Consider the following 144,179-nt stretch of genomic DNA (forward strand, 5'->3'; position numbering starts at 1 on the left):
AAGCTGAAATCGATAGGATTAGGAGACACTAACTACATGGGTTGGGGATTGGCTGAGCGGTAGACTTCAGAAGGTGGTGGTGAACGGTACCCCATCCGAAGCATCAGACGTGATCAGTGGAGTGCCGCAGGGCTCGGTCCTGGGCCCGATTCTATTTAACTTATTCATAAGAGATATGACGCAAGGACTTAGAGGAAGGGTATCACTGTTCGCCGACGATGCCAAACTTTGCAACATAGAAGGCAAAAGCTTATTACCTGATAATAAGACACACGACCTACTGTTGCTGGAACAATGGTCAACTACTTGGCAGCTAGGCTTCAATGCTAAAAAATGCAAGATAATGCACCTGGGTAAGAGAAACCCACGTAGAACTTATGTACTAAATGGTGAGACCTTGGTTAGGACCACGGCGGAACGCGACCTAGGGGTGATCATTAGTGAGGACATGAAGGTTGCCAATCAAGTGGAGAAGGCTTCCTCCAGGGCAAGACAAATGATGGGGTGTATCCGCAGAGGTTTCGTCAGCAGGAGACCTAAAGTTATGATGCCGTTGTACAGAGCCATGGTGAGGCCTCACTTGGAGTACTGTGTTCAGTTTTGGAGGACGTGCTGAGGATCGAGTCGGTTCAGCGAACGGCCACCAGGATGGTCTTGGGGCTCAAGGATCTCACGTACGAAGAAAGATTAAAAAAATTGCGGCTGTACTCACTTGAGCAAAGAAGAGAACGGGGAGATATGATTGAAACATATAAGTACATCACGGGACGCATCGAGTCAGAAGATGATATCTTCTGGCTCATGGGACCACCAGAGGGCATCCACTGAAAATCAGGGGAGGGAAGTTTCATGGCGACTCCAGGAAGTACTTCTTCACCGAAAGAGTAGTGGATCATTGGAACAGACTCCCACTCCAGGTGATAAAGGCCAGCAGCGTGACAGATTTTAAGAGAAAATGAGATACTCACGTGGGATCTTTAAGGGAGTAAATTCAGGGGAGGGGATACTTGGAATGGGCAGACTTGGTAGGCTATAGCCCTTTTCTGCTGCTTTTTTCTATGTTTCTATGTTTCTATTTGTATGCTGTAATTCACTGATTGCACAGCTCTCTTCACTGTGAACCGCCTAGAAGTCGCAAGATTATGGCGGTATAGAAATAATAAAGTTATTATTATTATTATTGTATGAATCATCTATTTGGCCCTGAAAAAGGTGTCCATTGCCAAAATGGATTTTTATTCAAAGCTGTACTGGACTTTTTTATGATTATAATAAAGATGATTTAGCTTCAGACAGCCTTGTTGTTTTTCCACAGTAGACATCTTGCCTTAACATTCTATACCACTATATGTCAAGCTAATGGAAGGCCTCATAGCTAAACACCTCACCAACTACCTAGAAAACCACAACTTACTCCACCCTACACAGTCTGGGTTCAGAACCAACTACAGCACAGAGACACTACTAGGTTCCCTCCTGGACACAGCTAGACAACACCTCAGCACAGGCAGAAAAATGCTGATCATACAACTAGATCTCACTGCATTTGACCTGGTGGACCATGATATCATGCTACAAATACCAGATACAATAGGAATCACAGGTAAAGTACATACATGGTTTCAAGGATTCCTACAATCCAGGACCTACAGAATAAAGATAAACAAAGAAAATTCAGAACCATGGTCCAATCCCTGCTGCATACCCCAAGGATCACCTTTATCCCCAATACTTTTCAATCTCTACATTGCATACTTCGGCACCTGCCTAGACAAATTAGGCATAACCTCCTATAGCTATGCAGACAATATCACCATTCTCCTTCCTTTTGATCAACCAACCCCCTCCATTACAGACACACTACACAGAACACCAGAAACAGTGGCAACATGGATGAAAGATCACAAACTAAAACTGAACCCAGACAAAACAAAATTCATACTTCTCGAAAACAAAAAAAACCCCAAACCCCAACCATAACAAACTTAGTAATAAACTCAATCACATACCCCTTTCAACCCACTCTAAAACTTCTGGAAATGATGATAGACAGATGCTGTACCATGCAGCCACAAATCAGCAAAACAATACAGAAATCATTCGCAGTCATGAGAAACCTAAGGCAAGTTTGAAAATTCTTCGACAGAAAACAATTCCAGCTCATGGTCCAGTCCCTAGTCCTAGGTCTTCTAGATTACTGCAACATCCTATATCTCCCCTGCCCCGCAACCATGATAAAACAACTACAAACAATACAAAACATAGCTCTCAGACTGAACTATTTACTGAGGAAACATGCCCATATCACCGCAGTATACCTCTACTTACACTGGCTCCCAATACAAGCAAGAGTACTATTCAAATTCCACTGTCTACTTTTTAAAACCATAAATGGAGACCGCCTAATCCAAACTACCACAACCAGACACAGAAGAATCCAGACACCTTTCACGCACCCTCCAATCAGAGACGTCAAATGAAAAAAAACTGTACAATGGCCTACTAGCCACACAGGCAGCAAAACTAGATCACCAACTCTCCAATCTACTGATCACAACCCCAGATTACAAAACTTTCAGAAAAGAAATAAAAACCCTGCTTTTCAAGAAATCCATGAAGACAAACTAACACCGCTGGAAGCATTTCAATCCCCTGAAGCAACCTGCTCTACTCTGTAACACCTCTGGAAATGTCTAGTTAACCTCATATGTAATCCGTCTTAAACCGCAAGGTAATGGCGGAATAAAAATCACTAAAAATTCATGGATAGGAAGTTAATATGTCTAGTGGTCACTTCTAAATATATATACCCTTTTGAATATTCAGCCCTATGTTTCCCAAAGCACAAAGTAAAAAATAAATAAGAACAGAAAACAGATTTCATTACCTTGAACTTTTCTCATAACCCAACTCAATAGATCAAATCTGCATTTTTTTGGCACAGAAAGACATTGAAGATTAATTTCAGAGGAAAATATACAAATTTATAAAGAAAATACTTTTTCAATAGGATCTCTGATGGGTGAGATTCATTATATTCCTTTGTAAGTGTTTTTTTTTAAACTTACACTAATATAATAATATACTCTCTTATCAGTTCTTATGTTCCAGATTTTGAAAAGCTATGTACTAGTGATGGATAGAAACTGTAATGCTTTCATTTCATCATTATTATAATATGGTGCTTTACTTTGAATTTAAGAAAGCTGGTATTTCAAATAGAGAAATATCTGTGAAAATTCCATTACTATTAAAATAATATAACTCTAAGGATTGAATGTAATTGAAAAAAAGACCCTAAGGGCTTGAATTCATATAAAGAAAAAATGATTATGGAATTCATAGTGGGAATGTTAATATAATTTTATTCTATTTATGGAGCTTTTCTCTTTCTTTTTTTTTTTTTTTTTGAATTAATATATATTATTTCATTCCTCTAAACAAAATGCACCAAACTATGGCCAAGTAAAACTATCTTATGGTTCATTGTAGTACCATATTGCTAATAATCTAGACATGGATATGTCTCATATGAATATTGACATAAATGGCAAAATACATGCTTGACTGCTTAAAGCCATATAAAATTGTTTAGAAGTTAAAAAACAAATCTGTTGCAAGACCATTAACAGACTTTAAAAAAGTCACAGTAGAGGTTTCTATCATGTACCAGCGTCGTAAATGCGCCAACACTCAAATTCCTATGAGCGTCGGAGCATTTACCCTGATGGCCCATGGTAGAAACCTCTACTGCGGCTTTTTTAAAAGGAGCCCTATGTTTTAAAAAATTATGTACATTTCCATCTAATTTTTATTAGGTGCTTTATTTAGTACAGGTAAATAAACTATAGTATCTCTAGCAAATCCTATTAATCCTAAGAAATTATGAAGTATAAAGGTATTTGAAACAGCATAGGCCCCACCCCCTTTTAATAAGCCGCAGTAGAGGTTTCTACCATGGCCTGGAGCGCTAAATTCTCCAATGCTGCTCTGATATGCATAGGAATTCTATGATCATCTGAGTAGCGTTGGAGTATTTAGCGCTCCGGGCCATGGTAGAAACCTGTACCGTGGCTTAGAAAATGGAGGAATAGTTATCAATACAAGCTTCCATTGAAGATTATGTTATTTTATTACTAAATACAACTCCTTTCTACTTAAAAACACAATCCAAAGAAAAAGAGGATAAAGTGGAAATGGATAACAGATTCCCTGTCAGTACGAGGGCTTCACAAACATCTTAGCCAAACCAATGTGAAGAAATGTAAAGGAAAAAGCCTCAGAGCCCCCGCCCCCGCCCCCTTCCCCCACTTACACACACACTCACCACAACTCATGTTACTTTAGTATATATCCTATTTTTTGCAATAAGAATGAATATTTTTGTAACTGTCTATTGCCAAAGTTTGACTCATTCTTGCTGTACACCACCTTGGGATAATTACTTTATAAAGGCAGCAAATTTATCCTGGTAAATAAATAATAATTGGGGTTAACAGTAAAATGGCATGTCTTAATGGTAGTCCATATTGACAGCTTCCCCCCTAAATATTTTGAATTTTAACCTGATTGATCCAACCTGTTTGACAAGGAGAGAATGAAATTTCCTGTATAACTAATAGACAGAGATGAACCCTGGCCCTTTTAGACAACTTAGAAACCACCAGCGAGGAGCCAAGGTTCCTGGAATTTCCCTCTGGTGACGTCGAGAGGATGTTTTGCCATTTTTGTCAGACAATTTATATTTATTTATTTAAAAATTTATATACCGCATAAAAACCTATGCAGTTTACAAAATTACATACATACATATTAAAAATGCTAAACATGTTTCGACAAGACAAGCACAGTAAAACATTAACTAACGATATCATTATTAAAACCTTCTTGTAAGTTCATGCTACAAGATGGAAAGACAAAATCCCATATAAACATTTACAGGACGGGAAAACATTAACAGCAAATAGCTTCCCATCACTTCATATAAATACACTTTATCATGTATATAAACTTGTAACCCATTCTGAGCTCTTCAGGGAGGACAGGATATAAACCCAAATAAATAAATAAATATTTCTGGAGATACTCAGGTCAAACGTTTGGAACAGGAGGTGTGGAAAGCATCAATGTTCACATCCCATCCTAGAAGTTATGAGCACAACTTCTAGAATACCAACTAAGGGCTATATTCACTAACCTTCTGATCCGTGTCTAATCCATGTGCGATTGGAGGCAGGCCAACCGATTCACCAACTATCTTCATGCAAATGGAGGTGATCGGAGGCATGCCCCCAACACACTGCATGGATCGTATTGAGCCCTGACAGTAGTGACAGGAGAAGCAGCTTCCTGTCACTGCTGTCAGGGCTCTGCCAGCTTTTTTTTTTTAATAGGCTGCAAAATATCAGGCCAATTAAAAAAAAAAGCTCCCCTGTGCCGAACACCCCTCCTTCCCCAATGCGCGCCCAAACCGTCACCCCCCCACCCCCGTCCGGCATGTGGTATCCTGCAGGTTACCACCCCCTCCCTGTACCTTTAAAACCACTGGGAGCAGGAGAGGTGCCCAGTCCCTTCTGCTCCACTGGCCTCCGTTGATCTTCAGAAACAGGAGGGGTGCCCAGTCCCTCCTACTCTGTAGGCCTCCGCACCCCCCGACCAGCCCACCGCACCACTGCTAATCATGGAAGCACCTTTGAAAACTGACCTCTTTCTCTTTTTCTACCTATGTGGGGCTACTGAATTTTTAAGCAGTTTTCAACATCGTGAATTACTTGCATGACTGGCAGAAACAAGTATTACTGCCACAGTAATTATGTGGCTCAAATCTTATCTCTCAGACAGACAACAGCCAATTTTGTTCAGCAATACCATATCATCACCTTGGGCATTGACCTGCAGGATACCACAGGAATCCATACTGTCACTTAAAAAAAAATAATATCTACATCAAGCTTCTAAATGTGTTGTTTCAGCTGATGGGTGCAAAATTCTGCATCTACTTTGATGATGTGCATTCTGGCAAATACTTATATCCCTTGAATCAAATCTAATTATAGCTTTGACAAAATTGACTACCTGTCTAACGGCAACTAAAGAATGGGCAACAAACTGTGAAACCCAGTATAATAGAGATTCTTCAGGTTCCTAATATGAGATGCCAGATATATGATATTAAAATCCTTTTTGAGAACTGTGAATTCTCTCTAAAATCACAGATAAAGAATAATGGGATAACAGTGGATTTATCACTTACTACTACTGTACTCTATGTTCCCCCAAGTTCAAGCAACCTTTTAAACCTGCTTCTATTACCTGCAGAAAGTATGAAATGTATCTCTATTCATTGAGAAGATGAGTCTGAGCACAGTGATTCATGCCATAATATCATCATGGCTAGATGAATATTACAGAATTTTACAGTAGTCTAACCACAAAGATTTTGCACCCGCTCGAATGAATTCATAATGCTGCAGCAAAGCCGATAGAGGATTGCAAGCAGCTTAACTACATCATACCCTTGCTGCAAAAACTGCACCCTCTATTACTACTGCTACTGCTTATCACTTATATAGCACTGAAAGGTGTACGCAGCACTGTACATTTTGACATTTATAGATGGTCTCTGCTCGGAAGAACTTACATTCTAACTTGGACAGACAGGGAAGAGTGTGGCGCAATGGTTAAAGCTACATCCTCAGCACCTTGAGGTGGTGGGTTCAAACCCATGCTGCTCCTTGTGACCTTGGGCAAGTCACTTAATCTCCCCATTGCCCCAGGTATGATAGATTGTGAGCCCACCGGGACAGAGAGGGAAAACTGCTTGAGTACCTGAATAAATGCATGTAAACTGTTCTGAGCTCCCCTGGTAGAATGGTATAGAAAATTGAATACTGTAAATAAATAAATACATGACATAAAGAGTTGGGGATGCAGAACCCAAGGTGAGAGGAATTAGGAGTCGAAAGCATCAAATTTTAAATTCTGTCTCTGGGAAAATAGGCCAGAGTACCCAAAGGTTTGTGACCTTTTATGTCTTCCCAAGGGGCATCTTTGATTATATCCTCGCCAAAAGAAATGACATGTGGGGCACCTTCCAGTAAGCCTTCTCAGGAGTAGGCCCATACTTTGGAACTCTCCCAGAGTGGCTTTGCTTAATAAGACTATTTCAGCATCAGGAAGAAGATGAAATCCTGGCTCTTCTCCCAAGCCTTTTATCGTTGTAGCAGCGTGGCTAGCCAATCATTCACACTGCGTTAGAATTAGCTTGCTGCAGCCTTCCCCAAGCAGTTGCACATACCCACTTCTGTTTCTCCCAATGCCTTTGTTTTACACATCTGTCAATATGCCCCAACTGTGATCTCATCTGCTGCCTTTTAATATGCTTCATTATATTGTGCTGACATTGTATCATATTTCTGACAGCTGAAAACTGTATTCTACTATGCTTTTATAAATGTGCATGATAGTGGCAATGTATCATGTCACTGCTAGTATTATAATTTAATCCGACTATTTCCACATTTACCTCATTGTTCTAACAGTGTTTGTTTTTTTTAGCCACCATTTGGTCATTTTGCTGTAATTATGTTGTTACTTGGGGCTGCAATCCCCAAATTTCATTTTATGTAGTTTCACAGGTCATTTATAGGATTGTACTTCAGGACATTTTTCCTTCTTGTTTCATTTTATTTTTAGTGCATGCTATTTGCTCTTACTTTTAAAGCGTGAACATTTACCAGTTCTATACCTGGTGTGAATGCCCATGCTTAGTTGATAGCAGAAACATATGTAAATTCTAGCATTCTAAAATTTATGTACATACTTGTACACTCTGCCAGTGGCATAGCGAGGGTAGGAGGCAACTGGAGCGGTGGCGATCCCGCCCTCTTTTCTGCTCCCCTACTCCTTCCCTCCCCCTTCCATTTATGCGTGCCCCTTCCCTTTACCTATACCTCTTTAACTTCACCAGAGTGAGCAGCATTTCCAACTTGCTGCTTATGCCAGCCTCGACTTTCCCGCTGATGTCACTTCCTGGTTGTGGGACCAGAAAGCGATAGAGAACGAGCCAAGGCTAGCATGAGCATCAGGTTGCAGCTACTGCTTGTACTGGTGAAGAGCTAGGGGTATGGGAGGGGAAGTGAAGTTGTGCTTGAGGTGGGAAAGACTGGGAAGGAGTGGTAGGTGGAGAGGAAGTGAGGTGCCAGTGTCCCTAGAGATGTTGCCTGGAGTGGTCTGCCCTTCCCACCCCCCTTACTACGCCACTGTACTCTGCCCAAATTCCACCCATGTGTACACTAACTTGTAAAGTACATACCATCTAATGATGGTACTATTTTTCTATTAATCAGTATTATTAAGACAGCTTGGTAAAATCCATAGCTTATTCCTAGGATAAGCTGCATAAAATCTGTTTTACTACTTGGGATGTAGCTAGGTCAGTGGTTCTCAACCCTATCCTAGGGGACCCCCAGCCAGTTGGGTTTTCAGGATATCCCTAATGAATATGCATGAGAGAGATTTGCATATAATGGAGGAGACAGGTTTGTAAATATATCTTATGCATATTCATTAGGGATATCTTGAAAACCTAACTGTCTGGGGGTCCCCCAAGACAGGGTTGAGAACCACTGAGCTAGGTACTTGGGACCTGGGTTGGCCACTGTTGGAAACAGGATACTGGTCTTGATGGTCTATAAATAGCCACTTATACACAAATATCATGCTAACAGAATACCACAGTCACACATGGCAGGAATGGTGTTAGGGGAGTGGAACTAGGGCAACTGCCTCCTGGTCAGAGAGAGCCCTAAGCCAGTTGGAAGCTAAAGACGCACTGCCTGGGCTTTGCACTCCCCAGTTATGTCTAACATCAGCTCTAGCAGGATACATATTTTAAATCTGATATATTCTAATCACAAGATAGAAATAAAATTATTTTTTTCTACCTTTTGTCGTCTCTGGTTTCTGCTTTCATCATCTTTTCACTCTCTTCCATCCAGCGTCTGCCCTCTGTCTCTTCAATCCAACATCTGCCTCTTCCATCCACTGTCTGCCCTCTACCCCTCCCCCTTCCATATGGTATCTGCGTTCTTTCTATGCCCCTCTCTCCTACACCAGATCTAGCATCTTTGTCCCTCTTTCCTTATTTTTCATCTGATCCCCCTTCCCAGCATCAATCTCTTTCTACTTTGTCATTCCTCTGTCTTCCCCTTTCCCTCATCTGATCTCTCCATTCCATCCTGACTCCTTCTCCTCCTCTAATCTCCCTGCCAGATGTTTCCTTCCAATGTTCCTCCTCCTTTGTCCAACAGTACCTTCTCCCTTTCTTCTTCCCCTTATCCAACAGTAATTATCATCCCTTCCTCTTCTCCCCTGTCAGCAGTAGCCCCTTCTCCTCCCTTGTCCAGGAGTACCCCTTCTCCCTTTCCTCCTCCTCTTATCCAACAGTAATTCTCATCCCTTCCCTTTCTCCCCTGTCAGCAGTAGCCCCTTCCCCTCCCTTGTCCAGGAGTACCCCTTCTCCCTTTCCTCCTCCTCTTATCCAACAGTAACTCTCGTCCCTTCCCTTTCCCTTCTCCCCTGTCAGCAGTAGCCCTTTCCCCTCCCTTGTCCAGGAGTACCCCTTCTCCCTTACCTCCTCCCCTTATCCAACAGTAATTCTTGTCCCTTCCCTTTCCCTTCTCCCCTGTCAGCAGCAGCCCCTTCCGCTTCCTTGTCCAGGAGTACCCCTTCTCCCTTCCCTCCTTCCCTCTCCAGCAAATGTTTCCTCTATGTAGGCTAGCGGCAGATCTGTATGCTTTTAACTTCGGCACACAGCTGCCCCTAAGCAGTATTTTAGCACGGTTTCATGAGGCAGCCTCGGGGCCTTTGGTAGGCCGGCCTGCTTCGATGATGCGATGTGGGCCGGCCTACCAAAGGCCCCGAGGCTGCCTCATGAAACCGCGCTAAAATACTGCCTAGGGGTAGCTGTGTGCTGAAGTTAAAAGCACACAGACCTGCCGCTGCTTTTCTGGGGGTGCGGAGACATACGCGGCAGGAGTCGGTGGTGGCAGGCAGGAGTGCCGGTATAGTGATGGCAACAGGAAGTTGCACGTCAGCTGACGCCGGCACATTTTGCTGCGGCGGGGTCCTGAATCCTTCGCGGACCGGCAAGATTTTTTTGCGGACCGTCACCGGTCCACGGACCGGCGGTTGAAGAACTGTGCTCTAGACCACCAGGTAAGGCCGGGAAGGCGGCAGGGAGGTGGGGTGGGTCAGAGCTGGATAATCGCGGTTTTTCATCATTCACGGTCCGGCTCTGTCCGTATCCCCCGCAAATAACGAGGGAGAAGTGTACATGTGAAAATTACCTGTAAAGAGCAGATGCACAGAAAGTTTATATCTATGCTTATTCTGTCTCTGTGTAGGCTTTTCTGGGGATATAACTCAGGAATACCTCAGATAGAATTGCTGTGTACATGAAGGGCCATTCTTTAAAAAAAAATGTCTTTGTCCCAAAAAATCCTGCTCTTAACTGCCCAAAAAGAGTCCATCTCATAGCCCAATCAAACAGGAAAATATCTAGGGAAGGGGTAAAATATGGACCTGACGGACCTCGCGTTTTACCCCTTCTCCAAGAAAGGCAGAGCAGAGGGGTACATCGAGCAATTCAGAGGAAGGAAAGCAGCTGAGGCTCTGCCTCATGCCTATGATCCTCAGACTGAACCCCGGCAGCACCCAGCTTCTTTTCCATAATGCACGTCCGAAACCTATGTCCCGCTCTCTTGGCTTCTGCTCTGCCACTCCAGCACTAGTCTCTGGTTCTGACAGACCTCGATGAGATTTTAGCGCTGACGGATCCTAATACTTTTCCCTCCCTATGCTGAGACAGATCCGTCTGCGCTAAAATCTCATTGAGGTCTGTCAGAGACAGAAACTACAAGTGGCACGGACACAGACCTCAGATTTTTAAGGCCGTGCAGGTTTAGATCCGCGAGGTTTATCAGGTCCGCGTTTTACCCCTTCCCAAACATGTATATTTCCTGTGTGATTATGACTATGTGATAGACTATAATGGTGCCTGATAGTTGTACTGCAGGGATAATAAAAAGTTTGATGAGGCTGCCTGGACGAAACTTATACTTTGTGACTTAAGCGATCTAAAAACAGATCTAAGTACCCAGAATTGACCGGATAACCACTGCAGACACAAAGTACAGACTCCCCCCACACACACCTCCAGTGATCACTGCCCCCATCCCCACCACAATAAAAATCAGAATAAAAATGCATATACTTGCCTCCAGAACATCAGTATCTGGCATAGGAAAGCCTAGTAGAGCTGCACAGAGGTGGTATAAGTAGTCTGGTGGGTGGGGAGAGGGGGCTAGTGAACCATAGAAAGCCCATATGCCACTCTAACCACTGCATTCATGATGGAAAATGTGAATACATCAAGCCCCCTCAAAACCCTATGGTAGTGTTATATAGGTGCTACCTGCAGCCATAAGGTCTATTGGGGTTATAGACAGGTGGGTCTAATAGGTTTTTTGGGGGGGCTCACCATGACCTGCAAGGGAGTTGTAGTGAGATGTTTATGTGGCTCCCTTTTTTGTGACGTTCAAAGCAGTGCCTTGTAAGGTGCCCCACTACTCTGTTGCCATGTCTGGATGACCAGTCCATCACTTTGCTGGCCCCTCCCACATCCAAAAGGTCTGGTTCTAGGCATTTGGGACTTGGACAATTTTTTGGATGAGAATGTAGTATAAAGAAAGACTTACCAGTGGTCTGGACGATCAAACAGCTGAACTTAGAAGTAAACAATTAAAAAAAAAATGTTTGCCCATATTTTTTGAGAATGAATATTTGCCTACTGTCGACTTTGAGCAACTAGTGCCCAAAATGGACTTAGACATTTGTTTTGATTATGCCCCTGCATGTATATTTCTCTGTTTCTGGAAGGTTCAGAATTATATATATTAAAAAAAGAGCTTAAGTGGAACTCTGAACCTGATTCTATTGATTCACAGTCTACTACACTAACCACTAGGTCAATTCACTGACCTGCTTGCTATTTTCTTCAGAATGGCCATAATACCTGCAACTAGTGCTGCCCGATTCATGATTCGAATCGGTTCACCGATTCACTTCAGGTGAATCGATTCGAATCGATTTAAAATAAAAAAAAATTGGCTTTCCGATTCGGATCCTCCCCCCTCGCCCCCTAAAGCAGGAGTGGGAGAGAGAGAGGGAAAGATGGATGGGGAGAAAGGGAAGGAAAAATGTCACATTTGGAGGAAGGGGGAGAGAGCAGAGAGGCCACCGATCACCTATCAATTAGTCCAGGGCGCTTGTTACAGAATCGCTCCAAGATAAGCAGCTGAAATGTAGGCCAGGGATACATTTCAGCCACTTATCTTTGCCACTAGGCTGCAGCAACTAATCGTAGCAGGGGGATTCCCCCTCCCCATCAGCTGAGCGGCAGGGATTCCCCAAATCTGTTATTCTGTAACTGGTGCCCAAGTTCTAGGTGCCAGTTACAGATTTGCAGCTTTAGGGAGTCCCTGCTGTTAAGCTAAAATTCCTCTGCTATGATCAGCAAGGGACTCCTGTACCTGACCTCAAATCAGCCGGCAGGAGAGATACCTACTCCCTCCTTCCGGTGCCCCAACCCCCGCTAACATCCCCAGCAGGAGGGATGTCCAAATCCTCCTGCCGGCAGCCCTACCAAACATCACCAGCAGGAGGGATACCCAATCCTTCCTGCCAGAACCACCCCACCCACCCCTACCCTGTAAGGTTACTGCCCCCCTTCCAGACCCCCCACCCCTCCTGAACCCATATCATCTCACCCCCCAGACCTCTCCCATCCCCCGGAACCTCCCCACCATATAATGTTAACTGGCCAGAGGCATCCTTCCTGCCTTCAGCCAGCTGGCCCACTTTCACACGAATGGTGGACCTGCCTCTTCCCGATGCATTGTGGGATGCACCAGGGAGGGGCCTTAGGCACCTGGGCCAAACAGAATTTTAGGCCCCTCTTGCAGTGCATTCTGGGATGCACTGGGAGTGGCCTAAGATTCAAATTGGCCAGATCCCTTATGCGCCAACCTTGCCGTGATTCCAGCGGCCATTTTAGCCACCTTTTATTTAGGCATCGGTAGGCACTTCAACCCTGCCATTTCTGACCATTGGCAGGGCGCCTACCGATGCTTAAATTTAGGTGCTGGTTATAGAATCAAGGCCAAAGAGTATAGTAATACCAGATTTAAACCACCATTGTGTGCAATGATTAAATATGACAGTTTCTACTTACTGTTATTAGACAGTCAATATGTCAAATATTGAGAACGCTCCATTCTCTTCTCATTCTAAAAAAGAAAAATTAATTTCAAAACAAAAAATGAATAGCTAAGGTATATAGAAAAATGAATATCTATATAAAAAAGAGATGTATGAGTCTCAACAGATGTATTATTGAATCCATCAAAACTAGAAATTCTCCAGCATACTAGAAATATTAAAACTGATACTATTAATAAAATATAAGGTTGTAAAACGGACTAACATTATATCGGGCAACAGTGAAAAATAAATTATGCTTAATGAAACTATTACTGTGAACACATTAAGTAAAGTGGATGCAGAAGTTATATAGTAACTATAATTCAAAATATTGATGCTCTACTGGTTAAGATATTGTCGGGACTTCACAACTCACACAGCATACAGTCAACATGACAACTAAATAAGGACAAAAAGTGGAGCAAAACAGACCTCAATATTTTCGGCTCCCAGACTTCTAAGAGTCCACTGGAGCCTGTATCATCACAGGTCTGTAAAAAATCTACACTTCAACAGAAATAATGAACATGCACTCAAAACATGATCCCTTATCCACTGTGTATTCTTCAATATCCAGTCCACAACAGTAAAGCTTGTCAACCGTGATGGCTACTAACGGAATAGTTGAGTTCAATAACTAGCAGAGCATCAATATTTCAAATTATAGTTAATAAAACTGTTATATTACTATTTTTCATTTTGTGTATATCCATAAAAACCTTGAAATTGACTTTAAAAATTATCCGCAAAATTCAGCATGGGCGACTCATATAAAACCATACTTAGAATCAAACTAGTATGGAAAATTATAAAATGACTCAATAATACACTAATGTGCTCCACACATAGGAAAAAGGACTCAAACGCGAGCCCATAACAAGCCAGTCAGTAAAAAAATACCCCACTATCAATGATCAAAATCATTATGTGAAGGTGATACACATTAAAAAAATATCATAATCAATTCTCAACATATGTGAATGTTTAGTAATACAAAGCATACCAATTCCAATAAAAAAAATAATTACTTAAAAATGCTATGAAACGCTATATAGCCAACCATTTAGAAAATAAAAACAATCATAAACAATTGCCAACATACCCCCCTTTTATTAAGCTGCAGTAGAGGTTTTTACCACAGCCAGGGTTAGTGCTCTTGAGCCACGGTAGAAACCTCTATGCAGCATAGTAAAAGGGGGAGAGGAAATAATTTTTATAGTGTTTTTCTAAAATGTCAAAAAAATTCAAATATGTATTTGCACAATTGCCTGATTAGAAATTCATATAATAATATCCCCAAAACTCACCTTGAATATAGAATAAAAGATAAAAGAAAAAAAACTCACCAAAACAGATGCACTTTGGTTGGCACCACAGCAATATTCTTCATGCCACAAAACACTTGCACATAGACATTCTTACATGAAGAAAAAGACTCAAACACAAGCCTGTATCAAATCAGTCATTAAAAAAGTCACAGTCAATGATCCAAAATCATCATGTGATGGTGTAGCTCATAAAAAAATATATCATAATCAATTCTCAACAGGTTTTATTTAAAAAAACACAAAAAAAACTCACCAAGAACCGTGGATGCTTAATAACACAAAACATGCCAATGCCAATAAAAAAATAATTGTTTAGAAAATAAGTTTCAAGTTTATTTCATATTTGATAAAATTGTTTTTTTCAAGGATTACAAAGCGATGTACAAAAAATAATTTTCAAATGAGGGGGACATACAATGTAGGGATAGACAAACATACACTTCAAAGAGAAATCGGGGAAGAACTACAATTTGATATAGTACAGAGGACAAATAAGGATAGAACAAGAGGGGGTTATAATATACTAGATCAGTGCTTGCCTACTTCGATTGGCCCTAAGTAGCCAACGATTTAACTGAATCTTTAGAAAATAAAAACAATTGCCAACATATGCTGTGTTTCACTAGATGGCGGCAAAGATTTCTACTGCGGGCCAGCAAGGTAAGTGCTTTGACGCTCATAGAAACCCTATGAGTATCAAAGCAGTTACCTTGCCGGCGCGTGGTAGGAGAAACCTCTACCACTGTTTAATAAAAGGAACCCATAATTTTGATAGCATTTTTCTAGAATGCCCAAAAATCCAAAGATTGATTCGTAACCAAGAAATTCATCATAAATGTAAAAGAAAAGAAAACTCACTCAAGCTGATGCATTCCTATGAAATGTACTGCAGTCAGCCCCACAGTGTTCTTTTTCATGCCACAAAACACTTACACTTCTCCCTACGTAGTCACTGTGATAGGGGATTAACAGAACCGCAAATACAGAAAAACCGTGAATAACTTTTTTATGTTATTTGCTGTTTTCAATTAAAAACTATCGTGAATATGGTGAAACCACGAATAACATGATGGGAGACTTGGCCTGTTCCTGAAGGAGAGGCAAAACATGGTGAAGAAAGTGCTGGGAATCAGCGATTTTCTCTGCAAACGCTTAGAATCAGTGATTTCTTCATGCAAACTGATATAATTTGGGGGAGGAGCCAGCAAGCTAAAAACCATGAATAATCGAAACCGTGATTGCTGAAACCGCAATTGCTGAAACCGCGAATACGGAGGGAAAAGTGTACACATGTGTGCAGACATCCTTATATGAGGAAGAGAGAAAGGGCTAAATAGCTGAATGACAAAAAAATGAGGGGAAACTAAAAATTTGTTTTGAAAACAGCACCAAACCAGTGTAACTTCTAAAAAAAAGTTCTACTTAAAAACCATTGCACACAATAAAAGGTGATGCACAAAACTTGAAAAATATGTTCACAAACAATACTTGGGTGACATGTGCTCCAACATTTTTTAAAATAACTAACCTCCCCTCCCCCTTTTACAGTATAAAACCAAAGCGTGTTTTTTAGCACCAGCGGCAGCAGTAACAGCTCTGACGCTCATAGAATTCTATGAGCATCGGAGTTGTCACTGCCACAGCCGGCACTTAAAACCACACTATGATTTTGTAAAAGTGGGGGTAATATAATATATAGAAACATGATGGTAGATAAAGGCCAAATGGCCCATCTAGTCTGCCCATCCGCAGTAACCATTATCTCTTCCTCTCTCTAAGAGATCCCATGTGCCTATCCCACACTTTCTTGAATTCAGACACAGTCTCTGTCTTCACCACCTCTTCGGGGAGACTGTTCCAGGCATCTACCACCCTTTCTGTAAAAAAGTATTTCCTTAGATTACTCCAGAGCCTATCACCTCTTAACTTCTTCCTATCGACTTCTACACTGGCTGCCGATGGAGGCACATGTGAAATTCAAGTTTGGTTGTTTTTGCTTCAAGGTACTTTATGGCTTAGCCCCTAAATATATAACAGACCTTTTCTCTTTCACAACCAACAGACATAGGCAAAGCTCACACCCGAAATTTGTTTCTCCACCGGTTAGAGGTTGTAAATTTAAAAGTCATCACCAACATCTTTTCTCACATCAAGCAGCACTGTGGGGTAAAGACCTAGAACAATTACTCGTGCCTACTACCTATAGGGAATTCAGGAAACATCTAAAAACACATCTATTCCTGAAATACTTAGGAAACCAACCTATACAATCTTAGTCCTCAACAAATGATCTCTAGAACTGTCAATCACCAAGTCTATACTTTGTTGATTCCACTCAATCTGTAACATCTTTAATCATTATAAACCGCATAGAACTTCATGGTCCTGCGGTATAGAAAAAAATTGTTATTATTATTATTATTAACTTTATCCTATGCCTTCTCATTCCAGAGCTTCCTTTCAAATGAGAGACTCGACTCATGCGCATTTACATTGCGTATGTATTTAAATGTCTCTATCATATCTCCCCTCTCCCGCCTTTCCTCCAAAGTATACAGATAGAGATCTTTAAGTCTGTCCCCATAAGCCTTATGATGAAGACCACATACCATTTTAGTAGTCTTCCTCTGGACCGACTCCCTCCTTTTTATATATTTTCTGCATTTTGCTGCCATCTTTTGATTTTATGCTACTTTTACCTGGCTGGTGATGCATTTTTTTATACACCACCTGGTTCTACTAATCCCTGATGCATCTCTTAGCATGGGTGATACACAGCTGGTGTTGGGTTTTAAACATATTTTTTTAAATGTCTGCACTACAATAAATTATCTTTGGCTACGTATTATAGTTTGGCTGAGCTGCTCTTTTGACTACCACTAACATTTAGGCACAGGCATCTGTACCAATGAAAACCAGGCCTAAATGCCCGCACCTTTTTAGGAATACCCATGACCCACCCATGCTCCTCCCCCTAGCTGCACCCCCTTTTGAGATCCACAAACTAGAATTTGCATGCACCACTTTATAGAATATGCTTAGAAAGTTAGGCACATAAATTCAAATTAGTATCAATTAGTGGCAATAATTGTTAATTGGCATTTATTGACACTGATTGACTTAAATAATTAAGTGTATGCACAATTTGGCAATGCACAGAGATTTGCACATGCAACTTTGGCCACATATATAGAATCCGGGTTGGGGGGAGTATACATCTTTTGCATCTATTTCTCCTTTTTATGTTATTTTCTTCTAGAAACTGAAGGAGATTTAAATCTTGGGCAATCATAGTAGCAGCAAATTATGGTCATGAAAAAGCACAGAGGAATGGGTAAAAAGTAAGACAAAGGAAAATCAAAACAAAATGAAAATAATAATAACAACATCATTAAGCAGTTTTTGATGTTCATGTAAAAAGAAAGACATGAAAACATTTTGAACTCCTTTTATAAAGCTGCGGTAGTGATTTCCCATGGCAAATACACCAAATCCATTCAATTCCTATGGGTTTTGGTGCATTTGCCGCAGGAGTATCGCTATCGCAGCTTTGTAAAAGGGGCCCTTTATGAGGAAAACAGCGAAAGATGAAAAAATACTGTAATCTTTTGGGTTTTATTTTCCAAATCTGTGATCACAGCTGGTGATTTCATTACATGGAGAGACACTCAGGAGACTTAAGATTATGCACTTTGATGTCATTTTCAAAAGATAAAACTTCAGAGATTCTCTATGAACTGAGAAGAAAAAAAAGACATTTTTATACTTTCTGCATTTTTATGTACAATTTATCATCTTAAATAGACCCTTGCTGAATTTTTGACAGTATATTATAAGCTACAAGGCAAATTATAAGACCTCATATATGTAAATCATTCAGTTAATGGGTTTTAAACACAATGGATTGCAACAAATAACAACACAACAGGTCTACAAGCAGAATGAATTACTGACACTAGAGAAGGGGCAAATAATAGGGTGAAACTGAATACAGAACAGAGCTAACTGTCATGTATAGCAAAGAAGCATTCTTTCTATAGTTTCACTATGTTTATTTGTGACTTCTCTAAAAGTGCTGTGGGCTCGGGCATCTCTCCCCCCCCCCAAAAAAAAATCAATAAAACATTAGCTGTAAAGCGATGACCACAAATGCTCGCAGTCTAAGCAACAAAGTTCATGATCTGCAAGCCCTGATGTTAGACGCAGATCTAGATATTGTCGCTATCACAGAGACATGGTTCAGTGAATCACATAGATGGGATGCAAACATATCGGGATATAATCTTTTTAGGAAGGGTGGAGGAATAGCTCTCTATGTAAAGATCAATATCCAAGCGACCGAAATGCAAGGGACCTGGGGAGAGGAAGAAGCGATATGGATCGCTCTGAAAAGAGAAGATAGAACTTCTATCTACATGAGTGTAGTCTACAGACCTCCGACTCAATCGCAGCAAATTGATAAGGATCTGATTGTGGATATCCAAAAGTTTGGAAGGAAAGAGGAGATTTCAACCTGCCGGATGAGGACTGGAATGTTCCGTCTGCGGAATCGGAAATAAGTAGGGAGATTATGGATGCCTTTCAAGAGGCCCTGCTCAGACAAATGGTGATGGAATCCACAAGGGAAAAAGCGATATTGGATCTGGTCCTCACAAATGGAGAAAGTATCTCTAATGTTTGAGTGGGTGCTCACCTTGGAAGTAGCGATCATCAAACGGTTTGGTTTGATATAAGGGCTAAAGCAGAGAGTCCTAGATTTCAAACGTATGGACTTTAATGCAATGGGAGAGTATCTGAAGAAAGAGCTGTTAGGATGGGAGGACATAAGAGAAGTGGAAAGACAGTGGTCTAAGCTGAAAGGAGCGATAAAAATGGCTATGGACCTTTATGTGAAGAAAATCAATAAAAACAAGAGAAAAAGGAAGCCGATATGGTTCTCCAAACTAGTGGCGGAGAAAATAAAGGCGAAAGAGTTGGCATTCGTGAAATATAAAAAAACCTAAGAAGAGGAGTGCAGAAAGGACTACAGGGTGAAACTGAAAGAAGCCAAGAGAGAGATATGTCTGGCGAAAGCACAGACAGAAGAACAAATCACTTAACATTAGCATTTGCATTCCCATCACCTGCAACTGAAAGCTAATCACCATCAATCAATAATCACACAACTCAGTTTTATTGGAATAAATATTTGGCCGCAGCTTTATTATCTATCTGAATATTATCTTTACTTACAATACAATCTGTGTCCAAAAACCAACAAACCCCCAATGCATATTTCACACATCCCCAGGGAGCTATTCGGTGTCGAAACTAGCTCTCGTTAAGTCTTTAAATTTATAACATTCCCCCAAATATGGCCCACGGTGACGCAAGACCATGCTTCCCCTCCCCTCCCCCCAAACATGACCCACGGTGACGCCAGGTCATGCTTCCCCTCCCCCCAAACATGACCCACGGTGACGCAAGGTCATGCTTCCCCTCCCCCAAACATGATCCACGGTGACGCAAGGCCATGCTTCCCCTCGCAGCGGTATCGCATACGAATGTTACATTTATTTATTTACTAACTGCTCATCTCCCAGATCCAACTGGGCCAAACCCCATGTTCCGCCCCACCCAAAGCTGCGACCACCTCCCCCCAACCCCATAAGCTCCACCAAATCCACCCAAATTACCAGCCGGTGACATCAGCTCAGCTAATGTTATATCACACCAGATGAATCTGGTGTTATTCTAAAAATGTAAAAAAGGGAGACAAAATTTTTTCAGATATATTAATGAAAGGAGGAAGATGAAAAATGGAATTGCTAAACTAAAAGATGCTGGGAACCGATATGTGGAGAGTGATGATGAAAAAGCAAATGTGCTAAACAAATACTTCTGTTCTGTGTTCACAGAAGAAAATCCTGGAGAAGGACAGAGATAGTCTGGCAAAGTTACATGAGAAAATGGAGTAGATTCTGCGCCGTTCACGTAGGAGAGTGTTTATGAGCAACTTGAAAAACTGAAGGTGGACAAAGTGATGGGACTTGATGGGATCCATCCCAGGATTTTAAGGGAGCTCAGAGAGGTTCTGGCGAGTCCTATTAAAGACTTGTTCAACAAATTTCTGGAGATGGGAGTGATTCCTGGAGATTGGAGGAGAGCGGATGTGGTCCTTATTCATAAAAGTGGTCACAGGGATGAAGCAGGAAACTACAGGCCGGTGAGCCTCACTTCAGTTGTTGGAAAAATAATGGAAGTGTTGCTAAAAGAAAGGATAGTGTACTTTCTTGAATCTAATGGGTCCGAGGCAACATGGCTTTACATAGTAACATAGTAACATAGTAACATAGTAGATGACGGCAGATAAAGACCCGAATGGTCCATCCAGTCTGCCCAACCTGATTCAATTTAAATTTTTTTTTTTTCTTCTTAGCTATTTCTGGGCGAGAATCCAAAGCTTTTCCCGGTACTGTGCTTGGGTTCCAACTGCCGAAATCTCTGTTAAGACTTACTCCAGCCCATCTACACCCTCCCAGCCATTGAAGCCCTCCCCTGCCCATCCTCCTCCAAACGGCCATACACAGACACAGACCGTACAAGTCTGCCCAGTAACTGGCCTAGTTCAATCTTTAATATTATTTTCTGATTCTAAATCTTCTGTGTTCATCCCACGCTTCTTTGAACTCAGTCACAGTTTTACTCTCCACCACCTCTCTCGGGAGCGCATTCCAGGCATCCACCACCCTCTCCGTAAAGTAGAATTTCCTAACATTGCCCCTGAATCTACCACCCCTCAACCTCAAATTATGTCCTCTGGTTTTACCATTTTCCTTTCTCTGGAAAAGATTTTGTTCTACGTTAATACCCTTTAAGTATTTGAACGTCTGAATCATATCTCCCCTGTCTCTCCTTTCCTCTAGGGTATACATATTCAGGGCTTCCAGTCTCTCCTCATACGTCTTCTGGCGCAAGCCTCCTATCATTTTCGTCGCCCTCCTCTGGACCGCCTCAAGTCTTCTTACGTCTTTCGCCAGATACGGTCTCCAAAACTGAACACAATACTCCAAGTGGGGCCTCACCAATGACCTGTACAGGGGCATCAACACCTTCTTCCTTCTACTGACTACGCCTCTCTTTATACAGCCCAGAATCCTTCTGGCAGCAGCCACTGCCTTGTCACACTGTTTTTTCGCCTTTACATCTTCGGACACTATCACCCCAAGGTCCCTCTCCCCGTCCGTGCATATCAGCTTCTCTCCTCCCAGCATATACGGTTCCTTCCTATTATTAATCCCCAAATGCATTACTCTGCATTTCTTTGCATTGAATTTTAGTTGCCAGGCATTAGACCATTCCTCTAACTTTTGCAGATCCTTTTTCATATTTTCCACTCCCTCTACGGTGTCTACTCTGTTACAAATCTTGGTATCATCTGCAAAAAGGCACACTTTTCCTTCTAACCCTTCAGCAATGTCACTTACATACATATTGAACAGGATTGGCCCCAGCACCGAACCCTGAGGGACTCCACTAGTCACCTTTCCTTCCTTCGAGCGACTTCCATTAACCACCACCCTCTGGCGTCTGTCCGACAGCCAGTTTCTGACCCAGTTCACCACTTTGGGTCCTAACTTCAGCCCTTCAAGTTTGTTCAACAGCCTCCTATGAGGAACTGTATCAAAGGCTTTGCTGAAATCCAAGTAAATTACATCTAGCATATGTCCTCGATCCAGCTCTCTGGTCACCCAATCAAAAAATTCAATCAGGTTCGTTTGGCACGATTTACCTTTTGTAAAGCCATGTTGCCTCGGATCCTGTAACCCATTAGATTCAAGAAAATATACTATCCTTTCTTTCAGCAACACTTCCATTATTTTTCCAACAACTGAAGTGAGGCTCACCGGCCTGTAGTTTCCTGCTTCATCCTTGTGACCACTTTTATGAATAGGGACCACATCCGCTCTCCTCCAATCCCCAGGAATCACTCCCGTCTCCAGAGATTTGTTGAACAAGTCTTTAATAGGACTCGCCAGAACCTCTCTGAGTTCCCTTAGTATCCTGAGATGGATCCCGTCTGGTCCCATCGCTTTGTCCACCTTCAGTTTTTCAAGTTGCTCATAAACACCCTCCTCCGTGAACGGCGCAGAATCTACTCCATTTTCTCGTGTAACTTTGCCGGACAATCTCGGTCCTTCTCCAGGATTTTCTTCTGTGAACACAGAACAGAAGTATTTGTTTAGCACATTTGCTTTCTCCTCATCACTCTCCACATATTTGTTCCCAGCATCTTTTAGCCTAGCAATTCCATTTTTTATCTTCCTCCTTTCACTAATATATCTGAAAAAATTTTTATCTCCCTTTTTTACATTTTTAGCCATTTGTTCTTCCGCCTGTGCCTTCGCCAAACGTATTTCTCTCTTGGCTTCTTCGTAAATCGTGCCAAACAAACCTGATTGAATTTTTTGATTGGGTGACCAGAGAGCTGGATCGAGGATATATGCTAGATGTAATTTACTTAGATTTCAGCAAAACCTTTGATTCAGTTCCTCATAGGAGGCTGTTGAACAAACTTGAAGGGCTGAAGTTAGGACCCAAAGTGGTGAACTGGGTTAGGAACTGGCTGTCGGACAGATGCCAGAGGGTGGTGGTTAATGGAAGTCGCTCGGAGGAAGGAAAGGTGAGTAGTGGAGTCCCTCAGGGTTCGGTGCTGGGGCCGATCCTGTTCAATATGTTTGTGAGTGACATTGCTGAAGGGTTAGAAGGAAAAGTGTGCCTTTTTGCAGATGATACCAAGATTTGTAACAGAGTAGACACCGAAGAGGGAGTGAAAAACATGAAAAAGGATCTGCAAAAGTTAGAGGAATGGTCTTATGCCTGGCAACTAAAATTCAATGCAAAGAAATACAGAGTAATAATCAGAAGGAACCGTATATGCTGAGAGGAGAGAAGCTGATATGCACGGACGGGGAGAGGGACCTTGGGGTGATAGTGTCCGAAGATCTAAAGGTGAAAAAACAGTGTGACAAGGCAGTGGCTGCTGCCAGAAGGATGCTGGGCTGTATAATGAGAGGCGTAGCCAGTAGTAGGAAGAAGGTGTTAATGCCGCTGTACAGGTCATTGGTAAGGCCCCACTTGGAGTATTGTGTTCAGTTTTGGAGACCGTATGTGGCGAAGGACGTAAGAAGACTTGAAGCGGTCCAGAGGAGGGCGAAGAAAATGATAGGAGGCTTGTGCCAGAAGACGTATGAGGAGAGACTGGAAGCCCTGAATATGTATACCCTAGAGCAGGGGTGTCCAATGTCGGTCCTCGAGGGCCGCAGTCCAGTCGGATTTTCAGGATTTCCCCAATGAATATACATGAGGTCTATTTGCATGCACTGCTTTCATTGTATGCTAATAGATCTCATGCATATTCATTGGGGAAATCCTGAAAACCCGACTGGATTGCGGCCCTCGAGGGCCGACATTGGACACCCCTGCCCTAGAGGAAAGGAGAGACAGGGGAGATATGATTCAGATGTTCAAATACTTGAAGGGTATTAACATAGAACATAATATTTTCCAGAGAAAGGAAAATAGTAAAACCAGAGGATATAATTTGAGGTTGAGGGGTGGTAGATTCAAAGGCAATGTTAGGAAATTTTACTTTACAGAGAGGGTGGTGGATGCCTGGAATGCGCTCCCGAGAGAGATGGTGGACAGTAAAACTGTGACTGAGTTCAAAGAAGCGTGGGATGAACACAGAGGATCTAGAATCAGAAAATAATATTAAAAATTGAACTAAGGCCAGTAATGGGCAGACTTGCATGGTCTGTGTCTGTATATGGCCATTTGGTGGAGAATGGGCTGGGAAGGGCTTCAATGGCTGGGAGGGTGTAGATGGGCTGGAGTAGGTTTTGGCAGTAGGAACCCAAGCACAGTACCGGGTAGAGCTTTGGATTCTTGCCCAGAAATAGCTAAGAAGAAAAAATTTAAAAAATTTAAATTGAATCAGGTTGGGCAGACTGGATGGACCATTCGGGTCTTTATCTGCTGTCATCTACTATGTTACTACGTTATTAACAAGCCAGCATGCCATCTTTTGACAATGATGAATCAAAGTGTCTCTTGAGCTTTCAAGGACTTCGTGAATGATAGTGCAGAATTCCTCGCTGCTCCTTGTCACCCTGGGCAAGTCACTTAATCCCCTCATTGCCCCAGGTACACTAAATAGAGTTTGAGCCCACCGGGACAGATAGGGAAATATGATAAAGTACCTAAATGTAAACCACTTAGGATATAAGTGGTATATAAATAATAATAATATAATAATAATAAATATATGTGTGATTTTTATAAAGCCAATCAAACCAGTAGGCCAAATACAGTAACTGAAAGCAGAAAAAGATAGCATGGTCCAGTCTACCCAGTAAGGTGGTTAGACTTGTAACTTCAGCTCCCCAGTTGTTACTGCCAGGTGTGCAGGTTACCTCCCCCATGCTTTCTAGAAATGCAAATTATTTGGACTAGAAATATCTGCATCATGTTTATTTTGAGCTGAGTTTCTGAACTGTCAAGCTGATGCCTGACTGGCACAAGGAGTGGAATTGTGCTTACCACTGCGGAGCTACACCATTTACAACTTGAAAAAACTCAAGAGCATGCTTATTTATATTTTTGCCGTACTAATGTTGAGCTGCCCACTGCTGCCGCTTTATTGGGAGCAAGAAAGAACCCCCATTCTTTTCTGACCACTGCTGCTGTTCTGCCTGCAGTTACTGATTCGTCAAAATAGCTGCTAAGATTTCTTGTGGCAGCCTTGTGACACTTCTGCGATTCTAGCATGGCTGCCGCAGGAAGTCTCAGCAGCCATGCAGAGGTTAGATGTCAGGAAAGACTGGGGCTCTTCCCTGACCCTGAAGATGCCACTAGACAACTAGGGCTGTTAAGGTATGCCTGGTGAGAGCCCACTGAAACTTGAAAGGATGGAATTGGGTGGAGCTGCAAGCCTATTATTCCCATTACCACAGGATTACCATGATATCAGTCCCTATTTCCTTGTCACTACCTCAGAATGCTCTACTGTTACAGTGGTATTTCTGAGTATTGAAAAAAACCAAAAGCAAACTATTACCATGGTAACAGTTATTCTGTCATTCTCTAGACTGCAGAAGTTTATTTCACTCTTGTTTGAATTCCACTAATCTTTTTACCCTTACTATCTTGTCTAGAAATGCTTTTGAAGGAGCATTCTTAGTTGGAATTTCATCCTTTTGTAACACCTGCTAGCTCCACCACCTTGTCCAAAGCACCGTGGTCACCACAAGGCGCTGGTAGCCTCTTTGTAATTTTAGGAGGATTTACATTATCACTGTTATGTTTTATTCATGTTTGATTTGTTGTACTGTATGTGATTCTGTTTGTGTATGTATTCTATTGTGACCCGCCCTGGGAAAGGCAAGGTATAAATTAAAAAATACAAAATACAAATACACAGGAGAGACAATGGATAAAAAAGTGATTTTTGCACGTTGTGTCCCTTAACACAACTATTCCCACAGCCCTCAGGCAGTACTGGGCATTGCAGGCATCCACCATTCTTTCCATGAAAAAATATTTCCTCTAACCGAGGTGAAAGTCTTTAGTCAACACCTGTGTGTTAAATGCCTCCTTCTCTATCCCAGACAGTCAAACAGTACAGGTAGTCCCTGAGTTACAGACAGTGGCATACCTAGCATATGTGTGGTCAAAAGATGTTATAGCACTAAAAATGTACTGCAGAGGCTCAGCGAAACCAAAATCAATTCTTTATTGCTCAAAAAGAAGGAAAACGCCTCAGAAAAGGCCCTCCCACCTCCACAATAGTGGATCTCAAAGGTGGTTAAGCGGTAACCTCATAGGCAAAACCTTCTTGCAAAAATGAGCAATTGAATCAAAATTTGTGCTTCACTTAAATAATAAGATAAGTAGTATTTTTGCTTCTATCTTCAATTCATTATTTAAGTGAAGCACAAATTTTGATTCAATTGCTCATTTTTGCAAGAAGGTTTTGCCTATGAGGTTACCGCTTAACCACCTTTGAGATCCACTATTGTGGAGGTGGGAGGGCCTTTTCTGAGGCGTTTTCCTTCTTTTTGAGCAATAAAGAATTGATTTTGGTTTCGCTGAGCCTCTGCAGTACATTTTTAGTGCTATAACATCTTTTGACCACACCAGTCTCCCATTGGAAGTGTTGCTTATATATACATTGGTTTTCAATACATCTGAGTTGTTTATACCTAGCATATGTGACACCCGGGGCACATCATTTTTTGACACCCCCCATCTATATGAAAAATATGATTTTTAGTAACAATCCACATATCGCACAACAAGAGTGTACCTAAGAAAAGGCAGCATCTTAAACACTGCAGTGAGAACTAGAACATCAACACATACATTGTAAAACTAAACAAGCCAGATCCTGCACAGTCAATTGATCCTGTACAGTCATGTCCCTTTCATACACACAGACAGATACATCCTTGCCCAATATGGAATAATCACAAACTAAAAATAGAAATATGTAGACAAAAGTTAAACTGAACCACCAAGAAACCAGACTCTGCATACAAAGCAACACCACAACACCAAAAAACAGTAACACATGTCCTCTAATACTGTGCAAAATATAAAGACAGTAGATGTAAATTTGAAAAAACTGATACATAACAATCACCACTTTACAAATTAACAAATAAAAATAAAACAAATAACGAGAAATTAGAAAATACCATTTTATTGGACTAATCCCCGTAAGCTCAGTCCCCATCCCCGCAAACCACCTGATTCCATCCATACAAGCCTTGAATTGTTTTATATTGAACTTATTATATTAAAGTATAAAAAGGAACAATATTCTGTACAATTGTCAATTTATAAATCAGCGTCTTCTCCTCACTCTCTTTTCCCCATTTCCCTTCAGCGTCCTTAGCCCATTCTCTCTCCACTTTCCTTCAGTGCACGCACATAAAAACAAGCAAGTAATTTTATATCATTTTCATTCTATTCATTCATAGAAATGAAAGTCTAAATAATGCCAGTCACATAACAAAACATGATTTTACAAAAATAATTTCCTGCACAGTCAAGCCTGCAAGGATTACTAGATATCTTTCAGCAGCTCTCCTCCCTCCCTCCCACTTACCTTCGTAGCCAAGTCAAAATGATCTACCAACAATAAAATTTTAAAAACACAAAGCACACTGTACGCAGAGAAAATGTTAATTATTATTTATATTCCGTGGGTTTTCAAGGATTCGACAAAATAGAAACGTTGTTATTCACATTGTCAAATGTGACTCGGACGAGAGGCCATGGACTGAAGTTGAGAGGCAACAGGCCCAGGACAAACGCCAGGAAATTCTGTTTCACACAGCGAGTGGTGGACGCTTGGAATGCACTCCCGGAGGAGGTTGTGACAGAGACCACCATTCTTGGTTTCAAGGGCAAGTTGGATGCACACCTTCTTGCAAATCACATCGAGGGATACAGGAAAACAAGGTCTTCCTCAGGGAACACCTAGTTTGGCCTCCGCGTGTGCGGGTCACCGGACTAGATGGACCAAGGTTCTGATTTGGTGAAGGCGTTTCTTATGTTCTTATGTCACCTCAGTAACAACTATACAAAAATAGACAAATATACCCCCTCCATTTTTACTAAACCACGATAGCGGTTTTTAGCGCAGGGAGCTGCGCTGAATGCCCCATGCTGCTCTTGACGCTTATAGGCTCCCTGCGCTAAAAAACACTTAACATTAGCATTCGCATTCCCGTCACCTGCAACTGAAAGCTAATCACCATCAATCAATAATCACACAACTCAGTTTTATTGGAATAAATATTTGGCCGCAGCTTTATTATCTATCTGAATATTATCTTTACTTACAATGCAATCTGTGTCCAAAAACCAACAAACCCCCAATGCATATTTCACACACCCCAAGGGAGCTATTCGGTGTCGAAACTAGCTCCAGTTAAGTCTTTAAATTTATAACATTCCCCCAAACGGCCCACGGTGACGCAAGGCCATGCTTCCCCTCACCTCCCCCCAAACATGACCCACGGTGACGCAAGGTCATGCTTCCCCTCCCCCCAAACATGATCCACGGTGACGCAAGGTCATGCTTCCCCTCGCAGCGGTATCGCATACGAGTGTCACATTTATTTATTTATTAACTGCTCATCTCCCAGATCCAACTGGGCCAAACCCCATTTTCCGCCCCACCCAAAGCTGCGACCACCTCCCCTCCAACCCCATAAGCTCCTCCAAACCCACTCAAGTCGACATATAACATGTAAACCCCCACCCCACCCCACAACACTGACACAAAACATAACATCAGCACAAATGGGAGGGAGGGAGGGATAATCTTTTCCTGAAGAGACTACTCTACTGTTCCCCTTTCCTCACAGAATTCACTCCAGAGTGCCACAACATCCAACCAATCACGTGACTGCTCCACCCCATCACCTTAGCAACCTCCCTAATCATTTTTCTTTCTTACAAGCTCTATCTATTAACCCTTTCTTACCTCCTCTTATAAAATTGTCAATCCTTATTCTACAGACCCTTGATAACACCTCATATATTCCCCTCACTATCTGTCCCCCCTCCCATTTTACCCACACCATCATTCAATAAATATTACCAGCCGGTGACATCAGCTCAGCTAATGTTATATCACACCAGATGAATCTGGTGTTCTTCTTAACATTAGCATTCGCATTCCCGTCACCTGCAACTGAAAGCTAATCACCATCAATCAATAATCACACAACTCAGTTTTATTGGAATAAATATTTGGCCGCAGCTTTATTATCTATCTGAATATTATCTTTACTTACAATGCAATCTGTGTCCAAAAACCAACAAACCCCCAATGCATATTTCACACACCCCAAGGGAGCTATTCGGTGTCGAAACTAGCTCCAGTTAAGTCTTTAAATTTATAACATTCCCCCAAACAGCCCACGGTGACGCAAGGCCATGCTTCCCCTCACCTCCCCCCAAACATGACCCACGGTGACGCAAGGTCATGCTTCCCCTCCCCCCAAACATGATCCACGGTGACGCAAGGTCATGCTTCCCCTCGCAGCGGTATCGCATACGAGTGTCACATTTATTTATTTATTAACTGCTCATCTCCCAGATCCAACTGGGCCAAACCCCATTTTCCGCCACAAGCGGTGACAGCCTCGAGCTTGTCACCGCTCCCCCCACCACATAAGCTGCGACCAACAGCTTTAAAACAAGTCTCCAATAAAATAGGCCAAACCTATGCCTGAAAGGTTGACAGCATCAGGACAATAATGTCCATGGAAAATAGCTGCAACAAACTCATGAGAAATCACTCTAAACCCCCACATGCTATCCATAACTCCAAAAGCTTAGTATTAAACCCACTCAATAGCAACCATGTCCCAATCCTCCTTACACACTCAATAGAGGACCATACAAAACAAAAAGGGGTGGGGGCATTAGGGAAAACACAGACAGCAGACAACAGATCCTGCCTCAGGGGCAGTATGAAATCCTCTCCCTTTGCTGAACAAATGTCACAACCCATCAAAAGAATCATAAGGGAAGCAGAATAGAAGATTAGGAAACTGTCTTTGCTGGAAAAGGATTAGCAAGGGTCACTCCCAACAAATGCTCCATATACCTAACCATAAAATCTATAGTCCATGCCCCACTGGACTCAGAAACAGCTAAGAAAATCCTCACCAGCCCAATAGAATGGTAAACAAGATATTGCACATTCCCGTTACTCCACACACACACGTATAAAAGAATCCAAATTCCTGATCCTTCCAAGAAGGTGACCGGGGAATAGGCAATTGCATTTAACCTGCAGTCAACCCAACATCTCCAGACAGCTACTCCATGAACACAATAGCAGGTCGAGAAGGTGCCAGTTTACCCACTTGATAATCTGCCCAGTGCTGCAAAAAGGCTAATCGCCAGAGCACCACTACAAATCATGAAGTGCACACATTAGGCAATACTGCAAACAAATGTCACTAAACCCTCATACAAAAAACAAACAAACAAGTAAACCCTGCACATGGACACCAGATCACACGCACCCACAACCAATTTCATAACTTCCATAAAATCACCACACCAGCAAATGTCAAGTGAACCATCTTCTAAAATCATCCTACAAACAAACAATACAGTACTAATAAAACATGCGGCTACTCCATATGAGAAAGGAGCAATGCACCTCTGGCACCCAAAATTGCAGAAAATGAGTCAAACAAAGCAGTTTGGCTCTCAGCACCTATCCAGCACCTTGCAGTTCCTCCAGTCTGAGGACACAAACAAAGCCACTTAGAAAAAACATAAGGACAGATAAAGACCAAAATGCCCAGCCAGTATACCCCTCCACAGTAACAATTAACTCCTCTCTCCCAGAGAGTCCATGTGCCTATCCAAAGCCGTCCTGAATTCAGAAACTATTTCATGCATCTACTACTCCTACACCTACTGGAATTCCAAAACTATTTCATGCATCTACCTCACCTTCTGTAACAATGTAGCACCATACCGTACTGCAGAGCCCAGCACTGCTGCACTGCATCCCCTGCCCTCTTACTTTGGATTTGCTGTCAAATAAAAGGGGAGTCATCTCATGTATAGTTAGGCCACATAGGTATTTAAACATCACTATTATCTCCCTTCTCATGCTCCTCCTCAAAGTATACAGATGGAGATCATGAACTCAGTTCCCATATGCCTATAGGACATAGACCATCAACCCTTGTAGTAGCCTTCCTTAGAACTGAACTTAAATGTACACAAAATTCACAAGGAGATCTCACCAAAATTTGTAGAGGGGCAGCAAACTTCCATTGTCCTGCTGGCCATACTGATTCCCATGCATCCAAACATCTGTCTAGCTTTTGCTAGCACTGTTACAACCTGGTTGCCTCCTGAAGCTCATCACATACAATCACACCAAACCCGCACTCCTCATTCGTACACCAAGGTCTTCACCCTTTAATCGCACCATTCCCTTGTGGTTTAGCAATGCAAATGCATGACCTGGCATTTCTAAACATGAAATCTGAGCTGCACAATATGAAGCCATTCTACAACTTAAGCCCATCCTCGTTAGGCACACCATCAGGACTGTCTGGTCTATTACTGCTTTGGACTCCTACAACAATCCCACTTACATAATTGTGAAAAGAACAAGCCCAATAACAAACCTTCAAACACACTACCGATAAGATCCTCCCTTGGCATAACCATCTCCTGGGACCACAACCCACTGACACCTTACTGACCAACTAGTTCCTGCCCCAGACCACCAGTGGAGCCCTCCATACCGAGAACACTGAATACGATATGCCTATGAAAATGGTAAAATGACTAAAATCAAAATACACCATATTCACCACACTCCCCTTATCTAATGCCAAGATCACCCAAAGAAAGTAAGCAGATTTGTCGATCCAAATCTGTCTCTAGTGAATCCCCAAGCTCTGTTGTAAAAGTGTTTCTATTGAGATACTCACCAATAAGTCAAACTTACCGGTCTGTATATCCCTAGTGCTGCCTTTTCTCCATTTGTTGTGGAGGGAAACCATATTCTCCCTGCTCTATTCATGCATTACCCACTCCCTACTCTACAGAAGCAGTGAGAAGGTAGTCAGCAGAGTCACCAGAACTACCCCCAAATTCTTGCAGTACCCTTGGATGTACCAGCCATTCCCCTCGTGGTATCCACCCGTAGTTCTAACGAACCCTCACAAACCCAAGCCACTGAAAATCAATCAGGGTTTTTTACACCTCCTGCCCCAGTCACATGAGGTGTTTGTACACCCTCCCCCCCAAACACTTCAGCTGTGAACCCAGAACAGAAAATATTAGTGAAGAAGTCATCTATCTCTTTACCATCTGCTACTTATTGGCCTCTTGTACCCTTGGGTTCCACAATGCCACTTTTGCATGTCTTCCTATCCCTAATAAATCCAAAAATGTCTTGTCCCCCATCATTATCGTGGCAGCTATTTATCCTTCCATCTCTATCTTTACTTTCCAGACTACTCGACCAACCCCCTCCCCCCCCCTTAACTCTATCCAATAGTGCTTCTGATGCCTTGCACCTTATAAGAACAGAAGAACAGAAGAATTGTGATAATGGGACAGACCAAAAGTCCATCAAGAACAGTATCCTGTTTCCAACAGTGGCCAACCCAGGACCCAAGAACCTAGTGAGATCCTATAATCCAAATTCTATGCCCTAGTAATAAAACAGAAATTATGCTGCCTATCATAGGAATAAGCAGAGGATTTCCCCAAGCCATCTCAATAAGGCCTTCTCGGTTAGGAAAGTACCCAAACCTTTTTTAAACCCCGCTAAGCTAAGTGATTTTACCTCATTCTCCAGCAATGAATTCCATAGATTAATCACATGTTGTGTGAAGACATATTTATCTGGTTTGTTATAAATCTATTACTTAATAGATTCATTGCACACCCCCTAGTCCTAGTATTTTTGGAAAGAGTGAACCAGCGATTCACATCAGCCCTTTTCACTGCACTCCACTCAGTATTTCCTATACATGACATACACAATAGGTTGTTACCCTTACAATAACTTTGTTTAGGTTTGCTCACCACTTACCTAGATGATTCCCCACTAACACCATAAAAACTTTTACCCTTTAATTTCTCCAGCACAAATAAACCAAACCCTCAACTTTCCACAGAGACAGACACCAAGAAATCTATTTCCCCCTAACACACACACCACACACCCAGAAAAACACCACAAGTACATAATATGAATGTACCTGAAACACCAAGAACAGGTCATCTCCAGCTGAGCTAACAAATCAGGACAGCTGACACCATGCTGAATCACCACAGAAAGAATGGCAGACACAGGAAGATCCAAGAGACCCAGAAAGGCCATAGCACAAAAGGAAAATTAGGAAGATGGCCCCTATTGACACTCCAAACAAAATTTTTAAATCACAATACTGTGAATGCTGATGCCATACAGTCATGCAGCCGCTGAGCACATAACTATTGCAATGGCAGCTGCCAGTGCTCCTAAGCTCCCAGACATTGGAACACCAAATCTGTGAAGGCCACAAATCCACAACTCTGCCTAGCTGTAAAAACAAACACCTGAATGCAGCATTGGCACCTCCCAACTCCCTCCCTCTAACACCAGAATTAAGAGTCAAAGCCTCAAACCTATCTAGAAGTGCCCTACCATGTGGCACACAGACCAGCCAGTCACTACCCTCGTGAACTAAAGACCAACCACCTGCCAGCTCCCCTAAACTTGCCTACTAAGAAACAACCTGGCAAAATTACACCTCAACAGAAAGACCTCTCTGTGTCACACAAAATAACCCCAACAGGTAAGTCCCTCTCTCACACACCGTACATTAGCGAGCAAACACCTTATACATCCCATCTCCCTCACAGCCAACCCACTGTGCCCACGGTCGTGCAGACAACTCACCAAATGGCAGCCCAGCGCTAACTACTGCTCCACACAGGGGACTGTTGTGCTGCCAGGCTGTTAAACCTCCACAGAAGAGCCCAAACTGCTCCTCTCCATTGCAGTCTCTGCTTAATCAGGCAACAAATCCAGCACCTGACAGACAAATAGCCTGTCCTGACTAAAACACAGACACAGAGAAGGTTAACAAGGCAAAAAATTATCTTACTCAAAATAAACCAAACTTCCTAACATTAAAATCACAATGAAGAAGAATATTTTTAGTAAGAATTAATATACTCTGAAGAGAATAATCTTTTCCTGAAGAGACTACTCTACTGTTCCCCTTTCCTCACAGAATTCACTCCAGAGTGCCACAACATCCAACCAATCACGTGACTGCTCCACCCCATCACCTTAGCAACCTCCCTAATCATTTTTCTTTCTTACAAGCTCTATCTATTAACCCTTTCTTACCTCCTCTTATAAAATTGTCAATCCTTATTCTACAGACCCTTGATAACACCTCATATATTCCCCTCACTATCTGTCCCCCCTCCCATTTTACCCACACCATCATTCAATAAATATTACCAGCCGGTGACATCAGCTCAGCTAATGTTATATCACACCAGATGAATCTGGTGTTCTTCTATAGCAGTTTAGTAAAAGGGGGCCATAGTGCAAAATATAGACAGCAGATATAAATTCTCAAAACGGACACATTTTGATCACTAAATTGAAAATAAAATCATTTTTCCTACCTTTGTTTGGTAATTTCATCAGTCTCTGGTTGCACTTTATTCTTCTGACTGTACATCCAATATTTGTTCCCTTCTTTCAGCCTCCTCTATGCTTCCTCTCCTCCAGACCTCATTCCCTCCCCAAACTTTTTCTTTATTTCACCCTGCCCCCTTCTTTCTTTCTCTCTCCATGCCCCCTTTCTGTATGTCTGTCTTTCTCTCTCCGTGCCCCATGTCTTTCTTTCTTTCACCCTGCCCCCTCTTTCTTTTTCTCTCCATGCCCCCTTTTTTTCTGTATGTCTGTCTTTCTCTCTCTCCATGCCCCATTTTTTTAAAATTTCTTTTCTTTTTTTTACCCTGCCCCCTATCTTTCTTTCTGGCTCCTTGTTCCCCCCTTTCTTTCTTTCTTTCTTTCTCCCTGCCCTCCCCCATGCCACCGCCATTGGGAAACATGCTGTTGCCACTGCCACCGGGAACAGGCCGGCGCCAAGTTCTCCCTCCCTGCTTTTCTTCCCCATGGGCCGACCAACTCTCCCCGCCCGACGTCAATTCTAACGTCGGAGAGGACGTTCTGGGCCAGCCAGGCAGCGATTGGCTGGCCCAGAACGTCCTCTCCGATGTCAAAATTGACATCGGGTGGCGAGAGTTGGTCGGCCCCATGGGGAAGAAAAGCAGGGAGGGAGAACTCGGCGCCGGCTTGTTCCTGATGGTGGCAGTGGTAGCTTTTCCCGGGTGGCAGCCTATTCCCCGGTGAGTGGCCAACTGTGCACCCCCTTGGGGCATGCACCCAGGGCGGACCGCCCCAACCCCTCCTTGGTACGCCACTGGTTACGGATGCCCGACTTAAATACGACTCGTACTTAAGAACGTGGTTGTGGCTTCATTTGATTTCACTAAGAAGTACTTCTAGTGGCACAGACTCCTATACTTCTGCTGTAGCAGATTCAGGAATGATGTATGGTTGCATTAAGAACAGTGTATGGTTATGTAAGCTGTACCTTATAGGGAACACTGATAGAGACAGTTGGCCCTTTTGTCAGGTGGGAGCAGAGGTAAGCAACAAGAATCTTTAAATCTACATGTTCTGAGTTACATACAAATCTGACTGAAGAACAGCTTTAAAAATGTAACTTGTTCTTAACCAGGGACTGCCTGTACTTTCTTTCCCCCCCATACTCTATTAATTTCAGTCATTCAGATATTATTATTGCTCATCTGTCTTTATAGCCATGTCCATACTAAACATTATGAATTGGAATGACTATATTCCATTTACAGGACAATTTGAACCATGTCTCTGTAATAGCAACATTATCTAAGTCCTCCTCCATCATTAGAGCTTGTATGTCTGGAACTTTCTTGCTTAGACTGTGACCATTTGCACTTATTCATTTTTAGTTATTAAGAACATAAGAATAGCCTTACTAGGTCAGACCAATAGTCCATCAAGCCCAATAGCCCGTTCTCATGGTGGCCTATCCAGTTCACTAGCAGTATTAAGAATTGGCTTGCTCATATTCTATAGAGCCTCAAGCCTGATCTTGCTTTGTTGCTGATGAGTGAATCATTGAATGGTTTGTTTAGTTGTTCTCCCCACTGTAATCATGCTTCTTCTGAGAGTAACATCCCGGGTTCTTCCACCTTCATGTTCTTCAACTCCCTCCCCCACCCTCTAGTGTAAATTCCTAACATTCGTTTTTAACAATGGCCAATCCAGATCACAAGTTCCTATCCTAGATAGATAACAAATACAAACAATAAGTTAAAACAAATAAGTCAATGGCTTAAAGATAACATGTTGGCCCTGAACGCAACTAAATCTTCAGTAATGTTTTTTCCATCGAAAAATGATCTTACATTTTCATCGCAAATACTCTTAGATAACCTCCCACTCCAAAATGTAACAACAATGAAAATATTAGGAGTCATATTAGATCAAGAACTTTCTTTTCACAATCAGATTAGTTCAGTAGTTTAAAAACTGTTTCTATAAGTTACGTCTTATTAGATCCTTATCTAAAGTTTTTAAACCAGAAGCTCTTAACATTCTCATTCATTCTTTGGTCATTGCTAGGCTAGATTATTGCAACACATTGTATCATGGTATAACCTAGAAAGAAATAAGAAGACTACAAATTATACAAAATACAGCAATAAAAATTATTACTAACTCAAAAAAATACGATCATGTCACACCTCTTCTACAAAAAGCACACTGGTTACCAATCTCACATAGAATAATTTATAAACTCGCACTGTTAACCTTTAAAATCCAACAAACCAATGCACCAATATTTCTGGATCATTTTCTGATACCATATTCTCCAGCTAGGACACTTAAATCAACACAACGACATTTACTGACCATCCCTTCTTTAAAAGTAATTGGTACTAGATCTACCATTTTTTTGGTTATAGCACCCCAGCTTTGGAACAATTTACCAATTTACTTACGTGGTGAATCCTCATTAGATAAATTTAAAAGTTCATTAAAATGTTACTTGTATAAAGACGCATTTGAAACATAGATAGGATAATTCATCTATTATTAATCCTTATGCTCAAAGACCTAATCTTAATCAGACCTTACTTATAGGTCACAATCTCCCCTATGCTCTCCTTTAGGCTAAGCCATATTTTAAAAACTATTCTTCATTACCTTCTGGATGTTTTTTCCTTAAATGTATCTTTATCTTCTTTAAAGATTGTAGTTCATCCCTCTTTCCTTTTGTATCGATAATCATTTGTATGTATACATTATGGGACTCATAATCGAAAGAGAAAAACGTCCAAAAAGCGGCCTAAGTCGACACTTGGACGAACATTGTCAAAATAAGTCCAAGATCCGATAATAAAAACAGGTTTTGGACATATTTCTAAATGACCTAGGCCTTCATAAGTGCCGCTGAATGACCAAAGCTAAATGGTGCATTTCAGGAGGAGTGTCGAGGGCAGGAGTTGGGCAGGATGTGGGCCAGCTTAGACTTAGTCGTACTGCATGTATAAACGAAAGTTATACAACACAGGATCGACGGAACTTGGACGTTGTGACTTAGACCAGTGTTCTTCAACCTTTTTATACCCGTGGACCGGCAGAAATAAAAGAATTATTTTGTGGACCGGCAAACTACTAAGACCGAAATAAAAAAAACACATTTCCGCCCCGTCTCCGCAAGCTCGGTCCCCACAAACCATCTGATCCCATTTGCACAAGCCTCAGTTATGATTTTATATTGAACGTATTTTATTAAAGTATAAAAAGAAACAATATTCTGTACAATTGTCATTTTATAAATATAAATATTCAGAGCAAGGACCAACAAAACCCCTGTCTCCCCTCCCCTTCACATATATCCCCTCTACTATCAAGAAAACTGAACAATAGATGTGACAATACCTAGATTAAGTAAACAGAGATATGGAAATGTGACAGCAGATGAAGGTCAACTGGCCCATCCAGTCTGTCCATCCATAGAATCCTCCTCTCCCTACAAGATCCCACATGCCTATTCCTTGCTTTCTTGAATTCAGACCCGGTCTTTGTCTCCAGTGACATAGAAGGGAAAGTGACAGAGATGCTGGGAAAGGGGGGGAGGAGGGAGGAAGGAAAGAAAGAAAAGATGAGAGTGATGCCAGAGCATGGGAAAGGGGAGACAGAGAGAAGAGAGAGAAAAATAATGAATGGGCATAGTTGAAATGAATCATGTATTAAAGAGAGAAGGGACACAGGCTGGATGGAAGGGCAAAGGGTAGACAGTTTATATAAGGGGCATAGAAAGAGGGCAGATGCCATATAGAAGGGAGAGAGAGGGCAGACACAGGATGGAAGGGAGATGACAGATGCTCGATGGAAAGAAAAGAGTGAAGAGAAAAGAAGAAAGCAGAAACCAGAGATGACAAAGGTAGAAATATATTTTTGTTGTTTTAGAATAAGGTAATATTGATAAATTATTATAAAATAGAAAATGGGAATAAGGTAATCTTTTATTTGACTAATTTTAATATATTTTTTTACTAACTTTTGGAGACCAAAATCCCTTTCTTCAGGTTAGGACAGGATACCGTAACAGCAGTATACTGTACTGACCTGAGTAAGAAAGATTTGGCCTCTGAAAGCTTATTGAACAGTGTATTAGCACAATAAAATGGCATTATCTTATTTTCCATTGAGTTGAACTTGCAACTTCAGGGTAATGAGGCAACAGCTCTAACCACTAGGCTTCTCACTCCTCTTGGGAAATGTTTGATTATCCTTTCAAGATGTCTAAGCACACCCAAAGTCTACACACAACATGCCACCAACATTCCCCTCTTTAATCTTAGATACACAGAAGATAGAATACCTCATAAGTTGTCCAGAAAGACGATTTCGAAATCAGAACTTGGATGTCCTGGTGATTATTTTAGATAGATTATTTTAGATATATATATTGCCAAGTTTGTATGGACTTACATTTTTAAGATTTATGAATGCATGCAAGAACAGATTATTTCTTGTTATGATGGGGATTGCTATACAGTTGATTACGAAAAATTGGAAAAACTGGGATAGACTGAATTATATTTTTGGGTGGGAAACCCTGTGCCTAGTTTATCGATATGAGGGAATGAATTCAGAACGATTGATGCATTATAAAAAATTTAAGGAGATTTGGGGCCCATTAGGGAATTTTGTAAACACTGATCACTAGTATAAGCCTTTAATTTTTAAAGCAGTTTCGCACACATCTGGGAAGGGTGGGAGGGAAGGAGGAAAGGAAGGGGGGTGAAATGTACTTATATGATTACTTATTAGATATAAGTGCTGTTTCATTGTATCAAATGTTTATATATTGTAATGCACTTTGTGTTTGTTTTTTTTAAATGAATAAATAAATTTTAAAAAAAATACATTTACGAACAAACTGAAAGCATGCTAATAAGTGCTCCTTCTATTACATTTCAGAATAAGCTTATGACTGAATAATGACAAAGAAACACTGATGAAAAGACAAGACGTATTCATATGAGTTTTCTAAGGGCAGTTTTACAAAGAATGTCTAATGGTGGGGCTGAAATGTACTTGTGAACACTATAATGTGCTCAGAAGTTGTGGCACACTTTACAGATTAGACACCTGCATGGACCTAAATATATATAGCCATATACAGCAGTGTGCCCAGTGATCAGCAAGTATGATAGCATGTTCACATACATGTGCATACTTCATGAGCTGACATCGCAGGTGCATGACAGTCACAAAATGTCTGCCTGCGTGAGACAACCAGATTTTGGGCCTGCTGACAATCTTTCTCCTGCCTGGGCTTTTCCCAGTGGAGGAATCATCTGAGAATGCACAGGACCCGGGAAAGGCTAAGCAACAAATTTAGTTTAAAAGCTGAATACCCAGAGGAGTAAGTTCCATCAGGGAGGAAGAGTGGATAAGGTTGAACTAAATAGAATATGCATGGGAGAAAGATTTGTCTAAATCTGTCCCCATGCAAACAAATCATGGTTCACATGCAAGTGATAAGCAGAAAGAGCCCATGAAATCGCCAGCACACACTCAAAGTAGGCCCCTCTTGGGGCTAAGAAAGTGTTGAGAAGAGCATGCAAGATGAGATCAGGTTAAATATGAACCAAACAGACTCACAAAGGAACATCTCACATCAGATGCCAAAAACAAGTTCCCATAGGTGGTGTCAATATATATGTGGCTCGGTCTAACAGCTTGCATAGCCTTTTATGAAAGGAGAGGGTAAGGACGCTGGGCTCTGATGTCAGCTAGCAGTGAGGTTCATTAGTCATTGTCATCCCAGAAATTCCTCCTAATTAAAGAATAACAGGAAACAGTGCTTCAAAGAGGTGATAGAAGAGGTGGAAAAAGTAGAAATAAGAAAGAGGTCTACAACATGGATGACATACATTTAATGTGTCACATTTCCCAATGCTGGGGGTGAGAGGTTATCTCTTTGAAGGTACATGGAAGGGTAGATGAATGAGGAACATATGTTAATAGGAAAACCACACCACAAGTGAACAGGTCCACACAGTAGCTATTTCATGTAGGGCCCAGCTGCAAACTATGATCTCACACTGCAATAATCTCTGCCCCCTCCGTCATCAGGATCTACTACTTTGGGATCACTTTTTGATAGCAACACACTGAGAAAAATGGAATAGGAAGTGCATCTGGAAGGCATGTTGTAGGACAGGTTATCATGTCAAAGGACCATAGCCAGGCCAACAGCGCCATCCCTGTGACACAAATGCCCTGAGACCCCTCCAGAAGAAACATACAGGGCAGGATTAATTCTTTGACGGCCCCTAGGCATACAAGTACACTGGGCCCCCATACGTATATAAAAGTGTTCAAATATGTATATAAAAGTGTTCAAATGCATTGTAAGGCAGTAATACTATCCGAAACATAAGTCTATATTAATAACAAAGTTTGCAACTCCTCTCAACTGCCTCATTCTATGTCGTCCATAATAATAATTTTATTCTTATATACCGCCATACCAAAAAAGTTCTAGGCAGTTCACAACAAGCTGAGTTAGTACATGCAATACAGATGAGACATAACAAATTAGAATGATGGAAACTTAAAAAAAACAAAAAAAACAAAATGCATTTACAATATAATGCAGATAAAATACATCAAAGAGTAAAAGAGAATATAGTTAAAATACCAGCTTAACAGACGATAAAGATAATGCATATAATACAAATAAAATATCAGCAGAATCTAAACTGTATGTATAAACAACCCAATCTGGAACTCCTCTGGTACGTTCCACTCCATGTGTGCTAATTTGTAACAAAACTACAAGGCAAGTGGTCCACCAAAGAATCCAATGTAGACCAAAAGAAGATCGGCAGACAGTAAGGAGATTTAAATCAGGTTTATTCAAGGTGCTCCCAGGAGCCATGCCTGATGCATTTCGCCAAACAAGGCTGGTCAATGGTAATAGGAAACCATCAATCGGTTCTTCTAATCTCAATTGATCTCTCAGCCGCTTTCGATACGATCAACCATGAGCTTTTGTTAAACAGACTCCAATCTATTGGCATTACAGACCAGGTTTTTTTATTGGTTTGTATCGTATTTTACTGATCGTACTTCATCTGTATTTTTTAATAATGCAACTTCTGATAGTTTCTCTACTACATAAGGTGTTCCCCAAGGGTCTATTCTGTCCCCACTTTTGTTTAACATTTTTCTTGCCCCATTGATGACTCTGTGCCAGTCCATTGGTTTTAATGTATTTGTCTACACTGATGACATTCAGTTCCTACATCCGTTAGATACTAATAATCCTCTGGATACAATAACAATTAATATGAAACTTGAAAAAATACACCAAAGGCTGAATACTAATAGACTAGCACTCAACGTTAATAAATCAAATGTGATGCTCTTTCCATGGAGAGATAATTTAAAACTGAATTTTCCAATCTCTATTAAGGGCTCTCCCTTACAACCAGTAAGTAGTATTAAGATTCTAGGGATTATTTTTGATTACAAACTATCCTTTCATGATCACATTAGTAGCATTATCAAATCAACTTTCTTTAGGCTTCGCCAAATTCGCTCAGTTTCACAATTTCTCTGCACTAAATCCCTCAATATTCTTATCCACTCTCTCGTGATTTCCAAAATCGATTACTGCAATGCTCTATTCAAGGGAATAGCTCAAAATGAAATCAAGCGTCTACAAATTATTCAGAATGCTTCTATCAAGCTCATATTCAAAGTCAAGAAGTTTGATCACGTAACACTGTATCTCCCTTATATGTCGCTTTAACTTTTAAATAATTTTTACAAAAGCACGGAAGAGGTTTTTAGCACTGGCTGGCAGGCTGAATGTTCTGCGCTGTTCTGAATTCTATGACCATAGGAGCAGTGCAGAGCATTCAACATGCTGGCTGGTGCTACAAACCAAAGGAACGGTACAGTTTAGGGGGTGAAGAAACAGTGGTGTGTTTCCCCCAATACTGAACAAAATATAAAGATAGCCGATGTAAATTTGAAAAAAGAGAAATAACAAATCACTTTACAAATTAACAAATAAAACAAAAATAATGGAAAATAAGATAATATCATTTTATTGGACTAATACATTTTTAAATTAGATTTCAGAGGTCAAACTTTTTCCTTAGGTCAGTAAAGTATACTGCTGTTATAGTATCCTGTCCTGACCTGAGGAAGAAGAATTTGGCCTCTAAAAGTTAGTCAAAAATGTAGTAAAATTAGTTCAATAAAACGATCACCGTATTTCCATTTATAAACATTTATCAACACAGCTACAATACTACTTTATCCTATAGCAAAAAAATATATATATATAATTTCTTTTCTACCTTTGTCATCTTGATTTTCATATAGGCTCTCTATGAGCTGAATTATGTGGTTGGGTATTCCCATTTGCACTAGAGTTCTCCATAGTTTATTGTAATCCACACAGTCAAAAGCTTTGCTGTAGTCGATGAAGCAAAGGTATAGGGGGTTTTGATATATTTGCTCTTCTCCAATATTTACCTAACATTGGATTAGGATAAATCACCAGGATCGGATGGTATACATCCCAGGGTACTTAAAGAACTCAAACATGAAATTGCTGTCTAAGTGCCTCAAAGCTGCCCAAACTGACCAGATGATCACTGGAGGGATTAAGGCTTGATGCCTCCTTACTTCCTCAGTGATCGACCCCCTCCCACCACCCAGAGATAGAGGGAAAAAAACAGCAAATTGAGGGCTTGCCATCAGGTGATCACAGCAGAGGAATTCCCATCAGCTGAGCCAGTTTTGGGGATTCCTGCCGGAACCCCCCCCTTACCAATTGTACTTCCCTCCATATTTTGCCTCCCTTTATTTTTTATTTTCCATTTATTTCGATGTATTTAACAACTTTCCTCTCCTCTTGTTTCCCTTCCGTATCATGTACATATATGTGTAAGTGCTTCCCTTATTTTAGCTTAGCCATGCTTTTATTTTAAGTTTTTTAAATTTTTATATTCTATTTTATTGTTAACTGTATAGATACTTATATGATAAACGGTATATCAAAAATAAAGAAAACTTGAAACTTGAAATCTGTCGCTAAAATCGTCTGTAGTATCTGATGATTGGAGGGTGGCCAATGTTATGCCGATTTTTAAAAAGGACACCATGGGGAGATCCGGGAAATTAAAGACCGGTAAGCCTCATTTCAGTGCTGGGCAAAATGGTAGAAATGATTATAAAAAATAAAAATGTGGAACACGTAGACAAACATGATTTAATGAGACAGGGTTCAGCTGAGGGAGATATTGCATCACAAATTTACTTGACTTCTTTAAAGGCGTGAATAAACATGTGGATAAAGGTGAGCCAGTTGATATAGTGTATCTAGATTTTCAGAAAGCTTTTGATAAAGTTCCTCATGAGAGGCTCCTAAGAAAATTAAAGAGTCATGGAATAGGTGGCAAAGTTCAGTTGTGGATTAGGAATTGGTTATCAGATAGAAAACAGAGGGTAGAGTTAAAGGGTCATTTTTCTCAATGGAAGAGAGTAAACAGTGGAGTGCCGAAGGGTCTGTACTGGGACCGGTGCTATTTAACTTTTTTATAAATGATCTGGAAATTGGAACGACGAGTGAGGTGATTAAATTTGCAGATGACACTAAACTGTTCAAAGTTGTTAAAACACATGCGTATTGTAAAAAAATTGCAGGCGGACCTTAGGAAATTGGAAGACTGGGCATCCAAATGGCAGATGAAATTTAATGTGGACAAATGCAAAGTGCACATTGGGAAGAATAACCAGAATCACAGTTACCGGATGCTAGGGTCAAGCTTAGAAGTTAGCGCTCAAGAAAAGGATCTGGGTGTCATCGTACACAATACAATGAAACCTTCTGCCCAATGTGCGGTAACAGCCAAAAAAGCAAACAGGATGTTGGGAATTATTTAAAAAGGGATCGTTAACAAGACTAAAAATGTTATAATGCCCCTGTATCGCTCCATGGTGCAACCTCATTTGGAGTATTGCATTCAATTCTGGTCTCCTTATCTCAAGAAAGATATAGTGGCGCTAGAAAAGGTTCAAAGAAGAGCAACCAAGATGATAAAGGGGATGGAACTCCTCTCATATGAGGAAAGACTAAAATGGTTAGGGCTCTTCATCTTGGAAAAGAGACAGCTGAGGGGAGATATGATTGAAGTCTACAAAATTCTGAGTGAAGTAGAACGGGTACAAGTGGATCGATTTTTCGCTCCGTCAAAAATTACAAAGACTAGGGGACACTCGATGAAGTTACACGGAAATACTTTTAAAACTAATAGGAGGAATTTTTTTTTTCATTCAGAGAATAGTTAAGCTTTGGAACGCATTGCCAGTGGATGTGATATGAGCGGATAGCATAGCTAGTTTTAAGAAAGGTTTGGACAAGTTCCTGGAAGAAAACTCCATAGTCTTTTATTGAGAAAGACAAGGGGGAAGCCACTGCTTGGCCTGTATTGGTAGAATGAAATATTGCTACACCTTGGGTTTTGGCTAGGTACTAGTAACCTGGATTGGCCACTATGAGAATGGGCTACTGGGCTTGGTGGACCATTGGTCTGACCAAGTAAGGCTATTTTTATGTTCTTAGGACTTGAGCACAAATTGATGGCACCTAAAAACTTTTGTCTCACAGTTTCTGGTTTCCTCATCTTGTCATTTTCTTCCTTCCATCCACTGTCTATCCTTTCCAGAAACTGTCTGCCAACCCCCTTCCATCTTTCCATTTCTCCTCCTGCCCTCCCCCTGCCCCTTTGGTCTGGCATCCATATTTTTCCCTCTGCTCCCCTCATGGTCTGGCATCTCTCTCCTTCCATCTCCCTCTCTTCTCATTTCCTCCACTCAGATCTCATATTTCTGTCTCCTTCCCCCTTTCCCCCCCATTCTCTGGCATCTGTCTCTTCTTTATTTTCTGCTTCCATCTAAATTAAATTCTCTCTTACTATTCATTCTTCAGTTTCCCTCTTTTTACTGTGTCTACCAACAGATTGCCAGCCCTTTCCTTCACCCCTCCACTATCTCATTAACTCTCTTCTGCCCCTCATCCAGCATATGCCCATTTTCTTTATCCCCTCCTTCCATCCAGTATGTGTTTTCTTTCTCCACTTCCATTCAGCATCTGCTTTCCCCTCTCAATTGACATCCATCTGCTCTCTTCTCTCTCTCCCTTCTCCCCACTTCCATCATCTGCCCAACTGCCCCTTTCTCTCTCCCTACTTTCTCCTCACCTTCACGAGGGTCACCACTTACATTATTCTTTGAAGGGTTTACGGCCTGTAACCCTCCCCACCACCGCCTTCTCCTTTTCCTTTTGAGAGTTTCTGACCTCTGCTCCTCCACATCTCCCCGGGATGCTTGCAGCCCGCACTCCTCTCCAGCTCCTTCTTCCCCACTGTCTCCAGGCCCTGCACCCCCTGTAGAGACTCCTCGGAGGGGCTGCAGTTTGTGGCATCCTTTGCACCACCAGCAACTCCTCTTCATCCTTCCCCACTGCACCCAACACCTGCAGCAAACACCCTCCCCCTGGAACTCCTTCTTCACGCATCCCAGCGGCCGGAGCCGTCTCTCCCACGGCACTCACCTGCTGTGGAGGCTCCCGCTTCCATCCAATAGACGTGGTAAAGAATTCTTGTACAGCCAGTGGGCAGCAAGATTTGGTCCCCCCGACATCGATAGCAAAATCAGCCACAGCACCTGCAAGCAGTGCTCAGCCCAATGCTTCCCTCTGCCACAAACTGCCCAGGCGGAAACAGGAAGCTGCATCAGAGAGGAAGCTTTGGGCTGAGCATCGCTTGCAGGTCCATGGTTGAACTCATTGTCGATGCCGGGGAGGGGGCCCAATTTTGCTGTCATCAGGGGGGGGGGATGATCTTGCTGTCATGGCTGTTTTAAAAAAAAAAAATTGGAAAGGCGACGGTGAGTGGGCCCCCTCACAATTTCAGGCCCTAGGCACGTGCCTACTGGGCCTATCCTTTAATCCAGGCCTGGGAGCATATAAATATGCAATAGATGGAAGCATCCCTTGTTTTCCTCCCAAGTTCATGGTGATAACAGAAATATGGCAGAAGGGAACTCTGCCATAGTTACTCAACCTCTCTATGCAGATTAAGGACCTGAAGAAGGCAGCCAGATGCCTGTAAAAGCAATGATCTAAATGGTTGTGGGAGGTCCAGGTAAGGATGAGTGAGGATGAAGGACAGTACCAAGCACTCCAAATGCTGCCCCAATGAAGCTATAGAGCCATGAATGCAGTATGGTTTATTAGTGCTTGATATACCGCATTTTCCAACAAATGGCTCAATTTGGCTTACAATAAAAACAAATTTATAAAGAAATTAACTCCATAAAATGAATAAAAGGATATATACAGTGTTCCCCGGGTTGTTTGTGGTCGGCGGTTTCGCGGTCCCGGTCATTCGCGGTATTTCCGACAGCGAACCGCCGACAAGAAGAGGGCAGCGGGAGAGGTAGGAGAGAGCAGCCGGAGCGCCGCGAGTGCAGGAAATCACTCGTGGTACGCTCCAACCGCCTCTTACTGCACAAAGTCGGGCCTTATCCAATAAGGAGCTTCTTTGACATGCAGCTCCTGATTGGATAAGGCCCGACTTCATGCAGGATGAGGCGGTCGGAGCGTACCGCGAGTGATTTCCTGCACTCACGGTGCTCCGTCTGCTTTCCTGCTGCCCTCTCCTGCTGCCCTCTTCAGGCTCCCCCATGAAAAACCATATTCACGGTTTTTCTGAGATTCGCAGGGGTTCCTGGAATGGAACCCCCGTGAATCTTGGGGGAGCACTGATATATATATTTATATATATATGTGTGTATGTGTTTGTCTCCTGGACCCAGCCAGATTAAAGTGCTCTGAGGAATCACTCACCCGGTTTCCAGGTTGAATGGCAGACATATCCAGTGAAACCACCAAGGCAATCTTACCAGTGTAACAAAGTGGCGTGCAATTCACTGAAAAGAGCAGCCAAGACAGCCTCTGTGCTATGTAAGGGCTCACAGGCCTTCCACTACACACCATCATGGGTATACACTAGTATGCTGTTCCCAAACAAAGTAAAAAAATCAAATTCAAGTGAATGCTTTCCCAATGAGATAATGCTAATCAAAAGTAGAAATTCAAAAGCACTTATCTTAAAAGTTCTTCATGCTGCTTAGATGTCAGTAGAATCAATGCTGTACTAGACCAGCTAAGAACTTTTCAGCACCCCCTTGTAGAATACAGCCCTAAATAATAAAACTGTAACTCAACATATATATTTCTCTATTTTCTCTATACATCAATCTTCCTTTTTCTCTTCCCACCCTCTTTTCCCTACCAATGCTACCAACAACTGAGTCAAGCATAACTTTGGATCGCAACTAAAGGCCACTACTTTATTATCATAACATGACATTTACTATATTGACAGTTTTCTCACTCATATTTAGTTCTCAGAGGCAGTGGGAGAATTAATAGTCACAATGGGAGATAGTTTTCAAGAGGAGGCTCTTTGATAGAAGATAGGGAATTAAAATTTTAATAGAATGCTGGTTGCACTGAAAATAGGGGAGAAGGGATGAGGAGGCTGTTTTGCAGCTCTCAATCTGGGAGACAGAAGGAGAGGGAAGAGCAAATTAAACAAAATCCAGGAGGAAGTGATGCAAAACACAGTATATATATATAAAAAAAAAATCTTTTATATCAGTACAACATATTTTTTAGTGATGGTAATAATGCTGAACATAGAGTGAAATCTTGCCAGTTTGACTGAAAGTGCTTCATATATAGCGCGAGAGAGTTTACTGTTTAGTCAGAGAAGCGTGGTCTATAAACTATATATTTTTTGAAGAAACAATGCAAGAAAGATTCAAAGTGCCAATAATACACTTTGATACAACAGGAAATTTGAATTGGATCACATGCTTTTTCATTGCACTATAGTCCACTCCTTCTGGATTCGTATTTGGGACACTATAAAATCTATTACTAAGTGTTCAGAAGAGATTTCCATGGACATTGTAATTCTTCATTCTCAACACCCTTGTTTCACACAAACAAACTGCCCACCTAAACTCATTGATGCCATGTTTGTAACAGCTCTTATGCATATTCTGAAAAATTGGAAATCATCCTCGCTACATGACTACACCTTTTGGTGGAACTCTCTGAGCATGTATCACAAATTTGAATCTTATGCATATGAGAAAAACATGATTTCTCAACTCTCCACAAACATGGTGCAAAATAAATCACCTTGGTCATTCTTAGATTCATATGTTCATTCTAACCAATAGACACTTCTGCCTCTCTATCTATCTATCCCTCTCTTTTTCTTTTTCTCCCTCTTTCTTTCCCTCTCTCTTATTTCACTCTCCCTGCTTTTCTGCCTTTCATATATCTTCTAATAGCAGTTACACATACCCTAGATTCTTTTTATTAATCTGGTTGTAAGTAAATGATTATAGATATGGACTTTTTCTATACCATTGTGTCTTATTCAGATTTTGTGTGTTTGAACTGCTTTCTGTAAATTTCTTATAATATTCAATAAAAACTATTGAACTAAAAAAAAAAAGAGTTAAATCCGTTTTTCATTAAACATTTCTCATAGTGAGAGGCATGTGTTTTTGCTTTCATGCTCAAAACCCAGTGCTTTTTTCTTTCAAATTGTATATACTGATAGCCTTTGATCTTAGATTATGAGACTCTCTCTTAGTAAAACTTTCAGGGAATCAAAGAGGTATGATAAATTCTGTTAATTTTGAATTTGCAGTCGTTTCCTGATGTACTTTAACATAGCATCTTGCATGATTTCATAGCAAAACTTCCTAAATCCAGAGGAATTTAAAATTAAATGTCACACTATTTCTAAAAGCTGCAGAAACTTCTTCCCGTAGACTGAAGGAGTCACAAGTTGGTCTGCAAACCGTTTTTACTTTCTGCATGTTCTAGGAGTTACTCGTTTCTAACTTGAATGATTCACAAGCTATAATTTATATACTGGTTATTTCCTACAAAATTCGTATATAATACAAACCACATCACAGTCTGCAGTACTTAAGAGTATTCATTTTAATTTATGAAACCTCATTTCCATTGAGTTTCTCTTTTAGAAGCCCATTTACCAAGCTGTCCTAAAAAGTGGCTTGTGCTGTTTTTAGCATGTGAGCTACCCGGTTCATAGTCAGTCGCGCGCGAGACACTAGCTCGCCGACAATGGCGGGCAGACAATTCAGTGCAAGACACTAGCGTGCCGCGGGAAAACTTGGTTTTAAAGAGCTCCGAAGCAGGGTGTGAGTGGGGATCCCCCCACCCCCACTTTACTGCATAGTGTTCGTGCTACTGTTGGGGGGGGGGTTGGGGGGTTGGAACCCACCATTATAGAGAAAACTGAACTTTTTCTGATTTTTTTTGGGAAAAGTTCAGTTTTCTCTATAATGGGGGGGGTTGCACCCCCCACACACCCCCAATGGCAGCGAACGGCAGCGCGAACAGTATGCAGTAAAGTGGGGGGGGGGCTTCCAAGCCCCCCCCCAAGCCCCTCCATTGGAGCTCTTTAAAACTAAGTTTTCCCACGGTGCGCTTGTGTCTTGCGCCGAATTGTCAGCGCTCGATTGTTGGCGCACTGGTGTCTGGCGCGCGATTGTCCCGTCACCGAGCTACCCACGCGCTGAGGTTACTTTTTAGCCCAACTCTAAAATGACTGCAATTTTGCTTTCCCTATTAGGTCAAATAATTTTTATTGATGACAAATCTCAAACAAAACCAAAAAATTCCAAAACCACTCCGCAAGAATACAGACAGAGATAACATGCAAGGAATAATATACAACAAATAGGCAGTCATCAAGAATTTTCAAATGGTAAGTGCCCCCCACCCTGAAACACCTCCCGTACCTCTCCACAACCCCCCCCCAAACAAGATCAGAGACCCCCCCATCAAACACAATGAGGCGGAACAGGCCAAGAATAATGCTCACCCACCCCAAGATCCAGTAGTAAGGAAATATACCCCCGAAACGAACCTCAGCCCCAACCCCCCAGATATAAAGAAACTAGCAGGTACACTCATCAGAGAGCTGTACTCTGATACTCCCCGACAGTCAACGAGCGAGGACCCCCCATTCCCCCATGAAAGAAAACCCAACCACTCTCCTCCAATGGATCCCCCCTTGAATCCAGCCCCCCTGTAATTAAACCAAGCATTCCCACAACTATACCACTCATACATACCTGCTGCACTACCCCCTCACCCACACCTTTCGCTTTCCCTATTCATGACCAGACATTAATTTCAAAATTAGCATATGGCCATTAGTGCATGATCCCTTACTGTCACCATTTTATAGGAGATAAAGGCCAAATTCTATGTGTCTTAAAGTCCATGCATAAACTGGTACGCAAAGCTAAAAGGCACGCTAGCGGCTGCCATGCAGCAAAAGACCCGAAGACCTTTAAATCTCTATGGGCTTCAGGGCAGTTACTTTGTAAAAGGGCTGCTTTGTAAAAGGGCTGGTAATTGTTTTACAAGCTAATTTGCACTGATAATTTGCAATTAACACTTAATAATTGAAGACAATTGACACTTATTAGAAATAATCGTTGGGTTTTACTAAACGGCACTAGAGGTTTTAAGCGCAGGCTGGTGAGGTAAATGCTCCGATGCTCATAGGAAGTCTGTGAGCATCAGAGCATTTACCTCACCAGTGCACACGGAAAACCTTTAGCGCCAATTAGTAAAAAGAGCCCTATGTGAACTACTTTGTAGGTGCATTCAATAAAGTGGCGCATATCACTTTTAGTGTTCAAAATCTCAAAAGAAGCATGGCCAGGGATAGAACATTCCTAAAACTTAGGCACACTGTTTTAGAATACACCTGATCTGCGCACAACTTAGGTGCAGATATTTAGGCCTGATTTTCCTTGGCCTACATTAATGTAGCTAAATGTAATGCCCAAACCACACAAACAAAAATGAGAAAATATATAATGCTACCAAACCACACTCTCAAAAATTTTTCAGCACAGCAGACATATGAACCAAGGCCCCTTGGAAGCACGAGTGTATGTTAAAGAGGTTTCCTTCAAACAACCCAGGTGTAGCACATTAATTGTTTTCCCTAAGAAAATCACTTTGAGGTAGGAAAAAGCCTCAGAGCCCCTCCTTCACCTAACCAAACAACAAAAGACATGAAAAAGTGGAGGCTAACATGGGGTAAAGTTAAATCACTGGCATAAAAAAACCTCGTATGAAAAAAGCCTTGTGCAATACAAACCTTTAAAGTATCTGAAGGAAACCACTAAATAACAATACTGTAAACCAATACTCTTATAACTTAAATAAGGAGATACTCATCTGGAGACTAAAATGGTTAAGGGACTAGAGGAGTTGCCATACAGTGAGAGATTAGAGAAACTGGGCCTCTTCTCCCTTGAAAAGAGGGGACTGAGAGGGGACATGATTGAAACATTCAAGGTACTGACGGAAATAGACTTAGTAGATAAAGACAGGTTGTTCACCTTCTCCAAAGTAGGGAGAATGAGAGGGTACTCTCTAAAGTTAAAAGGGGATAGATTCCGTACAAACATATGGAAGTTCTTCTTTACCCAGAGAGTGGTGGAAAACTGGAACGCTCTTCCAGAGGCTGTTATAGGGGAAAACACCCTCCAGGGATTCAAGACAAAGTTAGACAAGTGCCTGCTGAACCGGAGCGTACGCAGGTAGGGCTGGTCTCAGTTATGGCACTGGTCTTTGACCTGGGGGCCGCCACAGGAGCGGATTGCTGGGCGCGATGGACCACTGGTCTGACCCAGCAGCGGCAATTCTTATGTTCTTATGTTAAAACAATTAATGTGCTGCACCTGGGTTGTTTGAAGGAAACCTCTTTAACATACACTCGTGCTTCCAAGGGGCCTTGCATGTGTGGCTTGGTTTATATGTTTGCTGTGCTGAAAAGGTTTTGAGAGTGTGGTTTGGTAGCTAAATGTAATGCCGCATATGGCCGCTAAGTGTAATTTTATATGTTTAAATCTGTTTTTTATTAACAAGAAAGAACCATGAACAAACAAAAGCAAAATGACAACAAACAATTTTCCCAATAAAGACTACCGCCAAAGAGGACTGTACTCTTATGTCCTCTAAGGCCACAGGAAAATCTCCCCTCCCACTGGCTCCCCAATCCCCCCCCCCAGGGGGTCTAGATGGCTTTTCAAAACCCAGCACTTTGTCCGGGTTTTGAAAAGCTTCTAGCAACGAGTGACATCGGGACAGTATCTGTGTCATTGTGTCACACCAGTGCTTGCTCAGATGCCTTCCCGACGAGCAAACAGGTTGAGAGGGCAGGGCTGGGGGCGGAATGGGGAATGGCTTGTGTGGAATGGGGCATGGCCGGATAGAATTGGGCGGGCTTAGGGACGGGGCCATTGGTCTGGATTTTTGTTTCCAAAAATCTGGTAACCCTAGCCATATATAGAATTTGGGTGTAAGAGCTCCCTCGCTAATCCTGAGCTAATTGTTCATTTCCCTGATTTTTGACTTTTTCACACATTCCTTTAAAAAATATGCCCTGCTTTTGCATAGCCGCACCAGCGGCTGCTGCTGCTGCTGCGGTAATTGCCCTGAAGCCCATAGAGATTTAAAGGGCTTTGGGGCTGGTGCATGACTTTGTAAAAGGGGGAGGGGGATACTTTGTATTACAGCTTTTTTAGCATACACTAATCAAAAATACCCATTAATTCTTAGGTTTTAAAAAGTTGCAGTAAACATTAAAGTATGCTTACAGCAAGCAAAAAAAGGGCATACTTTGGAGTGTAGTGAGACAACCTGCGACACTTTTGCCATGTGTATGCCAGGTAATGAAAAATCAGAAATCTGGGCTGGTCTCTGTTAATTAATTATCACAGCTTCATTGCCATGCACTAACATATTAGCAGATGCTTAGCATGCGAGCCTTTACCACATACAGAATGGATGGTAATAAGGTCTCATATACTGATCTGTTTTAATAGCCACACGCTAATGACAAAATTACTGCATGGCCAATAATACTCAAAATAGGAATTTCGGCCATTTTACCCCAGTAAGGAAATGGCTATATGTGGGAATGACTCACATAAAAGCACTCTAATGCCACTTTTTACCACTGTTTGTTAAAAGGGCACCTATATCAATTTATTGTTCAGTACTTATTTCTTGTAAACTTAAAAAAAAAGGGTGGGGATACATATTTTGTTTGGCATTATTCCCTGATGGAAAATGTTGGATGGAAGAGGAGTTTTATTTTTGTATTGATACTGATTGATTATAAGTGCTTATTTGATTATTATTTGTATGTATATTGATTGCACTTTTTGTTGGCTTTGAAAACTAAGCTGCGCTAGTGGTTTTAGTGTGCACGCTAGATGCTAACGCCAGCATTGAGCTGGCATTAGTTCTTGGCACGTAGCGCAGGGTTAGCACGTGCGGCATTGCAGCATGCACTATAAACACTAACGTACCTTAGTAAAAGGAGCCATAAATAAAGATTAAAAAAAAAAATTTACATCCATACGGCTAACTAACAAGCCAAAGACAAACAGGAAGGTACCAAATTTACAGTACTTTTATGAAAAATTGCAGTTTTATTTTTTACTGTCTTTTGCTTATTTTTATTGCTTCTGTTTCTTAATTCTTATTCTAAGTTGCACATAGTATCCAGGTACTACAGGGACTGGAGAAAATGTGAATGTCAAAGCTCCAGCAATCAAGAAGAGGGATGACAATTTAGCTAAAATAATGGATAGAAATAGCAGGACGAAGAAGCCAACTATCGAATGAGAAAATGAGAGATGAGCAGATGTGCTTAATCTCTGCCTTTAGAGACTGGTGATTTTCTAGACAGCAGAGCTGTACTGCTCATGTTTGCGTGTACAGAGTAGATGAAGCTCTAATAGGTGCTATTCATTGCTCTTCTCTAGGCTGCAGTGTAGAAAATTGACATAATGTGCCATGATAATTCACAGTAATAGATTCTGCAGGTAGCCACGACTCACCATGTCAGTTCTTGTCTATAAGAAGATGAGAATTGTAATGGTTTCTTTAGTATTATATTAGATTGCTGTGTCAGATAGCCTACTTGCTATAAAAGATACAGCGAAACAGTTGATAATGGTCAGGTCATAGAAGGTTGCAATTGTTGCTTAGGTCTTAAACTTCTAAATGTGCATTTTATTTGCTGTGGTAAATGTAATTTATTTAAAAATGTAATCTCTATAGCTGGCTTTTTTTTCAGTTCAATAAAATTTTATTTTATTGATAAATATGGACAGATCATGTATAAACAGATCACAATAATCAAATTGTTTACAAAAATCAATATACAGATGATGGTAACAATAACTAGTATAAACTAACAATGACAATAACCAGTACAAAACTAGCAGCACGGATGCACATCACTAATTATGAAAAGATAATATTCAACATTTTAAATATGATATGTCACTATACTTTATGAGAGGTTTCCAGATCTTTTGAAGTGTGTGCAAACAACCCTTTTTCTCAGCAAACGCTCTTTCAAACTTAGCAATGAGACTTACTGAATGCCACCATTATGCTCAACTTAGCAATAAAAATAATTCTTAATCTCTGTAGCTGTTTTATTGTATGCAGTCTGCTTAAGGAAACTATGGGCTCCTTTTACAAAGGTGCGCTAGGGCCTTAACACGCAGAATAGCGCGCGCTAAAATGCCGCGTGCGCTAGCCGCTACCGCCCCCTTTTGAGCAGGTGGTAGATTTTTGGCTAGCATGTGCTATAGCACGCACTAATCCAGTACGTGCGGAAAAACCCGTAGCGCACCTTCGTAAAAGGAGTCCTATGGGTTCATACTGTTAAAGGTGTAGTTCACTCATTTTATGAAATTGTTTCTTCTACCCCACGAGCTTTTAATTGGCATTGATTCTAATTTGGGGGACATCATTGTAATGAAGTAGATATTTAATAGTTTTGGAGAATAAATTGCATATTTTGATTACTATTTTGTATCTATGATTATATCTTGAGACAGTGGTTCCCAATTCAGTCCTGGGGGAACCCCAGCCAGTCAGGTTTTCAGGATATCTGCAATATTCATGAGTTAAAATTTCTATGCAATGAAGGCCATGGGCGGGGCCTTAGGCACATGTGCCTAAGGCCCCACCCTTAGGAGGGGCCTAAGACTCCCGGGCCTATTCTGGTTGGCCCAGGCGCCTTAGGCCCCACCTGTGGGCTGGGTTTCAGACGCCTGGGCCAATCCAGCCCCATTCTGCAGCCGACTGGCCTGCCGGACGGGCGGGTTTGGCACCCGTCTGTCCGGCCAACATTTTACAGGTATGGTATGTGGGATTGGGGGGGTGGGGGGTTCGTGGGTCGGCAGGGGGGGCCAATCGGGGGTTCAGGGAGAGCGGTCGTTGGGGGGGTTGTGTTGAGGGCAGGAAGGCCTGGGATCCCTCCTGCCCATATTGTAGTGGGGAGTAGGGGGTAGGGGGTCCGCCTAGGCAGGAGGGGTTGGGCTCCCTCCTGCCTGATCATGTAGGGGGGTGGGGGGCGAGAGGCCAGGAGGGATTGGGCTCCCTCCTGGCCTGATCGTAATCGGAGGGGTGCCGCGGGGCAAGAGGGCTTGGGCTCCTTCTTGCCCCGATGCTGTCGGGGAGTCAGGGAGTCGGGCTTGGGCTCCCTCTTTCCCTGAACATAGTCAGGGGTTTGGGGTGCCGCAGGCCAGGAGGGCTTGGGCTCCCTCCTGCCCGGATCGTTTTAAGGTGGAGGGGATTCTGTAACCGGTGTTGTTTTTGACAGACACCGGTTACAGAATCCAGCTTTTAGGTGAAGGACTGGCTCCTTCTTCGCCTAAAAGCCCTTGTGTTGGACGTTTGGGGCTTAAGCATTTTTTTGGTTCATTATGGGGTATAAATGTAGACGTCGTGGGGGATAAGTGTAGATGTAATGGTGGTCTGGGCATTTAAACAGTTGAATGTAGAGGCAGGCCATTATCAAAAAAAACCTTCTTTTGGGCGTTATTTTTGGTTATGGACATTTTCCCTGCTTCTGCTTTCAATGTTTAAGGCCTTAGGCCAAAAGGGGACTTAGACGTTTTTTTTTTATTAAGCCCCTCCACGCAAATACAGAACCACAAAGTAAAAGTCCTAATATCAACTGAAACCCATGATGCCAGACTCTGTCTGCAGTACACCATCAGAGAAATATTGAGAAATGCATTTCTTCCAGAACAGTGCAAAATATAGACAGCAGATATAGATTCTCAAAACTGATATATTTCAATCACTGAATCGAAAATAAAATCATTTTTCCTACCTTTATTGTCTGGTGATTTTATTTTTCTAATCATCTTTTCCCAGGCTCTGGCTACACTTCCTTCTGTCTGTGCTCTTAACTGTGTTTCCAGTGCCTTCTTATCCATTTGCTGTTTTACTCACCTTCACTTTCTGCCCACCATCTTTGGCATTAATTTTTAACATTCAATTTTCTTTCATTTTTCTGCTTCCTTCTCAATCTGTCTAGTTTTCCATGTCTTCCCCTCCTTTCCATTCATGTGCACCATCTCCTCCCTCTCTCTGCCCTTTCCCTTTCCTCCCACAGAGGTCTGGCATCTTCTTCCCTTTTCCTCCCTCTCTCTGCCCTTCTCCTTTCCTCCACATCTTTCTTCCCACAGAGGTCTGGCATGTTCTTCCACCCCTCCCCCAGGTCAGGATCCAACACTTTTTGTTTCCAGCGCTGCGGTCCTGAACTCTTCAGGCCATGAGCAGAGTGATTGAAGTAAACACGCTGTCTTCAGCAGCCCCTGAAGCTTTCCCTCTGCCACAGCTTCCTGTCCCTATGATAAGAAGCTGTAGCTTTCAAAACTGCCAAATTTGTTGCCGGAGAATGTAGTGAAATCAGTTAGCTTAGCATGGTTTTAAAAAGGTTTGGATAATTTCCTACAAAATTCATCCATAGGCCATTATTGAGATGGCTTAGGAAAATACACTGCTTATTCCTAGGATAAGCAGCATAAAATCTGCTTTACTACTTAGGATCTAGCTAGGTACTTGGGACTTGGGTTGGCCACTTTTGGAAACAGGACTTGTTTGACCTTCAAACTGTTCCAGTATGGCAAATCCTATATCTTATGTTTTTATGTTAAAATGCACTATGCCCATATTTTAGCATGTTTTAGTAAAAGGGTCTCAAATTAGACAGATGTCAAATTTTACTTTTTTTTTATAACAAACTAAAAAAAGGTTTAGGAAGATACCTGAATGTCTTCAGAAGACTCAGCTTTGCTTCTCTTCACTGGCTTTTATTCATTATTGTTTGCCAAAAGCAGCGAAGAGAAACTTGGGTGGGAGTTTAAAAGCAGCAACGGCTGTCCATCTATTCATTTTTAGGGTTATTTAAAATTATTAATATCCCTGTTTTTATTTATTATTTATATGTTTATTCATTTTAAAGCCAAAAATAAGTGCAACATATTATACAGACATTTTACATTTTAACAGCACTTAAATTCAATCAAATTATATTTATGACTAGCTGATGCCCCGGCGTTGCACGGGTATTTAATTATAGCAATAACACAGTAAATGGATTGAAATAAAGATAGTTTATAGTGGTGAATGAAATAATTTTTTTACAGCTTTATAAAAAGTACAATAATCAAATTATAATGTGAAATATTTGACAAAATGAATACAATACAACTAACACAAAACTTGATTATAAACAACAATTTTAGTTTCACCTCCAGGAGCAAGAACATATAAATTCTTGGGTGAACCCACCCTTGATCAAGCAACATAGAGTTGTCCATGGGAAAAACAGGGGGATCTTAAATCCACTCCACAGTATGTAATAGTCTGTCCCTGTGATTTGTTGATTGTGATAGAGAATGCAAGTCTCACTGGAATTTGCAATCTCTTAAACTGAAAAGGAAGATCTGTTGGAATAAGTGGCATCCAAAAGTTTCAGTATTGATTTAAATAACTCAATATGTGGAAACTCAGGTTGAAAAGAAACTCCATGCAGTTTGTTCCCGGTTCAGAATGGAACCTGTGTTCCTAGTTCAGCATATGTGAGTACTCATGTAATGTAATAACTTTATGAACTGGGGTGCATGAAGGAAACAGTTACAAACACAGTTAGAACATACAAACTCTATATGTATGGTGTCCGTGGTAGAATAGAAACGATGTCCCTAGTGGTTATAGTGTCATAGAAAGTGTTTTATAGTTGAAATTACTGTGAGAATGGCAGCTGTTTACATTTTTTCCATTGACATGAATGGGTGAAATCTGATTTTCTGTTTGTAGCTCCGCCCACGTGTGCAGGAGGGCCGTGAGACCCCCAGAACATATCACACCAGGTAGTGAGGGATCTGCATACCAAGTTACGTTCAAATCGGTCAAGTCGTTTTTGAATTACTGTGAGAATGGCAGCTTTTTCCATTTTTTCCATTGACATGAATGGGTGAAATCCGATTTTATGTTTGTAGCTCCGCCCACGTGTGCAGGTGGGCCGCGAGACCCCCAGAACATATCACCCCAGGTAGTGAGGGATCTGCATACCAAGTTTCGTTCAAATCGGTCAAGCCGTTTTTGAATTACTGTGAGAATGGCAGCTTTTTACATTTTTTCCATTGACATGAATGGGTGAAATGTGAATTTCTGTTTGTAGCTCCGCCCACGTGTGCAGGTGGGCCGCAAGACCCCCAGAACATATCACCCCAGGTAGTGAGGGATCTGCATACCAAGTTTCGTTCAAATCGGTCAAGCCGTTTTTGAATTACTGTGAGAATGGCAGCTTTTTACATTTTTTCCATTGACATGAATGGGTGAAATGTGAATTTCTGTTTGTAGCTCCGCCCACGTGTGCAGGTGGGCCGCAAGACCCCCAGAACATATCACCCCAGGTAGTGAGGGATCTGCATACCAAGTTTCGTTCAAATCGGTCAAGCCGTTTTTGAATTACTGTGAGAATGGCAGCTTTTTACATTTTTTTCCATTGACATGAATGGGTGAAATCTGAATTTCTGTTTGTAGCTCCGCCCACGTGTGCAGGTGGGCCGCGAGACCCCCAGAACATATCATCCCAGGTAGTGAGGGATCAGCATACCAAGTTTCGTTCAAATCGGTCAAGCCGTTTTTGCGTGATCGGGGCACATACACACACACATACATACACACATACATACCTCCGATTTTATATATATAGATAAAAACATATATCATCCCCCCCTTTCTACATATCCAACAATTGCATTCAAATAAAAGTATCTCCCCACCCAGGACGTTATCCCTGTTTTTATTGTTATGTATCCCAATTATTCAGTAAGCACAGAACTATTGCAACATCTCTTCCAAAAATACAGTTCATTAAACATGAATGAATAAATATAGAAATAAAAGTCAACAAAAAAAAAGCTGTAAACAAAAGTGTGCCACTGAGCTAACCTAATAGCTTCCCTTTTAAAAGTTTTGCTTCCTTCATTTGATCAGATGAATTAAGAACGATGGTGTTTGAATATACAAATCAATTACAATTTGCATTGCAGTACATTAACAGCAGGAATGACAACAAGGTGCACCCAATCCTAAGGCTTCAGATCACTTCATTAGTTCAGAGAAAAATAAACTGAGGATGATGAAAATATATTTAGTGTGCAAGGGAATATCCAGGTTTGATTATGTCAGTGTCTAAATTAAGCTGTAAAGTAAAAGGGTAAGAGAAGTGCTTCAAAACCTCTTCTTCCATTTCACTACTTTATTTCTAGACCGAGATGTTGTGGATTTGTATCCTACCAAATCCCTAATCAATTAGGTTTAAAGTGGGTGTGACACCAGGTAGTTTGTCACTGTCTGCTCCTAAGGCATAGAATGTTAAATGTCTTGTCAAGGCCAGGAAGAACCATTTTGGGATTTGAACTTGAATTTTTTTTATTCCTAGGCTACTCCTCTGTTCATTGCTGGATTGGTAGCATGGAATGTTGCTACTTTTTGGGTTACTGCTGGGTACTGTGACCTAAGTTTGCCACTGTAGGAAACATGAAACTAGGCTAGATGGACCAAAGGTCTGATCCAGCATGGCTGTTCCTGTGTCCTAGTTGTTATTTTTTTAATGTTATGATCTTTGCTTGTATAAGTATAAAAGATGTTTTTGGAGGTATGGCTGGGGCAGAGCTGGCTTGTACATGTTTATTTTAGAAAATATACATACACACGCATAGAATCCATTTGTGGAGGGGCATTTTCGATAGGACGTCTCGACTTTGGACATTTTGAGAGAAAAGTAAAAAAACAGGTGGAGCAAATGTCCAATTTCAAACCCGCAAGACCTCTATCTTTTCTTCCCAAAGTTGCCTAGCTAAATGTTTTGTCTAGCTAGATGTCTATTTTTTTGCCATTATTGAAAAAAAAAAATCCAAATAAAAAAATATCCAAAACTAGCCATTTGCATGAGGGAGGGGCCAGCATTTTTTATGGATTAGCCACAAAAGCATGGAACAGTAGGACACCCTAGGGCAGGGGTAGGGAACTCCGGTCCTCGAGAGGCATATTCCAGTCGGGTTTTTAGGATATCCCCAATGAATGTGCATGAGATCTATTTGCGTGCACTGCTTTCAATGCATATTCATTGGGGAAATCCTGAAAACCCGACTGGAATACGGCTCTCGAGGACCGGAGTTCCCTACCCCTGCCCTAGGGGGTAATGCTTTGAACTTCTTATTAAGGATGTCATGTATGCATCTCATCATAACCCCTATACATCATATATGGTGAGCCTTTCAAACTCTCCCCCTCTCAAACCTACTGTACCCACCTGCCTACCACCCCACATATCCCTTATGCCTGCAGGTAACACCTATAGGGCAGTACAGTGGGTTTTTGGTGGGCTCACTCTTTCTACCAGAAGTGTACTAGGTAGGGTGGCATATGGGCCTGGGTCACCTTCTCTATAGTCCACTGTACTGCCCACCAGGCTACTCTAGAGACCTGATTACAGCTCTACTAGGCCTGACCATAGTATCTGCAGCTGTCATAGACACAGATATGTACTGTTTCATGCAGATATTTGGGGGACTGGGAGGAGGTGTGTGATTACTGGGGGGAGTATGTGGTCATCTGGTTAGTTTGTGTACCTTTTTGCTATTATGCATTTTAAAAACAGGTTCAAGACATTACTATATAAGACACCTGCTTTTATTTATAAATTGCTAATACCGTACCAACCAACCAGAACATTGAGATCTATTGATCAAAATTTACTTACAGTTCCATCATTAAAATTTATCAATACCAGAAGACAATTTATATTTTCTGTAACAGCTCCACAAACCTGGAATGCACTCCCAATTTTTTTACGCAATGAACAAGACTTGGTAAAATTTAAAATACAACTAAAAACATTTTTATTCAAAGATGCTTTTAATACTTAATTTAATCATATTCAAATCAATAATTCTAATATTTTTATACCAATCGTTTTAATGTTTCCCCTTTTGTGTTTTTCCTTTGTATTTCTTTTATTATACAAATGTATTTCTTAAACCCCTCTTTCCCAATGTAATGTAGTTTATATTACCTATTGTAAGTATTTAAAGTCTGTATTGTATGTATTGTATGCTTTCTTTTAATTTTTATTATGTACATCGCTTTGAATTTGATAAAGCGATTAATCAAGAAAATAATAAACTTTGAAACTTTGAAACTTTGTCTAGCCCAAAACGTCCAAATTGTTCCCTGGATGTTTCGTAAAATGTTTGGTTACAGCTGCATAAAGCCCTAGTGCTAAACCTACCCTAAATCCCACCCAAAACACGCCTCTAACATGCCCCATTATGGTTTTCAGGGATCTCAACGTCCCTCCTTGAGGGCCGCAATCCAGTCGGGGTTTTCAGGATTTCCCCAATGAACATGCATTGAGAGCAGTGCGTGCACATAGATCGCATGCATATTCATCGGGGAAATCCTGAAAACCCGACCCCTGGTTTAGATGCACTGGAGACAAAACTACCAGAAAGACATCCAAATGATCAGTTTCAAATACGACCACTTGAACGTTTTGACTAGTAAGACGTTCAAGTGCTATGAGTGTCGGAGCAACGTTGTAACATTTACCTCCACTGCAGCTTAGTAATAGGGTGGGATATTATTTCATGTGCATTTTTTATGACTATTTTATGAGATTAAGTATGCACATATTTGACTTTATAAAATATTAGAGTAAGTGCAAAAGAATTTATTTTCATGTAGGTTCTAGCACTTAAAACTAAACCAATATACTCTTCACTAATAAACTTGCTGCTCTCTTAATCAATATTCACATACCATTTAAACTCTTTAGGGGCCACTGAAAAGTTCTCAGCCCAATCAAGAAGAGAATGATGTGTAGCCATGAAACTTACAAGTTATTCCATACTTTTCTTGACCCTTTTTGTTTCGTTTCATACCATACCATTGAAAAATGTGTAATTAATTTATAAGTTTCATGGCCACACATCATTCTCTTCTTGGTTGGGCTGAGAACTTTTCAGCGGCCCCTTGTATTGTGATGTCATAATGCTTCATTCCACCTATGCCTCATCGGTGATGTCACAATGGTTTGGTTTCCCTATACTGTGCTCATTTACTAGGTGCATTTGCCTCACTGAAATGAAAAGTGTCAATAAAAGTGTGGAATAACTTGTACGTTTCATGGCTACACTTCACTCTCTTCTTGGTTGGGCAGAGAACTTTTCAGCAGCCCCTCGTATACTAACACTTTAACTTCAATGAATTTATTAATCATAAAGAAGGAAAAAGCCTTGGAAAGCCAACAGTATTTGCTCTTTGCTCATTATCTAAAGTTAAAAAAAAAAAATGCATTCAGTGTTAGCCTATATTTTATGAGAAGTCAGTTATACCCATTAGTGGTCATATATGTGTATAAATGACTACACTATGAGTATTTGAACATGTTCTTAATGAATAAAGAATAAAGGGAAGTAGGAGAGGACCAACAAAAAAATAGAAAAAGAAAAACTTAGAGTCAAAGAATAAGAAACACAAATGGCTCCTTTTACTAAGGTGTGCTAGCATTTTTAGCGCGCGTTAAACGAAAAATACCAACGCAAGCTCTATGGAGGCGTTAGCGTTTAGCGCTTGTGGCATTGTAGCGCATGCTATGCATGCGCTAAAACTGCTTGCGCACCTTAGTAGAAGGAGACCAAAGTTTATTATGATAGAAAACTGATGAAATAAATAGGCTAACAGGTCTTACAGTACATAAAACAAATCTCCCAACACAGTAGGAGTTCAGAAGAACTCAAAATTGTGCCATGTTTTGGCACAACTGCCTGTATTGGAGGTCACAATAGTTTGAATGATTCTAAACACAAATGTCTATTGTTGGGGATTAAGCATCCTTAAAAGAAAATTGTTGGTATAAATGCTTTCCCTGCTCAATGGTCCAATGAGAATTTGTCCTTTTTGAACATTTTCTTAGCAGCTAGGTAAAACTATGTACCCCCTGAATGTATATAACATGCTGCTTATAATATTCACCTCACATATTGTATATGCACGTATGCTGATAAAAATGTATGTATTTGTGACCCACTGAGCAAAAAGGCACCAAAAGTGGAGGTACAAATAGTTAACGACTATAAATAACTTTCACTTTTGTGCACTGTAGGATCAGTAGACAAAGACCTTGCAATATTTCATCTATAATTTCCTATGGATTACAGATATAGATGTTTTAAGTTTGTTGCTTTTCAAATGTGTTTTCCAAAAAATGTTGCTTTTTATAAATAAAAATCCACAAAAAAAAAGTTAGGATGTCCAAAATGCTCTCACATAAATACTCATCCAAAAAAAATACTCAACACTGCATTACATATCAATCTCATGAGCACTACCACTACTCAAAAAAATTGAGAAAAGGGCATACAGAAAACTCAAACACCCTGTGACAGAGTGTATGAAACCCTGCCACTTCCCCTGCTTGACACTGCTGCTCAAACTCAGAATAAACTTCAGGAAAACCCGGCACTTCCCATCCTGACTAAACTGTCTCGCAACCACAGCAGCACTGAGAAAGAGTTTCTGCCAGGGAGGGGAGGGGGGAGAAAATTAGGAAACCAGGAAGCGACTCAGGGGAACTTAAAAGGCTGAGCCAGACCCAGGAGGAGGGGTGTGTACTATATGGAACCTAGGAGCTGGAGAAGCTGGTTGAAGGGCCTGGCACTGACAGAGTTTGTAGGTGGTAAGACTCTACTGCATTTAACAACCCTGCATTTGTTCTAGTGCACAGTTCTTCAACCGCCGGTCCGCGGACCGGTGATGGTCCGCAAAAAAATGTTGCCGGTCCGCGAAGGATTCGAGTCCCCAGCCACAGCAAAAAGTGCCAGCGTCAGCTGACGTGCAACTTCCTGTTGCCGTCGCTATGCCGACACTCCTGCCTTCCACTTCCTACTCCTGCCACGTATGTCTCCGCACCCCCAGACAAGCAGGGGCAGCTTTGTGTGCTTTTAACTTCGGCACACAGCTGCCCCTAGGCAGTATTTTAGCGCGGTTTCATGAGGCAGCCTCGGGGCCTTTGATAGGCCGGCCCATATCGCATCATCAAAGCGGGCCGGCCTACCAAAGGCCCCGACGCTGCCTCATGAAACTGCAGCTAAAATACTGCTTAGGGGCAGCTGTGTGCCAAAGTTAAAAGCACACAGAGCTGCCGCTAGCCTACATAGAGGAAACATTTGCTGGAGAGGGAAGGAGGGAAGGGAGTAGGGCTGCTCCTGGACAAGGAAGGGGAAAGGGCTACTGCTGACAGGGGAGAAAGGAAAGGGAAGGGACGAGAGTTACTGTTGGATAAGAGGAGGAGGAAAGGGAGAAGGGGTACTCCTGGACAAGGGAGGGGAAGGGGCTACTGCAGACAGGGGAGAAAGGGAAGGGATGAGAATTACTGTTGGATAAGAGGAGGAGGAAAGGGAGAAGGGGTACTCCTGGACAAGGGAGGAGAAGGGGCTACTGCTGACAGGGGAGAAGAGGAAGGGATGAGATTTACTGTTGGATAAGGGGAAGAAGAAAGGGAGAAGGTACTGTTGGACAGAGGAGGAGGAACATTGGAAGGAAACAGCTGGCAGGGAGATTAGAGGAGGGGAAGAAGTCAGGATGGAATGGAGAGATCAGATGAGGGAAAGGGGAGAGACAGAGGAATGACAAAGTAGAAAGAGATTGATGCTGGGAAGGGGGATCAGATGAAAAATAAGGAAAGAGGGACAAAGATGCTAGATCTGGTGTAGGAGAGAGGGGCATAGAAAGAACGCAGATACCATATGGAAGGGGGAGGGGTAGATGGCAGACAGTGGATGGAAGAGGCAGATGCTGGATTGAAGAGACAGAGGGCAGACGCTGGATGGAAGAGAGTGAAAAGACGATGAAAGCAGAAACCAGAGATGACAAAAGGTAGAAAAAAATAATTTTATTTCTATCTTGTGATTAGAATATATCAGATTTAAAATATGTATCCTGCTAGAGCTGATGTTAGACATAACTGGGGAGTGCAAAGCCCAGGCAGTGCGTCTTTAGCTTCCAGCTGGCTTAGGGCTCTCTCTGACCAGGAGGCAGTTGCCCTAGTTCCACTCCCCTAACACCATTCCTGCCATGTGTGACTGTGGTATTCTGTTAGCATGATATTTGTGTAGCATTCTGTAATAATTTGGCTTATTCAGTTTTCTTGATAGTAGAGGGGATATATGTGAAGGGGAGGGGAGACAAGGGTTTTGTTGATCCTTGCCCTGTATTATTTATATTTATAAAATGACAATTGTACAGAATATTGTTTCTTTTTATACTTTAATAAAGTATGTTCAATATAAAATAATAACTATTTGAGGCTTGTGCGGATGGGATCAGATGGTTAATGGGACCCAGCTCACGGGGATGGGGCGGCAATGGGGTTTTAAAAAATTTCAGTCTTATTAGTTTGCCGGTCCACGAAATAATTATTTTATTTCCACCGGTCCATAGGTGTAAAAAGGTTGAAGAACACTGTTCTAGTACCTGCTAAGACCTGGGACATAATGCTGCCTAACTGTTCCCTGCACATGGAATAAAGACTGTTTGGGGTGTGGCACGCACTATGGAGAAGGGGCCTTGTGTTTGAGAAAGACTGGGGAAAAGCCTAACTGTTTTATTTGTAGAACACAAACTTATAGGAGCCTGTGAGGAAACAGGCTATGCACTACTATTGAATAAAAGAGGGTTTTTTTCTTGAATGCCCAGAGTGTAGTCTATATGTCTGGCTATGCAACCCTTCTCCTGAGCAAGCTGCTCCACTCTATCACACACCCTTACAGACAACCCTGTATCAACAACCAGTTGAAACAGGAATACATATCCTCAGTCAGAAAAACTCCATTTAATTTTCAATCTCCCTTTTAAAGTGTGCAATTCTCAGTACTCAAAAGAAAAGCAAAAACTGTGCAGTATTAAATATATGGTAGAAAAAAAAACAAACTTATCTGCAAGCAATGATTTGTAGTCCTGTGCAATGTCAGTGTCAGGTGGTAGAAGCAGAAAGAACGCTGAGCAAAGCTAATGCTGAAAGGTTTGCGGCTACACACTAGCCGTCAATCAGCTGTTCTCCAAAATTATCTCAGTCTTCTGAGTGCTTTTTATTGATAAACATTTCTTGGCTTTTTAAAAAAGATATATTAGTCCACACACGAGACTGAAATTCCTTTTCTTGTGGTATAAATAAGTAACACACCTCAATTTCGGTAAGTTTTCGCTCAGGTGACATTTGTAGTCCATTCTAGCATACACTGGGAAAGATTTTGGCTGGAGCACAGTGGAGCCAATATTTACATACTTTTGTATAAACAAGTATAATGACCTGAGATGGTATAAATATCCCCTTTTCATTTCAGCTGTGATTTCTGCGAGGTTAATTTTATTAAAACATATTGGGGTTTAATTATCAACATGAACCACCATTAAGACATATTATTTTATTACTAACTTATACCCCCTTTTATGAAGCCATGCTAGGGTTTTTTTTTATTGCAGGTTGTGGTGGTAAAAGCTACAATGCGACCTGTGATAAAAACCCTAACACAGCTTCATAAAAAGGGAAGGGGTGGGGATTATGGTAACTAATTCAGGTTTCATTTTATGGAATGAAACCTGGAGGGACATTTTCAAAATGATATCCAAGTCAGAATAGTGATATCCAGTTCAGAACAACTCAAATAGAAGTCATTCTCATATGTGATTTGGAATAGGAAATATGTCAGAATTTCTATTTTGAAAATACGTAAGATGGGCATCCATATACTGGAATCACACAGCGTGAACATCCATTTTATAAACTGGAATGTCCAATTTATGAATGGCGGAGGTGGGACAGGGGATATGGATGTCTGTATGGCAGCATTCTTTAAAAATGGCCATATAGACATCCATGCAGTAGACTGTGAACCTTGGGACTCAGGTACAAATCCCACTTTAACTCTTTTATTTTGTAATTGTGAGCCGTCTAGAAACAGCAACATATTTACAGTGCCTGAATGTACACCACTTCTATAGTCTTTAGGCTTGCAGGTGGCTTATATATTTAGGTACAGTAGATATATATCTGTTTCTGGTTGGTTAGTGCCATCAACTCATGTTCAAGTCTTAGCGACTTGATGCATTACAGATCTAAAAAGAAATCAGTTCTGTGTTAGTCCGGTAAGGTCCACCATCATCATCTCCATAGTTGTTTTCAACATGCCCAGCCATCTGGTTGCAGGTTACCCTCTTAACCTGGTTCATTTGATCTCCCAGAGGAAAAAAAGCAGTAAGACGTTCAGTGTCAGTTGGCAGTAGTTGGACTACATGGGATACTGAATTTTGGTTAAATCTATTCGGGTGGCAGTATACTTCAAATACCATCTTTTGTGACTTTTAAGACTCCTGAGGCAGGCCTGTTGGCCGAAACATGTACATGTTGAGTCATTGAGACATTGTACATATCATTGTGATATTGGAGGAATAAAGATCTTCATATTACCAGATGAATTGGAGGACACTGTTTTAGTGCACATCGTTATCTGGACAATTCCATTTTGATTTTTGTGTTTCATTTGATCTCCCAAACATGAAATCCTTCTCCAATGATCTTTCTCTTCTGACAGTGTGACCAAAATGAGACAGTTGTAACTTCATCATTTGGGCTTCAAGTGACATAGCAAGTTTCATCTCTTCCAGAATCAATTAGTTAGTTCTTCTGACATTCCACAGCATGCATAAAATCATTTTCCAGGACCAAAGCTCAAATGAGTCAATCTTATTTCTGTTTTATTTCGGCAGTGTCCAGCTTTCACATCTGTAATTGACCACTGAGAAAATGAGTGTGTATACAAATTGATCTTTGCTTGAAGTGGTATTTCCTTGCCTTTGAATACTTTGTTGAGAGACTTAATTGAAGAATGACCAAGTGCTATTCTGTGGAGAATTTCTTCCCTGCTAGTTGCTTCTTTGTTTACAAAACAGTCCATGAGATTGAAATCCTTTACAACTTATATTCTATCACCTTCAAGCTCAAAATCTTCTTTATTTTCCATGTTCATGATCTTCGTCTTGTTTATGTTCAGTTCTAATCCCATGTTATGACTTTTGTCTTTGAGGTTTCTCAGTAGATACAGCGTGTGGTGATGAGTGTTGCATCATCTGCATAGCACAGGTTGTTTATACTTCGGCCACCACTTTGAAACCAACATACTTCTTTCAAATTTGCTTTTCTGAAGATAGAGCCACTGTAAAGGTTGAACAGGTAAAATGACAAGATGCATACTTGCCTGATGCCACATTTCACTGGAAACCAATCACTGTTGCCATATTCATAAACAATTGACCCGCTCTCCCTCTCCCTCCCCCCTCCCTATTCCACCTGAACTTACAGCACTGTTATAAATATAATCTGTTATCTTCATCTTATCGTAACTTTACGTTGCTATTTATCCCCAACAGGTCCTGTCGCTCAGCAAATTGTATTTCTATACTATTGCCTCCTGAGGTCTCTGATCTCTGTATTTCCTTTGAATATCTACTTATTGTATTTTGCTGAATGTCCAGCACTCTTGATTGTAAACTGCCTAGAAGTCGCAAGATTGTGACGGTATAGAAGAATAAAGTTGTTATTATTATTATTATTTTCTCTGTAGCTTCTTGATTTTTGTAGAGGCTCTTTATCAGCTGAGTCATGTGTTTTGGTATTCCCATTTGTGGTAGAGATCTCCATAGTTTATTATGGTTCACATAGTCAAAAGCTTTGCTGTAGTTGGAGCAAAAGTATAGGGGCTTTTGGTATTCTTTGCTCTTCTCCAACATCCATCTAACACTGGAAACAATGTTTCTTGTTCCTCGAACTTGTATGAAACCAGAATGAACTTCAAATAGTTCTTGCTCAACATATGATTTTAGCCTTTGTTGTTTTATTTTCAGCAATATTTTGCAGTCATGTGGATTTAATGTAATTGTTCTGTAGTTGTTATAGTTCTTGGTGTCACCTTTCTTCAGTATAGGTAGTGATCCTCCCCAATCAGCTCACCATGTTTTCTTTCCAAATCTGTTGACACAGTTGAGTGAGGGCTATGATGGCACCTTCTAAGCTTTTGATTATTTCAGTTGGAATATTGTTGATACCAGGTGACTTGTTTTTCGATAAAGCTTTAATTGCTGCTATGACTTCTTTTAAAATATCTGGTTCTTCTTTGGCATCAGTTTCCAGTTCAATTTCCTCAATGTTATCCTCATTGCCTTTTTTGTATAAATTTTATTTATGTTCTTTCTATCTCTTTTTAATACTTTCTGGATCATTCAATATCATTCCATTGGCTTCTTTAAACATTCCCAATTGAGGCTGGAATTTCTGCCACAATCTCTTAATCTCTTGTAAATCGGCATGTCAATGCGGATCCTAATGTAATTGTTGTGAACCGCCTAGAACTCGATGGGCATGGCGGTATATAAGAATAAAATTATTATTATTATTATTAACCTCCTAAAATGCTAATATTTTTTTTCTGTTTACATGTTCCGATTCAATTTTCTGACAAATATCCTGTAGATATCATGCTTTGTCTTGCCAAAATTGACATTGAAACACTTGGCTCATTTGTGATACTTTTTCTCTATCACTGGAAAGTTTTGCTTGCCTTTGTTCTGCTGCTCTTCTAGTTTCTTCTGAGATCCAAGGTGATTTCATGGCTTTCTTTCTCTTCTGGAGTGTTTTTTTAGCTTCATCACTATGTTTTTAATGTAATTCCATAACTCTTCAGGCTCATTATCTCCTGTATCAAGAAAGGCAAATCTTTTGTCTAGTTTTATCCAATAGTCTGATGGAATATTTTCAATGTCATATTTTGGGAGGTCTTTAATGATCTTCTTGCAAAGGTTTTCTTTGATCTTGCATCTCAGAAGCTTGTAGTTGTTTGCACAATGAGCTCCTGATTTAGTCCTTGCAGTCAAAACTACAGATTTCCATCTCTGACCTATGCAGATATAGTCAATTTGATTTTGAAACATGCCATTTGGAGAGGTCCATGTGTACTGTCAATGTTTGTGGTGTTGGAAATACATATTCATGATTGCTAATAGGATTTTTTTGAAAAACTGTACTAAGTTATTACCAGCTTTATTTATTTCTCTTATGCCATGCTTTCCAACCGCTGCATCTTCAGGTGCACTTCCTACTTTTGCATTGAAATCCCCCCTAATCATCAGTAGATCTAGTTGTTCAAAATGAAATGGAATAATTTTGCATCCTCATCTTCTGCATCTGTCATTGGGGCATATACTTGAATCAAGGTGACACTAATTGGCTTCACCTATATACAGATTGACATTACTCTAACACTGATAAGATTGTACTTTAGTACCGTCTTTGAAAGCTTATTATTGAGGGGATGAATGCCATACCATTTTTTTCAGAGTACCAGATCCAATGCTCATTTGATTAAAAATGGCCCTGTCCTGTCCATTTGGATTCACTGACCCCTATCAATCAATTTTGTTTTCTTTTTCATTTGATCTTTAACAATTTCCAATTTGTCTTGATTTATGCTTTATACATTCCATGTTCCTATGTTGAGTATATCTTTACAGTTTCTGATTTCCCTTGTCTGTCCAGCAGCATCAGAATCAGGATGTCTTATTGGCTTTGATCTATCAGCTTCACAAACACTGGGAATACTCTGGGTGATGATCAGCTCTTCCCTAGTATCATGGTGAGTGCCTTCCAACCTAGGGGACCATCTTCCAGCACTATATGTAAATTATTTTTGTCTCATCATCATCATCATCAAATTTTCTTGTCAGAACACAGAAATAGATTGACTTTCTTCTGTGCAGTATAAATTTGATGTTGTTGCCATTATCATATCAAATGTGATCTTCCACTTCCAACACTGCCCATCTGTTGCTGCCCAGATGGATAGTATATCATTAGTCTGGCATCTCCGCTGAAATCTGACTACCTTGGGAGACCCTGCTGGTCATGAAATGGGATAGTTTTCAGCTTCTCAGATGTGTGCAAGCCCCAGTGGCATGACAAGCCCATGCACCATATATGGACTGTTTCAGGAGGGCTCACAATTGTGAAAAAATATAAAATATAAAAAGAGTTTGCAGAAGGATATGAACCTGGGTCTTTTAGCTTATAACCAATGTACTAATCATTAACCATTAACTGCTCTTTAAACTTGTGTTCTATTATGTTAAGAATGCCTATAATACCTGAAGTTGTCATAGATCCTGGTATCTCCTTTCGGATTCACTTTTAGGAGAGGGAGAGGAGGAATTCAGTCACTGGGGGTTTAACAAGATATCATGTCTTAATCTATCCAGTAGACAGCTGCTCAATCAGGGCATAGGCAGTGGAACACTTTTTTGATTGGGGGGCCTGCAAGCTCCACCCCAGACCCCACCCCCCATAATAGTACTAATTGTAATACAATGTTTTTCCATTCATTTTTCATATATACACACAATATAGTGCTATTAACAATACATAATGGTTAACCACAAAATTAAACTATGCAAAGCACACTGTATGTTTCTCAATATTCATTTCTACTGGAACACCTGGCTTTGGTCACACATGCAGAATACAGATAACCCTTATGCAAAAGCAGGACCAGGACAGAACAAACAAAACCCTAAGATGTAAGACTCTGCATGCAGTACAACCACCAGAGAAATAGAAACAAATACATTTTTTTCTGAACAGTGCAAAATACAGACAGCAGATGTAATTTCTCAAAACTGACACAATTCAATCACTAAATTGAAAATAAAATAATTTCCCCTATCTTTGTTGCCTGGTGATTTTGGTTTTCAAACCATCTTTCCCAGTCTCCTGCTGCACTTCCTTCTGTCTGTGCTCTTAACTGTGTATCCAGGGCCACCTTATCCATTTGCTGTTTTTCTCTCCTTTACTTTCTGCCATACATCCAACTTTATCAAAATCATTCAACTGACCCGCATTGGTAACAAAATTCATGGAGAGTGATCAAAATAAAGTTTATAAAAATACTCAGAGATATGGAACTCTGTAGGGAAGGCTTGAATACCTCCCTTGGGTGAAGAGTTCACCTTCCAGTCATTGTGATTTTATAAAAACTTTGATCACTAACTCCACAGAATGTTGCTTAATTCAGTCTCAAAAAAACTTTCATAATAAAGATTTATAACGTATTTGAGAGTCACTGTGTGTTATAATATGTTTTGAAATAACACTTAGCTTAAACAGGACTTGGGGGTCCCAACGTGGCCCCGTTTCGTTCCCTGCGTCAGGGGACCCGAGTGGTGTAATTCAGACAGGTTCCTGATGAAATGCAGTTGAAAAATGGCTCTTTTGACTATCAAAATGATTCTCTGCTGGAAAACAGTTGTTTAATTCAAAAACTGCCAGCTTTAGCATTAACATCCAACTTTAGCATTAACATTTAACATTCAGCTTTCTTCCGTTTTTCTGCTTTCTTCTCTAAATCTACTTTTTCATGCCTTCCCTTCTCATATATCCATGTGTACCATCTCCTCCCTCTTTCTTCTCCCCTTTTCCCATCTATCCATAAGGAATATTTCTTCTTATCTCTTCCCTGTCGCAACCATAGCTATGCATCATCTCCTCCCTATGTCTCCCCTTCCCTTCCATCTCATCTTTCTCCAATGGTCAGACATCTCTGTCTCCCCCCTTCCCCATCATATGGTCTGGCATCTTTCTCTTCTCCTTCTCATAGCCTGGAATCTCTCTCATTTCCCATGGTCTTGGATCTCTCTCTCTCCTTCCTTCCCTCTTCCTGAGGTCTAGCATCTCTCTCTCTCTCCTTCCCATTCAAGTAGTCTGACATCTCTCCCTTCTTTGGGTCATCTCTCTTCCCTCCCAGTGTAACATTTCTCCTTCCCTCCTCTCCACCACTATCATGTCCAACAATTATCCCTCTTTCTTCCTTTCCCCATATGCATCATCTCTCTTTCCCTCTTACACCACACACCTATGTCCAACAATTATCCATTCCTTTTCCCTCCCCCACTGGCAGCATTTCTTTCTCTCCCTTCCTACTACTCCACCTGTGCAGCATCTCTCTTTTCCTCCTTTCCTAACTGCCCAGCCTGTGCATTTGTCCTTCCCAACCCTCTCCCAGTACATGCAGTATCTGTCTTTCACAAACCCCTGAGCATCTGTCCTCCCTGCCTTCCCAACTCCATAGCCCCTGCATCTAGCCTCTCCCTGCCAGGCTCTGCACCCAGCCCCCTTCCATACCTCCCTCCCTCCCCTATCAGACTCTGCACCCAGTCACCTTCCCTCCTTCCCTGGTCAGACTCTGCACCCAGCCCCCTTCCCTCCTTCCCCCTTGTCAGACTCTGCACCCAGCCTCTTCCCTCTTTCCCCCAGGTAAAATAACACTATTCGCCGATGACGCCAAACTATGTAATATAGTAAGTGAATGCAGTTTACAGAATTATATGGCGCAGGACCTGCTTACATTGGAAAGTTGGTCCTCAACCTGGCAGCTAGGCTTCAATGCTAAGAAATGTAAGGTCATGCACCTCGGAAACGGAAATCCATGCAGGTCGTACTTCTTGAACGGAGAAACTTTAACTAGGACTTCAGCAGAACGAGATTTAGGAGTAATCATCAGTGCAGACATGAAAACTGCCAATCAAGTGGAGAAGGCTTCATCTAAGGCAAGGCAGATATTGGGTTGTATCAATAGAAGTTTCGTCAGCCGAAAGCCTGAAGTCATAATGCCGTTGTACAGGGCCATGGTGAGACCTCATCTAGAGTACTGTGTGCAATTCTGGAGGCCACATTACAGTAAAGATGTGCGCAGAATTTAATTGGTTCAGCGGACGGCCACCAGGATGATCTCGGGGCTCAAGGGTCTCTCGTACGAAGAGAGACTGAACAAATTGCAGCTCTACACTCTAGAGGAACGTAGGGAGAGGGGAGACATGATCGAAACATTTAAGTTCCTCACGGGACGTGTCGAAGTGGAAGATGATATTTTCTTTCTCAAGGGACCCTCGGCCACAAGAGGGCACCCGCTGAAACTCAGGGGCAGAAAATTTCATGGCGACACCAGAAAGTATTTCTTCACAGAGAGAGTGGTTGATCATTGGAACAAGCTTCCCTGTGCAGGTGATCGAGGCAGACAGCGTGCCAGACTTTAAAAATAAATGGGATACCCATGTGGGATCCCTACGAGGGTCAAGATAAGGAAATTGGGTCATTAGGGCATAGACAGGGGGTGGGTAAGCAGAGTGGGCAGACTTGATGGGCTGTAGCCCTTTTCTGCCGTCATCTTCTATGTTTCTATGTTTCTGGTCAGACTCTGCACCCAGTCCCCTCCCCCCAGTCAGACTCTGCACCTAGCCCCTTCCCCCCTTGTCAGACTCTGCTCCCAGCCCTCTTACCTCCTTCCCCCTGGTCAGACTCTGCACCCAGCCCCTTCCCTCTTTCCCCCTGGTCAGACTCTGTATCCAGCCTCCTTCCCCCGTCAGATTCTGCACCCAGCCCCCCTCCCTCCATCCCCTGTCAGGCTCTACATCCAGCCCCCTTCCTTCCCTCCCCTGGACTTTCTTTTCATCAAGTGTTTTCTCTACACTGAGGCGGTGTGTCTGTCCATGTTCCACCTGTTTACCACTTCAAAAACGTGTACTAAATACCATTTTTTCACTGCTTCATCTGCACTTAGGAATGCTTCTAGTGTCTGAGACCAGTCCACCATCTCACGTTTTGTTTTTCAGTTGAACCCTCTTTCGACATACTATGACAGCACCGATGTGAACTTATCACTTCCGACCTCTGGGTGCTTCCAATCATCAAGGAAAATTATTCTCTTCATTTCCTTCCAATTTCAGCAGATTAAATACCAACGGGGAAAGCCTGTCAGACTGTGAACACAGCCCTCCCATAAGACTCTGCACCCTCCCCTCTGACTCTGCACCCAGCCCCCTTTTCTCGCTCCCTTGCTCTGCACTCTGCCCCGTCCTCCTACCTCCTCTGGCCTGGTGGTTCAGAGGTGCAGCGGGCAGGCGTGAGCTTTCCAGCTCCTGTCCCGCTGCAAACCCAGCTGTTCGCAGCTTATTTCTTCTGCCACTAAGCAGCAATTTGCGGGATTGCGCTCTGACACTCTTGCTTGGCGCTCAGCGGCTTCTTTGACTGTAACATAAACAGGGGGGAGTGTGCCTTGAAACAGCCTACCCAGTGAAACATGATCGTGTCGGCATCGTCTTCCTGCCCTGATATGACTAAAAGCTAACTCCCTCTTTTACTAAGGTGCACTAACCAATTAGCGTGTGCTAAATGCTAGCACGTCCATAGAATATAATGGACGCATTAGCGTTTAGCCTGTGCTAAATTGATTAGTGCGTGCTAATCAGTTAGTACACCTTAGTAAAAGAGGGGGTAAGTCTTTATAAACTTTTTTGCTATAAAGTTTTTGGGATATAAAGCTTTAAATTATTGTGGAAATTGTACAATATACTATGAAGATATCAGCTATTAAGTATATGGCTACACTTTCTATGCACTTTAAGAAAAATACAAAAAATAATTAAGAAATGGAGACACGATGGAAGTTCATTCACAACCTAATCTGGTCCTATGAGTGTCACCTCTGAAGTTCCAAGACACTTCAAGTTATTTGATATTTGTTAGAATTTAATACTATATATGCTAGACCGCTATATTGTAACCTTTAGCTTATTTGCAAAATAAATTGAAATAATTATGCCTCTAAGCTCTATTATATAAGTCAACCATAGCAATGTGGAGAATTTTGAAGACTATGAAAAGTTTTGAAAGAAATCTTGAAAGCAAATTCTATAGTTGGCGACGTATGAAAACAATTGTGGTGAGTCGTAGAGTTAAAAATAGTTCTCCAAGCCCCATTACAGAAGATCTCCTAAACTATAAATTATAAGTTCCTTTATCATAAACAAGTTTATTGCTATTTCACAGAAGCTATTATTTGAAATTTGTATGAGTTATTGAGCTTTGTATATAGTTATAAGTGATATTTTTTTATGTTGCTAGGCATATTAAGTATTCATCCCTAATCTATGGTATTTTTGTGTTCTAAAATTTATTTCCGGTTCCAAGTTACCTTTCAAATATCTCTTGAGTCTTAAATTCTTTCTTTTTTCCTTTTATATATTTTCCTTTGTTCCTTTCATATTTTACCCCCACCCCCAGTATTTTTTTCCTTACATGTTAATCTCATCACTATCCGGCTCCTTGTAAGATCTCACAACAGAATCCTTCTGAGAGGGCAATAGGGCAGCTGTGAGCAGCTGGAGGGAAACGACTAGATGCACCCCTTAAAGGTTGCTGTAGGGAAGCACATAGCTCAGATGTTCATGCCCCCTTCCTTTCATATATAGTAGGTGGTCAATTTAAAAGAAGAAAAATGCTCTTATTTTTAATGAACATATTCCTTCAGCAGAATCTTGTATCTCTGTGAGAACAGATGGCATTTGGCATTTACATTCTTCAGTTTTTGCAGTGCAGTAGAAAATTAGCTTTGTTCTGTCTTTTTTTTTATTTTTTTATTTCTAGAAGGGCCAAATGCCTCATTTTATAAGTTGCAAGTAGCATGTTTCCTGGAGGTCAACTCCCGTGTTCTTAAAATTAGATTGCCCTAGTAATTTGTTGTGGATACCTGAAGTTGTTCATTTCTTTTCTAAGTGGGAATAGGATCAATAGTATAGGATGTTAAAACCACTGTTTAACAGATTGCATTAATTAGTGGCACCATATAAATTACTTGTTTAGCAAACATCAACATTGATTAAGACAAGAAGAGTGCAAAGAAGAAAAAGATAATGAACTGGAGTGAATTTTACACTGGGGCAGAATCAGCAGGAGGGATTTGCACACAAAACAAAAGATCAATGTGTAATAGACCTAGAGCAGTGTATCGCAAACTGTGCCTCGACAAGATTCTAGGTGTGCCATGAGACGCCAGTGAGGAGAGGCGCTGGTGCCGGGCTGACTGCTCACAGGACGTGCCTCTTGCAGCAAGAAGCATATCCTGTAGGCAGTCAGCCGGTGCCGGCACATCTCCCCACCGGTGTAGTAATAGTAGGCTTTGTGCATGCATGGACATAGACGTGATGATATCATATATGCACATGACATCATCGCATCGACGGTCACACCTTTTCGGATGCCCTCCAGCTACGGCAGTAATATGCCGTGACTTTAGAAAGTTTGTGTGACACTGACCTAGAGAAATATAATTGCATGTATTGTTTTTAATGTTTGCTGTTTATCAACTCTGTACCCCTGTAATAAAGTGGGTTTCCAAGTAAGACTTACAGACTTTTTTTTTTCCCTGGCATCTAGTAAATTAAGAATGTTAGAAGGAAGTTTGGAGATTATTCTGAAAATATTTTGTGGTGTTTTTTTAATGTTGATTTCTGTTATTGCACCTAATCAGATAAAAATGTAAAACCACAAATGTCATCATCATCAGGTAACAACTGTATAAGTGATTAAAAAAATTGCATTGAGGAATGCCTAAATTTTGACTTACAAATGAATAAATGGTCAGAAGTTGTCTTAAAAGGGTGTATAATTTGGGAGGATTATGCTGCAAGTAGATTCACTTTTCACAGAAGAGGGGCAGAAGTAGAAAAGACAGAAGATGTTCAACACGGGGAAATGCTGGATATAGTTATGAGTGAAAACTTTTTATGTTGTTAGGCAAATTTAGTTTTCATCTCTTATCTATGGTATTGTTGTGTTCTAAAATTTATTTCAGGTTCCAAATAGGAAAATGAGACAAGACAGGTTGATGCTAGCAGATGATAGGCTGAGAAAAAGATCTGATGCTGAGGTTGGGGTGTTGAGTTGGGCAAAGTTGGGTTGATTTGGGGATGTGTCCATTCTTAATGTTAGGATAAGAGGAATGAGAGAAGGGTGCTGATTCTGACAGTGCTGGAAATGGAATGGATTTGAGAGAATGACCTGATGCTGGGACTGGAGACTGATGCAGGGGCTAGACATGGGAAAATGGGACTGACTGTCAGGATACTGGAGATAAGAGATTCTATAGATGGGGGTAAGTTCTATAGATGGGGGTAGGTTTGGGGAAAAGGAGGTATTTGAAGATGATCTGATGCAGGAGCTGGGAGAAGGGAGCTATTGGGTGTTGGAAATGAGACAAAAGCACTGATGCTAGAAGATGTTGGAACTGAGAATTGAGTTGAAGGAAATACAAATTTTTGGAAAAGGGTCTGATGATGTGACAGGGAGAAGGGGCAGAAGCTGGTGGGTGACAATTTTAGGACATCAATGTCAGGGGAGGAAGAAGGTAAAATAGGACAGACAGGGGCAAGTCAAGGGCAAATGCGGTAGAAAGTGGAGATGAAAGAGCAAAGGGATGGCTTCTAGAGTCAAGAAGGAAGAAAGTGGGATGAATATTGGAGAAAGAGGTAGATGGGCAGATGCGGCTGAAAGGATTATGAAGGAGAGGCAGTAGGGATGGTAGAGTAAGGAGAGAAAGGCAAAAATTTTTGAAGAAGATGAGACAAAGGAAGGGGATAGATCTTTGAAGGAGATGAGAAAAGAAGGAAATGAGGACTCAAAAAGGGAATTGGAGTCTATATAAAGGGGTAAGACAAAGAAAAGATCTGGATATAGGGAAGAGATGAGTAACAGGGAAGGAATGGTGGTTGGTAAGGGGATAAGAGAGAAGTAGATCAGGCTAGGTAGGATATGGGTACAGAAATAGGCGATTAGTAAAAGGGGTTGGCAAACAAGTGAAATGAGAAAAGTAGAGAAGTAAATGTATGAAGTAAAAGGAGACAGGGATGGAGGGGAGAAAAGGTAGAACATTAGCCAAATACCTTTGCGGTAGAGTTCAGTCTGGGGTTTTCTGGACCCTGTGCCCATTCAAACAGCCTGGATACTCTTGCAGGTATTATAGTTGTTTTGTTTTTGTTAAGAACAGACCTGAGCTTGTTCCCTCACAGGCTCTGGTAAGGCAAAATTCTTTTTCAGCTCATGGATAAACAGTTTTTCTTAAGCAAGGTTCAAGGGCTGGTCCCAGCCAGATCCATACATAGTCCACAATCCTCAGCCAGTCATGTATCAACAGTCTTGCACTGTCAGCTTTTCTAACAGTCCTTGCCAGATTTATTGACATCCCAGGGATTTTCCTCAGCCCACACACACACAAGAATCTCCCTGCCTCCCAGGGTTCTTCACAGCTAGTGAAGGGTTCTCTAGTGGAATCCTCTTCTTGGGACCTCTTCTCTCAGGGACCTCTCCTGAATAACTCTGAGCAAGGCATATATCTTTCTCTCTGCCTGAGTACCACCTCCTCTGACTCAGCAGGGCTTTATCACTTCTTTAATGGCTTTCAGCACTGAGCTGCAAAGCTCAGTGTATTCTAGAACAGGTAGTTTCCCCAGATTTATCTAATGCCCCCTGCTGCCCAGGGGTATAACTGCAGCTTCAGTGAGAGAAAAACCCTGAATCTCTCACAACCTTACAGATTTACTGTTCCGTTCATCCACTATGATCAGCAGGCAAATCAATGTCAGATATGCTGTCCTAGTACTAAATGAATATAGAGGTTTGATGTTGGACCTGTGGACTTCTCAACTTAGGACTTAGAACTGTAAAGGATTACCTGACATTTTGAAAGCTGTTTAAGGATGTTTAATTCCAGAAATCTTTTCAATGAAATATGGCAGAATTCATATGGTTACTGAAGCTTGTTCATATTTGTATTTCTGTTTTTTAAATTTGGTTTTTTTTTTAATGAGTTTTATGGATATTTGTTTTATTGTTGTTTCATGGTATGGGTGTCTTATTTATATTATGAACGTTGAATGGTAAACTGCCTAGTACATGGGATAGTGCAGTCTAGAAACTGTGGAAATAAATAAAATAGAATAAACATGGCTAAAAGTAAATAAAATGGCAGATGAGAGATGGAGAAAAATATAAAGTAGAAGAATAGAGGGAAAATGAAGAAGGGGAAAGAAAAGATGAAAGGAGAAGAAGAATTACTGAGATGGGAAGGGGCAGAAGTAGAGAGAGAAGGAAGAGAGAGGGTAATGTGGAGGAGAGAATCAAGGATGGGGGATAGAAGAAGAGATGGGGAGAAGAGAATGAGTAGAGAGTCACAGAGAGGTGGAAGAGGAATGTATTTGGGGAAGTAAGGATTGAGGGTATATGTGTGTGTATGGTAGCTGAAACCAGAGAAAAGAAGAAGAAACCGCACAACTTATGTTCTCAGTTAAGCCTACTACGTGCCCCTCAGACCCTATTCATACCATTCTACTTGACCCCATCTCACATACTGCTATCCCTTCCATCTGCCATATCTTCAACCTATCCATTTCCACTGCAACTGTCCCCAGTGGTTAAGCTGCTTCTCAAAAAACCCTTGCTGGACCCCACTTGCCCATCCAACTAGTGCCCTGTTTCCCTTCTTCCGTTCCTCTCCAGGATACTCAAGCGTTCTGTCCTTCATCACTGTCTTGACTTCCTTTCATCTTGAAAGACTCTTGATCCTCAAGAGTCACGCTTTTTCCCCCTACACTCCACAGAGATTGCCCTCACCAGAGTCTGCAGTGACCTGTTCCTGGCCATATCTAAGGGCCTTTACTCAATCCTCATCCTTCATAACCTGTCTGCTGCCTTTGATACTGTTAATCATTGCTTACTCCTTGATACACTGTCCTCACTTGGATTCCACAAATCTGTCCTCTCCTGGTTTGCCTCCTATCTCTCCCATCACACTTTTACTATATGCATTGGTGGGTCCTGCTCTGCTGCTATCCCTCTAGCAGTTAGCATACCTTAGGGTTCTGTCTTAGGATCTCTTTTCTCTCTCTATACCTCTAAATTGCTTTGTTTATTTGGCTTTTCTTTTGTACCTGGAGCAAGGGAGTGTTAAACAACTTACCCAGTCATAAGGAGCTCCAGAAGGAATCAAACCAAGTTACTCTGGTTCTCAGCCCACTGCACTAACCATTAGGCTACTCAGTCACACTGATTATAAAAAACTGTGATATATGTACATGTGTATTTTATGAAATGTGCATGCATAGAGTAGCTGCACAAACTTATACCTTTGAAGTCAGTGTAAATATGTATAATTTTTGCACTATAAGAGAGAGTTCTAGCAGCATATTTTGGAAGGACGTCTAAATCTGACTTTGTACATTTTGAGAAAAATGTCCAAAAATCAGGTGAACAAAATGGCCAGTTTTGAATATTAGATCAGTTGAATCATAGATCAGTTTTTTATGGCACAGCTAGACATTTTATCCAGCTAAAGGTCTAATTTTTTTGCCATTATTAACCCCCCGCCCCAAATAAAAACCATTGTTCAATTTTTAAATGTAGGAGGGGACAGCATTTTAATAGACTAGCCACACAGTCATGCAAGCAGAGAAGTTGGGCACCCTAGGGGACACTATTGTGAACTTCACATTAAGGGTACCAGGTTCACATCCCGTCATAACCCCTGTACATTATATGGTGAAACCTCCAAAACTCCCCTAAAACTTACAGTACCCACCTGCTACCACTCCAATAGCCCTTATGCTTGTAGGTATCACCTATATGGAAGTACAGTGGGGGTTTTTATGGGTTTTGGTGGGCTCACACTTTTCACCACAAGTGTACTAATTACGGTGGCATACGGGCCTGGGTCCTCTTCTCTGCAATCCATTGGACTGCCTACCAGGCTACTACAGAGACCTGCTTACAGCTCTACTAGGACTGGCCATAGTATCTGCAGCTGTCATAGAGACTGATATGTACTGTTTCATGCAGATATTTGGGGGTTGGGGTGGTAGGTAGTCAATGACCACTGGGGAAGTATGTGGGGTCCATATTTTCATCCCTCCAGTGGTCATCTGGTCAGTTTGGTTATCTTTTTGGCCCTTATTCATTTTAAAAACAGGTCTAGGCCAAAACGTCCAAATTGTGCCTTAGATGTTTTGTGAAATGTTTGATCATAGCTGTAAAATGTCCAAGTGCTAAACCTGCCCAAAACACACCTCTAACATGCCCCCTTAATATTTAGATGCACTGGAGACAAAATGACCAGAAAGATGTCTATAAAGTCAGTTTCAAATATGTCTGTTTGGATGTTTTGACTAGTAAGACATCCAAGTGCTAGTTTAAGCTGTCTTTTTTTGGATGGCTGTCTTTTTTTAAAATGAGTCTTACAGGCACTTATGTTGCCTTTATAAAGCGGATGCTCTTTTGGTCTTTTCACATAGGTATCCTATTATGAATTTACTCCCATTAAAACAGAGGATTATTCTAATCTTCTAATAGGCTCATTGCCATTCTGACTTTGACATCATGGGCATAGTAACATAGTAAATGATGGCAGATAAAGACCGGAATGGTCCATCCAGTCTGCCCATTAGTTAGTCTCATTAGAAATACATGATTAAGTTAACTTATCTCTTCTTTGATATTTATGGGCCACAGACTAAAGTACACCTGGTAATGTCCTAGGTTCCAACTGCTGAAGTTGCTGTCCAAGCTCACTCCAGCCTATCCAACCATCCCTTGTTTGCAGGATATCTACCGTAAAGCCTGCTCAGCAACATCCTCATGTTCCAAGTTACTGGAGCTCCCATTGATGTCCTTCCTAGCCCATCCTACCTGAATCACCACATATGTGACAAAAACCATACAAGTTTGTCCAATACCAGTCTTAGATCTTTAATTTATATCATTTGTTTTCTAATTAGAGATCCTTTGTGTTTATCCCACACTTTTTTGAATTCCATCAACGTTTTCCTCTCCATCACCTCTCACAGGAGGGCATTCCAGTCATCCACCACCCACTCCTTGAAAAAGAATTTCCTAACATTACTCCTAAGTATTCCTCACTGCAACCTCAAGTTATGCCCTCTAGTTTTACAATTTTCCCTTCTCTGGAAAATATTTGGGTCTATATTAATACCTTTCAAGTATTTAAACGTCTGTATCATATCTCCCCTGTCCCTCCTCTCCTCTAGAGTATACATGTTTAGGTCTTTCAGTCTCTTCTCATACCTCTTTTTGTTCAAACCCCTTACCATTTTCATTACCTTCCTATACAAGAGTATCAACATCTCTCTTCTTCTGGTTATTCATTTCTCTATATAGCTTAGCATCCTTCTGGCTAAAGCCACCACATTATCACACTGTTTAGATGCCATTAGGTCCTCAGACACAATCACCCCAAGTTCCCTCTCTCCATCTGTGCTTTTCAGCCTCTTGCCTCCCAGCACATACAGCTCCCTCAGATTTCTACTCCCCAAATGCATCACTCTGCATTTAATTTTAGTTGCCAGACATTAGACCATTCTTCTAACTTTTCATGTTTTCCATTCCCTCCGGGATGTCAACTCTTACAAATCTTTGTATCATCTTCAAATAGGCTAACCTTACCTTCTAACCCAGGGGTGTCCAATGTCGGTCCTCGAGGGCCGCAATCCAGTCGGGTTTTCAGGATTTCCCCAATGAATATGCTTGAGATCTATGTGCATGCACTGCTTTCAATGCATATTCATTGGGGAAATCCTGAAAACCCGACTGGATTGCGGCCCTCGAGGACCGACATTGGACACCCCTGTTCTAACCCTTCAGCAATGTTGCTCACAAACATATTGAACAGAATTGGTCCCAGTACCGATCCCTGAGGAACTCCACTACTCACCTTTCCCTCCTCTGAATGAATTCCATTAACCACCACTCTCTGGCATCTATCCATCAACCAGTTTATATTCCAGTTTACTACTTTAGGCCCTAACTTCAGCCCATGGAGTTTATTCAAGAGCCTCCTATAAGATACAGTGTCAAAGGCTTTGCTGAAATCTAATTAAATGATATCTAGTGCATGTCCTTGATCCAATTCTCTGGTCACCCAGTCAAAGAATTCAATCAGATTTATTTGGCATGATGTTGCCTTGGATCTTGTAATCCATTAGTTTCTAAGAATTTCACTATCCTTTCCTTCAGCAACGTTTACATTATCTTTCCAATAACCAAAGTGAGTCTTACCAGCCTGTAGTTTCCTGTTTAATCTCTGCAACCACTTTTGTGAAGAGGGACCACATCTGCTCTTCTCCAGTACCGTGGAACTTCTCCAGTCTCTATAGATTTATTGAACAAATCTTTAAGAGGACCCACCAGAACCTCTCATTGCTCCCTCAATATCCTGGGATGGATCTCATCCAGTCCCATAGCTTTGTCCACCTTCAATTTTTGAAGGTGTTCATAAATACTTCCTTCCGTGAACGGTACAGTATCTACTCTATTCTCAGGTGTGACTTTGCTAACCAATCACAGTCCTTATCCAGGTTTTCTTTTCCATGAACACTGAACAGAAGTATTTGTTTAGCGCGTTTGCTTTTGCCTCATCAGTCTTCACAAAGACGGTCCATATGGTGACGGTCTTTGTCACGTAATTCCATTTTTGTCTTCATCATTTCACTAATATACCTGAAAAAAAATTTATCTTCCTGTTTTATATTTCTAACCATTTGCTTTCCAGTTGCATTATTGCCAGACATAACTCTTGGCTTCTTTCAGTTTCTTCCAATATTTCTTTCTGTATGCCTCTTCTTGAGTTTTTTTATATTTCATGAACGCCAACTCTTTTGCCTTTATTTTTCTGCCACTAATTTGGAGAACCACATCGGTTTCCTTTTTCTCTTACTTTTATTTATTTTCCTCACATAAAGGTCAGAAGCTCTTTTTATTGCACCTTTCAACTTGGACCACTGTTTTTCCACTTCTCTAAAGTTTTCCCATCCAATCAGTTCTTTCTTCAGGTACTCCCCAATGCTACTGAAGTCTGCACGCTTGAAATCCAGGACTTTGAGGTTTGTGTGACCATTCTCCACTTTGGCTATTATATCAAACCAAACAGTATGATGAGCGCTATTTCCAAGGTGGACCCCCCCACTCAGACATTAGAGACACTTTCCCCATTTGTGAGTACCAGATCCAGTATCACTTTTTCAATTTTCGGTTCTGTCACCTTTTGTCTGGGCAGAGCTCCTTGAAGGGCATCCACTATCTCTCTACTTCTCTCCGATTCTGCAGATGGAATTTTCCAATCAGCATCCAGCATATTGAAATCACCCAGCAATATTACCTCTCCTTTCTTCCCCAGGTTTTAGATATCTGCAACAATATTTTCATCAATTTGCTGTGCTTGAGTTGGAGGTCTTTAGACAACATCCACATAGATAGAAGTTCCATCTTCTCTTTTCAAAGCTATCCATGTTGCTTATTCTTTTCCCTAGGCCCCCTGCATTTCAGTCGCTTGGATAACAGTCTTCACATAGAGCTACTCCTCCACCTTTTCGACTATCTCTGTCCTTCCTAAAAAGATTATAGCCCAGAATGTTTGCATCCCATCCATGGGAATCACTTAACCATGTTTCTATGATCGCTACAATATCCAAGTCTGCCTCTAACATTAGGGCTTGCAGATCATGATTTTTGTTGTCTAGACTGTGAGCATTTGTGGTCATTGCTTTCCAGCGACTTTTTTGTGTCAATTTCATTTTTTGCCTAGTTTGTTTAGTCTCACTGCCTGTTGCCTTGCTAAGAAGGGTTTTGCTAATACAGTGGTACCTCGGTTTACGAGTGCACCGGTTTACGAGTGTTTTGCAAGACGAGCAAAACATTTGCAAACTTGGTGCCTCGTAAACCGAGCTTGCCTCGCTGTACGAGCACCCCCCCCCGCGATCCGGCATCCCCCCAGCGATCCGGCATCCCCCCCGCTCGCGTTGCCCCCCCCTCCACCTCGATCCTACTTCCCCCCCCTGAGCACGTCAATGACACTAACTTTACCCCGTCTTGGCACCAGTGCCGGTGCCCGAAGATCCTCCCTCTTCTGGCGCGGCCTGGGCTGAGCGGTGCATTTGAGATCCTCCCTCTTCTGTTCTGGGCTGGGCTGAACTGGCTTTGAGCATTTGCACATGCTCAAAGCCTTCTGGTCTCGCTCTCAATCTCAGACAGAGCGAGACCAGAAGGCTTTGAGCATGCGCAAATGCTCAAAGCCAGTCCAGCCCAGCCCAGACCAGAAGAGGGAGGATCTCCAACGCACCGCCCAGCCCAGGCCGCGCCAGAAGAGGGAGGATCTTCGGGCACCGGCACTGGTGCCAAGTCGGGTAAAGGAAGTGTCATTGACGTGCTCGGGGGGGGGGGGGGGAAGGTAGGATTGCGGTGGAGGGGGGGCAACGCGAGTGGGGGGAGGATGCCGGTTCGCAAGGGGGGAAGCCGGATCACGGGGAGGGGTTTGGAACAGCGTCGGATTCCTCAAGGGGGGAGAATGGAGCAGCGCCGGTAGCCTCGGGGTGGGGGGGGAGGAGGTGGAACCAATCAAAGCAGTTTCCCTTACTTCCTATGGGGAAACTTGCTTTGATATAAGAGCAATTTGGTTTACGAGCATGCTTCTGGAACGAATTATGCTCGTAAACCAAGGTTCCACTGTACTGTATTGTGTACATTGTTATCTTTACTGCTGTTACCTCTTGACCTTTGCTGGAGGTGGTCACCGTAAGTGCTACCCCCACCTTCTATTTTAAATGCCTAGAAGCATATTGCCTGAATTTCTCAGCAAGGATTATTTTACCTGTCATGTAAGATGCAGCCCATCATTACAATATAGTCTCTTGTTTTTCCATGTATTTCCCCATCTTCCTATGTACCCAAAGCCTTCTTGACGATACCAGGCTTTTTCATCTCCTTTTTCATATGTAGATAGTACTTATGCTACAGTTTTACAAAAGGCTCTTTAACCCTTCCTGAAAAGCTTTATGCGCCATAAGTGGGGTATAGTTGGCTAGGTCATTTGTTCCCAAGTGGATAACAAGATCAGCTTTAGAATTTTTATATTCTTTAATTATAGACAGTATTTGTTTGGTATTCCTGGTAGCCGAAAATCATGGAAGACATTTCACTATTTTAGTCTCTTTGACTTGTGTTACAAGACTGATGCCTCTTATGATGGAAATAATAATAATAATAATAACAGCTTATATACCGCAATACCGTGAAGTTCTATGCGGTTTACAAAGATTAAGCAAAGGTACAAATCAATTAACTTTAAGAGGGGAGGAAGAAAGAGGGTTAATTGGACAGGAAATCCATTTTTGAGGAGAGAGTGATCAATAGAACAAGTTAATCGCTATAGAGGGGAGAGAGAACAGAAGATCAGTTGTCTAGATACTTTAGGAACAGGTGTGTTTTCAGACGTTTCCTAAATTCCTCATAAGTAGTGGGCGAAAGCAATTGTTCTAGGTCTTTACCCCATGATGCTGCTTGGTGCGAGAGAAGATGTTTATGGTGTTTTTTTCAGTTTACAACCTCTCATTGGGGGGGAAACGAAGTTGGAATGTGAGCTTCTCTTGTGTCTGTTGGCTGAGAAGACGAAAAGGTCAGTTATATATTTAGGGGCAAGTCCGTGTAGTGCTTTGAAGCAGAAGCAGGCAAATTTAAACTTTACGCGCACCTCCATTGGCAGCCAATGCAGCTGCCGGTAGTAGGGTGTCACGTGGTCAAACTTCCTCAGCCCAAAGATCAGTTTGACCGCTGCATTTTGCATCAATTGTAAACACTGCATGTTCTTTTGGGAAATTGCTAAATAGGCGATGTTACAGTGGTCAAGTAGACTCAGTACGAGGGATTGGACTAGGGTTCTGAATGCCGCTGTATCGAAATAAGCTTTAATGGATCTGAGTTTCCAGAGAGTGAAAAATCCCTTTCTGATCAAGGAATCCACCTGGTATCTCATGGTTAGGCACTGATCCAAAGTTACACCTAGTATCTTTATGGTAGGTTGGATAGGGTAATTAAGATTATTGATACATAGTGGTGATTTGGTGTCAAGCAGATGTGGCGAAGCAACGAAGAAAGTTGTCTTTTCTGAATTAAGTTTGAGCCTAAAGGTTGTCATCCAGTGCTCCATCACGTTTATGGCTTCTGAAGCTTTAGGAATAGTTTCAGAGATAGAATTAACGAATGGAATGATGATCGTAAAATCATCTGCATACCTAAATAGTTTTATCCCTAACTGGGTTAGCTGCGTGCCTAGTGAGGACATGTAGACGTTGAAGAGCAATGGAGATAGCGGATGGATTGCTCCAGGTATCTGAAAGTTCATAATTAAAACGTACTTGATAAGTGTGGGACATAAGGAAGCCACGGAACCAATTCAGCATCTCATCCCTGATACCAATGGCGTCTAGGCATTGCAGCAGTTTACCGTGGTCTACTAGATCAAAGGCAGAACTCATATCGAATTGCATAACCAGGGCATTAAGGCCCTTACTAAACAGTAGGCGCAGATTGTCTAAAATAGCCGCAATTACTGTCTCAGTACTGAATAATGGTCTAAAACCGGATTGAGTTTCATGTAGGAGAGAGAACTGATCCAGATAATCCATCAGTTAGATGTGTACCAATCCCTCCATAATTTTTACAATAAACGGAATGGATGCTACTGGTCTGTAGTTGAATATTATAGCTGAAGATTCTTTTTGATTTTTTTAGAATTGGGGTTATTATTATGTGACCATTATTAGAGAGGAACTTCCCAGTTTTTAGGTTATGAGCCAAATATTGCATCAACGATAGTTTAAATACTAAAGGTGCCACTTTCATGATTTCTGGGGGGCATGAGTCCAGAACGCAATTTTCTTGATTGAGCTTTCTTTTTTCCCCTTTGGAAGTGCTTTTCTTCTTGAGTTACCTTTTCTGGTTTCAGTTCCATCTCAATTCTTTTTTCTTCATTATTGTAGTGCTCCAACAGAGCAAAATAATTCTGTAGATGCAACAATTGTGAGGATGGATGTTTCTGTGTCACATGTCACAATCTACCTGACCCTACTGTTATCCATTTATTGCTGAATTATTTTAGTCTTTGAGGCAGTGGTGGTAATTTGGATTGTTTTATTATTTGAGGCAGTGGTGGTAATTTTGTATGATTCTGTGGTGTGATAGAAGCAGCTTTAATATCCTCTAATTCCTGCTTAAGCTTAGAGTTCCTGTTTAATACTAGAAAGCTGAAGACAGCTAGAGCAGGCCCTAAATCTCCTGATGGTGTGCCTTCAAACTAAGGCACCACAATGATTGCACTGAATAAAAGTCATCCTGATTGGTTGTTATTGGAATTGGCTGTGAAGTGTGCTTGATTGTTAGGCTGTCTTTATATTAGCAGCAAACCCTGGAGTAGGTAGGATGAAGGATGGGTGGGTGGGACCAAAATCCCTAATTCAGCAGAGAACCAAGCAGATTAAAACCAAAAACTTCCCAAGAAAGTAAAGGAAAAGAGGGGTCTTTTTTTTAATTATTATTTTTTTCTACTAGCTGAGAATAGAAGACTGAAGGGAGAGGGAAGGTATTAGATTCAATACTTGAAGCAAAAACAGGGATATATAATTCAGGATCACTAAGCTTTTAGTTGACAAACATGAGAACATAATGGAGTTAAGATACTATCTTAATACAAAAGCCACTGGAAAATCTGGTCTTAATTAATCATTTCAATATTCATTATTTAAACTTAAACACGGCCTGTACCAATTTCAATTGATTTGAGAATACTATTTGTCAAAAGAAAAATAGATTGTTTTTAAGGTTGTCCCTAAACTGACACTTCAGTATGTAATTTCCAAAGACATCGTAACTATTGTATCTAATGGCACAATGTGTCAGTGCTAAAAAGAATTCATAATTATCCTCTGTTCTCATCATTTACCATCTGCTTTCACTATCATCATCACTGCTTTGAATGATCTCATCTCTTTGTAAATAAGGTCAAGCACAAAAAACACTGCTTGTTTTGCATATTCCCTTTTAAGAATACTAATCAGTCAGCATTAAAATGTAGGCAAGCAACCTCCTTTCTGATGATAAACAGACCTGAAACTACTGAATATGCAATAAATTTAGGGATGAGGATGTGTGTAAAAGTGCTACTGAACATTGGCTTTGAGAACCATTTGTAAATAGCCGGAGTTGTTTGAAGTACTGATAAAGTTCAGATAAATTGAGATGAATATTTCGGTGCCCATAGTAAGGTAAGCCAAGTTGATGTGTGGAAAAATAGCACATTCAACTAATCATACAACATGCAACTATGTGTGAACAAACTGGTTGCAGCTGATTTTTATACCAAGACCTCAAACACCCAAGACACTACTTATACTTGTTTTGTGTCCTTACTGGGGTGATGTGTTCATTGGAACACAAGTGGTGTAGGTAGAGCCCATTCATCGGTGGTAATAAATAATACTGAAGAGAAGAGCAACTGCCCCTGAGGAAACATGCCAATGAAACTGCTGGGTAGCCGTCGGGCTATAAGTTAAGTGCTCTTCCTAAAATTATTTATCGCACCACATAGATGCATTAGGGTATAGCCTGCATTAAAAAAGTCAACAAGACCGATTATGAACACGTCACCCCAGTAAGGACACGAAACAAGTATAAGTAGTGTCTTGGATGTTTGAGGTCTCAATTTTAGAAAATCTGTAAAAACGAATTTGTTTAATCGATTTGTAACCTAAGAATCTTATAACTTTCCACTTCTTCTATTCTGTAAGCTTGTGTTCGATGACTTTGTATTGTGACCATTTCGCTGTTTGTCCAGCACCTTTTGTTGTAAGCTGCCTCGAAATATCATGGCTTATATCCGATAACTCTTTATTGTAACCACTTCGCTGATTGTCCAGTATATCTTTTTGTAAACCGCCTCGAACTATCATGGCTTTGGCGGTATATAAGAATAAAATTATTATTATTATTGGTATAAAAATCAGCTTCAAACAGTTTGTTCACACATAGTTGCATATTAAGATAAGGGCACATAACACTGGCAAAAGGATCTGAGCCTTAAGGAGTGTAAAATAGGAAGGATGAATATGAGGGGTTTGGAGGACATGAGAATTGTCAAGAAAACTATTTTATGAGGTAGCAATATACGTGTAAGGAGAGGTGATTTGGGAGTAAAGCACACTGATTGGAGGAGGGATGGAAGAAAACTTGAAATTGGCAACATTGATATGGGTGTTTTGGTAGACTGTGTAGTATTTTGAGTAGGTGGTTGATGGGGAAGGAAAGTGTAGTAAGGGTGGATGATGAAGAGAGTTTTTATTTTACAATTTATCTCTCGCTTGATACCCAGGCGAGTTACAAATAACATACATAAAATCCATTTGCATTATAAAAATATTGGCAATACAAAACATATTCAATTATTAGCAGTCAGCCTGCAATATCATCAAAGAACCTGCATTTCTTAATGATAAAAAGCTTGCAGATAAAGATGTGTTTTAAGCAATTTACGAAACCGGTCGCTACCTTTACATAATCTCAAAATTCCCGGTAGATTATTCCACATTCTCGCTGCTGCCACTGAAAAAGCTGACTGACTTGTTGCCACTTATTGTACAGTATCAGTTCTCAAACTCGTAGCAGTTTCTGTTTCAGTTTCCGCACCTCCCGGATCCCTCCACCGAAGCGGGTCGTGGCCAGATGGGCCACAGCGCATGTGCGGACGTTGACACGATGATGTCTGCGCACTTCCGGGTGCCTTCGGGGCGGGGCACTTGATTTAGTATGCCACCGACTGGAAAGTTTACAAGACACTGCTCTATAAGCAGGGAAATATCTGCTTCACCTGAATGTAACTCATTGTGAACTACTGCTGAAAAGGTGTAAACTAAATCCATATCTCACCTGTTGCTGTCACAAAATCACTGCAAAATTGACAAGCTGAGGCTAGATAAATACAAGCAGGGGAGCAAGATATCATTCTTTAAGATATCAAACATGACCAATATATCTAAATAATCATAAAATATGCATTCATACCAGACAGTGGTGTAGTGAGGGGAGGCAGAGGGGGAGGACCCCCTCGAGTGCCATCTTGGCTGGTTTACTGGCACCTCACTTCCTCTCTGCCTGTCCACTTCTTCAAAATGTTCGACTGCAGCGAGCAGCATCTCCTAGCTGCTTCTCGTGCCAGCCTCAGCTCACCTTTACATCACTTGTTGGTCATGGGACCAGCAAGTGATGTCAGAGAAAGAGATACTGCTCACTGCCACTGAACACTTCGAAGAGGTTCACAGGGGTTCCACCGCCCCAGAAGCCTCCTCCCTTCACTACGCTGCTGATACCAGAACTATGTATTTATTTATTTAAAATATTTATAATAAGCTTAATGCCTACACGGCTCACAATAAACATGCATAATATCAAAAGACATAACATATCTCTCAATGATGCAAAACAAAATAAAAACAAAACAAAAGTAAAAAAATCTCAAGCTAACTTTCTCTTCAAGGAGGAATTCCATGTAAATATCAAACAAGGGTTATAACATCTCTGAAACAATGCTGATGCTAATTCTGCGAAGGATTCATCTATATATACCTGCAATTTTAAATAAACCACTTACTCAGTGAACTTGCTAAGAATAGCAAATTTGAAATATTCTGTAACTACTTGTAAGAAAGCCTATATGAAACTGTGTACCATATCCTCAAAGTGGTACAGTGACAAAGGGCTATTGGAAATATAACTAGTACGCACCATCTTATGGAAAACCTGCTGAATGCAGTTGAAGTATGCTGAACTATGGGATGCTATATCTGCCTTACATTAAACACTCTGAAAAATCCTGTGGATCATGCTTTACTCAAACAAAACATACACATATAGAAAAAAATCCTTTATTGAACAACAACAAACCTCATTCAAACAACAAAGCAAATTATTAGCATGCTCTCTTAGGCTTCCACAGCTGTTGTCATGATTGTTGCAGTTGCCCAGATGTGGCAAGACCACAGGTCACTTCAGAAGGCTCCTACACCCGGCCTGAGGTGATTATTTTTTTAAAATGCCATCTAGCCTGTTTAATTTCCCCAGCACAAACAAACCAAACCCTCAACTTTACTACAACGATCCCCCCCCCCCACCTCCAAAAAGACAGACACCAACAAATGTATTTTCCCCTAACATACACATCACACACCAAGAAAACACCACAAGTACACAGTATGAATGCACCTGAAACATCAATAACTGGTCCTCTCCATCTAAGCCAATGAATCAGGACTGCTAGCACTGTGCTGAATTGCCACAGAAACAAAATACCAGGCATGGGAAGACCTAAGAGGCCCAGGAAGGCCACAGCACAAAAGGAGAATTAGGAAGATGGCCCCGATCGACACGCCAAACAAAATTAAAAATTGTGATGCCGTGAAAACAGCAAAGCGGTACAGCCATGCAGCCACTGAACACACAACTGTTGCAAACTCTCGAAGGCCGCAAAGCCACAACTCTGCCCGGCTGTAAAAAAAAACACCCAAATGCAATGCCTGTGCCTTCCAACTCCCTCCTTATCTCTGGCACCAGAATGCAGCGTCAAAGCCTCCAAACCTTTCCAGAAGTGCCCAACTATGCGGCACATGGACCAGCCAGCCACCACACCCACGAACTAAAGACCAACCACCTGCCAGCTCCCCCCAAACCAGCCTGCTAAGAAACAACCCAGCAAAATCACATCTCAACAGAATGACTTCACTGAGCCACACAAAAACAACCCCAACAGGTAAGTCCCTCTCTCACCGTATATTATCGAGCAAACACTTTTCACACACCATCTCTCTCACAGTCAACCAACTCTCTATCCACAGTCGTGCAGACAACTCAACCAATGGCAGCCTGACGCTAACTGCCGCTCCACACAGGGGACTGTTGTGCTGCCAGGCCATCAAACCAATGAAGAGCAGCCCAACCTGCTGCTCTTCATTGCGGCCTCTGCTACCCCAGGCAACAAAATCCAGCAGCCTGACAGACGAAATAGGCTGCCATAACTAACAACACAGGTTAACAAGGGAAAAAATCCCTTACTCAAAACAAAACAAACCTCTTAACATTTAAGTCCAATGAAGAAGAAGAATATTTTTAGGAATAATTAATATACTCTGAAGAAACTATTTTTTTCCTGAAGAGACTACTCTACTCTTCCCCTTTCCTTACAGAACTCCCTCCAACCTGCCACAAACATCCATCCAATCCTGTGACTGCTGCACCCCCATCACCTTAAAAACATCTCCAATTATTTTCTTTCAAGCTCTGTCTATTAACCTTTTCATATCTCCTCTTATAAACTTGTCAATCCTTATTCTACAGACCCTTGATATCATCTCATATATTCCCCTCACCTTCTGTCCCCCCCCTATTTCACCCACACCATCATCCAATAAATATTACCAGCAAGTGATATCAGCTCAGCTAATGTTATATTACACCAGCTGAATATGGTATTCTTCAATATTGACTTTATCAGATTCTTTTATGAAGGAATAAAAAAAAATGTGGACTTGTTGAGTATGATATCAGGGGAAGACTTCAAATAGAGACATCTAGAGTCCTAACCTCCATCAGTATATCCTTGTAGCAACCTCATCTTCACAGCTAAATTGTATGAAAACTTCAGCTTGATCAGATTCACAGACTAAGATTCACAGATTCACAGACTAAGTCTCGGCATTTACCAGTTCATCTATTCCACCTTCCTATCAGTACTCATAATTATTCCCAATTATTTCATTCCAAGTATGTGAAAGTTCAATAGTGCTAATTAAGCATTTTTATAGTACCTATTCACAACCATATCCATTTGTCAAACTGAATGTCTCACAGTTATCTCAGTAATGACCAATATATCATCACTCTATGGCACAGGCATCTTACTCACTATTGGTAACATAGACCCCTCCATCATTCTACACAGTAATTATAGGTATGTATATGTGGAGCCAAAAACCACTTGGGAAAAATTTAAAGCAGGCAGTAAAAAGAAAAATCATTTGCTCCTGCAAGGCTAGAATCAGAGTCTGTGTGGAGATTAAAATTCCCCATCCTCATCAGGCAATTCAGTTTTAGCCTAGTGACCTCAAACTCACAAAGGCCTGACAAAATTAATCCCCACCAGATAGATTTTATAACATACAAAATGAATAGTATTGTGAGGTTTAACGCTAAAACCTAAGCAGAAGGGAGGAGGTGAGACTCATATTTGACCAGGCCCAAGGAGTGACATGTCAAATCAACAGTTCTTATCACCACTCCCAGCAACACAGAGATCATGTTCTATCAGGTACCCCAGAGGACATAACTGATACAACATGGGGATAAACAAATTTATTATTTTTTTACTTTGTATTTATAGAAAATTTTCAAAAATTACAATTCAAGTAGTAATACCTCAGTACAGAAAGCTAGATATATAAGGGGAAAAACATTAAAAAGAAAGGAAACATTATTAAAACTTTCTATAAAATAATCCCCCATAAATCATTGCCCCTTAGTACCCTAAAATTGGAGAGGCCAAAGAAACTTAGGACGAAATTACAGAAGAGAAAGTCAAAAAACACCAATATAGTAATGTACACTGAGCATGCAAATATCTATAATCTAACATTTAGGGGGAATTATGAAAGGGCGTTAAGAGCATTATCGCATGCAATCGTGTTAGTACGTACAACCGTGTTAGCCTTTGCTAACCGCTAAAGACACCCATATATTCTTATGGGCATCTTTAGCAGTTAGTACATGCAAATGTGCTCAATGCCCTTTCATGAATTCCCCCCTGTATTGATTTTCAACTACTTGGCTTCCAACCCCCAACAGAACAGGAAACCTATTATCCAGAAAAGCTTGCAATTGTTTAGGATCATAGAAAAAAAACAGTATAATCTCACATTATTAAACTTTACCAAACATTTCACAGAAAATCACAAAAGGAAAACAGGGACAGTTAAATCTCTGTCATCAAGAATCTTTTTGTGGATGATACCAAAATCTGCAAAAAAGTAGATACCTTGGAAAATGTGAAAACGTGATCTAGTGAATGATTTACTCGCAGAGTGTGACAGCTAAAATCCTAAAGGAACAGTACAGTATAGGGAGTAAAGATTTATGCATAAAAGAAGCTTTGGGGATAATCATATTTGATGATCTTAAGACAGCCAGATAAATAGATATGGTGCCCATGAAGAGTACGGCCAGTGTGGAATAAAGAGGGGATAGTGATTTTATATACAGTAAGTTGCTGGTGGGGAGACTACTCCTTCAGAAGGATAAAAACCAGATGGAATTGGTTCAGAGGTCTGCTATCAAATGGTCAGTGGTCTTCAGTGGTCATTATGACTAAGCATATAGGGAGAAGCTTAAAAGATCCAAGTGTATATACTTTGGAAGAAAGGTGGGATAGGGAGGATAGGATAGATTTTTAGATATCTCTGAAGGAAGTAGGTCTTTTTCAATTACAAGAAAACTCAAAAACAAGGGATTACAGAATGTGGGTGAAAGAATGTAGACCAAGGAATAATCAAAAGAAGTATTTCCCAATGGAAAGGTTGATGCATACATAGAACAGCCTCCCAGTGGAGATATTAGACACAAAGATAGCTTCTTCAAGAAAGCATGGGACAAGCAGTGAAACTGAGGAAGAAGAAAGAATTGTAGCGTGTATTAAGTGATATGAATGGGAAGGCAGACTGGATAGGTAATATGGTCTTTAGCTTCCATCATTTTTCCACATTTCTTTGTTAGACACTGCCCATTGGCCTATCACTCTTATCAAATAGGTAGAATTTTACCAGGTACCAATATTCAAAATAAGCCGGTAGACAAGTGTGCCTTACTGCTTCTCAATCATTCTGTTTTTTGCATGTTTTACTAGTAGCATCATGCAGTGATGTCATTTACTTCTAAGCAGCTTTGACCTACATGGGAATCTTCTTCTGGTGTACCAGCCAGTAGGGAAAGGGGTGAAAATATGCATTCAATCAAGAAGGACAGGCAGATCACTTGCAATCTATCTGTCCCTTATGTTTGAAAGCATGATATCAACTACCCTCCTCTTATCATCAGGAATATTGGCAGAGGACCCCATGCAGCTCAAAACTGTTTAGTTAAAACTCTGTTAGGGTATCTCTTACTAGCAGCTGCAGCAAGTGTGTAAAACACTGGATGCTATAAAATCTCCCTCCTGCATTGACCTAACCATGCCCTGCTTCTTTCTTTTACAAAATAGCCAAGATGCATGGATTTCTTTTTCTGGCCTAAGTGCTGTTCATTATGATATGGGTAAAGGTATGGTTATCATCTATCATCAAGGTATGTAGCACAGCCTTTTCCACCCTGCTGCTGGTGTGCCTCTACCATAAAAAAGGGGGGGGGGGCGGGCGCACAGGAAAGTAGCACAAGACTACAAGAATCTAAAATAGAGAAATAAAGTTTATTGTCAAGAGATTCCCTCTCCTTTATCACAGGAAAACCCCAGAATTGCCACATTTTGTCAGAGCAGGCCGAATCAGGTGTCATAATCTGTTGGAAATTATCTCAATTAAATACAAAAATTCAGTGCTTTTAAAAAGTTTAAGTTTACATTTTTTTTTATTTACTGCAAATACAATTACAGTTAGTCTAAGCGGTTTATAATAATATATATATATAAAATCGGAGGTATGTATGTGTGTATGTATGTATGTGTGTGTGTATGTGCCGCGATCACGCAAAAACGGATTGACCGATTTGAACGAAACTTGGTATGCAGATCCCTCACTACCTGGGGTGATATGTTCTGGGGGTCTTGCGGCCCACCTGCACACGTGGGCGGAGCTACAAACAGAAATTCACATTTCACCCATTCATGTCAATGGAAAAAATGTAAAAACCTGCCATTCTCACTGTAATTCAAAACCGGCTTGACTAATTTGAACAAAACTTGGTATGCAGATCCCTCACTACCTGGGGTGATATGTTCTGGGGGTCTCGCGGCCCACCTGCACACGTGGGCGGAGCTACAAACAGAAAATCAGATTTCACCCATTCATGTCAATGGAAAAAATGTAAAAAGCTGCCATTCTCACAGTAATTCCAACTATAAAACACTTTCTATGACACTATAACCACTAGGGACATTGTTTCTATTCTACCACGGACACCATACATATAGAGTTTGTATGTTCTAACTGTGTTTGTAACTGTTTCCTTCATGCACCCCAGTTCATAATGTTATTACATTACATGAGTACTCACATATCCTGAACTAGGAACACAGGTTCCATTCTGAACTGGGAACAAACTGCATGGAGTTTCTTTTCAACCTGAGTTTCCACATATTGAGTTGTTTAAATCAATACTGAAACTTTTGGATGCCACTTATTCCAACAGATCTTCCTTTTCAGTTTAAGAGATTGCAAATTCCAGTGAGACTTGCATTCTCTATCACAATCAACAAATCACAGGGACAGACTATTACATACTGTGGAGTGGATTAAAGATCCCCCTGTTTTTCCCATGGACAACTCTATGTTGCTTGATCAAGGGTGGGTTCTCCCAAGAATTTATATGTTCTTGCTCCTGGAGGTGAAACAAAAATTGTTGTTTATAATCAAGTTTTGTGTTAGTTGTATTGTATTCATTTTGTCAAATATTTCACATTATAATTTGATTATTGTACTTTTTATAAAGCTGTAAAAAAATAATTTCATTCACCACTATAAAGTATCTTTATTTCAATCCATTTACTGTGTTATTGCTATAATTAAATACCCGTGCAACGCCGGGGCATCAGCTAGTGTTCTTATATAGTTCTGCCCACATTAGTTGAGATAAAGCCAAAGATGGAACTTTAGAGAAAGGCTACCAAGAAGATTAAGAACAGAAAACCAAGGAGAAGCAGTATGCTTTTAGTTGTGTCTTAAAATTTGGAAATGATTTTTCTGAACAGAGATAAAAAGGCAGAGAGTTCCAGAGAGTGGGAGCCATGACACTACCAGACATACGCAACAATCATGACAAACAAACAGGATGTCAGGGTAGGGGCTACAGTTATCAGGGAATGGTTAATATTCTGGCTAGGGTGATGAGCAGAGGGAGAGGGTTTATACATTGAAAGCAATCTCGAAAAGGTGGGCTTTTTTTTCTGCATGGACTCAGGTAGTCCATTCCAGGCATACGGGGTAGCAAGGTGAAAGGAATTGGAAATTGAAAATCTGGAATTGGCAGTGGAAGAGAAGGATACAGAGAAAAGCAACTTATCTGAGGAATGGAATTCTCAGGGAGGCGTATAAGGAGAGACAAGAAAGAAGAGATACTGAGGGGCTGCAGAATGAACACACTTGTAGGTTAGTAATGGGAGTTTTAACTGTACGTGAAGGAGGATATTGATTTGATTTGAAGAGAGACGTAACATGAGTGTAGTGAGCTTGGCAGAAGATAAGTCATGTAGCAGAGTTTTGCACAGATTGCAGAGGGAGACCTGTTAGAAATAAATTGCAGTAGTCTACGTGTGAGGTTACAAGGGTGTGGGCAAGAGTCCAGGTAGTGTGCTCAGAGAGGAAGGGAGAGATTTTGGTGATGCTTAGTTTAGTTTAGTTTATTGGTTTTCTAGCTCATCCTCCCAGGATAGCCCAGAATGGGTTACATAAGTACATTCGCAATTAGTTACCAGACATTGGTATATCCACATTAAGTTGATACATAGGACATTGTTAATATAACTAACAAGGGGTAATTGTCAATAGACATTGGACAATATTAGTTTAACTTAACAGAGCATTGGGATCAAGATTCATATGCTTAACACAGTGGGATATAAAGGAAAACAGTAATAATATCAAGCTGTAGTCTTAGGGTGTAAACGGATCACTAAACAGGATTTTTTTATTGATTTCCACAAGGACAACAGGTTGTCTATTGATCTGATGTGGAGAGACAGTTGATTCCATAGTTTTGTCACAGTAGGGGAGTATATTCGCTTATAAGCACCTTCCAAATGGAGAAGTTTTGCTGGGGGAATACAGAATCATTTTTTTTTTTTTTTTTGCTGTGAATGAAGTGGTCATTTTGAGCGGTATATTAGAAGCTTTGCTCTCATGTAATGGGGGACCATACCATGGAAATGCTTGAAAGCAATCACAAGAATTTTGAATATACATAACATTAGCATTCGCATTCCCGTCACCTGCAACTGAAAGCTAATCACCATCAATCAATAATCACACAACTCAGTTTTATTGGAATAAATATTTGGCCGCAGCTTTATTATCTATCTGAATATTATCTTCACTTACAATGCAATCTGTGTCCAAAAACCAACAAACCCCCAATGCTAATTTCACACACCCCAAGGGAGCTATTCGGTGTCGAAACTAGCTCCAGTTAAGTCTTTAAATTTATAACATTCCCCCAAACGGCCCACGGTGACGCAAGGCCATGCTTCCCCTCCCCTCCCCCCAAACATGACCCACGGTGACGCAAGGTCATGCTTCCCCTCCCCCCAAACATGATCCACGGTGACGCAAGGTCATGCTTCCCCTCGCAGCGGTATCGCATATGAGTGTCACATTTATTTATTTATTAACTGCTCATCTCCCAGATCCAACTGGGCCAAACCCCATTTTCCGCCCCACCCAAAGCTGCGACCACCTCCCCCCAACCCCATAAGCTCCACCAAACCCACTCAAGTCGACATATAACATGTAAACCCCCCACCCCACCCCACAACACTGACACAAAACATAACATCAGCACAAATGGGAGGGAGGGAGGGATAATCTTTTCCTGAAGAGACTACTCTACTGTTCCCCTTTCCTCACAGAATTCACTCCAGAGTGCCACAACATCCAACCAATCACGTGACTGCTCCACCCCATCACCTTAGCAACCTCCCTAATCATTTTTCTTTCTTACAAGCTCTATCTATTAACCCTTTCTTACCTCCTCTTATAAAATTGTCAATCCTTATTCTACAGACCCTTGATAACACCTCATATATTCCCCTCACTATCTGTCCCCCCTCCCATTTTACCCACACCATCATTCAATAAATATTACCAGCCGGTGACATCAGCTCAGCTAATGTTATATCACACCAGATGAATCTGGTGTTCTTCTTAACATTAGCATTCGCATTCCCGTCACCTGCAACTGAAAGCTAATCACCATCAATCAATAATCACACAACTCAGTTTTATTGGAATAAATATTTGGCCGCAGCTTTATTATCTATCTGAATATTATCTTCACTTACAATGCAATCTGTGTCCAAAAACCAACAAACCCCCAATGCATATTTCACACACCCCAAGGGAGCTATTCGGTGTCGAAACTAGCTCCAGTTAAGTCTTTAAATTTATAACATTCCCCCAAACGGCCCACGGTGACGCAAGGCCATGCTTCCCCTCCCCTCCCCCCCAAACATGACCCACGGTGACGCAAGGTCATGCTTCCCCTCCCCCCAAACATGATCCACGGTGACGCAAGGTCATGCTTCCCCTCGCAGCGGTATCGCATATGAGTGTCACATTTATTTATTTATTAACTGCTCATCTCCCAGATCCAACTGGGCCAAACCCCATTTTCCGCCCCACCCAAAGCTGCGACCACCTCCCCCCAACCCCATAAGCTCCACCAAACCCACTCAAGTCGACATATAACATGTAAACCCCCCACCCCACCCCACAACACTGACACAAAACATAACATCAGCACAAATGGGAGGGAGGGAGGGATAATCTTTTCCTGAAGAGACTACTCTACTGTTCCCCTTTCCTCACAGAATTCACTCCAGAGTGCCACAACATCCAACCAATCACGTGACTGCTCCACCCCATCACCTTAGCAACCTCCCTAATCATTTTTCTTTCTTACAAGCTCTATCTATTAACCCTTTCTTACCTCCTCTTATAAAATTGTCAATCCTTATTCTACAGACCCTTGATAACACCTCATATATTCCCCTCACTATCTGTCCCCCCTCCCATTTTACCCACACCATCATTCAATAAATATTACCAGCCGGTGACATCAGCTCAGCTAATGTTATATCACACCAGATGAATCTGGTGTTCTTCTTAATATTAGCATTCGCATTCCCGTCACCTGCAACTGAAAGCTAATCACCATCAATCAATAATCACACAACTCAGTTTTATTGGAATAAATATTTGGCCGCAGCTTTATTATCTATCTGAATATTATCTTCACTTACAATGCAATCTGTGTCCAAAAACCAACAAACCCCCAATGCATATTTCACACACCCCAAGGGAGCTATTCGGTGTCGAAACTAGCTCCAGTTAAGTCTTTAAATTTATAACATTCCCCCAAACGGCCCACGGTGACGCAAGGCCATGCTTCCCCTCCCCTCCCCCCAAACATGACCCACGGTGACGCAAGGTCATGCTTCCCCTCCCCCCAAACATGATCCACGGTGACGCAAGGTCATGCTTCCCCTCGCAGCGGTATCGCATATGAGTGTCACATTTATTTATTTATTAACTGCTCATCTCCCAGATCCAACTGGGCCAAACCCCATTTTCCGCCCCACCCAAAGCTGCGACCACCTCCCCCCAACCCCATAAGCTCCACCAAACCCACTCAAGTCGACATATAACATGTAAACCCCCCACCCCACCCCACAACACTGACACAAAACATAACATCAGCACAAATGGGAGGGAGGGAGGGATAATCTTTTCCTGAAGAGACTACTCTACTGTTCCCCTTTCCTCACAGAATTCACTCCAGAGTGCCACAACATCCAACCAATCACGTGACTGCTCCACCCCATCACCTTAGCAACCTCCCTAATCATTTTTCTTTCTTACAAGCTCTATCTATTAACCCTTTCTTACCTCCTCTTATAAAATTGTCAATCCTTATTCTACAGACCCTTGATAACACCTCATATATTCCCCTCACTATCTGTCCCCCCTCCCATTTTACCCACACCATCATTCAATAAATATTACCAGCCGGTGACATCAGCTCAGCTAATGTTATATCACACCAGATGAATCTGGTGTTCTTCTTAACATTAGCATTCGCATTCCCGTCACCTGCAACTGAAAGCTAATCACCATCAATCAATAATCACACAACTCAGTTTTATTGGAATAAATATTTGGCCGCAGCTTTATTATCTATCTGAATATTATCTTCACTTACAATGCAATCTGTGTCCAAAAACCAACAAACCCCCAATGCATATTTCACACACCCCAAGGGAGCTATTCGGTGTCGAAACTAGCTCCAGTTAAGTCTTTAAATTTATAACATTCCCCCAAACGGCCCACGGTGACGCAAGGCCATGCTTCCCCTCCCCTCCCCCCAAACATGACCCACGGTGACGCAAGGTCATGCTTCCCCTCCCCCCAAACATGATCCACGGTGACGCAAGGTCATGCTTCCCCTCGCAGCGGTATCGCATATGAGTGTCACATTTATTTATTTATTAACTGCTCATCTCCCAGATCCAACTGGGCCAAACCCCATTTTCCGCCACAAGCGGTGACAGCCTCGAGCTTGTCACCGCTCCCCCCACCACATAAGCTGCGGCCAACAGCTTTAAAACAAGTCTCCAATAAAATAGGCCAAACCTATGCCTGAAAGGTTGACAGCATCAGGACAATAATGTCCATGGAAAATAGCTGCAACAAACTCATGAGAAACCACTCTAAACCCCCACATGCTATCCATAACTCCAAAAGCTTAGTATTAAACCCACTCAATAGCAACCATGTCCCAATCCTCCTTACACACTCAATAGAGGACCAAACAAAACAAAAAGGGGTGGGGGCATTAGGGAAAACACAGACAGCAGACAACAGATCCTGCCTCAGGGGCAGTATGAAATCCTCTCCCTTTGCTGAACAAATGTCACAACCCATCAAAAGAATCATAAGGGAAGCAGAATAGAAGATTAGGAAACTGTCTTTGCTGGAAAAGGATTAGCAAGGGTCACTCCCAACAAATGCTCCATATACCTAACCATAAAATCTATAGTCCATGCTCCACTGGACTCAGAAACAGATAAGAAAATCCTCACCAGCCCAATAGAATGGTAAACAAGATATTGCACATCCCGTTACTCCACACACACACGTATAAAAGAATCCAAATTCCTGATCCTTCCAAGAAGGTGACCGGGGAATAGGCAATTGCATTTAACCTGCAGTCAACCCAACATCTCCAGACAGCTACCCCATGAACACAATAGCAGGTCGAGAAGGTGCCAGTTTACCCACTCGATAATCTGCCCAGTGCTGCAAAAAGGCTAATCGCCAGAGCACCACTACAAATCATGAAGTGCACACATTAGGCAATACTGCAAACAAATGTCACTAAACCCTCATACAAAAAACAAACAAACAAGTAAACCCTGCACATGGACACCAGATCACACGCACCCACAACCAATTTCATAACTTCCATAAAATCCCCACACCAGCAAATGTCAAGTGAACCATCTTCTAAAATCATCCTACAAACAAACAATACAGTACTAATAGAACATGCGGCTGCTCCATATGAGAAAGGAGCAATGCACCTCTGGCACCCAAAATTGCAGAAAATGAGTCAAACAAAGCAGTTTGGCTCTCAGCACCTATCCAGCGCCTTGCAGTTCCTCCAGTCTGAGGACACAAACAAAGCCACTTAGAAAAAACATAAGGACAGATAAAGACCAAAATGCCCAGCCAGTATACCCCTCCACAGTAACAATTAACTCCTCTCTCCCAGAGAGTCCATGTGCCTATCCAAAGCCGTCCTGAATTCAGAAACTATTTCATGCATCTACTACTCCTACACCTACTGGAATTCCAAAACTATTTCATGCATCTACCTCACCTTCTGTAACAATGTAGCGCCATACCGTACTGCAGAGCCCAGCACTGCTGCACTGGATCCCCTGCCCTCTTACTTTGGATTTGCTGTCAAATAAAAGGGGAGTCATCTCATGTATAGTTAGGCCACATAGGTATTTAAACATCACTATTATCTCCCTTCTCATGCTCCTCCTCAAAGTATACAGATGGAGATCATGAACTCAGTTCCCATATGCCTATAGGACATAGGCCATCAACCCTTGTAGTAGCCTTCCTTTGAACTGAACTTAAATGTACACAAAATTCACAAGGAGGTCTCACCAAAATTTGTAGAGGGGCAGCAAACTTCCATTGTCCTGCTGGCCATACTGATTCCCATGCATCCAAACATCTGTCTAGCTTTTGCTAGCACTGTTACAACCTGGTTGCCTCCTGAAGCTCATCACATACAATCACACCAAACCCGCACTCCTCATTCGTACACCAAGGTCTTCACCCTTTAATCGCACCATTCCCTTGTGGTTTAGCAATGCAAATGCATGACCTGGCATTTCTAAACATGAAATCTGAGCTGCACAATATGAAGCCATTCTACAACTTAAGCCCATCCTCGTTAGGCACACCATCAGGACTGTCTGGTCCATTACTGCTTTGGCCTCCTACAACAATCCCACTTACATAATTGTGAAAAGAACAAGCCCAATAACAAACCTTCAAACACACTACCGATAAGATCCTCCCTTGGCATAACCATCTCCTGGGACCACAACCCACTGACACCTTACTGACCAACTAGTTCCTGCCCCGGATCACCAGTGGAGCCCTCCATACCGAGAACACTGAATACGATATGCCTATGAAAATGGTAAAATGACTAAAATCAAAATACACCATATTCACCACACTCCCCTTATCTAATGCCAAGATCACCCAAAGAAAGTAAGCAGATTTGTCGATCCAAATCTGTCTCTAGTGAATCCCCAAGCTCTGTTGTAAAAGTGTTTTTATTGAGATACTCACCAATAAGTCAAACTTACCGGTCTGTATATCCCTAGTGCTGCCTTTTCTCCATTTGTTGTGGAGGGAAACCATATTCTCCCTGCTATATTCATGCATTACCCACTCCCTACTCTACAGAAGCAGTGAGAAGGTAGTCAGCAGAGTCACCAGAACTACCCCCAAATTCTTGCAGTACCCTTGGATGTACCAGCCATTCCCCTCGTGGTATCCACCCGTAGTTCTAACGAACCCTCACAAACCCAAGCCACTGAAAATCAATCAGGGTTTTTTACACCTCCTGCCCCAGTCACATGAGGTGTTTGTACACCCTCCCCCCCAAACACTTCAGCTGTGAACCCAGAACAGAAAATATTAGTGAAGAAGTCATCTATCTCTTTACCATCTGCTACTTATTGGCCTCTTGTACCCTTGGGTTCCACAATGCCACTTTTGCATGTCTTCCTATCCCTAATAAACCCAAAAATGTCTTGTCCCCCATCATTATCGTGGCAGCTATTTATCCTTCCATCTCTATCTTTACTTTCCAGACTACTCGACCAACCCCCTCCCCCCCTTAACTCTATCCAATAGTGCTTCTGATGCCTTGCACCTTATAAGAACAGAAGAATTGTGATACTGGGACAGACCAAAAGTCCATCAAGAACAGTATCCTGTTTCCAACAGTGGCCAACCCAGGACCCAAGAACCTAGTGAGATCCTATAATCCAAATTCTATGCCCTAGTAATAAAACAGAAATTATGCTGCCTATCATAGGAATAAGCAGAGGATTTCCCCAAGCCATCTCAATAAGGCCTTCTCGGTTAGGAAAGTACCCAAACCTTTTTTAAACCCCGCTAAGCTAAGTGATTTCACCTCATTCTCCAGCAATGAATTCCATAGATTAATCACATGTTGTGTGAAGACATATTTATCTGGTTTGTTATAAATCTACTACTTAAAAGATTCATTGCACACCCCCTAGTCCTAGTATTTTTGGAAAGAGTGAACCAGCGATTCACATCAGCCCTTTTCACTGCACTCCACTCAGTATTTCCTATACATGACATACACAATAGGTTGTTACCCTTACAATAACTTTGTTTAGGTTTGCTCACCACTTACCTAGATGATTCCCCACTAACACCATAAAAACTTTTACCCTTTAATTTCTCCAGCACAAATAAACCAAACCCTCAACTTTACTACAATGAACCCTCTCCCTTTCCACAGAGACAGACACCAAGAAATCTATTTCCCCCTAACACACACACCACACATCCAGAAAAACACCACAAGTACATAATATGAATGTAGCTTAAACACCAAGAACAGGTCATCTCCAGCTGAGCTAACAAATCAGGACAGCTGACACCATGCTGAATCACCACAGAAAGAATGGCAGACACAGGAAGATCCAAGAGACCCAGAAAGGCCATAGCACAAAAGGAAAATTAGGAAGATGGCCCCTATTGACACTCCAAACAAAATTTTTAAATCACAATACTGTGAATGCTGATGCCATACAGTCATGCAGCCGCTGAGCACATAACTATTGCAATGGCAGCTGCCAGTGCTCCTAAGCTCCCAGACACGGGAACACCAAATCCGCGAAGGCCGCAAATCCACAACTCTGCCTAGCTGTAAAAACAAACACCTGAATGCAGCATTGGCATTTCCCAACTCCCTCCTTCTAACACCAGAATTTAGAGTCAAAGCCTCAAACCTATCTAGAAGTGCCCTACCATGTGGCACACAGACCAGCCAGTCACTACCCTCGTGAACTAAAGACCAACCACCTGCCAGTTCCTCCAAACTAGCCTACTAAGAAACAACCTGGCAAAATTACACCTCAACAGAAAGACCTCTCTGTGTCACACAAAATAACCCCAACAGGTAAGTCCCTCTCTGACACACTGTACATTAGCGAGCAAACACCTTATACATCCCATCTCCCTCACAGCCAACCCACTCTGCCCACGGTCGTGCAGAAAACTCACCAAATGGCAGCCCAGCGCTAACTACTGTTCCACACAGGGGACTATTGTGCTGCCAGGCTGTTAAACCTCCACAGAAGAGCCCAAACTGCTCCTCTCCATTGCAGTCTCTGCTTAATCAGGCAACAAATCCAGCACCTGACAGACAAATAGCCTGTCCTGACTAAAACACAGACACAGAGAAGGTTAACAAGGCAAAAATTATCTTACTCAAAATAAACCAAACTTCCTAACATTAAAATCACAATGAAAAAGAATATTTTTAGTAAGAATTAATATACTCTGAAGAGAATAATCTTTTCCTGAAGAGACTACTCTACTGTTCTCCTTTCCTCACAGAATTCACTCCAGAGTGCCACAACATCCAACCAATCACGTGACTGCTCCACCCCATCACCTTAGCAACCTCCCTAATCATTTTTCTTTCTTACAAGCTCTATCTATTAACCCTTTCTTACCTCCTCTTATAAAATTGTCAATCCTTATTCTACAGACCCTTGATAACACCTCATATATTCCCCTCACTATCTGTCCCCCCTCCCATTTTACCCACACCATCATTCAATAAATATTACCAGCCGGTGACATCAGCTCAGCTAATGTTATATCACACCAGATGAATCTGGTGTTCTTCTTTACCTCACTTTTTGATTGAAAGCCAGTGTACTTCAGCTAATAAGGCAGATATGTGATCAAAAGGGCCAAGATTCTTCAAAAGTCTCACAGCTGTGTTTTGTACCCTCTGTAGGCATCATTAGACTTTATCTGGGGCCCTAATAAGTAAACCAAACACAGAAGTCATAGAGAGGAGATTTCACCAACCAAAATATGGTTCAACAAAGAGGATCTTTATTAGGTCTAATCTTTATTAGATCTAATATTAATCTGGACTTGACATGGCCAGTGTTTCGGCACCATATGCTTTCCTCAAGAGTCTACAAGTCCTATATAAATAAAATAAAAAACAAACAAACATGTAAACAAGCCATAATAACCATTAAAAAATATTCAACAAAACATCTTACTAAATAGCTTTGCACATAACAATACCACATTAATAGAAATACCCCCCTTTAACTAAACCACAATAGCGATTATTAGCGCAGGGAGCTGTGCCAAATGCTGGACAAAGACAGACACCATAATCCAAGACTACAACCCCAAAGACTTCATCCCACAATGGAACATCCTATGCACAGCATCCCTAGATGAACTAGCCCCGGAGCAATCCAAAACAAGAATACATAGAAAATCTGACAAATAGTTTGACAATGAACTACTCCAACTCAAAAGAAAATGCAGACAACTAGAAAGAAAATGGAGAAAAAGTAGCCAAGATTCCACAAAAGCAGAATGGAAAATACTTCACCAAAATTACAAACAAAAGCTGAAAGAAAAAAGAAAGACATACTACACAAAGCAAATAGGAGAAGGATCCCAAGACATAAAAAAGATATTCCAGTTACTAAAAGAACTCACAGACACCGCACCATATCTGACCACTAACAACTCCCCCCCTCCCCCAGCCACCGCACTAGCCATATTTTTTAAAAATAAGATCGCTAATATCAGATCCACGTTCAATGATACCCTGGCTCACCTAGAAGAAATCTCAACTCCTCCCACAGAAAAAGAATCGATAGCAGCAGACAGAACCTGGTCCCACTTCTCACCTATACAATGGTCAGACTAACAAACTATATAACAAATACAGTCATGCAGCCTACTATTCAAAGCTATAAACAGAAACACCCCTTCCTACTGGAACAATCGACTAACTCATTCCTCCTCAATCAGACACAGGAGAACTCACACAATATTCGCACACCCACCAGCCAAAAATGTCAAGCAAAGAAATATATATGACAACCTTCGGGCCACCAGAGCAGCAAAACTGGACCGACAACTCACCAATCTGCTGACTTCAACCACAGACTACAAAACTTTCAAAAAAGAAACAAAAACCTTACTCTTTAAAAAACACATAAAATCAATATAACTTTACCAATAAAGTTCCAAACCCCATCGGCATTACTAATCTACTCCTTAGCAATTTAGAAAATGTTCCTATGTAACCTTATGTATTAAGATCAAATCAATTCTTATGTAATCCGCCTTGAACTGCAAGGTAAAGGCGGAATAGAAGTCACTAACGTAATGTAATGTCTCTTTGGTTGTGATCCACGTAGAACTGTGGAGGTAAAAGAACAATACACATTCTAATGTCACGTGATGGTATGTTATCATTTTGGTGCATAAATATAGGTGCCTCTTTATGGAATTGGCTTCTTTTGCTTTTGCTTCATGCTGCCATTTTTACCATGATTTGCATCTTTAAAAAAATATATGCAAGACTGTTTGCAGTTATTTTTTTTTATATACCCCTTTGCTCTGTCAAATGTCTGCTTTTTTGTGTCTTTTTCTATTTATTTGCAAATCATAAGATTCATAACATAATCACCTTTCTTCTGAATAATATTTTTTTTTCTGATGGTCTCTCTTATGAGTACAGCACTGACTTGATTTTCTGGTCTCCTAGGATGCGTGCTGTAAGCCTTCAATCAGACTTCAGAAATAAAGCTAGATGTAAAGGGCTGTGCTAGGTCAGTCAAAAACTGCAGAATCAGCACACGGACATCATTATTTCTAACTGAATACAGAAACCTGCTATTCTGGGCCACAGCACATATACTTTTACCAACATAAAATTATATATGTGACATAAACTGCATCCGGTCCTTTATTTCCAAATGTTCATCATTAATCTGTTGAAAAAAATATTCTGCTTGTGATGTATTTCTGGCAGCCAGAATGCTACTGAGCTAAAAATCAGCTGCTTGTCTGATAACTTCCCAGTTTACTAACTAAGGTGCACCTGGGTGTCATCTGTCTTGATGTTTGTCTCAGTTTAATTAGATCATGCATTCTATTCTGTCTCAATGGATTGACTAACTACTTGATTTAATGAATGTTTCCACTGTCTCTGGAAAAGACTCTTAATTAGTGAGATTTCAATTAACACAAACAGGCATGGGCATATCATGAACCAATAATAAAGTTGCAGGGCTCAGTTCACCAAAGTTGTGGACATCTAAATATTTGCGGTAATGAGATGTTTATTAGAACATAAGAATAGCCATATTGGGTCAGACCAATGGTCCATGTAGCCTAGTATCAAGTTTCCAACAGTGGCCAATCTAAAGCACAAATACCTGTCAGAAATCCAAATAGTGGCAGCATTCAATGTTATCGATTCCAGGGCAAGCAGTGTCTATCTCAATAGCAAAATATAGACTTTTCCTCCAGCAACTTGTCCAAACCTTTTATAAACCCAGCGACACTAACTGCTGTTACCACATCCTCTGGCAACAAGTTCCAGAGCTTAACTGTTTTTTTTTTTTGGAGCAAAAAGTTTTCCTCCTATTGGTTGTATAGTAATTTCCATGTAACTTCATTGAGTATCCCCCTGGTCTTTGTACTTTTTGAGAGTGAAAATTGATCCACTTTTATGCATTCTAGTTTCAAGTTTTCAAGTTTATTAAAATATTTTTTAGACCGCTTATTCTGGTTTCTAAGCGGTTAACAATATAAAATTACATAAAAACAGATAATAAATTACATAGAAATTTATAAAAACAGGGATAACGGATAAAAGTCAGAGACATACAGACTACACAACAATGGGATAGTAGGAATGAACTACAATTATTATAGAAAAGGCGAGACATGAAAGGATAAAACAATAGGTTGGGTAAAAAGTAGCAGAAATTTAAATTTAAAATTTAAATATGGCCCTTGAAAGGGCAATTGTTATCCAAAAGCATCTTGGAATAAAAATGTTTTTAGTTTAGTTTTAAATTGTTTTATATCAGATTCGTAGTGCAGTTGGATCGGTAATGAGTTTCACAGAGTGGGGGCAGTAACTGCAAAGTTATTGGAGCGCAACGTATTGATTGATTTTAAGGAAGGTATAACTAAGAGATTTTGGGAAGTTCTACACCACTCAGGATTTTGTAAACCTCAATCATATTCCCTTTCAGCTGTCTCTTTTCTAAGCTGAAGAGCCCTAATCTTTTTAGCCTTTCCTCATGTGAGAGGACCGTATTTATAATCTAGGATCCAGAGATCATGACCCCCATTTTGCATAAATAAAACAATCTACATATGCATGAAGACGGTGAAGAGAAGCCAACACGGTCCTTGTTTTGATGAACTTGTCTTCCTCAGGGGTCCTACAAATATGAATGTATGTGTAAGTGTGGAAAAAAAACTGGAACGTGGTGATATATAAATAAGATATAATTCCCCCTCCCCTTTTACTAACCTGCAATAGCGATTATTAGCGCAGGGAGCCACGCTGAATGCTCCATAGAGTTCCTATGAGCAGGAGCAGCGCGAAGCATTCAACTGGCTCCCTGCGCTAATAACCGCTATCGTGGTTTAGTAAAAGGGGGAAGGGGAAGTAAGAAGATAAGTGCACGGTGTGCATGCTAGTATGAAAAAGACAATGAAATTGGAATGGGAGGGGGAGCATGGCAATATCCGTTACTTTATGCACCTAACCATTTTGCAAAGTTGAATGATGTGTTCAGGAAGAAAATCCTCTGGACTCCTTTATCTTCCCATCAAACTGCATTGTTTGCCTAGTAGCAGTGTACAGAAAAAAAAATCATTCAGTTTTCTGTTTCATTTGTGGCCTAACTACAAGTTATGTCATGTTTGGGAAAAAAAAAATCAATTATTTTAAAGCAATTGGAGTCTTTTGGTTTGTCTGGTACCATTGTATCCTTGTTTTCTTCTTACCTCATGGAATGGTACCATGAAGTACATTTGGAAAACTCCTGCTGTACTGTATATAAAACCTCTGAAATCATGTGCACCTCAAGACTTTGCCTTGTCATCTCTTCTATTTAATCTTTATCTAGTTCCCATTTGAGAGGAGTTTAATGAACTAAATGATCTCTACTGAATCTATGTGGATGACATCCAATTTTTCATGGCATTTGACAGCTTTTCTTCTATAGCTATTGCAAAATTTCAGCTTTTTTTTTTTTTCAAAATTTTAACAACCTATATTACTACAAGCAGGCTGGGTTTGAATCTTTCAGAAATAGAGGTGAATATTTTCAGGAGCTCTTCATCTTAGGAATGCAGGAATAGACTAATGGTTAGTGCAATAGCTTATGTGGGGCAGCTGAAAAGTTCTCAGTCCAACCAAGAAGACACTAATGAAGGAGCCATGAAACTTACAAGTTATTCCACACTTTTCTTGATACTTTTCGTTTCATTTCTATTAATAGGGAACTTAGGGAGAGGCAGCATGTTCCCTTGTGGTATAATATCACATTTGATTCCCAAATATTCTTCGAAATAAAAACAGTTTGCCAATCAAAAAACATTTGGGTTCTTTCTCAATTAATTTTTGAGGGTAGATTACTGTTGGCAAATGAGTTGGAACATATTTTGGAAAATCCAAAGTTGGACATTAATTACTGGAATGAGGCCTCAGAAATTCTCAATTCCATGTTGTCAATATATAGGGAACCTTTGGGCACATCTAATTTCTCTAAATTTATAGGATTATTATTGATAGAAAAGAAAAAAGTGTCAAAACTGTATAAAGTCATAAGAGAATTTGAGAGTGAGAGGGAATTTTCCTTTGATGATATTTGGTCAGAAGATTTGAATATAAAGCCTGGGGAAATAGATTGGAATATATTTTGTTCATTTTCAACAAGCCCCACAATGTCAGCCTCTATATATCAATCTACATATTTTATAATGCATAGAGCTTATTGGACCCCTACTAAAATTGCAAGGGTGTTGCATTCACCTTCCGACTTGTGGTGGTCTTGTCGCCAGCAGCCTGGGATCCTATTAGATCTCCTATTTGCATGTCTTAACCTGCAAATCTATTGGCAAAAATTTGGTCCAGAAGCCTTTCTAGAATTCATATGACTAATAAAATACCTCTGTCTTATAAGTCCATTGTACTGCGCTCCTCAAATCCAGATGTCTCATTGCCTACATCAATGAAAAAAATTTTTGATTTCATGATTGCACTAGATATTCATCATATAGTATGTAAGTATGGAAGGATAACTCTAAGCTTAACTTTTGTGAATGCTGGAACCATCTCTGTGTATTAAGAAAGTATGAAGAAATAATAGCATTCAAAAATAATTATATAGCTAGCTTCAATACAACTTGGGCTCCTTTAGATGAATTTTGTAAGGAACTGAGCACTAATATTTCATGACTTCATTATACTGTGTAGGAATTATGCAGCTTATTATGATGTCTTATAGTACTATTGCTTATATTGTGACATGGCCAGGAGTAAACCTAGCGCTGGCAACCCAGCTCCTGTCCCAGGCGCAAGTATTAGCGCACTTTGGAGGACCACTCTGGAATAAGCACAGCAGAGAAAAAGAAAAGGAAAATAAAACCCTTCCACCAATAATTATCAGTTCCAAGTTTTATTATCCAGTTCAGTTTGCACTGGTTCTAATACAGCCACACTGGTTGATGATGCTTGGAAAAGATTTATCACAAATAAAGTCCTCTTTTACAGCAAATCCTTGCTTCAATCAGGAACCCCCCCCCAAAAAAAAAAAAAAAAAAAATTCCCTTTAAATGGGTTTCTATCTCATAGTTCTGCTGCCATGCTTTGCACAGTTCTGGGCAGCATTCTGATTTCAAGAACTTATAAAGGGTAGTTATAAAGCCATTCATGAACCAGATGGCATTATATCCACAGCCCCTGATTTGTCAGAAAAAGTTAGAAAATTCTGTATGTGGTATTTTCATATTATATCAGTCATTTTAAAACAATTTTATTAAAATATTTTCTGGCAAAAAAGTCAAGAAAAGTTTCATGGTTCCACATTATTCTCTTCTTGGCTGGGCAGAGAACTTTTCAGCAGCTCCTCGTACACACCGAGGGACCTGAGTTCAAGGCCCTTTGCTGTTTCATGTGATCCTAGGTAAGTCACATAACCTTTCAGTACTCTAGATATAAAATTAAGCATGCAACCCACATTGCAACTATAGAAAAGTAATATATCAAATCCTATCCCTAATATTGCAGCAGTTTAGGGGATATTTTAGACTATAGAATCATAATAAAAGATAAAACAATTGTCTGGTGAGTGTTCTTTAGATTATGATTTATAAGCTGTTTTTGATGATGATCTTAGAATCATCCTCCAAGATATGTTGCCTGATATTCGGCACTATTTAGCCAGCCAGGAACAGCTCTTGGCTAGCTAAATAGTACCGGCTAAGTTCCAATATTCAGTGGAAGATAGCTGGCTATCTCCCACTGAATATCTGGTCACTAGCTACATCATGTGACATTGCGGTCAATAACAATATTTATCAGCCAACCAGCTAAGTTTAGCAACCGCATAGACTCACCTAAATAGCAGGTCTATCTTTGGCTACTATGACTTAGCCGGCCAGTTGATGAATATTGCTTTGGCTGGCTATATCAAACATGGCAAAAAAATAGACCAGAAGTTCAATGCCGTTCACCGGATATGGCCCTGGCATTAAAATTTCTGGGTTTAGTGGCAACTACAGGAGGTGGCTGGGCTGCATCCTTTGGTCTGAAAATTGGCCTCATGATGTTCTCAAAGTGTGATTACTGTAATTCACTTTAGCTAGGCATCTTGAAATTACACATGAAAGCCTTGTAGAAGATACTGAATGCTACTGCACAATTATTGATAAATCTATAATGTGTAATCATATACCAATACTGTATATATTTTTTTAATCCCTTTCTTGGATTATCAGAATTTAGTGCAGCTGTTCCTTCACATTTTTGTATAGAAGAACTGCTAAATCGTCATCGATCCCATTATTTTAATTTTTTCTATTTTTTAAATTTACTTCATTTCTTGACTTAATTAACTTGTTTAAAAGGTTCTTTGTTACTTATCTTTTCTTATTTGAAGTTTTGTCGGTCAGGTAACTCTGCCAACATGTTTCACCATTCTGGCTTTCTCAAGGCTGTCCCCGTATTATCTCAAACTCCCCCATCAAGTCCGTGTAGTTCTATTGCTCAATTATTGACATATTTATAAGCATTTCACAGATTGCATATACAGTGCTGAAATGAACTGAAGATCCTAGTTTTAATACATAAGCCCTTGCAGAATGACCACTCCACACTGTTTGTCGATAGTATTGATAACTGGCAGGTAGAACAGATGTTTAGGAATGGAATGTTTCTGAAGGAATGGATGTTTCTGAAGGAATGCAGAACTTACCTGTCATGAACCAAGATGCATTTTTTTTTCAGAAATTAGATCTTGTTCTTTTTCAGTCTATGGTCAAGGAGTGGAACAAGTTTCCAAATGCTCTCAGTTTACTATCCGATACTGAGAAATAAAAAAACAACAACAAACAACTAAACTAAAAGTGTTCCTTTTCTCCTTTTAGTACCAATATTCAGCTGCTGACCACCATGGACTGAATGCTGGGCCATGTTCAAACACTGGCACTGAATATTCAGGTCAGTCACTGGCCCAGAAATTATGCAGGTGCTAACCAATGTTCAGTGCTGGCAAACACATAGATAGCTGAACAAGGATAGGATTGCACTTTATGTTTTCCTATTTGCCTGGTTAGTTATGCAAGTACTGTCACTGAATATTGCTGGTTCTTGCATAATTTCAAGCTCCTTCCTGACCTGAACCACCCTAGTACTAACTGTGCACTGCTACTGTGGTCAGAGGAGATACTCAGGGCTAGGTTCTCAAAATTTGCATTAAAAAAGATGGGCTGCTGTCACAGCCATTATTGTAGCAATTTAAAAAAAGCAAGCCATTCTCTAAAAATGCTCATGCATATGAGGCTGGCGGAGAGTAGCAAAGATTCGCTAATTTGCATGTGTCCTTCACCAGTGATAGCGATGGGTACAAGCACAGAATAAACGCAAAAACCCACCAAAACCAACCACAAATCAAGCTGCCAAAGTCAAGCAACCCCTCACCCGACAACCCGCAGCAGCAGGAGAGATGCCCAGTCCCTCCCGCCACCAAGCAACCCCCCCCCCCGTCAGCAGTAAAGCCGCCCACTCTCTCCTACCATGTCACACAATCACCCAACACTGCTAACAACCACTCGTGGCAGCGGGAGAGTTGTCCACTCCCTGTTGCGACCAAGCAACACCCAACATCCCCCCAGCAGCAGGAGAGATGCTCACTCTATCCTGCCACCATGAAACCCCCTCCAAATATCCCCTGTACCTCTGATGACCCCCTTCCCCTCCTTCTTTCCTTACTTATCATGGCTGGCCAGAGGAATGCGTACTCCTTCTGGTCAGCAGGACCACCTCTTCAAAATGGTGGGCCTTCCCCTCCCAGGATACACCAGTGAGGGGCCTAAGGTTCTGATATGCCCAGGTTGTTTAAGGCCCCTCCTATGGTGCATCCGGGGAGGGGCCTACAACTCTGGCCTCAGCACTGCCTAGTTAGTACTGGCAGAGTTGGGGAGGAGTTGACACCTATACAGGCACTGGCCATATTCAGTGTCATGCCCATTTAACTAAGTGGGCGCAGACCTTTGCCCACTTAGCTGTGTGAGTGCCAGCACTAAAGCTCTGACAGATCATTGCTATAGCTTTCGGTGAAGTATAATTGAGACAACTTCAAAAGATGTATCCTCTAATGCAGTGTTTTTCAACCTTTTTTGGGCAAAGGCACACTTGTTTCATGAAAAAAATCACGAGGCACACCACCATTAGAAAATGTTAAAAAATTTAACTCTCTGCCTATATTGACTATATATAAAGTAATTCTCTTGAATAGGAATCAAATAAACACAAAGAAAGTATTTTATAATTACTTTATTACGAAATAAAAATTATAAAATACTTTATTCAGTGCGAAACCTGGGCCTGTTTGGCTGAACACAAAGCTGATATTCTGGCTGGAATCGAAGAAAGACACACACGTAGCTCTTCGTCAACAGCTCTCAGTCTCTCTCTGTATTTGGTTTTTATAGCATACAAAAATAGACAAATATACCCTCCATCCTTTTTATTAAACCACAATAGCAGTTTTTAGCACAGGGAGCTGCGCTGAATGCCCAGCACTGCTTTTGACGCTCATAGGCTCCCTGCGCTAAAAACCACTATTGCGGTTTAGTAAAAGGTGACCATATTGTAAAATATAGACAGCAGATATAAATTCAGAACTGTGCATAGTAAGTGAAGGGAAGTTTTCATCTCTGGGAATTTACCCAGATAACTATTAAGTTATTTGGGCAAATTCCTTTGAAAACTGTGGTAATACTGCCTCCACTTTGCTAAATTTAAAATAAAATAATTTTTCCTACCTTGTCTGGTGATTTCTGGTTGCACTTTCTTCTTCTGACTGTGCATCCAATCTTTCTTCCCTTCTATCAGCCTGTATGCTTTCTCTCCTCCACACCTCATTCCCTCCCCCAACTTTTTCTTCCTCTCTCCCTGACCTTTCTTTCTTTTTTTCTGTTTCTCTTCTTTCCTTCTGTTTCCCTGCCTGCCTCCTTTCTTTCTTTCTCCCTGCCGTTCCCCAAGCCACTGCCACTGCCGCTGCCATCGGGGAACAGGACCCACCAATGGATAACAGGCCCCAAAGCCGACGCCGACGCATGCTCTCCCTGACGTCAATTCTACAATCGGAGAGGAAGTTCCGCCCAGCCAGGCAGCGATTGGCTGGCCCGAACTTCCTCTCCGACTGCAGAATTGACGTCGGGGAGAAGACTTATCGGCTCGATAGATTAGATCGCCAAGACAAAGTGAGTCCTGGGTGATCGACTCACTTTGCCTTGGCGAGCTACTGGCGCCCCTGCCTCGGGCCCCCTGTCAGCTCCGGGCCCGGCGGCCCTGCGGCACACCAGGCAACATCTCGCGGCACACTAGTGTGCCGCGGAACAGCGGTTGAAAAACACTGCTCTAATGCATGCAGCTTGATGAAATATGGCTGCATCAGGTTTCCTTGGACTACTTGCTCCAATAAAAATATTTTGTGGTTGTTATACTGCCTTTCCATCTTGTGTTGTGAATGCTAGCACTTCTGTCATTGCACCTTAGTAGAATCCTGCCTCTTCTTATTTCTTATTGAATTGTGGTCTATCTGCATTAGACAAACAATATGAAAACTGTATGCATATATGTTCAGTATTTAACTGCTATTCATTGAACTTATTCACTTACTGTAAGTCTAAGACTAGAAGTAGCAATCAACTCTAAATAGAAAATTCATCTGTATAAAGTTATAGAGACTCCTTATCTGTACAAAGTTATATAGGTAAAGATACACATATAATTAAGATGTATTTACAGTTAAGACAACATATTCAGTGGTCTAACTTACACAGACAGACTGACAGAAGATCCAAGAAAATATTGGTGTGTCAAATGGTAATTGGATGGTGACTTTGGTTGTGAAGAACTGGACAGACTTGCACAGTCTGTGTACTGTACATGGGTATAAGATGGGCTGGAGAGGACTTCAACAGAAACTTCAATAATTTGTAACATTAGGACAGTGCTGGGCAGACTTTTACAGACCGTGTCCCTCAAATGACAAGACAGTTTGGTAGACTGGACGGGGCTTTACCGGCAACTCCAGTAGTTGGAACCTAATGACAGTACCAGGTGGACGTCTATAGTCTTAGTATCAGAAATGTCAAAGAAAGATAATTTTTGTAAAAAATAAGATCGTTATTGGAGCAACCGGTACAGCCATAACACAGAAAGAAACATAGTATCAAAAAACAGCAGTCTGCACCAACAGAGCTGGTATAATCACAGTATGCCAAACCAACCCCCTCTTCTATTAAACTGCGCTAGCAGTTTGTAGCACAGAGAGCCCCGCTGAACGGCCCACGCTGATCCCGACGCTCATAGGAACTCTATGAGCGTCAGGAGCAGCGCGGGCCATTCAGTGCGGCTCACCGTGTTAAAAACTGATATCGCAGTTTCGTAGCAGAGGGGGCAAGTGATAAAACATAACCAAGTCGTAGGTCTCTTCCGTGTCATGGCAGACTGCCAGTCCATTCTGCAATATACAAACAAATAACCCTCCCACTCTTAGTCTCTAAGCTATCAAAAAAGAAAAGAAAAAGAGATTCAACAAGCATACTCCATTCATTCCCCCTCCCCCGGCCAAACCTAACCCCAAATAATTTAATCATGAATTAATCAACCATCTCTGGAATTTAACTAAACATAATTACAGCTGTGACAGAATTTTTACTTGTTTCTCAACTAATTTACAAATGATGAGGATACCACTGGTAAATAGCATGCATTTATAACCCAGTTTATTTATTAAATACCCAGGGATTGAATAGGCATGTTAAAATGGAGAGAATATAATAATTCAGCATTAATGTGCATCCATCAAGTTCACCAAATATAAAAAAGAAACAGATTGGCAAACAGCAAATAAAATAAGATTGAACCAGACCATTTCTAGCTAGCATAAAATATCTATGTTACAGGGCAGGATTTGTGCTTCTGTTTCAATTCTAGTGTTGAAGTTTCAGCAAAGTCTGTTTGGTCAGCTTTTTTTCTGCAGGAAAAGGAAAAAAACCCTATACATTATTGTCATGCATGACTGCTTTTGAATTTGATGAATCAGAACTACATTACATCAGAGGTCATGTTAGTTGGAATTAACTGAAAACATCTGAGATTATCTGTGGACATGCAAGCAACCCTTACAAGAACAAATTTAAGTATCAGATGTTGCATGACCTCTCAGCTATATAAAAATTTAGTGTGATTGATATAGATGGTAAGAGAAAGAGGTAAAGAAAATATCCCAAAATTGAATTTTGGGAATATAGATGACACTGAACATTTTATTTTCTATGTTCTGTTGCAGGGGTCTCCAAAGTACAGCCTGAGGGCCACATCTAGTTCGCGATATGATTTTATCTGGCCCGCGAAAGAATTCTGAGGAAATGTGCCAATTGGACTACTTTTCCAATGAGAATCCGCAAAAACAAAAAACCACGGACTGTTGATAGATTTCAAATGCATTAATTAAAATTGTGTTCAAAATATATGGATATTCCATATTATGTTAATATTAGTAATATTCACAACTGTAACTGTAACTGAATGGTAATTGTATACTTTGCTCTATTTCTTTGTACTTGTTAAGCCAGTATTGACAGTGATGTTGTAGGTAACCCTGGTGCTGTGACTAATCTTTAAATTGAATCTGGAAGTTTGTTACTAGTTGCTACTTGTAATTAGCGTTTCAAAATTTGAACCTCAGTTTAATAAAATTTCAAAAGCACAAAAACAGTTCCATCATTCACATTAATGGTTTTATTATTTGTGATGAAAATATGAGAATTTGCTGGTAGTGTTTGTCGTCATTAATATACGATAATTTAATCTCACATACTCTGTAATTAGTTTATAAAATTTTCTGCTTTCAATATGATAGTTTCTCATTTTAAACACACTTCTCTATTCTAAATCATCTATGTACACTCTAGTCTCCTGACTATTTGTAAACTATTTGTAAATCGAGTCGAGCTCTGACGAGAGATGACCTGGTATATAAATTGAAGACTAGATTAGATTAGATATATCTAGAGTTATTTTTTATTTTTATATTTTTACTACGGCCCACTAAAAAGTGCTGAAGTACCCAATGTGGCCCTCGTGGCAAAGTTTGGAGACCCCTGTATAATTTTCCACATTTGGACAAAATAATTATATTCCCTTGTGAGGGAGTGAGAGGTATTCCCTCACTGAAACTACAACCGCACCATTATATAGCAGTGGGCAATAGCTCACTGGTGCTATAATTATACCACTGTACAGGAGGGGGTGCTAGCTCACAGGGTGCAAGAATAGATTACTTTAGGGAAGGCGGCACAACCCTGCTGAGTCATGGGGTGAGACTCAAGCAGTGAGGAGTTCATATATCCTAGAATGGAGTAAATAAAATGAAAAACAGAAAAGTCTTCTGCAAAACAAAGAGCAAGCTATACCACAACAGAGGAGACAAAAGACTAAAAAGTCAACGAGCAACTCAAAAAGTCAATGGCGTCCAAACAAATGTATTATAAAGTCAACAGATGACTGAAGGGAATAGACTTAGTAGATAAAGACAAGACTGTTCACCCTCTCCAAGGTAGGGAGAACGAGAGGGCACTCTCTAAAGTTGAAAGGGGAAATATTCCATACAATCGTAAGGAAGTTCTTCACCCAGAGAGTGGTGGAAAACTGGAACACTCTTCCGGAGTCTGTTATAGGGGAAAACATCCTCCAGGGTTTCAAGACAAAGTTGGACAAGTTCCTGCTAAACTGGAAAGTACGCAGGTGAGGTTGGACTTATTTAGAGTACTGGTCTTTGACCTGAGGGCCACCGTGTGGACGGACTGCTGGGCAGGATGGACCACTGGTCTGACCCAGCAGCGGCAATTCTTATGTTCTTATGTTAATTGTGTATCAGCTACTAAGCCTGCATCAGGAGTCTGAAAGCTCTATAGCAGGGGTGTCCAACCTGCGGCCTGAGGGCCACATGCGGCCCCGTGAAGTATTTTGTGTGGTCTCGGTCAAGGACGATGGAGTGTTTTCCTCTGCTGCCCCCGGGTGTTTACCATCTTACTGGCTCCCTCCTCTGTTTTGCTGCAGTGTTTGTGCGGCCCCAGAAACACTTTTTTCGGCCAATGCAGCCCAGGGAAGCCAAAAGGTTGGACACCTCTGCTCTATAGTGTTAATCAGCAGACTTATTGGAAAAAAATCAATACTTATAAAACCGTTTGACTAATATATATACCATGATAGTATATATATTAGTCAAACGGTTTTGCTATTTCTTAATGGCTATCTGCACAGGGCAGGAGCGTAGGAAAATTGCTCCTGCCCCAAAAACCAGCTAGACCACCAGGTAAGGCCGGGATGCCAGGGGAAGGCGGAAGGGAGGCAGGGGTGGGTCATAGCCGGATATTCGCGGTTTTTCACCATTCACGGTCCGGCTCTGCCCCTATCCCCCGCGAATAACGAGGGAGAAGTGTATGCCCTATCCTGATTCAGGGAGGCTTGTTAGAGTCAATAAAGAACTTTTCTGCACTATTGCTGGCCATGTATGGCTGTGTGTTCACAGGCCCAAAAACTCAAACTCCACTTGTGCTGTTATAACTCTATTGACAGCATATATATCCCTCAAGACATGTCTTCTTTTCAGAATTCAGAACTATAATGGAGCAATTAGAAGTGGCTACTTGAAACCGAAGACACCGATTAACAAACACTATTCTCTGACATGTTCAGGTGCGTAAGTCTAGTGATCAATGTGCTTAGTCTAATTTAATAGAACTATTTTAATATTTTATACAAGGAAATGGTTCAATATACAAAACAATTTGTCCAGATAGCAACAGCCACTAAGGATATACTCCTCCTTTTAAAAAAGCCTTGCTAGTGGCTGCTGAGCGGCAAAAGCCCCGAAGTCCATTAAATCCCTATGGGCTTCAGGGCAGTTATTGTAGTGGCCTGCACTAATTGACTTCATAAAAGAGGCCCATACTGTTGTAAAGTCATTTCTATGTATATGTGGTGTGGCAGGGACCCCTGTGCTGCACGCCCCAGACCGTGAGATAATGGACTTTGAACCTGACCCAGTACAGGTTAGTCCTACCCCTGTGCCTAGAATAGGTGCCAGGCCAGCACAGCCTAGAAAGGAGAAATATTTCTATGCTGCTTCTTTTAAGTCTGGCCTTTTAAGAAGAGGCTCAAGTGTGTTTGAAACAGAGATCAACAAAGAAAAATGGGGAGACCCAATGATCCACAGTGAAAACAATCCACCGATGAAAACAAAAACAAAAACTGTGGATACAGATGTTCTGGAGATAATTTATTAAACACTGACATATAAAACCATGAAACAGAGATCAGCCATTTTAGCAAACCTTAACATAAGTTAATGAGGGGGAAGGAAGGGCGTAGATTGAGAGAGCCTTTTTCCCACAGGAGAGCTCAGGCAGAGGGGGAAGAGCTAGGTAAGAACACAAGAGCTGAGAGCAGCTGGGATTCCTCACACGGAGCGGGAGATATCTCCATGAAAGAACTGCAGCCAGCTGAAAGTGAGGATTGCTTGCCTCACATGGACTGGGAGTGTTGCCCAAATGTAGAACAGCTGACTGAGACCATGGAGTTTTAATGGAGCAGCCTAGAACAGGTCAGAGTTTTGTTTTTGCCTCTGAGGATTTTTGTAAAACCTGTTGCCTTGTTTAATGTGTTATATAGGGCCGGGTGAGCCCGGGACTGAATGTTTTTGCCCTGCTGGGAGGGGCACCTTAATAGAAGGGAGAGAGAATCATAGCAGAAGCTTAAGTTTGGACTTCCTATGTTGGGACAATATGATTCAGTTTTCTCTCCCAAATCCTGTAAAGGTTTTTTTAATTTTCTCCCAGTGAAGAAAGCACAAGACAGTGCTGATTGCCCTTGTTGCCCTGAACCCTAGCTTGGGGAGAAGATCAGGACACTGCTGGGCTGTATTCAATGAAATCTCAGTTTTGCAGTTTGGTGGGTGGGCTAGTAAAAGTAAATTGGGACAGCCGACCCAGCCAGGCTAGTGATGCACAGGCCGGGGTGCCACATAGCAGTGCAAGGGCCCAGTGTTTGGCAAAGAATAAGGTGACCATACGTCCCGTTTTTGGATCCCCTGTCCTGTTGTCCCCACACACAGCTTCGGGATGCCAAAATGTCCCGTTTTCAGGGACTGCGTCCCGAAGCTGTGTGCGGGGACAATGGGACAGGCGAATGCTTCCTGTCCCTCCCCTGCCGCACAAAAAAAAAAAAGCCTCCTTCCAGGCCCATTTAAACTTCCCCCGGTCCACTGCCGCTGCTCCTCTGCTTACCTCCCTGCCACTACTCGCACCCGGAAGCCTTCTTCTCGACGTCAATTCTGACATTGGAGAGGACGTTCCGGGTCACTAGGGGAAGTTTTTAATCGGGCCTGGAGGGAGGCTTTTGTTTTCCGCGGTGGGGGGGGGGGAGGTAGGCAGGCAGGCTGTCTGGCTCTGGGGGAGGGAGGAAGGTAGACAGGCTTTGGGGGAGGTAGGCATGCAGGCTTGCTGGCTTTGGGGGAGGCAGGCAGGCAGGCTGGCTCTGGGGGAGGTAGGCAGGCAGACTGGCTTTGGGGGAGGTAGGCAGGCAGACTGGCTTTGGGGGAGGTAGGTCGGCAGGCTTTTTGGGAGGGGGTGGGACAAAGGCTGGAAGGCAGTGAGGGGACATAGGAAGGAGGGATGAAGGAAGGAGAGAAAATGGCAGAGAAGGGGGTGGTTGTAAGTAGAAGAAAGACTAGAGAGATAAAGGCCTGGACCAAAGGGGAAAGACAGGAGGCAGAAGCAAGACTTTGGGAGGTGCAGACAGAGGGGGAGAGCCCCTGAGGAAGAGCAGAGAGAGGCAAGATCATAACAGAGGAGGGAGAGAGAGAGAGAGGGAGACCTGGAACAAAGGTACAAAGGAGAACTGAATCTGGGGGCACTAAGGACATAGGAAGGAGGCACTGGGAGCACTAAGGACATAGAAAGGGGTACTAAGGACATAGGAAGGAGGCGCTAGGAACACTAAGGACATAGGAAGGAAGGAGGGAGGGAATAGAAAGGGACAATTGTTGGGCCTGAGTGCAGAAAGAAATGAAAGATAGGATGCACAATCAGAAGGAAACGCAACCAGAGACTCATGAAATCACCAGACAGCAAAGTTAGGAAAAATGATTTTATTTTCAATTTAGTGATAAAAATGTGTCAGTTTTGGGAATCTATATCTGCTGTCTATATTTTGCACTATATTTGTCTATTTTTCTATATTTACTGATGTGACATCATTGAAAACCTCCCAAATATAAATGATAATTAACATTTTCTCTGCATATAGGGTGCTTTGTGTTTTTTTTAATTTTATGGTTACCACTATGAAATAATAAGATATTGTGTGTACATGAAAAATGAATGGAAGAAATTGGGAGCAGGGCTAGGGTGGGATTGGGGTGGGGCTAGGGTGGGATTGGGGGTGGGACTGAATATTAATAGATGTCCCGTTGTGATGAAAAAAATAAATGGTCACTAGCAAAGAAGGAAATGAATAAAGTGATAGTTTGTATGCTGGAAAGAATTAAAGAGACTTACTGAACCCAAGGGGGTGTTTTCTCCACTGGTGTGGTGGGGGAGGGGAAAAGAAGCCTTCTGAATCTGGATCCTTCAGGGGAAGGACAATATTGGTGCCAGTCCGGTCCTTGTGGATTACACAAGGTTTTGGGTTTTTTTTGTTCGTGAATTATGTTTGGACATTAGCCTGAGAACTATAATCCTGACAAGTATGAGTATTTTGAGGGTGAATGAAACCTAGATAATAAAGCAGGTTTTGTTTCATTAAAATACTGAGTCGACTTGAAGTTTATTTTGTTCGGTGGGAAGTTTGATGTTAAAGCCTAGTCCAATAGTGTACATGGGAGGCACTGAAAGGGACAACAGTCATAGTCACATGTTGAACTGCTCAGCCAGGTGGGCTGCAGGGAACCTAAACGGGGTCAGCTGGGAGTCCCCGCCACATTGGCTACCTATGTACTTAAATGCCTAGTTATATGAGGTGCTACCCAAAAGTTCAGGGAATGTGAACAGTGCGCGAACTGGATATAGTATGCCCTTCCACCACTATAGGTGTCTAGCAGTATGCTTTGTGAATCAGTGTGCCAATGGGCGTGCAGCTGAGTGGTCGCATTGTTTTGTTCTGTGTGTTTTTGTAAGGTTGTGTTTTAGTGACTCGGCAGATTTCGATGATGGATTTTACTGAGCAAAGAATCTGCATCAAATTTTGTTTCAAACTTTAGAAAACTGCTGCAGAAACCCATTATATGCTCCAGGAAGTCTTTGGAGATAATGCCATGTGCCAAAGCAAAACCTTTCTTTGGTACAAATGCTTCAAGGACAGACAAATATCTGTCCACAACGATGACCGTTCTGGACGACCATCAACAAGCACACCACCAGAAACCAAGTTTGTGAAACTATCCTTTCAGATCGTAGGCAAACTATCCATGATGTTTGTGAGATAGTAGGACAGCCATACGGGACAGTTCAATGAATTTTGTCGGACGAAATGAACATGAGATGCATTTCTACGAAATTTGTGCCAAGACTGGTAACCGGTGAACAGAAGGCTAATCGAGTTTCTGTCTGTTCGGAACTTCCAGAAACATTACAGTGATTACGCACCCTTCCTTTTTGCCTGACCTTGTCCCCTGTGATTTTTTCCTATTCTAAACCACAACACACACTCAAAATTAGCACCAAAAAACGGTAATTTTGTGAATATATTGAGGGGAGCCTCAGAGACCATGAAATCAAGCAATAAAATGCCAGAATTCCATTCACGTTGAAATCTCAATCATTGGCTCCACCCTCATAGATGTTACAATCAATTTGATTTTTATAAATTTTTTGTAAACTTTTTTGTTATTAATTTGAATCTATAAATATGAAAAAAAGATAGTGCAGTAACTTTCAAAAGCACTTATCTTGGTTAATGTGATCAACGGCACTGCAATGTGAAACCCGACGGGGCTTCCGTTTCACCCTAATTGTCTTCATCAGGGATTAAGATTTTGGCAATACAGAACATAACTTCTTCCGTGGCTCAAAAAAATTTTTTTCAGTGTTGTTGATCACATTAACCAAGTTACTGCACTATTTTTTTTCATATTTATATATTTATAGATTCAAATTAATAACAAAAAAGTCTACAAAAAGTTTATAAAAATCAAATTGATTGTAACATCTATGAGGGTGGAGCCAATGACTGAGATTTCAACCTGACTGGAATCCTGGCATTTTATTGCTTGATTTCATAGTCTCTGAGGCTCCCCTCAATATATTCACAAAATTACCATTTTGTGGTGCTAATTTGAGGGTGTGTTGTGGTTTAGACTGTTTTGTATTTACACCCATTTTTGTATTTGCTTCATTGGTATCACCACTATTTTTTCCTATTCCCCAAAATTAAATTACGACTGAAAGGGCGCTGTTTTGACATGATTGAAGAGATCCAGGCAGAGTCACAGGAGGTCCTCAAGACACTCACCCAAGATGACTTCCATACATGCATGGACTCATGGGAAAAATGCTGGGATCGCTATATACATTATCAAGGGGACTACTTTGAAGGAGACAGTGGAAACTAGGAGTTTCAGTAAGCAATTTTTTTTGTACAATTGAATTCCCCCAAACTTTTGGATAGCACCTTGTACACTTCTGACTACCATAAGGTATGCAAATAGACATGATTATTTTAATTGTTCTGTTTAATATTCAAATTTTCAGTTGGGGGGTCATGGTAAGGGTCTAAAAGTTAATTGAAGGGGACACAATGCTGAAAATATATCTACTACGGTGATTAGTAACCTTGCACATCCCTACTTAATTAATTACTATAAAAAAGTATACTCACTCTTATTTCTTCTTCTTTTACATTTTCAGTACCTTTTTCATTCTTACTCTTAAATCAGATTTTACTTTTCACCTATGGCCCTCCTTTCTTTGCAGTGGCAAGTCAAAAGAGAAAAAAAGTTATACTGTCTATGGAGGAGAAACTTTAAATCACAAGTGGTCACTGAAAAGTTCTCAGCCCAACCAACAAAGTTGGAGAAGTCTCCATTAATAGCATGCACTTACCCCCTCTTTTACTAAGGTGCACTAACCAATTAGCATGCACTAATCAAATTTGTGCACGCTAAACGCTAATGTATCCATAGATTAACATGCACGCGTTAGCGTTTAGGGCGCACGCTAATCGGTTAGTATTCCTTAGTAAAAGAGGGCCTTAGTCCAACGATTTCCACTTTTTTCATTCTGTATTTTTTCAACAGAAAGAAAACAGTAGAAAATCACTGTACTAAGTATATAGCCCTTGATGGAGACTGACCCAAGTTTGTCGGTTGGGCAGAAAACGTTTTACCAGCCCCTCATATAAAAAGAATGCATAAGGGAAAGCCCATCCCAAAAACTGCAACTGAACTTGGAGTTAGGAGAGTAGCCATTATTGACTGGAAAAGACAACAAAGTGAGCTGGAGAAATGGGGCTCCAATCGTGACTCTAATTATACGCTGAGCACTAGAAAAACTATAAAATAATGTGAATACAAGAAGTTGAGCAAAGCTTTGTTCCTGTGGCTCATACAGCAAATACAAGGGCGTACCCTATAATGCAAGAGAAAGCTCTATTTTTGAAAGTAATTTAATGAAAGTGACTCTGATTTCACTGCCAGTGTATGTTGACTTGATCACTGGAAAAAATAGATATGGAATAAGACAACTCAGTATTTCTGTGGGGGAAAAAACTGTCAGCAGATTCTAAAGGAATTTATCAGATTTAAACCAAAATTTCATTACCATTTAAAAAAAAAAGATAGGAGTATCAAGGGAACAAACATATAACTGATGAAATTGGATTAAATTTGAAAATGTTGCCAGCTAAAAAACACAGCTTGATGCTTCAGCTCCCGGTTATAAATGAAGTGTCCTTTAGGATACTAGTTCAATCCACCATCTTATCCACCTTAGATTATTGTAATATCACATATCTAGGGTCAACCAAGAAAACACTACAAAGACTTCACCTGGTTCAAAATGCTGCTGTACATTTGATCTTTGGACTGAAAAAGTTTGACCATATAACCCCTTTTTACATGCAACTCCATTGGCTCCCTTTTGAAGCTAGAGTCATTTTTAAATTCAGCTGCTTCTGCTATAAAGCTATCTTTGGATTATTACCATCATACTTATCTTCCCAATTAAATCCTTTCACATCAAGCAAGAAAACAAGAAACTCGGGCATGTTCATGTATCCTACTCTGAAAGCCTGCCGCTATAAAATATTTTTAGACAAAACTCTAGCCTTTCAAGCAGGGAGAATGAACCCTTGGATGTGTTCTCTGACTGCCCACTCCCAATCTTACTATGAGTTTAGAAAATCACTGAAAACCTATCTGTTTGGTAAATTTATGTGATGACTTTGCTTTGTATCACTACATTGTATCATGTTGTATTTTATTGTATTGTATTGTATTGTATTGTATAGCCTTGAATTCTACTGATTCCTACAGTATCTTGCATCTTCGCTGATATGCCTCAGTTCTCTTGCTGTGAACCGTCCGGATCTTCTGGTTGGGCAGTATATAAGAAATAAAATTATTATTATTATTATTCTAGCCCAGGGCTGCCCAATCCGGTCCTTGAGATCTACTGGCAGGCCAGGTTTTCAGGATATCCACAATGAATATGTATGATAAAGATGTGCCTGCACTGCCTTCTTGGTATGTAAATCTCTCTCATGCATATTCATTGTGGATATCCTGAAAACCTGGCCTGCCAGTAGATCTCGAGGACCGGACTTGGGCAGCCCTGTTCTAGCCTGTAGTAGTGCAACTGGTAAACATAAATTGCAACTTGCATTCATTGGAAAGTTGAAAAATCCAAGAGCTTTTACAAATCTGGGTTCTGCTAGAATTCTAGTTTCATAGATATTTTGAAGTCAGATATTTGTCCCTTTGTGTCTACTGGCTTCCTGAGGGAGTATTCTCAAAGGAAAGGGGCATTATCCTATAGACTTCCTCACAAGGCCTCTGTGTTTTTATAAAATAGCTGTAATTGGGAGCTGGTATAAAACATAGGGGGCTAAATTACACATCCAGATGTATATTTTATAATTTATCTGTGTACTTCATGACTGTTCCAGCAAAAGCTCTGTGGCTCAGATTCTATAAATGGCGCTGTTAGCAACTGCTACCTTAAAAATGGCTTCCAATCACATGTCAATCATGCAACAGCACTGCAACAGCACTGTATATAGAATCTTGGCTACAGGAAAGGTAGACGCAGGCAAGGCCTACATTTCCAGTGCTTACCTTTCAGATGAATCACATCTATGGGGGCGCTTTATGACACCTAATGCCATTTCTGGCATTAGCCACGCCTACAGTGGTGTTAGGCATCATAAAGCATCTTCGTAGTTGCAATGCAGGTGCCATTTTTAAAGGCGCCAGTAGGCATCTACATGTTTTGATTTAAAATACTTTGAATTATTTTTTTTTTTTATATTTAAGTATTTTTATTGATTTCAATATAATATCAAGTACAACTTGTACAGAAAGCAAATTTAACCATGCATATTACAATCATATAGGTCCATACTTAAAAAAAAATTAAGCAGTTTACAAGAAAAACTGTTATGGTAAATTTAGCTCAAGTCCTCTTTAGATCCAAGATTTTAATTGCAAGAAAATAAAAAAACAATCAAAAAGGAGTAATGATATACTTATAGATCGGGAAGGGAGTTACTATTTTCTTTTAGAGCTCAAGCTTAAATTTTCTCCTTGTCCAGACGGGACATAGCCAGAAAATTAGTCAAATGTTATGGGCTCAAAAAATACATATTTAATGGAATGATAAAGGACAATGCACTTACAAGGATGTCTTAAATAAAAATTAGCCCCCAATGAGGTGACCCCCGGTTTCAAAAGAAGGAAATCACATCTACGCTTTTGAGTTTCCCTTGAAACATCAGGGAACATTTGACTTTTACATTCAAGAAATTCCTTCTGTTTATTCTTTAGAAATAGTCTCAGTAACCAAGATTTATGTATAGAAAGAGCCAATGTGGCTACTAAAGTTGCAGGTGTTACCACATCTTTGTCTGACTTCTCCAAGATCTCAGTTATATTCAATGCTTGTCCTTAAATTATTATTATTAATAATAATAATCAGTTTATATACCGCAAGGCCGTGAAGTTCTATGTGGTTTACAAAATTTTAAAAAAATACAAGTTAAAGAAGTTAGGTAAGATTAGAAAGTTAGATAAGCAAATAATTAAAAATAATACTTTGATAATCTATTCTAGATGGTCCATTACAGAGTCCTTGCCTCTTTACTACATAAGTACTTCGTGAACAAGTATGTCTTTAAATGTCTCCTAAATTCTACATAGGAATCAGAAAGCATAAGCAGGTATTCCAAATCCTTACTCCATAATGCTGCATGATATGAAAAAAGATATTGATGATGTTTTTTAAAATTTACAACCCCTAACAGGTGTAAAGACAAAATTCAAATGTGAAGTTCTCTTATGTCTATTAGTTGCAAAAGAAAAGAGCTCAGTGATATATTTGGGCATTTTCAACTTAAGTTAGGCGCCATTGATAATAATAATAATAATAATTTTATTCTTATATCGCGCCAAAGCCATAATAGTTCGAAGCGGTTTACAATAAGAAGTGCTGGACAATCAGAGAAAAAAGCACAATGTAAAATCATCAGATAGCTCCATACAAATAAAAGAAGTAAAACAATGAATCCTTAGGTTACAAATCGATTAAACAGTTCCGTTTCTACTAATTTTCTGAAACTAAAATAGGATGAGGAATGCATGATGATATTACCCAGCCAATCGTTTAATTTACCAGCCTGGAAAGCAATAGTTCTGTCCAGGAATCTTTTATAGTGACAGACCTTTATTGTTGGATAAGTGAACATGTGCATTCTACAAATAGGCCTGTTAGAACAATTCAAAATAAAATGAGAAACCAAATATTGATTTAAAACAAAGACAAAAATTTTTAAACAGAACTCCCTCCAAAGTCTAAACACAACTTATGAAATAACACAGACATTATGTGCAATTTTATGAGAGGCCTCTTACATTTGTAAAATAAGGAATATATGCAAATAAATCTTTATAAAATTACTTCAAATCCAATACAGATTTTCAACACCTCAGCATCATGAGAAGGGAAAGAATAGTCTAAAAAGAGAAGTTTTCAACATTTTTAAAATTTCTATTCTTTATATTAATGTTGCAAACCATGTGACATTGCTTTGCAGGTTAGAAATACCATTATCAAAAATGTTTTCTTTTTATACACACGGACAATTCAATAAAGGGCACTGATTTTTATGAGCATACACATACTGTAAATGGCCAAATAAAAGGCATGCATGCATCCAGTCATTGGGTCACACTGTTGCAAGTACATCCGTGTATATACATGACATGTGCATTGGTATTGTATATGTGGAGACATTTACAATGGAGCTGCAGATACTTCTTTCCTGTCTAAAGAACACAAATTGTTCCCTGTGCCTGGCCAGACAAAAGACCATATGCCCATGAGGAGGACCTGAGAAAAGTCAAGAAAAAAATGAATGTTACAGGCTAGCATCATATAACAGAGAGGTAAGTGTCAAGAGAGAGAAACAGAGCTGGTGGGATTACTAGACTAGATATGAGTACAAGATAAACAGATATATTTGAAAGTGCATCCATGCATAAATTTGGTAGACATGGGTTTGATTGGTAGGTGGACCAGAGACATATCACTAGCATTTAAAGGGGGGGAGGGGTGCTGAAAAGTTCTCATCCCAACCAACCAATTTCCTAAATTTTGTCACTGTAGCTGAAAAGAATGTATCTTATTTCATTAGGTGACAATTTGCAGAAACAAAATTCTTTGTTTTGATATTGTTTCAGATCATTGATTGAACCATATAAGAACATAAGAACATAAGCAATGCCTCTGCTGGGTCAGACCTGAGGTCCATCGCGCCCAGCAGTCCGCTCACGCGGCGGCCCAACAGGTCCAGGACCTGTGTAATAAACCTCTATCTGTACCCTTCTATCCCCTTTTCCAGCAGGAAATTGTCCAATCCTTTCTTAAACCCCAAAACTGTTCTCTGCCCTATAACGTCCTCTGGAAGCGCATTCCAGGTGTCAACCACACGTTGGGTAAAGAAGAACTTCCTAGCATTCGTTTTGAATCTGTCCCCTTTCAACTTTTCCGAATGCCCTCTTGTTTTTTTATTTTCTGAAAGTTTGAAGAATCTGTCCCTCTCTACTCTCTCTATGCCTTTCATGATCTTGTAAGTCTCTATCATATCCCCTCTAAGTCTCCTCTTCTCCAGGGAAAAGAGACCCAGGTTCTCCAATCTCTCAGCGTATGAAAGGTTTTCCATCCCCTTAATCAGTCGTGTCGCTCTCCTCTGAACTCTCTCGAGTAACGCCATATCCTTCTTAAGGTACGGCGACCAAAACTGGATGCAGTACTCAAGATGCGGACGCACCATTGCCCGGTACAGCGGCAGGATAACTTATTTCATTCTGGTTGTAATACCCTTCTTGATTATACCTAGCATTCTATTCGCTCTCTTAGCAGCCGCTGCACACTGTGCCGTCGGCTTCATTGTCATGTCCACCATTACCCCCAAGTCCCTTTCCTGTTGTACAAATGGGTACTCTCAGTCAATAACATCCCTCCCATTGTGCCTCGGGTTTCTGTTTCCCACATGCAATACTTTACACTTCTCAACATTGAACTTCATCTGCCATCTCTCAGCCCATTCCCCTAGTTTGTCCAAGTCCCTTTGCAATTCTTCGCATTCCTCCTTCGTCCGAGCTCCATTAAATAGTTTGGTGTCGTCCGCAAATTTTATTATCTCACACTTCGTTCCTGTTTCTAGATCATTTATGAATATATTAAAAAGCAGCGGCCCGAGCACCGAGCCCTGCGGAACACCACTCGTGACCTTCCTCCAGTCCGAGTAGTGGCCCTTCACTCCTACCCTCTGTTTCCTTCCCTCTAACCAGTTTCTGATCCATCTATGCACGTCTCCGTCCACCCCATGGTTCTTCAGTTTCCGGAGTAGACGTTCATGAGGCACCTTGTCAAAGGCTTTCTGGAAATCTAGGTATATGATGTCTATGGGGTCTCCTCTGTCCATCTGTTTGCTAATTCCCTCGAAGAAGTGCAATAAGTTAGTCAGGCACGATCTTCCCCTGCAGAAACCATGTTGGCTGGATATCAGAAGTTTGTTTTTTTCAAAATGTTCATCGATGTTTTCTTTTATCAGTGCTTCCGCCATTTTCCCCAGAACCGCCATTGTTTGGGCTGAGAACTTTTCAGCACCCTCTCATACAGCAGGATTGGATAGGAACTGTGAAAGGGACAGAAAGAGGATGTTACATGTGGATAGAGCATATGTGACCCAGCAGAACTTCAACTAGGCAGTTGTTTATTGATTTTGGGCATGCTATTGGTGCCTAATTTCTAAAAAATTGCCACCTTAGGTTTCACAGCATTCAGTTTTTCAGACTAAGATCTCAGCTGACACACAGATGGGGCTATTTTGTCTACAATTAATGTGGTCTATGCTCAGTCATGATCTTAAACAGGTGGGTGAAAATCTTTGTTTTCTAAAAAAATCTTTATTCATTTTATACATACATTAAGTGTGATAATAAACAAACATATTTGAACATTGAAAATATCACTAAATATTCATCAATAATACCATTCATAAAATCTTATCACCCTCCCTTCCCACCCCCTCATAACAAGTAATTAAAATACTTTATATAAAATGATATACTAAAATCCCTCCCCACCCTGACAAATGAACTTGAAGAATTAAGGGAAAAGAAAATGTTATCTAGCTGTTGGCTTTGTTGTATGTTTTTTGTGCCATTGTGAGAATATCGGAGCTTGAATTAGAGCAATGAACAAACATTTACCGTATTTTCGCGGATATAACGCGCGCGTTATACGTGATTTTACGTACCGCGCATACCCCTCGCGCGTTATATACCTGAGCGCGGTATGCAAAAGTTTTTAAACATAGTTCCCACCCCGCCCGACGCCCGATTCACCCCCCCAGCAGGACCGCTCGCACCCCCACCCCGAACGACCGCTCGCACGCGCTCCCACCCGCACCCGCATCCACGATCGGAGCAAGAGGGAGCCCAAGCCCTCTTGCCCGGCCGACTCCCCGACGTCCGAGACATCCCCCCCCCCCGGCAGGACCACTCGCACCCCCACCCCGAAGGACCGCCGACTTCCCGACAATATCGGGCCAGGAGGGAGCCCAAACCCTCCTGGCCACGGCGACCCCCTAACCCCACCCCGCACTACATTACGGGCAGGAGGGATCCCAGGCCCTCCTGCCCTCGACGCAAACCCCCTCCCCCCAACGACCGCCCCCCCTCAAGAACCTCCGCCCGTCCCCCAGCCGACCCCCGACCCCCCCTGGCCGACCCCCACGACACCCCCACCCGCCTTCCCCGTACTTTGTGTAGTTGGGCCAGAAGGGAGCCCAAACCCTCCTGGCCACGGCGACCCCCTAACCCCACCCCGCACTACATTACGGGCAGGAGGGATCCCAGGCCCTCCTGCCCTCGACGCAAACCCCCCTCCCTCCAACGACCGCCCCCCCCCAAGAACCTCCGACCGACCCCCCAGCCGACCCGCGACCCCCCTGGCCGACCCCCACGACCCCCCCCACCCCCCTTCCCCGTACCTTTGGAAGTTGGCCGGACAGACGGGAGCCAAACCCGCCTGTCCGGCAGGCAGCCAACGAAGGAATGAGGCCGGATTGGCCCATCCGTCCTAAAGCTCCGCCTACTGGTGGGGCCTAAGGCGCGTGGGCCAATCAGAATAGGCCCTGGAGCCTTAGGTCCCACCTGGGGGCGCGGCCTGAGGCACATGGGCCAAACCCGACCATGTGTCTCAGGCCGCGCCCCCAGGTGGGACCTAAGGCTCCAGGGCCTATTCTGATTGGCCCACGCGCCTTAGGCCCCACCAGTAGGCGGAGCTTTAGGACGGATGGGCCAATCCGGCCTCATTCCTTCGTTGGCTGCCTGCCGGACAGGCGGGTTTGGCTCCCGTCTGTCCGGCCAACTTCCAAAGGTACGGGGAAGGGGGGTGGGGGGGGGGTCGGCCAGGGGGGTCGCGGGTCGGCTGGGGGGTCGGTCGGAGGTTCTTGGGGGGGGGCGGTCGTTGGAGGGAGGGGGGTTTGCGTCGAGGGCAGGAGGGCCTGGGATCCCTCCTGCCCGTAATGTAGTGCGGGGTGGGGTTAGGGGGTCGCCGTGGCCAGGAGGGTTTGGGCTCCCTTCTGGCCCAACTACACAAAGTACGGGGAAGGCGGGTGGGGGTGTCGTGGGGGTCGGCCAGGGGGGTCGCGGGTCGGCTGGGGGACGGGCGGAGGTTCTTGAGGGGGGGCGGTCGTTGGGGGGAGGGGGTTTGCGTCGAGGGCAGGAGGGCCTGGGATCCCTCCTGCCCGTAATGTAGTGCGGGGTGGGGTTAGGGGGTCGCCGTGGCCAGGAGGGTTTGGGCTCCCTCCTGGCCCGATATTGTTGGGAGTCGGCGGTCCTTCGGGGTGAGGGTGCGAGTGGTCCTGCCGGGGGGGGGGATGTATCGGACGTCGGGGGGGGGGGGGCATCAGGCTTTCAGGATGGGGACAGACCTTCAAGGGGGGACAGGACTTCAAGGGGGGACAGTGCACGGAAAGTCAGGGGGGGTGAACGGAGAGTCGGGACAGCGCACGGAAAGTCAGGGCAGTGTACGGAAGTCAGGGGGGTGAACGGAGAGTCGGGACAGCGCACGGAAAGTCAGGGCGGGCGAAAGGAGCGTCGGGCATCATGCGCGTTATATGCCTGAGCGCGGTATAGAAAAGTTTTTGTACATATCATCTTGATTTCTGCGCGCTATACCCCTGTGCGCGTTTTACACTGGTGCGCGTTATATCCGCGAAAATACGGTAATTTCTTGTTAAATTTGGCAAAAGTGGAAGTGAAATCAGGGACATGTTAGACCAAGTTTATGGGGCTAATGCTATGAAGAAAACAGCAGTTGTACAAATGGATTAAACATTTTTCTGAGGACAAAAAAAGCTTCACTGATGAAGAGAGGTTAGGGCGACCAGTAACGAGCAGAACTGATGAAAACATTGCAAAAATTTGTTGAATTGTGTGTCAAAATCATCGGCTGATTGTGAGATGCATAGCAGACCATGTACACATCGTTAGAGAAACAGGAAAATTTTAACTGAAAATCTTAGCATGAGAAAGGTGGTCCCTCATGGCTCTTGCATCACGACAGTGCACCAGCTCACATGGCACTCTGAGGGAGTTTTTAGCTCGTAAACAAATAATTGTATTGGAACACCCTCCGTACTCACCTGATCTGGCCCTCAATTACTTTTTTTCTTCACCCGAAGATAAAGGAAATATTGAAAGGAAGACATTTTGTTGATATTCAGGACATCAAGTGTAATACAACAGGACAGCACTGATGGCCATTCCAGAAAAAGAGTTCCAAAATTGCTTTGAAGAGTGAACTAGGCACTGGTGTCAGTGCGTAGCTTCCCAAGAGGAGTACTTTGAAGGTGACTGTAGTGATATTCAGCAATGAGGTATGTAGCACTTTTTCTAGGATGCGTTCATGACCTTAATTGTCACACCTTGTATGATTGTTGCAAAATGCGTTTTATTCATGCAAATAACTTTGAAAATTGCCCTCCCCACATTTCTGTTTTTCAGCAGGTGCTCATCTTAGACTAGTGCAGTAGATTGTTCAGCTTGGTTCTCTGAGACTCAGCCATATAGGTTTCTGGCATTGAGAAAGCCCTGCTTTAGGGACACTCTGAAATGGGTCTGCAGACTTCTCTCCCTCAATGAGCATGGGCTTCCTTGGCCTTGGTCTGCAAGCTTCTGCTCCAGGTGAAGCCTGACCTGGTAGGTAGGCATCTCTTGGACTTTTTTGAGGCTGCTTTTAACTCCTAACTCTTACTGACTCATAAAGTATCTATGTCTGTTTTATCATTCCCTTTGTGAGAAATTCCCTAACCGCCATTTGTTCTGTTTCTGTTTTGAATAGATTGTAAGCTCTATTGAGCAGTGTGCAGCCATTTCCCAGGAGCAGGCTTCTGGGAGTCTGGTGGGCATGTGAAAGAACTATGAATCTCAGGAACATTCCAGCTGGTAGATAAGTGAAACACCTGTTGTTTACTGCAGAAATCAACAGTGTGTGACACGAGGTAGTGTGGAAAAAAGTATATAAAAGGCAATCCTGGGGCTTTCTCTTTAGAATCCATCAGTGCACTGTAAAGGGTGTCCCATGGTTGGTTGACCCGGTCTATCACTGCCTGGAAAGGATTCCCCAGTCAGTTGTGAGGAATGGTGATATCATAAATCAATCATGGTGATGTTATTTTGAATTATTAGTTCTTTGAATATTTGCCTCACAATTTAAATCTATATCAGCCATAAATTACTGCCCTGTAATTTATGTAGCCAATAAAAAAGCATAATTAGCATTATCTTGTATGTATGGGTATCTCTTTGTGTACTGAGGAAATGCTATCAAACAAACTTGGCAGTACAGACCAGTGATGGTCTCTTACACATTTAACATATAGCACATCATATGTCTGGCAGTGCTATAGAAATAAGTAGTAGTAGTAATATGCATACAATATAGCAACTGATAAGCTAAAGTGTGGACCTATAAGTCTGTGTACAAGTTTGTGTGCGAGAAGAGGGCAGGGAGGGAGGAAGTTGGGAAATGCTTACCCATTTTATGCCAGCAAGTGCAAAACAAATAGGAATGGCATGCCTGGGAATTGCTTTTGCTGTGTTCCTCAGGGGGCTGGCTAGCAAGAATGGAATCAGGTTCTGCGAGACAGATTTTTTTTTCCCGGAAAAGGTTGCATTTTCTATTGGGAAATTAATTTATTGTGAAAATGTGGCTGCATCAAGAATGAGAAAAAAAACAAAACAAAAACAATACGGCAAATACTGTTATTGAAAATGTGGATGCCAGAGGGTTCACCGCACTGTTCATCCTCTTTTGAAGTAGTTGCTAAGGTAAATTTATCAAATGTTCCTTCATTGCTCAGTAATAATCTATCGGTTACTGGTTTTGAAGTCATATACAAAAGCTGCATTAGCTGTGGCAGGCTGCAAAAGTGAAAACTGAAATATTTTCTGTTAGAATATATGTACATATAATTTTAAACAATTGAAAGTACGGTACATTCACTATACATATTTCTTCTATCTGGTCTAAGATATTTTTTCTTGTTGCTGGATTGATATGTTATATGGTGATTAGGGTCATAGGACAGTCTTTGTTATCTTTGTATTGAAAAAGGAATGAAAGTTAGTTAAATGCCAACAGCAGCAGTTAGTGTATCAATCTTTAAAACATATTTTTGCTCCTGAAAAAATGAGATGAGAGGAAAACAACTTAAAATACTTCTGGTAATGGGTCTTTTCTGATGAAAGAAAATGTAAATATTACAGTTAAGAGCTAAAAGGATTCTGCAACAGAAAATGAAAAAAATAGAAAGCCTCAACACTGCAGGAATTTTGGTAAAAACACAGATTATATTGTTGAGAAGCTCATTCCTCAAAATAGAAACATGCACTCCCATCTTCCTCAATTCCAGAACAATTCTATCTCCCGCCTTTGGCCTTACCATAAAATTACCTACTTGCATTTGCCTCACTGATCTTTCTTTAACTCATTCCTCTGCAGCTGCAGTTGGCTAGTTGGCCATGACCTAACCCTAATGAGATACCCTGAGTAGAGAATGACACGAGGACAGATTTTTCCCCATCTCCGCAGGAACTCATTTTCCTGTCCCATCCCATCCCCGCAAGTTATTTTCCTGTTCCTGCAAGCTCTATACTTATCTGCACAAGTCTCAAACACTTTAAAATCATAAGTGTTCGAGGCTTGTGTGGTTAAGGCAGAGCTTACAGGAATGAGGCAGGGACAGCGGCAGCGCCAAAACTCATGGGGACGGGACTGGGAAATTGAGTTCCTGTGGGGATGGGGACAAATTTGTCCCCATGTCATTCTTTAACCCTGAGTACCCTATGCACGAGCTTCCAGGAACACATATTCCTTGAAAAAGATGGTAAACAAATAAATATAGCCTGTGGTAATGTAGACCTATGTGTTGTCCCTTCCTTCCTCCAAATGCCCATATGATGCCTGTAAGCCTATCACTTACTTTTTGTTAAATAAGAATTGAGCCAATAACTTTGCTAGATGATTCTTGGGGAGATTTTTGGAATCACACGGGAGTTCATAAAAGAAAAAAAAGTTCATAAGTGGCAGATGTATATGTTTCTCACCCCAAAATGTTTAAATTGTGTAATCAAATAACAAAAAAAAATCCCCAAGTTCAATAGTCGCTGATAACAAAACTCTCCCAGAGTGACCGTGACATGGGCGGTATTACGTGATTGACATTTTCTAGTGATAATAGATACCAAGATGACTTCCTGAGGGTTGGGTGTGGGGTGGAACACCCCCTCCCCCACATGCTGTGAATTACACCTGCTTTAAAAGCATCTAGGTCAAGGTCCAAACCTGTCTTTGGACCCATTTGTAATTTTAATGAGTTAAGAGAGTTGGAGAGATGCAAGTGATAGTTTGTGAGAAGCAATGGAGAGTTACTGAGTGCTTTGTTACGTTTATTTTTCCCAGCCTGAACCTCCTCCTCTGTGTCTCACCTTCTCAATTCCTTGCCTACACCTACTCCCGCCCCCACCTCAAAATTTTCCTCTATATCTGGTCCCATTCCCCTACCAAATCTTCATTGTCCACAAACTCCTACACCTCCCACTCTACTTCCCTACCTGCTTGTCATCTGTGTTATTGTTGTTTCGTTTGTCTGGTCCAAGATTGTCACTGTGCTCTGTGCTGCTGCTGGGTTTCTGTCAGGACTGTATGCTGGTGCTGGGTCTCATGAGGTGCAGTACATGGAGGTGTGCACAGTGGTGTTACTGGGATCAGCGGGTTACACCTGTGGTGGTGGTGGTGGGATACCTGCATATCCAGCATGGAGGTGATAAATGCTTTTGTAGCTGAGGCCTTGCTGGAGGTGGATAAGAGCTTGGAGGGGAGACCCTGGAGGAGATTTCCCAAACAGACAGTCTTTAGGCCCTGGATCTGCTTCCTGAACATCATTGACCAGGAATGACTTACTAGATACCTGCTTGAAAAGGCTGAAATACATAGGGTTACCAGACGTCCAGATTTCCCTGGACATGTTCTCCTTGTGAGGACATGTCCGGGGACCCGGATGGCTTTTCAAAACCCGACACTTTGTCTGGGTTTTGAAAAGCTTCTATCAAATTGCCGTCACACGATGATGTCACGCACACGCACATACGCATGACATCATCCGTGCAAGTGCGGATTCCCTCCTGCCTGACTTGAGCAGGCAGCTGGGGGGAGGGGGGGGGGCAGGATTGATGCATGACGGGGCAAGAATGGGTAGAATTTATTTTCAGAAAAAAGATGTGCCTTTCTATGGTCAAACGATTTTGATGTTTCCCGATGTGTCCAGATAGACTCAAATTCAACAGAAGACTTTTGCTTAAACCTCAGATTTTAGCAAGAAGAGATACTTTTTTCCTAAAATTTCTCTGCAAATGTCTGATTACTTGAGAAACAGAGTCATATGTTATTTTAGCTCCAACTCATTCAGAGATGTTTCTTAAAGATAAAAAGTACATTTCTTTTAAATAATTTCTAGTCAGGCTAACTAAGGTTTAATAAAGTAATTTTTTGCTTGCTATTCACTAATGATAATGCTATTATAATGATTGTTATGCTTGTAAAGCCTTCTATGCTCCTCAAGACATAGGGGTCCTTTTACAAAGGCACGGTAGCGGTTTAAGGTGCGGAATAGAAACATAGAAACATAGAAAGATGACGGCAGATAAGGGCTACAGCCCATCAAGTCTGCCCACACTATTTACCCACCCTCTTAAGTCTACTGACCCCCTAAGTATAATTGTAATTATACTGTCACTCTACTGACCTGTTTATTCAAGTCCATATCCTAGTGACCCTATTCCTTGGCATGACCCTCGTAGGGATCCCACATAGGTATCCCATTTGTTCTTGAAGTCTGGGATGCTGCGTGCCTCGACCACCTATACTGGAAGCTTGTTCCAATTCTCAATCACTCTCTCCGTGAAGAAGTACTTCCTGGCGTCTCCACGAAACTTCCCTCCCCTGAGTTTGAGCGGATGTCCTCTTGTGGTCGAGGGTCCCTTGAGAAGAAAGATATCATCTTCCACCTTGACCCGTCCTGTGATGTACTTAAATGTCTCAATCATGTCTCCCCTCTCCCTACGCTCTTCGAGAGTGTAGAGCTGCAATTTGCTCAGTCTTTCTTCGTACGGAAGACCCTTTAGCCCCGAGACCATCCTGGTGGCCATCC

Source organism: Geotrypetes seraphini, chromosome 1 (genome assembly GCF_902459505.1).
Source record: "Geotrypetes seraphini chromosome 1, aGeoSer1.1, whole genome shotgun sequence".
Classification (NCBI taxonomy): domain Eukaryota; kingdom Metazoa; phylum Chordata; class Amphibia; order Gymnophiona; family Dermophiidae; genus Geotrypetes; species Geotrypetes seraphini.